This window comes from Anguilla rostrata, chromosome 2, assembly GCF_018555375.3.
Source record: "Anguilla rostrata isolate EN2019 chromosome 2, ASM1855537v3, whole genome shotgun sequence".
Lineage (NCBI taxonomy): Eukaryota > Metazoa > Chordata > Actinopteri > Anguilliformes > Anguillidae > Anguilla > Anguilla rostrata.
Window position 1 is genome coordinate 50287518 of NC_057934.1, and position 144179 is coordinate 50431696.

General features: G+C 42.7%; 5 protein-coding genes across 9 annotated transcripts in view; 2 read left to right on the top strand and 3 right to left on the bottom strand.

Moving 5' to 3' along the window:
• The first annotated feature begins 39295 nt into the window (after positions 1-39295).
• aanat2 (arylalkylamine N-acetyltransferase 2) lies at positions 39296-42695 on the top strand. Its single transcript, XM_064322830.1, has 3 exons — positions 39296-39602; positions 40128-40282; positions 40792-42695. Exons 1-3 carry the CDS (start codon positions 39437-39439, stop codon positions 41095-41097), a joined length of 627 nt encoding a protein of 208 aa, XP_064178900.1. The 5' UTR covers positions 39296-39436; the 3' UTR covers positions 41098-42695.
• On the bottom strand, positions 42583-89661 carry rhbdf1b (rhomboid 5 homolog 1b (Drosophila)). 5 transcript variants are annotated; one of them, XM_064322824.1, is made up of 19 exons: positions 89261-89661; positions 63277-63421; positions 61323-61462; positions 59800-59907; positions 54817-55030; positions 54471-54677; positions 52193-52315; positions 51743-51906; positions 50214-50465; positions 49957-50068; positions 49612-49686; positions 49209-49370; positions 48849-48949; positions 48497-48560; positions 48285-48379; positions 47933-48008; positions 46681-46781; positions 44760-44913; positions 42583-43785 (listed from the first exon to the last, which is right to left on the bottom strand). In XM_064322824.1, exons 2-19 carry the CDS (start codon positions 63391-63393, stop codon positions 43366-43368), a joined length of 2685 nt encoding a protein of 894 aa, XP_064178894.1. In that variant the 5' UTR covers positions 63394-63421; positions 89261-89661; the 3' UTR covers positions 42583-43365. The 5 variants fall into 5 exon arrangements, with proteins under 5 accessions (XP_064178894.1, XP_064178897.1, XP_064178896.1 ...); XM_064322827.1 differs by lacking the exon at positions 89261-89661 and adding an exon at positions 82883-82905; XM_064322826.1 differs by lacking the exon at positions 89261-89661 and adding an exon at positions 69122-69643.
• Positions 89662-125584: 35923 nt separating this feature from the next.
• Positions 125585-130243, top strand: hbae4 (hemoglobin alpha embryonic-4). The gene is made up of 3 exons (XM_064322831.1): positions 125585-126061; positions 127900-128104; positions 128795-130243. Exons 1-3 carry the CDS (start codon positions 125970-125972, stop codon positions 128921-128923), a joined length of 426 nt encoding a protein of 141 aa, XP_064178901.1. The 5' UTR covers positions 125585-125969; the 3' UTR covers positions 128924-130243.
• Positions 130244-133671: 3428 nt separating this feature from the next.
• On the bottom strand, positions 133672-138181 carry LOC135248328 (aquaporin-8-like). Its single transcript, XM_064322832.1, has 5 exons — positions 137857-138181; positions 136068-136194; positions 135651-135865; positions 135157-135291; positions 133672-133936 (listed from the first exon to the last, which is right to left on the bottom strand). Exons 1-5 carry the CDS (start codon positions 138108-138110, stop codon positions 133894-133896), a joined length of 774 nt encoding a protein of 257 aa, XP_064178902.1. The 5' UTR covers positions 138111-138181; the 3' UTR covers positions 133672-133893.
• Positions 138182-140880: 2699 nt separating this feature from the next.
• The window catches only part of aqp8a.1 (aquaporin 8a, tandem duplicate 1), a 3960-nt gene continuing 661 nt past the window's right edge, over positions 140881-144179 (bottom strand). Inside the window, exons 1-5 of the mRNA XM_064322848.1 lie at positions 143451-144179; positions 142974-143100; positions 142049-142263; positions 141499-141633; positions 140881-141045 (exon numbers count right to left, since the gene is read on the bottom strand). The exon at positions 143451-144179 is cut by the window's right edge and continues 661 nt beyond it. Of these exons, the coding sequence (XP_064178918.1) occupies positions 141003-141045; positions 141499-141633; positions 142049-142263; positions 142974-143100; positions 143451-143722 (792 nt within the window). The 5' untranslated portion in view covers positions 143723-144179 and the 3' untranslated portion in view covers positions 140881-141002. The remainder of the gene's footprint in view (positions 141046-141498; positions 141634-142048; positions 142264-142973; positions 143101-143450) is intronic.

Genomic DNA, 144179 nt, shown 5'->3' on the forward strand with positions numbered 1-144179 from the left:
TCATGAAATGGCAACACTCATTGGCCAAACAACTGTACTACAGTCTGGTTTCACTCCAACCTGCTGTTCTTGTAATCTTCACCCTGAAATTGAAGAGGGCAGGGGAAGGTGTTCAACAGAGTGTCAGGTGGAGGTGGTGGGGCAGGCCTGGGCATGCCAGGGGGGCATTGTGCATTTCGCCACCGAGCTCTGTCAGTGGGAAGGAGTCAGACGAACTTTAGGTCAGTCTGCCATGAGAGTCGAAATAAGAGGAGGTGCCCCAATGCCAAGCAGAAACCTGAGCACCTGAAACACGTATATCAGTCAGTGTACAATTACCCAGCATTCTATTCTCAGCAGTACTAAAGCAGCCGAGGCAAGGAATGTACATTTTCAATGCATGAATGCTTTCATTTAAGGTGTATTCACTATGATGTCACTAATGTACAGTTATGATGCAGTTAATATTATTTGCAAATGTATAGAATTCTAATTATATAATTCTGGATTTATTCAGAATTAGAGGAGATAAACTTTATACATACATATTAAACCCAATACTGCTAATACCCAATTCAGGCAGGGCTTTCCCTCCAGGATTGAACAAAAAAAAAACAACATTTTGAAATTCCTACATTTGCAGAAAAAGAAACAACTTTCTCCCTTTTGGTAGGAAAACAGATGGTTTCATAGTTTTAAAAAATCCCTTTTTAATGAAGAAAAGTATCAAAGAAGAAAAAAGAGGATTATCCAATCATATTGGCTCCATTTGCCATTGACAGGAGGTCAGAGGTAAAGATCCTGAGGAATTCTGGGAATAATTCAGATTCTAAGAAACAGCAGGGTGCAAGCAAGCATGTGTTGTGTTTCACGTCCACATTCAGGTGAGCTGGAAAATTTTGTTTGCAGGAGGGTCAGTTTCATTGTGGACTAAACTTGTAGATTAAGATCAAGAGAATTTTCCAGAAAGAATATAACTGCCCAAGTTGCTTTGAGGTGAACAAGTGGAAACAACAGGTTTTGGCCGTCACAGAAGTCCTGATGTGATGTATCAATAGATGGGTGTGTGTCAGTGTGATGATTAGATGGGGGTGGAAGCAAAAGTGTTATTGAGGACTCTTTGGAGAGGGGGCATTAGTGCTTCAGGACTGCAAAGATAATGTTATCTCCCTGGAAGCAGAGCCACACGTTCTATTCACACAAGCCCTGTCGCCACACCGCCCTGACATGCCGACCTGTCAGTAGGAACAAGGCCGGCTGTCTGGGCTGTCTGACCCCATACTGGTTTATGTCCTCCTGGCACTACTGGGGAGGTGCTGATTACAGAGACTGTGTGGGCACACTGGGAGGGATCCAAAGGAGACAGACGAGGGGAGATGCCCAAAATGAAGACTCACGAATGAAAAAAACGCACATGAAAGCTGAAGCACATCATCATAGATTCCTAATCTCTTCTCTTATACACTGTATGTATACTTTTTAACAGTATTTTAATCTTTTATAAACTGTAATAATATCCTACAACATATTTCATTCATATTTAAATAAGATAAAATAAAATATAATAAACCAATATAATATAAACAACAGCAATTTAAATTTTTGCCCTTGAAGAGGTGGAGCCCCTAAATGCAAAGAGCCTGCTCTAAGAATCAACAAATAGTAGATATTAAACACTGTGTGAGCTGACCTCTACTAATGAGGTTTTCAGTCATCAATATTATTTTGCATTCAGAGACTGAAGTGTAATGATTACAGAGGGTATGTGCTGAGAATGGAGATAAAATGTGTACCGACTCTCTGTAAATCTTCTTACAGCCTCTGGTATTTCAACAAGTGGGATTAAAAGACGGAAGAATTTTTTGGTTCCACAAATTCAGAATGTAATGTGTAAAATAATTCACAACATTTTGTAACTAAAAAAATCAGGAGAAATTAAAGTGGATACTATGAACCATGACAAACGCATGAACAGGGATGATATAAGGTTATAACATCTAGATGCAACGTTGCACGTGTCACCCAAGCCCCCAGAAAGAGTATTTTAGTCTGTGAACCGGGCATGGGACGTTTTTTTTCTTCTTTTTTTAAAGCTGCCAATCTTCATCTCCCTTCTCTTGAAACAGGACCTAAATCATTTCTGCAGCCAAAGCTTACATGGAGGGGGCCCAGTAAACCCATCTGAAGTGCCTTTTCAGGAGCAGAAACAGCAGGTCTGACCCCACCACCCTCAGTCTACGAGCACAGCCTTCATTATTACCCAAGAAAGCATTTTCTCCGCTGCTTTCTCCCTCTTTTCTCTTTGTTGTCCTTCTGGCTGCAGTTTAATCCCAAATATAAAAAGAGAAACGCTTCAGTTAAAAGCTCCAGCAAATCTTTCAAATAACTGCTAACTTTAAAGACAAATCAAATACAAAGACAATGATACAAAGACAGTTATTTTTTATTTCCTGTTAATACGTCCATTCAAAAAGAGGAAAATGAACAATAAATAATTTAAATGTCTAAACTAATAGTTTTACTTTTGGTGGGAAAAAAAACTCTCCCTGTGATAGCTGGACCCAAAATGGCAAATGTTCACCATGGTAATGCTGTATGGAGAGGCTGCTGGTCACAAGCAGGGCAGGGTCAAAGGGTCACTTTTTAGGGACTGGCAGACAATTGTGGAGTGAGGAGGTGGTAATTTATCTGTTATTAAAATGACCAGGTGCTTGTAGATGTGTTCCAGTGTAACCACATAGTTTATGATGTTTAATTAAATCTAAGAACAGGAATGTCTCATAATAAAAAATATATTGATGTAGACAGTGGCATGCAGTTGAATTCACTGACATTTAGAACAGTGCTTTATTTCAGTTCACCAGTTCACAAGATAATGTAAAACTCACTGGACCAGGTCTATCGGTGTCGAGAGAAAAAAGAAAAGAAAAACATAATAAGAACATTACCATATAAAATCATTAGAATGCTGATGATAAGAACAAGTCATTCAGCCTGTTGATGCTCATTCTGCTGGGACCATGTGTAGCACAATGTCTAGCCTGTTATTAAACACTCCTGGTAAACTATTCTGTGTATTATCAACTTAACATGAATTGTGTCTGAATCAGTCACGCAAGCAAAAGGACACGAGTGAGTTCCTCGGCTGACCCTCCTCGCACTTATTGACCTGGTCTCATATTTATGAAGGTTCTCAGAGTAGAAGTACTGATCTGGTATCATGATGGGGTTTAAGCTCATAATGGATCCGGTGGGGATGTTTAGAGGGGACACCTGTTCCTGGATCAGCACTCCTACTATGAAACCCTAAAGATCTTTTAACATTTATCTGTGCTGAGCCTGGCTGATCTGGGCTGCTGTATGTAAAGTTACATCATGTTTTCCCCCGAATTCATGACAATACGAACATTCCCGGTAAGACTTTAAAAGAAAGGTCACACACTCTTTCCTCCGATGCAGTCTTTAATTGCCAACATTTCGGCAGCAAGCTGCCCTGGTCAGGGCTTTTTGGCAAAGACAGCATTCTTATGAAACACCGGCGATTAAAAACTGCATAGGAGGAAACAGTGTGTGACCTTTCTTTTTAAGTTTTACTTTCAAGCCTATTGATCTGAATCTTGTCAAACAAGGTGTGCATTTTCTTCTTTTTCACTTTGGAAAATGAACTTTCCCAACAAGATGCATGTGCATTAAGGAAATGGAATGTTATGGGGAAACTATGAGCGGAAAAGACATCGCAACAAATTCTTGATGATCAAAGAAGTAACAGGCTCATGGCTGCCATCTTCATACAAATTAAATAAAATAGGTACATATTTTAACATACGAAAAAGTGAAGATGCCTTGTGGCATAGCCTAAAGATAAAGTTGAAGGCACTTCACATTTTGAGATTATATCCTGCCAAACCCAAAGCCCAATCCTAGCAATGCTGACATCCCTACAGAAGCAGAGGGCTGCCCTCAGCCCTGAAAAACTAGTGCCAGCTCCATGTTTGAAGCAGGGCTGAATTTAACAAGTCATGCCAGAAAGACAGCAGGAAGTCTCTCGCACCAGTGCTGACCCCAATACGGCTCAGCTCAGCACAGCAGTGCAAAAAGGCTATTAATGAATACGGTCCTTGAACTGCTGCCAGGAGAAAGATGTACAGAGAAAGACATGCATCACACATTCTGCTCTCTCTACATCCCATGGGCCTGCAGAGAAACCATTATTTAAGAAGAGTGACAGATAATTCCATTTCCACCCAGTCTGAACAAATCTGAGGAAATCAATATTGTCGAAAGAAACCACAACAATTTGCATAACTGGATTACATTAAATATTTCTCGAAAGGAAAATAGTGTCATTGCCACCCCTTTTCTTTAAATTAATTAATGTGCATGTCCATCTGTCCCATGCTGAGTATCTAACAAGGATGAAATGAGAGTGAGAATTTTGATGAACAATATTATAGAGGCACTTGACAAGCATATGGGAGAGAGAGAGAGAGAGCAAGAGAGAGTGAGTTTTATGAGTTTTGCTCTCTCACAGTAGATTTAAGATTGTGAGCAAAAGGCAATGAAATGAAGGTATGTTTAATCATAGTCCTCTTATGTATTTCATGTTTAAGCATATCCTTTAACAACATGAGTAATTCATGGAAAGAAAAGTTTATGTCAGTATTATTGCATATATATATATATATATATATATATGTGTGTGTGTGTGTGTATGTATATTGTATTCTGAAATGCAGAACAGTTATTTGGGTTCTTAGAGAATGAATTTTCTTTGCCTGTGCTTGCCCTTTTCCAAAACCAGTTAGAAATAAGAGTCTGACATTAATGAATCATAAAGGATACCTGTGTTCCCAAAAGTATGTGTTGTGTAACTTCCTGGAAGCTGGAGATACATTTAAAACCAGTGTTATTTACATTAACGTATTTGAAGAAGCATATTACTCTCCTCTTTCCACTGTGGAAAGTCTAGCATTAAGTGACACCTGCATTATTTCACATAATGTTTCACATAAATAGAATGTGCAAAAGAATCTGAAAATGTAAAAAATGCAGGCCTAATAATACAGAGTTACCAACAAATGTAATCATATTATGATAATGTATTTATGAAGTTGCAGGTTGCAGGTACAAAGGAGAGAGCAGTAAGTCTGTTGATGTGCTTTGAATAAGAATATGGTTTCAAATGTAGCACTGTTAACTTCATAATCTCATGGTGCACTTGTTCTTAGTCACGAGATTCTGCTTTATTAATGTCTAGAGAGCGAAATGGAAAAAGATAAGCAACCCACAGGAACTGGGAAATGGGATGCAGAGGTGTCCCTGAATGACAGGTCTGGGTGCTTCTTTTTTAATTGTGCACGGGAAGCGGGCATTCTGGGAAACGGTGGAAGCTGCAAAGTGCATAGCTATTACTGTCAGAAAACAAGCCCCGCAGTCCCTTCAATCCTGAAAACAATTCATATTGTCGGAGTGAATATCATGTCCCTCCCTCCCTGCTCTAATCTGCGTGTCCATGGAGGAATGGCCATTGACCCCAGACAAAGAAAAGGAAGCCCATTTACATCAGAAAACATCGTAAAGCTTGTTAGAGAAAAGTCCGTCCTATTTTGTGTATTTGTCGAGTGCAAATGGCTTTGTTAAGCAGAAATTTGTTTTCACAGAATACACTTTGTATTTTATTCAAATATTTAAAAGCATCAAATAAATCCTAAATGTAATCCTTTATTTTGTGAAAGCATGGGTCCAAATAAGCCTTTTTAATGTTAGTCTTCTACATGCAGCCTGGACAGTAACAGGACTTGAATACCCAGAATGTGTTTTTGATATCGTTATAAGATGTAATATATGGTCCTGTTTGCCTATCTAATTTTGACTGTACGCAATGAAAGCATTTCAAAGTAATGGTTTGTAAGTTTAACAATTGTTTTTAAAACAATTGTAGTAGTATAGTTGTCAAGAGTTGTGAAAAGTAATTGAAGAGCAATGGTTGTATTAAAATATTAATATTGAAAAGCAAATTGACTTTCAATGTTTCATAATGAATAAGCAAACATCGGAGTAGTGACGTCAAAATTGTTAAGAAAATAGTAATCTGCTCAATGATTTTGTCGTGCTCTTATGTAGTTGAAGTGATATCGATTTACACAAGATGATATGCATATATATATATATATATATATATACATTTTTTTTACTTATCATAGTTTTCCATTCTACGTGCTCAGATACATATCCAGAAAACTAATTGTGCAAAACAATTATCTGTTGATTTAGAATATAATCCCATACATTGTAGTGGTGTGTGTGTGTGTGCGTACATGTGTGTATGCATGTCTGTATGTATGCCTGAGTGTGGATGCATGCCGGTGTATGTGTGTGTGCATACATGAGTTTGTGTGTAAGTTCATGAGATAGAGAAAAAGTGAGAGAGAGGAGAGGAAGAAAGAGGAGTGTGTGTGAGTGTGAGAAAGAGTGAGAGGAGAGAAAGAGAGGAATATGTGTGAGTGAGAGACAGAGAAAGATTGAGAGGAGAGAAAGAGAGAGGAGTGTGTGAGTGAGAGACAGAGAAAGAAAGAGAGGAGAGAAAGAGAGAGGAGTGTGTGCGAGTAAGACAGAGGAAGAGAATGTGTCTGTGTGTGCGTGTCTCTGGGCTGTGAATTTTGGATCCCAATGCTCAAAGAATGTGCTGTGAATAGAGTAAGACTGCGGGATTGTTAGGCCAAATCCTTTTTCCTGTAAATCAACCATTCTGTGTGCACTGCGATGATTAACGACTGCTTGGCCTTATAAGATACCACCCCAACCACTCCATCTCTCAAATTTACACTCTGGATAAAATTTCAGAATGGCTTCCATTCTTTTAGCATTCTGTCATGTTTTTGATGTGCTAATTTCATTTATTCCAATTAAAATACATGCAAACCCATACAAACTAACACACATTGCGCATAGTGTTGTTTATGCCTCATTTGGACCAGATCCTTCCTGAAGTGTGAAAGTAAATGGTGAAGCAATTAGGGAAATCTATAGAGGGTAAAGAGGTTCCATTGGGATGCGTCTGAGGAGATAGAGATGGAGTCTGTTTCTCAGATGGGGGCCACGCAGTTATTAACAAAAAAGCTGACCGCTGCTTTTATTTAATAGAGCGGTGGTGGACTAACTATAGAAATAATGCATTTCTTGTTGATTGTAGTAGTTTACCTCACTTTCTCCATCCCTGCAATTCTAACTAACTCATGCTTTGGAGGTTTATGACAAATCATCATGCAGTAACAAATGAATGTAAGAAAAACTGTTGGAGGTAACATAATCTATGTATCTTGCATGGAGATCAGATAAATGACAACACATTTGTGTTTCATACAACACATTCATTTTCAGACTCATAAACTCCATCCTTGTTCTCTCATATTATATTTTATATTACAGAAACTCATAGTTTCAGTCCAATTGCAATTATAATGTTATGGCAATTACATCTGACTGTTCAGATGAAAAAATCATATCAGTGGGTCTAACCTGATACTGGTTAATTAAAGTAATGATACTGTATACTGGCACAGGAAATCACAGTTTGAGTCCAACTAGGTAAACGTCAATTCCACCTCCCCTTGCTTACATATAAAATATATCATAAGGTGTATTATGATGAGTGTAGTTATACATGTAAATGGTCTGAAATGCAATGTGAATCAATATGGTTGCTTCCTTTTCAAGGTTCTACACAGAACAAACCAGAATGGGCAACATTGTAGCATTCTGTGTCAACATGCAGTCTCACTGGTCACATTATTTACATATCTATGACATACACCCTTGAAGAACCAGTCCTCAATTTCAGCTAATTGAGTTGTTTTACCTTCTTTCTGACTACCATCATTTTCTATTGGATGGCTGTAAATTATTCAGGTCAGCTTCTGCATAAAGACCTTTCTCTTTCCCACCAAGAACTGATTGGCAACATCTCCTAACAGTGCCATTAATTAAATGAATATTATTATAAAATTTATTTTTATAAAATGCCTGCATTATTATACATTTCCAGCCACTGAGACTACTTGTCATTGGCCCCATGATAGTTCAACATATTAAACCTTAAACATAAGCATAAAACATGCATAATTGGGTGAGTTTAATAAAAATAAAGACCGTGAAGTGTAATAATTTTTTTGCTACCTACTCTCTCATGAGTATAGGTTGAGAATTATTTCAGTGTGTTTTAATTCTGTGTTCTAAACCACCAAGACTGTCACATGACAACATCTTAGCTAGTCCGGGGGAAGGGTACTCTTTGGTAAAGCTACCTGCCTATTGAATGGATTAACCAGGAAAGACACACATTTCAGCGTATTCTCCATGAAGTAGCAATTCCCTGTCTTCCAGAAATATCTGGATTTCATTATTTCACCCCATGCTTTAGATGGAAATGCTCTGCATGAGGCTGTCAGTGTGTTTTGCTCATATAACACATTTATAAAAATGTACAGAACAGGCCTGGCCTGTCAGAATTTCATTAGAGAAACCAGCAAGTGACAATAACTTTAAAAAAAAATTTACTCTCAGCTGGCTTGGAGAATTTTGCATTTTGCATGCAACTGTATATCTAGATTCAAGTGATTTTGGTAAGAATCAGACTATTCCATGAAAGCCCAGCAGGACACTATAGAAAGCCATAGTACAAAGAAGTTAATAGGCATTCCCAATAGACTTAGCAGCTGCACAGAATGAAAGACATTAAGTGAATCAATTAGGTTGTCGCTGACCACAGCTTTTACTTTTGATGGGATGGGACTTTTGCCCTAATAGACCGCTCCATTTTTGAGGAAATTCAGCTGAAGAATACCATCGATTTGTCCCACCTTATTAATATAGTGCACTTTGCAATAATAATACAAAGCCTTTCATGACTATATTTCAAAATCACGTCAAATCCACGTAAGAGTGCATGCTCTTCGTCTTTACATTGACAATCCCATTAAGGAGCTCTGCTGCACCTCAGTATGGTAAGACGGGTTCAGAGTGGGTCTTTTTATTGTGTGTTCTGCCTTTTTATATTGCGGCAAATCTCTGTAAGAATCCCAAAACTTTGGCTGTGTGTTCCATATACTCAGTGTAGCAGAAAAGGCTTGGCTTTATAAGGGTCTACGCCCAAGCCAAGGCTGATGCCGTAGCTGATGCCCAGCTTCTCAGAGTTGGAGGAGGGAGAGGGCAGGGTGTCAACAGTGTAAACCCGAGACACAGTCTGGGACCTGCGCCACAAAGGCTTTCCAACACAAAAGAGCAAGGAACCGAAATAAAGAGTCACTCAGCCTACCTCGCACCTCCCACCCCACCCCTCACCCAAACACTCTTTTATGCCGTCCAGATTCTCCCCCACGTTGTCCCTCCAAAGTCTATCACAGAGTGTACAGCTATTAAGGGGTTTTTACAGGGTGGGGGTCTTTTCCATCCAGATCTTTTTGGTGGTCACACATACACATTATTGTGTTTGAAATGTCTGCTTGTGTTTTTAACTTGCCGGAACAGACTGAGCAAAGCAGACCTTGTGAATTCACACAAGGGTCTCATGGAACTTTTCCCATGTAGAAATAGAATGGAAATTGAAGACACATTCTTCCATTATCTGTTTGTATTTCTCAGCGTGAAGAATTTAGCATAATCCCTCTCAGACCTCTGAATGATGAGATTTTGTATTTTATGCTTTTTAAAATCCACTCACCTCAAATTTGAACATCAATGTAGAAATATGCATTTCTGAGATCTCAACATGCAATACAACATATCCAATGTTGCACATTACATGTAACCTACATGGAAGAGCTGCATAATATTTCCTGTATTGAATTAAACAAATGACAATTCTATACATAAAATATACAGTAGATGAGTTGTAGCCAGATATTTAAGCTTCTCATCTGGCCTGAATCAATTGGCTATCAGCCTTTGCCTGCTGATACTTGTAGAGAGAGTGAAAAATGAATATTCAGGAGAGAAGTAAATTAGTAATAATTATTATTAGTAGTAGTTATTATTATAACAGCAGCCTATTGCTTACTACTTTTTAATTGCTGCTGCAATAGTTCATCAGTTAATTCTAAGTTTTCATTTTAGAATGTGTCAGTCTAAGATTACATTCTTGTTTGTTAGTGGGTTTATTTTGGCTATAATTACCAATGGCTTGATGAATGTCCTTCAGTCATCTACTGTCATTACTTAAATAGGAAGCAAAGTCGTGAAAAGCATTTTAATAGTGGCATAATTTTTTCACATACTGCTGGGTTTGCGCTGGGCTGACCCAGCAGTACTCTGAAAAGAGTTTTAGCTAGATTCTCCTTTCTACCCCCATTATTTATCAGCCTGGATAATACTGGTTTATATCTGTTGATGCTGAGACATGTAGACACATGGCTAGATATCCACCTTTCATGACTCTTCTGACTCAGCCACCTTTCCTGGCTGTTACAAAACTAGGTCTGTCCCATGAAGCCATCAATAATATAACAGGAACAGTACCCTGCAGGTAGAGCAGAGGAACAGAGCCCAGGGCCTTAATTATTCAGCAGCATTACGGGAAAGACAAAGTCATGCTTTTCTTTATTTTCAGGGCCAAGTTTCTGGGAATTTTTAATATCATAATACCATAATATCAGAATTACATTCACTTCTATGAAAATGGCTAAACAACAGGCAAGCAACGCGACATGCTTCTTTGGATAGTTGTGCAGATAATTGTGATTTGAGAATGAAATAAAATGAATAAAATACCTTAGGTACTGTAGCTGAATGCTCCATTCAATAAATAGTCAGCTGTGGTTTGGATTTAATAAACATTTTCTCTTTTCCTTTCTCTCTGCTTTTGTCCTCTCTTCACATGCAGGAAGAGCAGTCCATCACAAATAAAATCAAGCAGGAAAGGATTTGCAACCCTGCGGATAGATAAGGTAAATAAGATAATCCATGTTGAGCCATTTCCCTTATCTGATTCATAGAAAAATGTCAATTAGTAAAACCCAATCAAGAGGTTTTTTATGCCTGTAATTACACATTGCATATTGAGCTACTACAGTAGATAACAGATTCCACATAAATTATGTCCATACCAGCAGAAAGTTCAAAATGTTTCCCATTTTCATTAAAAATCAGGGCTTAAATTTTTGAAAATAATCATCTTTAGGAAGATCAAAATATTTGTTTAGTAATGAAAGACACTACGTTGCCGTTGTATTGATGCTTTTTTATGCTTCAGCTGCATAGCCAGAGCAGGAGTAGGAAGTGTTCCAGGCCAGACAAAAAACTCTATGCTCACAGTGCTTAAAAATGATATCACAGGGCTGTTCACTCAACTCGATTTGACCATGACATGAGGTTCATCTTCCCCGGTGGATGGAGTTGAGTTTAATAGAAAAAGGCAATGATTATTTAATTTTTATCCTTATAGGGATTCTGTTCTGTTTGTATTCCTTTAAAAACATTTTTGCATTCATTCATTATGCATTCATTGGCCTTATTTGTGTGTGTGTGTGTTCGTGCCTGCGTGTGTGTGTGTGCGTGTGCTTGGCAGTTTCCGCTGCTAAACCACTGTATCTTCTGTCTCCAAAATGCTTCCAAAATGTAGTCCTATTCAGTTAATAAGCAAAAGGAGAGTTCCTCTCATTAGGGACTCTTGGTACTCCCTTAATATCTGTTAATGGTACAGGATCGTATTAAATTTGCTGAGGCCTGCCCTGCCTTGCATCTGATTCCCCCAACTGACTGGTAATATAATACTTTACTGGGCAAAGCAGGCATATCTATAGGTGAATATGTATTGGGCTGCTTAATATAGTCTGGATTTCTATAGGCAGATTTTCCTCATCTCTCATCTGCTCTGGATTTTGTCATCCTGTGCGGACTCCCATTACCCAGGCTGTTTGATTCAGGACAAGTTTCACAGGTATAGGTATACATCCAAACAGACACACACGTAAGCACACGATTGAGCCATAAACACAATGTACAGCATAGGTTGTTTTCACACATTGACTCATTCGGTGTCTCAAGAAAATTAAATTATTTTATTGTCTTATAGGTCCTGGGATGACCCCATACTTTCCAAGGCACTAGATGGGGCTGGGAAAACTGAGGAGTATATGAATAGCATACTTTAATGTAGCGGGATGAGATTTCACTGCAATGACGGGGTCTATTGTTTCCTGGACATCAGTCATGCTTGTCTCATCTCACTCCTAACGCTTTGCATCCACCAGAGCATCCATGAACAACCCCACCCATTCCTGCTTAAAATAACGCAATGCAGGTTGCATAGGTGTGACCTCACCCAGAGAAATGTGATCTGTGGCCTTTGTGACTTTAATGTGGCTCATCACTCTTCCCATCCATAATGGATGACTGGCTCCTGTAGAGTGTATAGGGGGGCTGTCCCTGGACGTCGGTGTAGATGAACTTGAGACCACCATTCAAGGATTTTCAAAGCGTCCTTATACAGGTACATTTTTGTTACTTAATTTCCATCATTACGTGTGTTCTTAAATAATTGAGAAAATTATCAAAAAAAGAGGTGGCAGATTCATTCTGAATTGCTAAGCATTAGCCCTGTTGACTTATTTAGGCAGATGCTGGCTCCAGCACACAAACAGGAAGCTCGGCAGATTGTAATACTTGAGGAGCAAAGCCAGCTAACAACAAGCTTGCTATTATTAAACTTGCTATTAAGCTAGCTATTGAATCCAGAATCGCATAAGCAACAATGAGTGCTAACAGGTAGAGCAGGCACCTCATTCAAAAAATACTCTTTGCTCAAATTCTTAAATAGTGGCATATGCAGAAATCCATGAGTAGTTATTTATAAAATCACTTTGACATGGATATGATCGTATTTCACTGCTGGTTATGTGGAGGTATTGCACATTCAAGGGCTGCGTTTGCTGTTTAAGAATAGCATTTCATTGGTAATCAATTTTAGACATGAAGTTTTGCAAGAAATGTTGAAATACAACCTTATTTAGAGGAAAATTGTTGGCCACATTCACAAGAAGGAGTAATGGTAAAGCACATTCACTTGGGTTCTATGTTACATGAGACTTAAATATCACAATATTTTATTCCACACATGTCTAATGATTTAACAGGTCTACAACTGGGCAACCAGCCTACATAAACAGTTTTGCCACAGCAAACAATACTTGGCACATCTTACCAAAAGAATTACGTCATTCCCGACGCAAGAGCTCGGGCAATGTGGTATGTGCCAACTTTCACAAGAAGCTTAAATGTAGCTGTATGAGGGAGTGGTGAGTCATTCAAATTTGGTTGGGCCTATGCATATCCATGCAGCGAAATCTCTTCCAGTGAGCTTAAAGGGAATGTTATGCAGCAGTTTAGACTAGAAATGTGGTTAGTGAGAGACAATTTCTTAAATGTTGCATGCTACAGGTTGTCAATACTCCATGCCCAGAGTCGGACTTATATAAAACATGTGCAAATACAGTGGCAGAGTGGATCATTGAGATATCAAATGGCATTTATGATCCGCTGCATGAGAAAGCCAAAGATTTCAGGGTTTATTCTATGGTGTCTGATGAGAGCATTGATATAAATGACAACGCTCAGCTTCCTCTGTTTGTCAGGGGTATCCATGATATGACAGCGCATCAATTGTCATGAGCCATATTATACAGATTGTATAACAATAGACAACTATTGAGGTTGTGACTTATTCAGTAGATCTGTGTGGGGTGCTGTCTGTAAAATGTTGCACATACTGTAATCCTGCTATATTTGTACACATTTAGCATTGTAAAGTTTACAAAATGTACTACATCAAATTGTTGAGAATGTATGTTTTTTAAAGAGAAATACATAGAGATTGTTCTAAAAACATATGCAAATCGGGATTTTTTCTTTAAGAGTAATACTGTTGGGTCTAGCAGCATTTTACAAAAGCAAGATGAAAATTTAAAATGAGCTTATTTTATATATAAATTTGACATATGATGTCCAACAACATGGCAAGGGAAGGTGGTTGACTGGATACTGTTTTTCGAATGCTGAGCAAAATCTTTAAATAAAAAAAAGAAGTTAATGCAGATAATCTGTAAGAAGGCCATACAAGCTTTCTTTCACTTCATCACTAGCAACTGAAAGGAGTGATGCAAATTGATGGGGAAGCTGCCTTAAGAAAGAGTCTTAAGAAAAAATGGACTGGTGGCATTAGTTCAGAGAAAGCTGGATGAAGGAAAGTAGATCCCACCATTGCTTTGCAGTGAATTATTCATCAGAAGGCAGTCCGCAGATTTCATAGTTATGTAAGTTGAAATGCATGAATTACATCAGATCGTGGGGCTTACAGCATCCTCAGTTCCGTGCCTTTCTGGAGGAAATTGAGGCAGAATATGGTGATGTTCTGTACTCTACAGCTGGCTGAAGAGGTTGAGTGGAGAGAGGAAGTCAAGGCATTCATGAGGGAGAGCAAACTGCATGTACTTGAGCTTGACGACTAGGCAGATGGACTTAGACTTTTTAGCCGATATCACACAGAAGCTGAACACTCTTAATTTGAAGCTGCAGGGCCCAAACTGTCTTGTTACTGAGATGTTTAGCAATGCGAATGCATTCTCCATTATAGTCAGATTATGGAAAACCCATCTTACTGAGTAACATCTCAGCATGCAAGTTTTATGGAAGAGGGAAATGCAATTTAGTGGTGATTAGTATGTTGCTTTCATTGAGAAACTACAGCAGGAAATTAATCATCGATTCACAGACTTCAAGAGTCACAGTGCCACTTTCCAGATGCTTGTAGACCCCTTCTCCTTTGATGTGGACAGTGCTCCAAGCGTGCTACAAATGGAGTTTATAGACATGCAAACCTCACAGAAAAATATGTAGACGCACAAGAAAAAACTGAGATGATTGAAAATGCTAAGAGATCTACCTCTCTAACCATAACACCTATCTCTCCTTCTCAGAACTGTCCAAAATGTTGGTCATGTGTCAGGATACGCATATCTTTGTGAGAAACTATTCTGCACAATGAACTTTGATAAGTAAAAATACAGATCCAGACTGACCGATGCCCATCTTCAGGCCATTCTCAGCATGGCCACTGCCAGCTCCTTCAAAGCAAATGTGGCTCATCTGTCTCAGCATAAGAACAGTCTGACAGCAAGCACTAAGCAAACATGGAGCAAAATGTGCTAAGATATAGTTAAAATTCACTGGTACAGACAAAATATAATCTATTAATTAATTTATTATATGTTTGCTTATTTGTTTATTTGTCTATATTTTGGTCAGTGCTCACCCAAGCATTGACCCTATATCACTGAGCCAACATGCTTTACGCAGTGATAGCTGTCTTTCTACCATATCTCAAATTAAAGTGAAACATTAGGCTTGATATATTTTACAGTACATTTGACAATGTGTGCAGGTGGTAATTCAGTATATCCACTGTAATATACTGTAAGTATCTTCCTGACTTGTATGACCCTAGCTCTGTATCATTTCTATATATTATTAATGATATGCCTGGGAGTTCCTGCTGTTTGTATTAAACAGCAGATTTTTAAATACGTATTCTCAATATCTGCTCCTCAAATTAATTAATCTTCCTCTTGAAAATTATTGGCAAGGTAAAATCAACTATAAATGGAATGGTTGTTACCTGAGACTGGGTGTGAATAAGACAAGACAAGGCTCGTGATCAGAAATGTTTCATAGCACGTATGAGCAAATGAGTGCAAACAGCGGCTTTTTCTAGTGCAGTCGACACATCCACAAGGGGTTCATTAAAAGCGATTGGATCTGCAGGGACTACACCTGCTCCTGGTAGAGTGCTTACCCAGCACACATCTGCTGGCCTTCGTGGGGGGTAGGGGTGAGGCTGTGCTAGGGGCAGAGACGTTTTTGCCGCAGAGCTCTCCTGTTTCCCAGCATCCTCCACTGCAGGTGCATGCTGCTCACCCTGCTCTTCAGCACCTGCTCTTTATGTATTCCTTCCTCTTCAATGCTGCTGCCCACTCTCTATAACTAATTCTGACTTGCTGGTTTTGTCTCAGGTGAAAGAAGCGGGGTTGGAGCGGAAATCCTGGTTGCGCAGAGCCACACTTTCACATGCAGACATACGCAAGCGTGTGCAAACATTCATCTCCTCCATTTTCCACGTGATCCCTATCTTTCAGTGCGCACGGCATAATGACACGTGCGTGACAATACTCGCAATGCTGAGTCCACATGAGAGGAGTGCACCCTGAGAGAGGCCTTCCTCCTCCTGCAGCGGTGTGTTCCCAGTGCCTAATGATCAATGGATCCTCCCAGAAGCCCAGAGGAGCCCAGTGCAGCAGGCTAAGGCTCTTCCATGCTCATCAACAGCAGGCAGTAGTGCACATCCAGCTAACACAAAATGTTCCCACAGCGTTACTGCAATGTTTTGTCAATGATAACTCTAACCTTAACCCTAACCATAACCCTAACTACATAGCAACAACATTGTGAGAACGTTTTTGTGTTAGCTGGGCAGGCGCTGACTTCAGTGTCCGCTTCCCAAAGCCACAGAAAAGGTACTGTCAGCTGCGTAGATGGCTTTAAAATGAACACGACTGTGAGGATGTGGTCAGCCGTCCTTATTACACTGCAGCGGGGCGCGAGGTTAAGAGGCCGTGACTGAGAATGAGTGGTGACAGCGTATGAAGACAGCAGAGGAAAGTGCACCTTTTGCTGGCGTGCCAGTTTGCAATAGCTCTAATTGGACACAGGAGTACAGGAGGATGCTAAAGTTCTCCATTGGGGTTTGTGGCAGAACATTATGGGGAGGGCAAAGAGAGGAAGAATGAGAGAGATGAGGAGGGGCTGGTGTGTGTGTGTGTGTGTGTATGCATGTGTGTGTAGGTGTGTGTGTGTGTGTGTGTGTGTGCATGCATGTGTGTGGGTGTGTGGAGTGTGCGTGCGCGCATGCGTGTGTGTGTGTGTATGCATGTGTGTGTGTACAACACTGATACTTACTTGTCATAGTGTTTGCCAACATCCACATGTAGTGTAGCAGAGCCAAACTTTGTGGTTCTTTGCTTTTGGTTACAAGTAGTTAAATCAGGAATTGTATTTTTTTTCTCATATCATTAAATGTAAGCAAAGATATGAAATCTCTTTCCAAGTGAAATGATCTAATGATTGTTTATATTTGTTGATATAAGCCCAGCTTCAATTACCTATTAACTGAAACAATACTTTGTATTTAACACATGTTGTGAAATTGATCAATTTCAGCTCTTGGTGAAAGAAGAATGTTGTTAAAGGTATGTTTATTTTAAAGATAAAAAATATGTGAAAATAATTATTTAATTAATGAAAATGGTAATTGTAATAGCCAGCAAAATATACTGTCGTTGATCCCTATGATTTGGTCTGAGAAAATATTATTTAAGGGAATCTTACCTAAAAGAAAATATCACATTCAGTATAACATATATAAATGTATAGTATAAGTATATACACACAGTAAAATGTCCAGTGTTTATTCAACTCTAACAGTGGTTGGAGACCACTAATACTCTTGGGACCAAGTGCTATCTGTTAGAGTTTAATTTGCACTGCACATTTTACTGTGTGTGTGTGTGTGTGTGTGTGTGTTGCCAAACAAGACAGCAAAATAAACACCAATAAAAATGTGAGACACTTCCAGGATGGCCGCCCTCATATTTAGTCTTGATGTGTTTGTTTCTGGGGGGTTTGCATAAATGGGATGCTTATCTAAGACACTACACCTTGTCAGTCCATGTAAAGCTGAACACATGAACGATAGGCAACCTAGTTGCAGTGATGACTTATTAATTGATTGAATAATCCAAGCCCTGTGCTGGGGAGATAGTTCTGTTGTACTGTTGTTCTGTAAACAGATTCATGATAATGACTCGCCATCTGGATCATATTCTTGTCTGTGAGAGGTCTTGACCTCAACGATGTTTTCCTGATTGGCCAGTAATTATATATGGCTAATTGTATTTCCGTAAAATTTCCCCAGCTCAAGGATGGATGCCAATAAATGGTGAATGTGTAAGAAACAGACATTAAGTGTAGTGTACAAAGGTTGAAAAAATAGAACCAGGCATTGTGTAAAATTTTATGATGTAAATGTGTCGACAAAAATGTTCTGCTCCATAGCAGTTTAGGAAACTGAAACCAGAAGTCAAAGCATTTTCATTTTGTCTTCAGTTGACATGAAAGGCCACACAATAGTAACGGGGTCTTTTGTTTACTGAAGTTGAACACGTCAGTGCTGTGTTCATAATGTCAAGGGGATGTTGTTAATTTCACTGACGGTAAATGCCTTTGATCCCAAGCCTTCCAGGTCCCACCTTATTGCAGCAGAGGTCAAAAAGGAATTTGTGATGGCATAATCCTCGAGGAACTCAATCTATCTTTTCATTTTGGCTGCCATTTTCTCTGAAGCCTTTTAATTACTCATGTGATGAAGGAGCGAGAGCACGGCGTAGGTTTAATTCCATGTTTTTCCTTAGGGACTTCTGCATGATGATGCTAATATCCGGTCTGTGGTTGGACAGGTGTCCCTGGGGGAAATGGGGTGATGCACTCCAGGACCGGGGGGAGAGGCCTTTCAGTACAATGATGTGCACAGGTGGGTGGGCACTGCAGAAGTTGTTTGTTGAGAGATGGAGGATGTGCTGGCTACATCTATATAAGATAGAATCCACTCAATTTCCTCCCCTTTATTTTTTTAATAAAGTGAAACTGCCTTTTCAAAACAAAATGCTGTCACAATGTTCAATGCCCAAAGTCAATCAAATAGAAATTTGTGTATTTAATCGTTGTGTATGATGAGCTGGAAATATTTTCTCAAATAACCAACAGTTTCTACTTAGCCTTTGAAGTATCAGCAAGCACGTGTTACATTTTCTCCAGCATTTCCTTATGTCTAATTTTGATAGTACAAATGACTGTGTGCATATTAAAACACAATTCAATGACCTTTGCGGTGCTTTTCTCTTCCGTTGTAGAATTACAGGCACAGAGTGAAGGGGTACATATTCACCGTCTCTGCTGCGAGGAGAAGCATTCGCATTGCCGTTTGCCCCTCAGGCTGTGGTTATGAGATCCCAGGAGGTCTCTGGGGTGCAGTGGTGATTAATTGAAGAGATGGGGGAGGGGTGGAGGAGAGGAGATGAGATGTTGTGGGCCTCTCTTTAATGATGCTGTGGATGTTGACTAATGGGAAACCACCCATAATCCCCTGCATTGCTTCCCACAGCCCTGCTGGGCCCACCTGAGCCGAACAAATCAGACCAGCCGCATCACTATTTTACTGGCACCTGACCACTTATATTTGGTATTCAAGATGTTGGATTACCAGTGTGAGAACATGCTCACTTAAACAACTGCCCTGAGGTGAAAGGCTGTGGAACAGTCCTTGGAAAAGAATGAGGTCCTCTGCCTGAAGCAGACCTGCGTCCAGCAACAACATGTGTCCTAGATCTGCACTCATAGCACACCTTTTAGCCTGCTCTCATTTGCTTTGTCCTTTCGTTTACGGTTAGATACTCTTCTCACCTCACTGAAGTCTGTTCCTCCCCTAAACTAATAAGTTTTGCCAGTTTTTCTTTGCTTTTTGAAATTATTGAATTTTAATCTTTTAATTGAATTTTTACACCCCCATAATTTAGTTCAGGCATATAAAATAAGGATAAACTTCCACATCACAATGACAAAAAATGCATAATTCTTTATATTTTGGTGCATGTTGATAACAAAATAAAACTTACTGCTGCTGTTCTGACTTCCATTTCTCTTGAAAGCTGATCCCTCTCCCAGAAATCAGCTTCAATCATAGTCTACATCCATGTTGAAAGAATTGTTTGACAACATACAGTAAAATCTTTTCCGATACACGGAAGGATTATTAAAATAATGAGTTCCTAGAGGTAATAACAACTGACATTTTCACCATGCCTTTTCACTTAAGGGAAGTCACGCTGCAGTGCATATACATACTAATGAGGACAACCTTTTAGAGAGAATGCATCTGATGTCTTCTTTTTTGAATGCTCCAATGAAATTTCTCTTGTTACAGTATGGATGCCTTGCAGGGATTATTTTCCTCTGTTATGATGCAAGTATCTGTCCTCATGTTCTTTCTTTCCTCAGCAGACAGAAGGAATTTTTGTGTGTCTAGCTGGTCACATTAAAAGTAGATTTTTGTTGCACCTCTATGCTTTAATTTGCCAACACCCCTACTCACACATCAGGGACAAGGACAGCTCTTTGCCACTTTAATGAGCCTGGCATTTGCACAGCCAGGTCAGGACCTGTCCACTCTCAGGCCGAGACAGCTCTCTCCTTCCCGGGCCGCTAATTATGCACGGTCACACAGACACGTAGCGGGCAGCTGCCAAGCCTGCGACGGCCATGCAGCAGGAGGACCCAGACACTGCCTCTGCACCGTGTGCAGATTGACAAGGTGAGATCTCTGGCCCTGCGGCTGGCTTCTGAGAGAAGGATCACAGTGTGTTTCACGGTTTTGTCCAAGAAGAAGAACTATCTTGCCAGCTCTTAATGAAGGTGAGACAGTTCTCAGAGACACGAGGATGACATAATAAGAAAAACTTAAGCACAAGTTAGTTAATGCCAACTTTACCACCATTAAATTAATTGGAGATTTCTAGTAGGAGACCTTATTTTTTATGACTTGTTCATATTCTATAGTGTGACATTTTTACATCATGGGATGCTTGCATTCACTATCTTGTGTGAAGTTATCAGGCTGCTGATTTTGTTGAAAATCTATACCAACTTTCCAGTAACTTAATTACAGTCAGCTCACTATTTTTAATTTACCAATGTAAACTTTTCTTGTCACATGATATGATTATGATCACATGGTCACATATACCCTATAGTGTCAAATGTTGTGTCCACATGCTTATATAATTTTGTATATTATTCATAATAAGCAGAGGCATTTTATTGAATCTGCATTGTGCATAATGGACATGGCAGTTAGTGAGTCCCTTTGCAGTTTTTACTGGTCAATGGAAAGCTTACATTTAAACAAATTCTCTCTGAAGATGGATGAGCAATTATAAATACCTGTCAAACTTAACCAATACATATGATAACATAAGTTTTCTTTTACCAAGAGTACATAATTTGTCCCCTGTCTAATAGGAATAGTAATCTATTCTGTAAGACTATGAGTCTATGAAGCAAACACACATACAGCCTTATAGTTGAATTCATAGTGTCTTATGATGTACTTATAATGTGCTATAAACACTGCTATAACATTACAGCACTAAGCACTCATAATACCTCATATGTAATTATAACAGCCTTTAAAATGTTATATAAATCATTGCTATGACAGATTATAAGACCAATGGGTATAACATATGTATACCCATTCTCTCTAGAAAACTGCATGTTACAGGTGATATAATGTATTATAACTTACATGTGCTTATAAGGCTCGATGTTACATAGGCTACAGCACATCATAAAAGCATTGTGAAAATGCTGGTACAGTATAGTCGATTATAGAAAGTGTTTGCTTAATGGAAAGTGCTACCAAAAATTCTACTTGTTCTGCTTAGCTATGTTGCCATTAAACAGCTGACATGGACTTTACCTATCATTGTGCACATAGTAGGACACAATTAGAGCAGAAAAAAATAACATGCATAAATAATAAACCAGCCCCTTCTCATGTTTCCTGGTTCTTTTCACCCTCATTCTTCTCTCACTTAACCCCACTCTGCATGTAGTCTCTCAGAAACTATTTTATACCTCAACAGTCTTCTCACATTCCTCTCTTAAGAACTGAATCATGCTTTATATTCTTTATATCTTGCATTGGTGTCTCATTGCATTATTATTATTTGCACCATTTCAACTGAAATGAAAATGCAAATGAAAAATGAAAGGGTCCGTGTGTTCGTTCAATTGAAAACAATGACGAGGTTCTCGCTGTGACATTCATTGCTGTGGTTGTAGTTGTGGTTGTGGAATTGGCACCCATGTCCTTTGGAAATGAAAGTGAAAAGCATTTAATCTAAGTTGACATAAGGTCTCCCACGTCTCCCGTCCATTTATTTATTTGTGTTCTCCTCTTTGATACACGCAGACTGGGCATTGTGGGTGCCCCACTGGCTGTGGGCACAGAAAGGAACGTGCGAGGAATTCTAACCCCAGCCGCTTGTTTAAAAAGTACCACCCCAGCAGAGATGGTGACAGGTTCTAACAGGGAGTGCCCAGTCTGGCTCTATGGATCAATGCGAGGCCACAGTACTGCTGGGCACCAGAGACCTCATTAAAATCAGTCAGATTGTTCTGCGTTACAGTGCTGTTCGTAAACAAGCGGCAAATATAGTAACTAGGAAATCACTGTGATTCAAGACATGAGACAGTCTGTACAACAGGAACACTGCATGTGCATTCAGGAAACTCATTTTGGAAGAGGTTCTTTTTTATGAAATATACCTTCCATACTACGTATTTGTGATTGTTAACCTTCACCAATCAAAAAAGTTTGGGAATGTATGCCCTACATTTCTAATTTATAAAGCAACAAAAATTTTTATTCCACCTTTATAATTTCCTGTATGTTCCCTTGACTCCACTCCTACTCTCTGTACATTAAAAGGGCTACTGAACATAGTGATGAGTGGGGAGGGGGGGGAGAGAATTAATTAAGAGAGTTAATTAAGGAATTTCCTTCTGAAGCAATAAAACGGTATTAAATACTCCTGATCTTCCTCCAGACCAATTACCAATTAGTTTCTCCAACGTTTCCTACAATGCAGCCCAGACGTGTTTCATGACAATCTATCCAAGAAGTCCATTCCCCCCAAAACTGGTATCTCATCATCTTTTATAGCAATATCCGGACAAATTTAATGAGCAAGACACATTGCTATGTTCAAAATGAACAATCGCTAAAAGCAATCATACAAATAGCTTATGTTCGCCATCCATTGTGAACCAGGAGAACAATAGCATTTTCTCTGTCGCATACAGTATGCTGAATATGGCACATAATATAAACTATCAAGAGTTAAGAGCTATTTCAGTGAATGCTGTTTGTGAAACATAAAACTTTGCTGATGGGGTGCAGGATGCAGATGTTTATAAAGCAGTATGATCACGTTATACTTAGGCTTAATCATTAAATGCCTTAAATGCAGAACATTCTTTGAAGGGAGGTAGACTGTAAGTTAAACAGGCCGTATTAATCTCAACTTGTGTTAAGACTTAATGATAAAATACTTCACTCCATCAGTGCGCACACATTCTGTACATGTTATACATTAAGAAGTGAAATCCTCCAAGCATGGTCTGATTGCTTCTCAATTTGTGGCAAATTTTTGTGGCCAACAAATTTTTTTAGATGATCAAACTGTTCTATAGTTATATAATGTCACCATTATTTCTGACAAAATGTATTTTTCACTTCAGCTGTTTTCAGCAGAGCACCTGGAGTTGAAATTTGTGTTCATTTCTACTCTAAAGGGTTACCTGTTACCCTCATTTTTAAATGATTAGTACTGTATGTCTCTTACTTCTGCTTTATATTGTCTCATTGTTTTGGTACTTTGCAATGTTTCCCCTTGTTTTTATACCATGTGTGAATAAGATAAAAGCACATTGTAACTATCTCTTTAAAATGAGGCCTCGGTCAGGATGACTACTTCAAGCTTTACTCTTGTTTGTTTTACAAGTGCTCAGTAATTCTTGCCAACTGTTTGCAATGGATTTAGGCACGTCTGAATGATGTTGAAGTTTATCACAGGAACCTAGCATGTTCTTTCTTTTCTGTTTCATGATAAACCGCTCTCTCTCTCTCTCTTTCTCTCTCTCTCTCATCCTCTATGTGTACGTGTGTGTGTGTGTGTGTGTGAGAAAGAGAGAGAGAGAGAGAGAGAGAGAGAAATGTGGAGGAATAAAAAGAAACCTTAAGTTAAAGTCTCTAATTATCGGAGAGGGCAATTTTGACATAGAGCAAGGGGAGGGGATTATGAAACGCTAGTTCAGTTTGTTTTTTTCCCCTATATTTTTCCTTTCTTTTTTGTGACACTGAAATGTGGTAATCAAGGAGACAGGTGTCTGAGGAGGGAAAAGGGTATACCAGAACTGAATCGCATTCAAAACTTTAAAGAAAATAGGTCTGTTTCAACTGGGATTTCAATATGATTCATATGTAAGTTCCTTTTAAAAGAAAGGAAGAAATATGTTAAAACACTCAACAAAATAGTCTTGTGCCAACTCCTCTTGTATTACAGTTTCATTTTGGACCTGTGTGGGTAAGCATGGTTGAGTGCAATAACAAGGCAGTATCACATGTTGGTTGACAGTTGGGCTCAAGGAAGTGTACAAAGGACGCAGTGAGCCAAAAGGCCTCACAGTGCCCCCTGCTGTCCACGATTGATTTGCTTTTACCAGGAGTAAACACTTCTTGTGTACTGTGCAATGCGAGAAATCACAACAGGAGAAATCACACATGGTGGCCCTATACAAGACCCCTCCATCCCATAATAACACCAAAACAGCAGAGAAAACAAAGGGGATGCAGCAAAGGGGAAATGGAGTGAGAGATAATGAGAGAGAGAGAGAGAGCAGGAGCCCAGTGAAAATGTGTGTAATTGCGTACCATTGTAAGTGGGTGAAGCGGGGGAGGGGGGTGAAGCTTCACCGTGCCTCTTTTTTTCCTCTTCTTTCCCTCCACCTTCTCCAGGGCGGCGCGCCACACTTTAATCTGTCACTGATTACTCGACAAGTAATCATTCTCAAGGATGGAGAGCTGCTGGAGATCTTTTATGTGCCACTTGCTGGCTGGGCTCTGACTTTAACCCTGTGAGTCCTGTTGCCCTTCACAGTCTTGTTTCTCCTTTTCACTTCATCAGTTTTGAGAAACCAATGTCCTGATCCTTCAGTAATTTAGAGGACTACGCACTAGAGATGAACTGTAAAACACACAAATATGTGCATGCAGGCGTCTATGTATTTGAGCACGGGCAATCTCACACAAGTACAGCAGTACCTAACAATAGAGAACTTTAGGAGCTCTTGCTAATAGTAATCTGTGCTCAAGATTCAGTGTTACCTTCTAGCACTCATCAGAGCTTCTGGAAGAGGTAAATGTCATGTAACTGAGGTAATTTCATTCAGCTATATAGAGAGTTGATCATTTAATTTTCTGTACAAATCTTTAATGTATCCACAAGTGTTGAAACTTCATTTAAAAAAATTGAACGATGTGTGATTCAAATTCGTTTTTATGAAAATTAATGTTTTTTGAAGAGCTCAGTCTGGTGTGCTGCATTAAAATCAGCTTCATGCTCCCCCTGTTCTATCACAGATATCACACCCATTTCCATATCAGGAAACAAGCATCCTGTTATACAACAGATAGACCCCAGCATGTCCTGATAGCTGATCTATACCATAATGAGGCAGTGTTACAGGGCCAGTAAGCTCACAGGCTGTATAACAAAGGCACATCTGAAACTGGAGATTCCTTGATTCTCTGTGGCAGGGGAAGACTGTCTGACTACATTCCCCAAAGGATAATCCTCTGAGTTAAAGGACAGGTCTGATTGATGTAGCCGCATTATAATTATTTGGTACATGATGCAGGTCATTATATAACAGCAGTTTCTATGGATTTTTTATTTATTTATTTTTTATTTTTATTTTTTCGATTTCTTTTAATTGTATTTTTTCCTGTGAGGAAATCCATATGGTAGAAGAAGTTGCCATATTGCCCTTCAGATATGTAATGAGTCCTCAAGCAGATTCTCCTGGTTGGGGAAACAGACCTCTTAGTCGTCAGAAAAGCAGTAGCAGGATTCCTATTATGGCCTGTTGCTGCCACAAGACCTTGTAGCCAGAGAATTAATCACATTTGGAATTTAAACCAAATGCAATATCACAGAGCCTCCCTACCAATCCTTTTAACAGAGTCACATGCCTTCAGAACTCCAAGAAGTGGAATTCTCTCCTACAGAGCATGCAGACAGGAGTATAAGGCCTTTGCAAACCCGGCCAAATGTGCAGGTATTCTTATCCACAAACTTACCAATACAGATCAGCAGCTTTTTCAACCATTTCCTTTATACTTCATATGTTCATCATCTTGATTTGTGTCTAACTAATCACATTCATACAAAGTACCTGACAACTTTGTAGTCAAACCTACATAGGTCTCATTTAATATAATACCAATGAGAGATGCAAAACTGATGTCCCTTTTTGCCCAATATGCTAAAACATGAGGATTCATTCAAGTGCTCTGGCATTTACAAGGCTCCCGAATTATGTTGTTACAATGAATCAACTGTTTTATTGAGAATGATGTATATGCAGTGTGTACATGCATCCTCACTCATTAGTAAATCATTTCTACCTGATACAATCTGGTCCTCTAGGATTGGATCCTATAGAGATATTTTCCTGTTCCCATGTTCCCAAGGGACGCATTTACCAAATGAGATGTCTAGTTAAGCTTCTCAGATACATAACCATCTATGGTGCAAGAAGTTATCCTTAGAAAGTAACACCTAGGACATTTCTCCTACTAGCATTTACTGGCAGGACTGAAAGAAATATCCTTCCACGTTGCATTTAAAGTATGACATTTCCTTTCACGTTTTTGCTGTGGCTTCTGTATTCCCTTCTCTGTTTAAGGACTGAAAGGACCTCCCCATCCTGCCATTTCTGCGAGCGGTGTTTTCTTTGTCGAGAAGGGCAGGTCTTGCTTTGTCCCTTGTTGTCAGAACCTGGGTCCGGCGAAAGTGCAGATACCACAGAGATCTAATTGAAGGCTACATGTTCTGTCCTTCCCAACGGGAGCGGGGTAATTAGCAAACAGCAATGGGCCGACGCATACAATGTCCTGAATGCCTTTAAAGAAAGGCTGGAGAAGTGTCTGCCACAGCTGACCTCTATGCTGGCACTGGGGGAACAAGGAGAAAGAGTGGGGACACAAAGGCCCAGAGGAGGTCAGCTGGACTGATCCATTTCAGACTGCCCAGCAGGGAGCCCGGGTTCAGATGTGTAAAGATTAGCGGCCAATGCTTCTCTCTGAGGTGGTCTGTGTTGTCCCTCGTCCCCTCCTCCTAACCCTTATCTGTTTCTCTGTTTATGTGGATCCTGGCCATCCGATTTCCTTTAGCATCACTTAGCATGACAATGGGGACCTGCCAGGGCACTCTCCAGTACATGGCAAGGGCTGTTGTTGTATACCCACAGGTCTATTCACTCGGTAACACCATGTGGCGCTGTAAAGTTCTGTTAGATGGATGAATGGAGCGGATGAACCCAGTAAATGTGCAGGCCAGACTCGTTCTGTCTGGGTGATTTACAGAGCCGGGGTTCAGCAGGATCCTCCATTGAACATCGTCTATGGGCTTACTTTACGAGCATGCTCAGATAGTGCTGTTTAATGGACAGGAAAGACGCCTCAGTATATTCCTCGAACACTAAAGTACAAACAGTGCAGCAAACTGTTTTTCCCATGATTACTTGCTATATGCTGTGCCAGACTACAAAACAATGCCTTCTGAAACAACAAGATCACAACAGGCCTGCTGCTCGTACTTCAGTAGAAGAGAATCTCAACATTATTTACCCACAGGGTACTTGAAATAACTGCACTGTAAATACGAATCTGTCAACAGGCCTTCATGTATTGAGTTTATGAGTGTAAAACAATTGTATGTACCGCCCCTCTTAGTCCAGTCTGTGGCCAGACTGCCCTCTGTATTGAGGAGGACAAGACTTGAACCATTGGAATATGCAGAGATGTTTTTCTTTGTTACCCTTTCCCCCTCAATGCAACATAGAGGGTATGTACCTGTTCAGTCTTCTATTATCCATTATCTATACCAGCTTATCCTGGTCAGGGTCGCAGGGGTGCTGGAGTCTATCACAGAGTGTATTGGGCGAGAGGCAGGAATACACCCTGAACAGGTCGCCAATCTATCACAGTTTGACATTAGGTCAGATCCATTGTATACAGATTAACTACCTACAAGTTACACAAATACTCAACATATTGAGAACAACTGAAAAATTATTAATCACAATTATGGTTCTATTTTTTAATAATCTTTTAAAAAAATGTTTTACTACTCAGTCAGGTCCCATAGTGGGAAGCACAATACAGTTTTCATAATGTACTGTTCTACAGGTTTCACACTACCTATAGCCCTATAGGCCTGCAGACAATGCATGCTTCTTTCAGTAAGGTCAGCCATCTATTGCCTGCAGTATTTGGCTGGATATATTGTAATTCAGATGCAATCAATGGATGCGCTTCTTTTCTGCCTTTTTCACTCGCAGTGTAATACATATTCAAAGTCACAACTGCGTCCCCAGCTGAAACCTGAGAAACTGATGAAATGGACAAGGGAGAGAGAGAGAGAGACAGAGAGAGAGGAAGAGAGAATGAGAGAGAGAGAGCTAGCTAGCAGAAATGGCTCACAAGTGATTTTTTTTTTTTTTTTGGAGGTCATCTGTTTTTGAGTTCATGCCACTTTACTGTCTGATAAGACGTTTCTGAACGGGGCTGGCAATTGCCTTGTTTAAAGACCCATTTTCCAAAAATCAGCAAAGCTGTAATTTAGGGGGAGGGGGGGTGTTGACAGGGCTGGCTTGTGATTGTGAAAGTTCTTTCGTGAGGAAATTCATTGCATGCTCAGACCTTGGGAGGGCCAGCCGAGCAAGCCTGAACTTGTCCCAGTGACATCACCCCCACAATCAGTGACGCTGGCTGACTTAAAACAGGACCGGTAGGGATGGGCACTGGACCACTAAATCGGGTAAATACCACTGGATATCATGCTCTAATATTGTCTGTGTAACAATGGGGCTATTTTTATTTGTCTTTGAAAGTTTGCTTAGTCTAAACCATGTGAGGCTATAATTCTTTATATTGCTTTTAAGAAAAGAAAACACTCAGTCATAAGTCCAAGGAGTATGTCATCATGATGTGGCTTGCATACATTTATAACCCTATTTGATGGGAACTGATAAAAACTGAAATGATTTGAGAGTAAGTCTCATGATGTAGATTGCCTTAATGGTCATAGGGTATCAGTGTTCTCACTTTTGCAATGTAAAATGCTTGTGAGAATTTAGTGGGTCTACAAAATACATATTGACATATGAAGGATACTGGAATAATTCCTAATAATATAAATTCCATTACTTTCCCCTTCATGTTTTCCACCAGAAAACACACACTTTAGACTCTTGAATTTGGCTGGATTTAACACAGAAAATGAATGGTCCTGATACCGAAAATGGATCTCTTGTAATGTTACTCTTTCTAATTTCCACATACAAACATGATGTAAACAGTATAAGCAACATAATTTATTCCAGGTTGTCTTTACATGACATTTGAATGAAATGAAATAGAGCATGAAACTTCTTGAAATGAAATAGAGCATGAAAAAACTGAAATTCTTTTAAATACTTTTATGGGCAATAGTAACATACAGTTTTGACTGCTATATCACCATTATAGCTGTGCTTTCTCGCTCACAAATAAGAGCACACCTTAAAGAGGCCCTAACATAACACATACACTTTTGTTCCTGAAAGGCAAGACCAAAACCGAAGGTTTGCATACAATATCCTCTTTTGCCATAGTAAAAACCAACAGCAAGCAAACAGTCTGCTCCCTGCTGGTGAGATGGAGTACTGCAGCTGTAACAGGTGCTGCCATTGACCCCTTGTCACCTGAGGTTGAAGGAGACAGTTTTACAATTAGTCTCAAGGCTCTCTTAGCTAACTCTACTCTGAGGCCTCACAGTGAAACATTACATTATGTCTATTTGCTGTGTTACCAACAGCATTCTCAGCAATGCGCCGGATTTGAGAAGTGAATTTTTCAAGGGTCCATGTCCCTCATCTTGCCCCTCTGAAAAGCTGTAATTATCCTGTAACTGCCATAGATTTTTGCCGAAGAGAGCAAATCATGGTTTATTTACTGCAATGATGGGTAGTGGGACAATCAACGGTGTTCCTCTTGAAAAATCATAACTGCCTGCCCGCCCTTCACACTCACTGACTGTGGAGCTATGGAACCTCACTGTGTGAGTCTGTGGAGTTCTGATGATCTGACCAGGATGCATGTGTCAGGATGCTGTCTACTGAGGCCCTGATGGCATAATCATGGTGATGAGCTCAATTTCAGTAATCTTTTCTTGTCTTTGTGTCTGCTGGGGAGAATATTGGCAGGGGTCATGCAAAAACATAATTGCAGAGTATCAAAAATGCAAATAAATGTTTCATTCTGTTTTTTCTAGTGCTAAGCTGTAGTCATTTCTGCTGTCAGTCTTAGAAATAGAATGCAAACTGTTATTTGGGTACACTTTCGTTGACAGCAAATTAAAGTCTTTTCACAGACATCGAGAGAACATGCTTCAATGAAGGTCACAAACTTCTGGTTCCACAGAAATATGAAAAGGCGCTAGAACACAACACAGAACGGCCTTTGAAAGTCTTGGCAATACATGCAAGCCATCACCATCATTATCACAACTTATCATTTTCTAAATGGTCATGCACACCAGCCTCCTGGTACAAGGAAGATGTGTATTGTGATTGCGTTCTGACAGTTTTATGTGGAACACTCTAATCCCCATTGAGTGCTTTGCATGGCCAGGAGTTTGTTTTCCTCTTCCTCAATGCCAAGGTGGTATAAACCTTTGTGGCCGTCCAGAGATATGGCCGCTCCTTCGGACACGGCAAGTCCGCACTTGTGCCGATTACTGATTAGACACGTAAATTCCGAGCAGGGACAATCAGGCGTTCCCTCAGTACAATGTGCTGCTTTTGAGCTGTCACAGTGCCCATCAGACTGGGGGGCCATTAGCTGTTCTGTGAATAGCAGGTATGCGGATTGTGACGATAAACCCGTTGAGCACGCCTGCAGACGGAAAGACGTGCTATTTCCCCCTCGGGTGTGTCCAAAGTTGCTTTCAATGGGCCGAGGGCGATAGAGTTCCACAGGGCAACTCCTTTGAGAGCAGCCCGCTCTGTTGTGGCCAGGGTGACCATATATTGGATTTCAAAAAAGAGGAAATCGGTGGGCAGGCATTATAAACATAATACCAGGCTATTTGTTTGTTCATATACAGGCCATGGAACAAGCAACACCGGACTTGTTTAAGAAATCCCGCCAAAAAGAAGAATGTCCGGGAAAAAGAGGACACCTGGTTAGCCTAGCTGTGCCGCTCTAAGGGGTTTTGAGACAATGGAATTTTTCAAAGCAGCAATAACAAATAATCATTTGTCATTATGCTTAATGCGATTGTTCCATTTGCAGTACAGTATGTACCTGTTCATTTCCTTCCATTGAGTTAACCATTAAATATAATGTAGCTTCCTTAACAAACTAGTTTGAAAAGTGTGGCCTGTGAGCAAGTGAGCTCTGATTGCAGTGTTCGTAAAATCTCAGTTAGGATTATAAAATCTGTGGTTTTCTCAGTGCTTCCTTCTGTGGTCAGAAACCCACAAACATCAAAAATAAATAAAAGGCAATCTCTCTGTGTTTTAAAACATTATCGTAAATCGGATTTTAAACTGCAGTTTTGGTGTTATAGCCTAGATTGAAGTTGCCAGGATGCGTGGCACTAAAATATGATCTTTTCTCAGTCAGTAACATGGAATAACTTTGTGTCATATTTACCTGGATAAAATTTAAATATAACAGTGCATTAAAATGTGAAAAACTGTTCAATTCAACCATTCAGTTCAGCATTTCTACTCAGTTTGGGGTATCAGCTATTTGCAAATTACCCAAAAAAAACAGTTTTCAGAATTGTTTCTGTTTCTTTATTAGTAAAGTACCATTTCAATGGTTTCTCAAAACCCCAATGAGATTTTCAGCTCCATTAATAGCTTAGCGTCACCAATGGTTTCAAAAAGCTTTCTTTGAACATTGCACCTCCACATTCGCTAATATCTATAAACTCTATAATAACCCTTCCATGTTGGAATAAATACAATCCATGTGTCCACATTTTTCTATTTGCACAAGAAACAAGGAAGATGGTATTCCAGCTGAAATAATTGTGGTGTGGCTCCACTGCTGGGGCCCTTCACAGTAACAGTGACAAGCTGTTTTTGCATTAAAATAAAGCTAAGAGAATGAATGAATTCTCTGTTGCAGCTCGTGCTTTGCAATAGCCACAGCACATCAGAAATCCTTCTGGAACTGCATTAAGAGAAGCAAGAATGGCGTGCCTTGTTAAAGTGATCTCTAATGAGCAGGCTGTGTGTATGGAGGGGTGAGCTCAGAGCGGGGAGTCATTAGTCGGAGTAGGCAACCCCAGCTCTCAGTTCAGTACTAATGGGCTCAGAAGAAACAGGGGGGCCTAGGAAACAGGAGGCTGATGGGAAAGCAGGAAGAGCGAGGGGCAGACTTTCATTTGAACGTATTCTCTCCTAAAGCCATATTGCTTGTAATAGTTCCGTGTCTGCAAAAAAAGGTGAGAAAAAAAAATGTATAGAACTGATGCTCAACACCAGCGAGGATCTGAGACAATTGTGCAGGTGACTTATTTGGGTCTTATTGGGTTTTGGGACTTTTTGGCTTATTGGCCTTTTTTTTTTTTTTTACTTCACCACAGAGCAGTCCCCAGGTGGCCCGGGATTACAGACGTTTGGAGCGGCGGTGCACGTCACTGACTGTCCTGACAGATGCATTGTGCGGATCACCCCCTCCTCCCGCGATACCTAACGTAGGCTTGAGCCATTCTGAAGGGACTGTGATCCATGGCACGGACTGGGAGACAATGAGGAGAGACAGCCAGTCCACTGACCACCTGCTGCGCAGCTGTCAGGGTCCAGTTTCAGGGTCGGCTTTCCGGTGGCAGCCACACACCTGTCCACCACCAGCCCTTCTTCACCCTGCGAATCCTACCTCCCTCAATGGAAAGGCCTAGCCTCAGGAAAATATTACAATTGATGAAAAAGGCAAGTAATCAGATATCCAGTTTAAAATGGCTGCTCCAGAGAAAATATTCACCATTCTGTGGATATAATAGACCCTGTGAATACACATGATCCACAAAAATGTGAGAACACTCTCTTTTTCCTATTTGCGCAGTGCATTTTACACAAAATTATTATTACAAAAATTATGTTAAATATGTTATGAACATGCTGTTGTGCTGCTAACATGGAGTCATGTATCCAGCGTGCTGTTGACTGACACTGACAAGACCGAGTTCTGTCCTATTTAGCTCAGTTCTGTCACTGCGCAATGCCTGCCTTCTACGTGCGTCTGTGAGGAAGCGCCACTTAAGGACTTTACGTGGCACCTGTTTGATAGCCTGAGGCAGAGAGGGGTGCATTGTTCGCTCGGCTGAGCCTTCTGATGAAAGCATGCGGCAGAGCCCCCGCTGTATGGGTTCCCTGCCCTGACTTTGTTCCCTCCCTCCTGCTCCTCATTCAGGTCAGGCCGGTCCTTGTGTCCTGGGGACACGGCGTGTGCCTCAGACAATGGGTGCCCTGCGCAGAGGAGGCAGAGACAGCACACCCCCCCCACCCCCCCCACCCCCCGTCACAGGTCAGCAGGTGGACGTGGTGCTCAAGGGTGACCTGGTTAATCTGTCTGCGCCTGAGTGCCAGGAATGTCCACCTGCGCGCGGAGGGTCATCCATCAAACCAGCCTCCGGGGCCGCGGCTTCCAAACAAGAGTCGGATCGTTCGGCCTGACCGCGGGGCTCGTTTAGGCATTCACCTGCATTTCCCCTCAGGACAGAAAGCAGGCGTCCGCCACTGCTGTCGAAAGCCTTTAAGACATCGGACGGAGGGGGGAAATTAGGGAGAGGGTTCTGGTTAGGTGGGGTAAAGAGCAGCGCACCCGGGCGTCCTGTGAGGCGGGGCGGCCTCCTTAGCCGCTGCGCTGAAATGGCTCACTGACCTGGCAAATAAAGGTTTAATGGAGCCGCTGGCTCCCTGGCTGCAGGAGAGAGGCAGGAAAGGCCTGCTCTGTTCCAATCACACAGATCCCGGAGAGAGAGAGAGAGAGAGAGAGGCCTCCTAATCAGCCACCTCCATTTGCAATGGTGAAGTGGAGGGGGATCAGCCGCTGATTTGATGCTTATCAATGAGCTGCGATGTGGCTCTCTTCACATCAAATTACCATCTCTAAAGGGTCCAGCTAGCAGAGGGAGAGGAGAAGGGAACAGAGGTGGCGGGGGCTGGTTTTCTGTGCAAGGCTCCGGGAGTGGTGATGTATAGAGCTGCCTTAAGTGGATAAGGGCGCTGGATGCCTCCCTCCGCGCTGCCTTTGTCTTCACCCGAGACAACCCCGAAACGGGACAGTAGGGAATCAATGGCACCCTGTGAGAAAGTAAACAGGAAGGAAGGTCATTCCAAAATATTTGCAGAAACTGAGATAATATGGGGGATGGTTAAAAAACCACAGAGGGAGGCCTCACAGGCAGGGAGCAAGAGTCTAGAGCACACACATTAATTATCTCTCAATTACTCTCTTATAAATTTTCATGGGGGGGAGGGGGCTTGTTGTGCTTGCCATAAAAGGAACAAGAAAAGGAAAATGTAATCAAGCATTCAACATGAAAGACTGAACTCTGCCTCTCTGGTTCCGGGTGATTAAAGTGAATTTGTGGGCTGCGCAGTTGCAGGAGACATGCTGCATTATCGCATTTCTTGTGGAGCTAATGTACTCTCCAGTCTCAAGGACCTCCTTCACCCAGTCGCCTCACAGAGCGGCCCCCGCCCGCTGAGAGCTGTTTTGGCATCGATTCGCTCCAATATTTAAATCTCCCCCATGTCTCTGAAGCGGAAAGCAGATGAATATGTTAAAATGAGCAGCTGCAGGCCCATTAGGAGGCGGGAAGAACATGATTTTTTTAAAATATCGGACTATCGGAGCTTTCAGCGGCTCCTGTGTGGGACTGGAGTGGAGAGGGAGGGAGGGAGGGAGGGAGCGTGGACAATCAGGGGGAGAGATGGAAAGAAAAAAAACAGGATACAATTTCATCAGGCAGAGAACACACAGCAGCAGGTTACCTTCCCCCACCCCTGAGAGCAGTAGGCACATGGTCAAAGGGAAACCCATGGGCTGCAGATTCTTTCCATAACAGGGAAAGGAATCGAACTGACATGCACGCACCCACATGGGAGAGTCTGTTTGCTTTCCCCTCCTCTAAAGATCATCTGCACTCTGACGTGATACCGAACCACACAGATCACCGTGTTCTTATGGTCACAGTGACCATTTCTTTTGACTAAATGGTTAAGATTCAGCACTGCCCTCACATGGACAAATCATTAGTTATATAAAATATTGTACAATGTTTAGTAATATTCTACATTTGAAACCTTTTCTTCATCCACTTCCCCTTATATCCCCTTATATTGTTATGTTGTCTAAAAGGTTCCTTATGAACACTAGAGGGCAGCAGTGCACCAAAAATCATTTGAATGACAGCAACACTAGCAGTAATTTAAGGAATGCAAATCCTGACTTGTACACTGGGGATGGTTCTGCCTTGGTTAAAAATAATTGTACAGCTTTATCTGGGTACGAATTCCTCTCACTCTATTTATATTTTGTATTAATGATTGACTCTTTATTGAATGTGAAACTATATTGGATTGGACCTTTAACAAATTTTTCTTTATTGAAAAATAAAATTATGCAGTTCAAAATAAATTACAAATCAAAAGAAATGGGGATAACTAGAAGTCTGCTAGAGGGAATGTCAGTAACATGCAGTTACCATAGGAGACTGGTTTTCATACTAGCAGATTTTTTATGCCTCCATGAAAGTAGTCAAAGATTCTAGAAGACATCCAAATCTCAAAACATGGACACCATACCTAAATTGACGTTTATGAGGGAATGAAATAAGAATATTAAGAACATCATTATTAATCCCGGTAATCCAATTCAAGCTCTAAATTAAATATGGATACCGGTTCATAAAAATATAAATAATAATCACCATTTTCTTGATGTTGAGTACATTTTGATCATTTATTTGTGTTTGGCAATCCTTTGGTGATCCTTTGTTGTTTACTTTGCACTTTTAAAACGCTCTTTTCTATTTATTGTAATCCTGAATTACAGCGAGCAGTAATAGTGACATCACAATGTATATAAAGCAATTAGCCATTTTTCAACCAGCTCAGTGTCCATTCTTGTAGAAAAATAGAATTCAAATAAAGGTTGATTTTTTTTTTCTTTACACAGAGGTTAGGAGAATCTAGTTGATATTTCTTCCTTCTATGAAAAGCTTAAATTATCTAGTCTTTACAAGAAAGAGCACCTGGGATAATGAACTGAAGGTAACACAATTAAGCTTTCTCCGTTTTCTCCTGGGAATTTAAAGCTAACTAAAGGATTAAAAAGCAGGTGTTTTGGATGACGAGGAAAGGTCAATTAATGTCTAAGCAGGCAGTCTTTGTGTCTTATTGTAAAGCAGAGATCGCTGAGCCACTGAGTGGGGAAATCAGGCTTTTTTCATCTCATTTGAAACCAACTGCACCTCTCATTTATTGGTACAGCAAAATGTTCACTATACAAATTTAACATTTGAAAGGAAATACTGAACAAAGGTGTTGAAACCACTTCTTGTAGGCAGCACTAAAGAGATGATATCATGCACTGGAAAATACATGATCATGTCTATAGAACTACAGTATTTATTTTCATATACAAGACAAACATTAACTTTCATCATTTTCATTGAATATAGTGTGAATAGTATGAATGCTTTTAATATAATTTCAGGTGGTGTTAAACTCACCAACTCACCACTATTGTTTGAAGCATGTCTGCAAATAAATAAATAAACGATGACAGTGATTGGGATTATGATAATGATGATGATGATTATTGACATTTACAATAGAATGAAAATTGCATTTATCATTTAAGTATGTTGCAATATGTTTCCTGTAATATGGAAGAGGAGGTTTCTGGTTGGATATCGTATTTTAGAACTACAATTGTTTTGCTTTCTTTTCTCCATGGGTTTAAACCTCTAATTCTATACAATGAGTCCATAACCAACCCATTACTATGGCAATATACAGTAACCTATTGATACTTCATAGAGCACCAGCCTGCTGGTGGAATCAAACAAGCTAATCATGCTTTGTTTGAAAGGTACCTTTCCAGCCACTCTTCCCTCTATGATCTACAGTGTGTCACCGTGAAAATGCAGTTTACAAATGCTGGACTCTGCTACTGAGGGATGAGGCTTCCCCAGATAATGTAAAAAGCAATCAATGGCTTAAAATTTCCAGAGTTAACAAATTTTAACAATAAGTCTGTTGATCAGAAGAAACGAATAAGGACTATCATCCTTAGGAACATTTTCAGTTCAGAACCTAATAAACAGGCAAAGCAGTTCCCTTTCCTAAGGCTTTAACTGTGGGGGTGGGAGATGGACCAGAGACAGTATTGCCTATCTAGAGATGGCTTGTGAAGGCAGCCACATTTCAGCATTAGGAGGGGAACCTTCCATTAATAACAATTTGACAGCACTCACCTACAGAAATAAATATTGTCCTTAATTTACTTAATTTAACTTAATTAATTGGAACATGGGGAGACATTAGACAAAGAAAAAACACCTATTGCCACTATATGTTCTTGCAGGAAAAGATGATTGACCCTTGTATTTTGACCATATTGGCTACATTGACGTACATTGAAACGGGTGGCAGACAGACCTATACTGGAGCCAACCACACTGGTCTTGCTGCTTGGTCTAAGGCAGCCATCCAGGGGAGTAATGGAAAATGGCTATCATGTAGGCCTACAGGGGACCATGGCTACCATACAAAGGAGACCGCCAAGGCAGGTTTGACTTAATAGTCAAAGGCAGGTTCAGTTGATTTCAGAAACACAAAGAGGATAAAAAAATGCCCACATGAGCCTCATGAAGACCAAAGCAAGGTTTGGGCATTTTGGCCACTGTTAATAAATATCAATTCGGGAGCATCTAATTCAGTGTGCAGACATTTACCCTTCTACTACATGTTTACGCCAAGCACCTGGTGAACTTGTGTGTACAATACTTTTTTACAAACACATAGATGGCATTATCTTGAACATGTGTTGTACAGCCTACAGTGATTCCTTGAATGTCTCATTATTAACTCTGTTATTCTGACACATCACTATGGGCATTTCATAGGGAACATTTAGCTAATTTAGACTTTACTGTACATAAAAGAGGATCTGATAAAGCCATTACCTTATTAGTCCCAAATAATAAGTGTATGGTTACAACATACAGTAACAGTTGCTAGTGACAGTTCAACTACTAACTAATACAATTACAGAAGAAAATCAGCCGTTTTATAGTGTATTCTTTGTTTCAGAATTATTTAACCTAATAGACGTTGAAAAAGTAATCAATTAACTTCATGAAATTCAGCGTGTTTGCACCACTATAGTACATCAGATCACAGTTAGTTTTGTTGTCTGGTGCCCATGTTTCTATAAGGGATCCACCATGCATGTGCCTCATAGAAGACATTAAGACTCGTACTGACCTCTATGGAGACAATATGCTCTTTTCTGAGCAGGTCAGTTCTCATTTAATTAGCTAGTGAACTAAACCTCTTTATGGGATGGAAGTGGCTAGACAGCAATCCACACAAATCTCTCCTCACTCTCAGTGTTACGGCTCATGTCCACGTGTCCTTGGGGTTCATGCACCTGTGTCAAGCGCAGAGTGAGTGTGTGTGGCCACATCCTCCTGAAACTGATGATGCAAGCAAAAGCGTGCAATCATAGTGCACGCCGATATCTTGGTTCCCTCAGGATGAGTCTATGTTCCCAAACCATCATGAAACATATGATTAACATGGATGATCGCTCATATCACAAATATCCGACCAACAGTCTCTCAACCACACAAATGTACAATTATTTCTGTCAATTGCTATTGGCCTCTCAAACAGACTCAGCATATAGTTACTGTAAAACCTGAGAGATTCTATAAACTAAATGAACATTGAAAACGAGACTGGTATTGTTCTCAGATGCATAAATTCAAAAAATGTGCCTTCTTCACACATATGGTCAAAGTGTGGAAATAAAAGTTGATCAAGCGATGCTGCCGACAAAACACATTTAACATAATGCTCACATTCTAGCTAACCCCTAGTCAGAGGGTCTTTGGGATAATTTCACAATTCATGTGCGTAGACAGATAACCCTCTTAAAAGAGAGAGGGGCGGGAGGGCGAGGGAGTGCAGGAGGAGAAGAGGTGGAGACAGGGGTTACAGGGAGAGAGCCGTAGAGGTCACAGCAGCCAGCTGACTGGGGTTCAGATTAACCTTCGCTGAGGGAGCGCACAGTGACTGAGGGGCACGGAGCTGTCGGGCGCGGTCTCACTTCCTCCTCGGGACGTCCAGGTTACAGGCAGCAGGAGGCTCCCCCGTCGCCATGGCGCAGCAGGCTATCAGCTCCCCCTTCCTCCGGCCCTTCTTTCTCAAGACCCCGGTGAGCGTGGCCAGCCCCGGGCGCCAGCGCCGCCACACGCTCCCCGCCAGCGAGTTCCGCAACCTCACGCCGCAGGACGCCATCAGCGTGTTCGAGATCGAGAGGGAAGGTACGTGGCCGTGTTAAGTGTTTGAATCATGGCAGTATTAGTGGGATGTTTGGATACATTTTGTTTGGTGAAATGACTTAACTGGGGAGGCTAGTTTTAGATGCCTGTGATGACACTATGAGCAGTACAGTAATGCTGTGGTAGCCTTAAGTTAGCTTTGGTGCACAGAATAAACAGAATCAATCCTGTAATTTCAGTCATCATGATCTATAATTTGGATATTGCACTTTCCAATTTCAGTAAAAATTACTAATATAGTAAATTATGCAATTTGTAAATTGTATAACTATACATTGTGCACAAACATCTGATTCAAAAAGTGAATTCATTTGCCAAATGTCCGTGTAGAATTTTAGAAGAACAATTTTTTTTACGGGGGCGCATATTAAAAGAAGGATAAAATTAAATGCTTAAATTAGATGAATACTCTAACGTTGCTTTGACATCTGGCAAATTTGTGTTCTGCCAAAAACTGAGATTCCGGCTTTAGGGACACTGCCTTCATCCGTTACCTCTTCTCCCCAGCTTTTATCTCAGTGTCCGGGGAGTGCCCACTCACCCTGGAGGAGGTTCTGGGCTTCCTGGGCCAGTGTCCGGAGCTGTCCCTGGGCTGGTTTGAGGAGGGACAGCTGGTGGCCTTCATCATCGGCTCCGGCTGGGACAAGGAGCGCTTGGCACAGGTGACAGAGCGACCCTCCACTCAGCTTCTTAAGCTTTATGCACAGCTTATACAGTACACAGTGTATCTGGGGTTCAGCTCCCAGCAGTCAGGCCAAAAAACAAGTTGAAATCTAATGGTTATGCGTGAATTAGATTGTAAAATTAATTTAAGATGCATAGAACTTCAGATTCCACATAGTGCTCGTCTGCTCAGAAAAATAATTAGATCTTTTTCACTTGATATGATCTTTGTTAGGACAAATCTGATATATTTGGACTTGTACTCATCACACAACAGATGTCACAAATGTCACACAGCATAGTAATGCACAATGAGGGTTTAATGTGTTCGCCATGCTAAGCTCATGCTTCACAGCTAATAGAGAGGCGTAAAAAATAGCACCGACAGTCAAGGGAAGAGTGGAACACCTACAGGGCAGTGGGGATGGTTGTGTTGTCTGTGGGAAGTGATGATCTGCTCCTCACTGTGTGCTGCTGTTGTCTTGAATGGTGTTTACACGTGCGCCAGGAGGCCATGACCAGGCACGTTGCGGACACGACAGCGGTGCACATCCACGTGCTCTCGGTGCACCGGCACTGCCGGCAGCAGGGCAAGGGCTCCATCCTGCTGTGGCGCTACCTGCAGTACCTGCGCTGCCTGCCGCGCCTGCGCCGCGCCCTGCTGGTCTGCGAGGAGTTCCTGGTGCCCTTCTACCTCAAGGCCGGCTTCAAGGAGAAGGGGCCCTCCGCCATCAGCGTGGGCTCCTTCGCCTTCATGGAGATGGAGTACCTGCTCGGGGGCCTGGCCTACGCCCGGCGGAACAGCGGCTGCTAGCGCCGCCCGCCGTCCCCGGCTCTGTCACCGCCTCCGGAGAGGGCTCCCCTCACCCACAACACCAGTGCCACACAGACTCTGCCGCAGACTCACCCGAGTCTGACCAATGATCTACCTGTTCACCCAGCTCGTCCTCAGACCAGTCAAATCACCTCATAAAGAAGTACAGGACGGCTGCACCACAAGCGGCGTTCGTGTTGTCTTATCTCACGTAGGGGTGCCTTATCCCAGGCAATGAACTGTAACGACAGGCAGACATTATCTGTCTGAAGACCCCCCAAGGTCCACCTCAGCCTTCCTTAACCTTTTACAATCGTCGACCTCAACAAGCCGCAAAGGGCCAGCGTGATCTGGCAGAGAGAGAGAGTGAGTGAGTTCAGACTGGACTGATGCGATCAGGCCTTCATCATCAAGAGACTGTCCACAGAAACCCAGAATCCTCACACCACACTCGGACTGAACGCTCTAGAAACCCAGCACTGGTCACAAAGCCACGATCTGTCTCTTACTCACAGCAGTCCAATCAAATGCACTGACCAAGATGGGGCAATTTCAGTCATACAAGCTTTGTTAACTTTTTAACTGTAATTCAGAAAATATGTTCCATTGTGCTTTAGAAAAAGGGGCACTTCAGTACTGTACTGTAAATACCATTTTCTTTTATAAAACCTATGGAATTTGTGCATTTCAATACTCACTGTCTGTAAGAGAACTGCTGGCATATTTTTGCTTTTAATGTGCTCTGCAATGTATGATGTAACTGCAAACCAAAGATTCAAGCAGAACCCGTCTTAAAAAATCTGTTAGAAATGGTACTTGCAATTTGCTATGACATTACAAATGTCATTTTTATCATATCACATCATTTTTCAAAATCTGAGATGTGAAATAAAAGTTTAAAGACACCCTTTATGACATTCTGATATGACAAACTACAACTTTTAAGCAAGATATGGGCATGTTTGGAATACAGAATCTTTTCCAACTGTCATAATAAGCAGAGTAAGTGTTTCTATTCATACACTGAAAAATAATCCCAGAAGTCTCCATGTGCACATAAAACAGTGTTTTCATTTTATACATATTCTATTCTCCAACTGTACTGTGGAAGTGTCATAAGACGTTCTGCCTTGTGCGGCCATGCTCACGATGCCATTGTTGTTGAAGGAAAATGCCAGTGAAGCTGCTCCTCATTTTTAAAGCGAAGCTGTGCGCCATATTTCTGGGTCTAAAATGGTCATTTATTTCCTGAAAAGTATGCTCCAGAACATACTCAGCAAAACCCTGTAAGTATATCATCCTGGGATTTTAAGTACACCAGATTTAGAGAAATGTTTGCCAACTTAACATCTTTCTCACACAGTGTACTCAACAAGCATACTCAAAAGTAGAGAAGTGTGCTGGATCGGACACACCACCCAACCTATATCGCACTCATCAGACCAAACACACAGATGCCAAAGAAAGAACCACACGAACACATCATCAGGCAGCACGAGGCACTCTCTTGCTGTATTCTCAGTTACAAGTAAGTAGGTGGTAGCTAAAACACTACCTCTTGTCATTCATCACCACTTTAGTAGCAGTAAACAAATAAATGGTTAACATTTGAGTGCTCAATCTAGTGTAACAAAAATATGGCAGTAGTTGGTACATGGTACATTTTTCAGCAAGGCACCAAAGGTGTTCTTTAGTTGGTTTTGATTACCCTGGTGGAGGTTGTTTCTGAGGTTTCTCGGGAAAATATTGCAACCTAAGCCTGGTTTGTGAAGTGCTTCAAAAATAATAATAAAAAAATCTAAAACCATAAAAACTGTCAAACTTTTCTCTAATGGACAAAGAGGAGCAGCGCCTGGGTTGGTATCAGTCTATCCAGGGCTGGTTCCTCTGACTCCTCTTCAGCAGATATGAGAGGGTTTTTAAGGGAGGGTGGCTCTCCCTGTTGAATCTGATGATATGCAGATATTTCTATTGTTTCCAGAGTGATTGAGAGGGTTCAGGCTGACGGTAATAAGAAACGTTTCAGGGTTAAAACATCCATGATTCTATGAAGCTCTAACGACGGGATTTGGAAAAGTAAAAAAATAGAATAATGAAATGGATGAATGTCAGTTTCAGAGGGGGCTAGTGTCAGAGAACACGACGCCGCTCCACCAGCCATTCTCATGGAGGAGGGGGACAGGGATTTGGGAATAGAGCCAGCCCAGCTGCTCCCTCTCCGCCCCAAACTCCCTCGCCCCGGGACCGCAGCCGGGGGGTGGGGTGGCCTCAGTGGAGGTGCGCGTTGAGGTCGTACTTCTCGCAGAACTTGTCCGTGAAGGGGATGCAGGTGAGCAGCTCGCACCACTCGCACTTGATGGGGTAGATGTAGAAGAGCACCGCCAGCCCGGCGAACAGGCCCACGAACACCACCAGGAAGACGATGATCTGGCAGCGCTTGCGGTACATGTCCATGCGCCCGAAGCTGATGTAGGGGAGGAAGGCGAAGGAGAGGAAGAAGCCCGAGATGAAGCCCGAGATGTGGGCGAAGTTGTCGATCCAGGGCAGCAGGCCGAAGGCGAAGAGGAAGAGGACCACGCAGAGCAGCTTGGCGAAGGCGCGCCACGGCCTGGCCAGGATCTGCCAGCTCTGGATCAGCTCCACGAACAGGCAGGCCAGGATGCCGAACTGAGAGCCCGCGGGCCCCACCTGCCCCCACACAAACCACAGGAGGGGCAGTCAGATAGGACCACACAAGCTCACATACTGTACAGCTAACGTGCACACACACACACACACACAAAAGCAAATACACACACACATACTTACGCAAGCACACACACACACAAACACACACACACACAAAAGCAAATACACACACACATACTTACGCAAGCACACACACACACAGACACACAAAAGCAAATACACACACGCATGCACGCAAGCATACACACACAGACACACAAAAGCAAATACACACACATGCACGCACGCAAGCACACACACACATGAAAGCAAATGCACACATACGCACGCACGCAAGCACACACACCCACAGATACACAAAAGCAAATACACACACGCACGCACGCAAGCACACACACAAACATGCACACACACACGCATGCACACACAAACCACAGGAGGCCAAAGCAGCGCACACACACACCACCCACACACGTGAGTAAAATCACTGATCTCCCAGGACACACCATCCTAAATCCATGACCTAGCTCTAATCCATAAAGCTAAGCTGCATTAAATATAACATTCTCAGTCAGCAGTTTTAAGAACTCTCATTTAAAGGCCTCGCCATTTTTCAAGCAATAGATTTTCCGGAATTTACAATACCAGTCCTTCTAATGTATACTGCTGAGTGACCTCCTGTCCAAATTGGAATTGGGCGGCAGCGCAGTATAATGGGTAAGGAGTTGGTCTTGTAACCTAAAGGTTCGTAGGTTCGATTCCCCGGTAGGACACTGCCGTTGTACCCTTGAGCAAGGTACTTCACCTGCATTGCTTCAGTATATATCAAGGTGTATAACTGGATGCAATGTAAATCCTATTTAAAAAGTTGTCTAAGTCACTCTGGATAAGAGTGTCTGCTAAATGGCTGTAATGCAATGTAATGTGTTGTAATGTGAAAGAGCCCAGCGGTGGTATGGAAGGCGTGGTCGCACCTCGGCCTTGTAAGGCAGGAAGATGGCGCTGGCCAGGTTGCCGGTGATGCCGCTCAGGATGTAGATGATGGAGATCCGCAGCCAGCCCGCCAGCTTCTCCAGGTCCCTCAGGATGGTCATCTGGAAGCACACTGACACCAGGCAGTGCAGAATCCTAGTCAGGGAGAGAGAAGAGTCAAACTCCATACATGCAGGAGAACAGAGACAACTCCACACACACAATGGGGAGAACAGAAAACTTTGAACATAATGTAAATGTCAAAAATTGATTTTGAAAGACAGCGGCAATTGTTAATTAGCATTCTTTCAAACTTTTTTTTCCCATCCCTTGTCCTTCTAGTGTAATCTCATTGCTGCAGTAAATTTCTTCCTCTGTAGTAGTTATTTGTTTACAAATGAGCCGATCAACAGTAAATCTGCAGCATTATGGTAAAAAAAACTCAGAACTAACCATCAGTGAGGAGATTATCTAAGTAATGTCTGCAAAGTGTCTGGATTCTGTCCAAAGAAGATTCAACAGAAGGACACAGTAGTTTGCAAATCTGGAGCTTAGAGTCAGAGGCACCTTCATCCAAACAGTGTACACACTGAGGGAAATACTGACAACTACACACACACTGTGGGAAATACAGATAACTACATACACACTGAGGGAAATACTGACAACTACACACACACTGTGGGGAATACTGATAACTACACACACACTGAGGGAAATACTGACAACTACACACACACTGTGGGAAATACAGATAACTACACACACTGTGGGAAATACAGATAACTACACACACACTGAGGGAAATACTGACAACTACACACACATTGTGGGAAATACTGACAACTACACACACACTGTGGGAAATACAGATAACTACACACACATTGTGGGAAATACTGACAACTCCACACACACTGTGGGAAATACTGATAACTACACACGCACTGTGGGAAATACAGACAACTACACACACACTGTGGGAAATACTGACAACTACACACACACTGAGGGAAATACTGACAACTACACACACATTGTGGGAAATACAGATAACTACACACGCACTGTGGGAAATACAGATAACTACACACACACTGTGGGAAATACCAACAACTCCAACTCCCCCTTGGCCTATGGCTTCACTGTGCTTTTTTTGAACACAAGGAACAGTTCTCTGCCCAGGCTTCGTTAACCAGAAATCGCTCTTGAGGAAAATGTTTGGGGGGAAAAACAGCGCAGTGTTTATGTGAATGTTTTTCACATTAGTAAGAGGACACACCATAAAAGGAGTCACACTGGCTAAATCCACAGGGATGAAACAAACAGAGTGCATGTGTATAAATAGTGGCAGAGGATTTGGGCCCAACTGATCTGTCGGCCAGACACTTTCACGCTAGCATAAAACACGGTAAACAAGCTCGGGGCGGAGTGGATACCACTCTATTTAAAAGGCCTCCGAAGCTCATCGAGAATTAAATGCTTAAAGACAAAGGAGCATTAGCGGAGAATCTATGTAATGAGAAGAGCAGGTAGTTCTTGGTGAGTGTGGCCTGAGCACGTGGAGGAAGGCTCTGGGGATGTTCTGCCTGGACAGGCAGGCTGTGAACACTCTGTTACACAGTATTTTACACACTACGTTCACCCTAAGGGATCTGCATGGGAATACTGAAACTCATCGCATTATCATCTTTACCTGAGCACTTATTACATTTGAGACTAAACTACTATGCAGGCTGGCCTGCTATTGTCTGTGGATACATATACCCTGATGGAGAGCTGTTTTCAGATAAATACAAGCATAGTGTGATAGCTTAACTGTGAAAGTAGTATATTTGACTGTCAGATGGCACTGGTGGTGTTAAACGGTGTGAGGACAGCGCCTCCTTGTGGCCGCACGCAGTCAGGTCCCTGCCCACTCACCCGGCGTGCAGGAAGAGGGAGAGCCACAGCCTGTAGAACTGATCTGGGATCTCTGGGTTGAGGAACGGCAGCAGCCCACACACGTCGTCCATACAGTGCACCTGGAGGAAGTCAACAGTTTCATTTTTTACCCCCCGGAGCTCAAAGACAGCACATAAAAGCGGTCTTCATGATGAAACGAGACCAGGCAGTATCAAAATACAAGTCCATTTATTATGTTCGAACAGCACCCTTTGGTGTGAACATGACTACGATCCATTTTGATAATCATTATACAATTCTGGAATTCATTATACAGTTTAGAGATTCATTATGCAATTTGGAGATTCATTATACAATTTGGAGATTCATTATACAATTTTGAGATTCATTATACAATTTTGAGATTCATTATACTGTTTCCACCAACTACCAGAGAGAAACATCTCTCATGCAGCCATCAGCATTTTCCCTCAGAGAACCACCATCTCTCTTCTCAGTCTAGAGAATGTGCTGGTGCTGGCGGGGATGCCTGTGCAGGTCCCCAGTGCTTCAGACTGAGCACGGCTACATGTGGGGATCAGCAGCAGTGCTCTCTTGGCAGTTCAGATGAAAGGGATTAGACTCTATGCTACTCTGAAAATTAACGCGACCTTCTTAAAGGTGGATTGCACCCCCTTTGATCTCAGACGCACCTGGCGTGCGGTCGTCCTCTGCTGTCAGCCTCACATGCCCGGACCAGTAGCGCTAGCGTTGAGCTGGTTCTGGACTGAGTCAGCTGTTCAGTTGTGCTGGTACAGACCCGGTGAAATGGGCTAAACTTACAACATTTCACTGAAAGATGCCACACCACAGATGGCTGCCCCCCGACTGTGCTAAATCAGTGACTCTGATTAATATGTCAAAGTGTCTATGGGCTCAACGTAACACCCTACCAGCGACTAACACTGACAATGCGCTCACTATTCACAAGACAATTACAGTATGTCTATAGCTACTACCAACTACCCAAACGCTCTTCTAATAACTGTTAGCTCTCCATTTTCTCTGAACAAATGCCTACCATTGTAATATTTTATACATTTGTTGTCAGAAATTAGTATATTTTCCCTTGTGAACTTGTGATGCAGATATTGTTCCTTAAAACCAATATTTTCTCTCAACCTGCTGTTATTGGTTTGCTTTGTTGATGAATAAAACAGTGAGTTTAGTGAATGACTAATCATATCTTCAGGTAGAGTCCTTGTTTACGGCACCATCACCACTATCTCACCTGTGAGCAAAGCGTGGCTTCTTCATGGAAGTAACCCATCATGAAGTCACAGTACTCCCGGGATGTGATCTCACACCTGCGCAGGTCAAACGCACAGAGTCAGGATGTCAGGGCAGGGCACCTCACAGGCCAACACTCACAGATCTCCACAGCAAGGATTACACTGTGATATCCCTGCAGCTTTTCATACTGTTACAACAAGTGGGTGAACACTGACATTCAATTGACTGATGAATCAGAAAAGTAAAGATCTCTGGAGACGTGGAGGCCTTGCGTGCGTCAGCGTTCCAGACCAGCGGAAGTGTGCGGGAGCGGTTCCCCTCAGAGGCCTGTCTGAGCCGGCTCTCCTCACCTCCCTTTGGTGCCGATGCAGCAGGGCCGGCCGGTGATGGCGCAGTCTATGTGGGGCAGGTTGGTGTGGTTCCCCGTGCTTAATTTGGTGCAGATCTGTGAACGGGTCAATATTCAAAGCGTCAGCGGTAGGTAAGGGTCACTACTGTGTGAATGCATGGATGGAATCAGAACTGTGTGGGTCAGCTGAATATGTTGCGTGGCTGTACTCACTGGCCACTTTGTGATGTCATCAGGCCATTCGTGAGGTGACCCAGAGGCTGGCTCCAGACAAATCCTGTGCAGAAAAAATAAATAGGGAGGGACAGACAGGTCACACCCAAGTTGGTGAGATACAAAGCAATCACAACAAGGGTTGATGAGGTACAGACCAATTACATGGGGGGTTGGTGAGGTACAGACCAATCACACCGAGGGTAGGATAGAACAATCGAAGAAAGAGAAACTACAGGCCTCTACACTGCACACTGCTAATGGGGGAACAGTTAAGGGTACAGTCAGAGCAGCTGTCTGTAACTGTTACCTGTTTGTGCCGGTATACACAGGTGCTACATGGTGGTCTTACCTGGGGTCCTGCTGACACACAGATCCATACTGCCTCACTTTCCCCTCCAGGTGCGGGGCACTGGTATGCTGAGGCCACTTCACCCACACAGCCAGGGTAGTCTAAGACCATGGGAGAGAAACAGGGTTACAGCAGCTCTCAGTGTTGGCCACCATGTATCCTGTGTGTGTTTCACTGCATGTGTGTGCGAACAAAAATACTGTGTGTGTGTGTGTGTGTGTGTGTGTGTGTGTGTGTGCATGTGTATGCGTATACTGTGTCATTTGTATGCCTACATGTGTGCACCTGCACATGCTCATGCTGATATGCGTGTGCATGGGAGAACGTGGATGTGTGTGCGCATTAGAGTCTGGCGCTCACAGAGCACTCCTCCTCAGACGTCTGCAAGCAGCCCGAGCGGTCGTTGCGCACGCAGCAGGCAGAATGGCGCTCCTTCTCCCTCTTGTCCTGGATCAGATCGTGCACCTGCTGGTCCTGCCGCATGCAGGGGGAGAACTTAGCCCCCAGGTGAATCAGCGCCTCCTGCAGGCCGAGCAATGAAAACGTAAGAGGCACATTAATCACGTGGGTTCTGTGATTCCGGTCCTGCCGTATCCCAGATCCCTGATCCATGGTAAATAAATGGCTCTCCTTAAGAAGTTTAACTGTACATTAAGTGTTTCCTGTATGCTTACAATTTATCATTACCAGTTTCTAGTCTACTCTTTGTCTATTTAATGACAGCTCCAAATGTACACAATGTAAAACTCAAGGCTTTGCTTACCGAACTTGGCCCAACCCAGAAGTTTTCTTGCTGTACAAACTTTACGTTTTCATAAACACCTTTATTTCTTAAAACCTGGAACATAAAAGAAGATGCCTCGTGAAATGCAATGGTAACATCGTTACACTCCTGTTTGGAAGCAGTGGCAAAGCAGCTTTGTTTATTTTGGCTATTTCATCTACATTGAAGTCCATTTTTCTTTCAGTACTTTTATATACGGTTTATTTGCTAATACCACTTTGCCTCCATGTCAGTTTTTCATGTTTCTTATTTTAAAACTGGAAAGAGCTGCATTAAACTTTTAGTAATGTTGTGAGAGTGGATGACACAAGGATTTATACTCACAGAATCTACGGTCTCGTGTTGTGAGAAGCCCACTGGTGCAATGCCATAGATGCACACTGCCAGGATCGTGATCAGCAAGTGGACAAATGTTATCCAGTATGTGAAAAAAGGCCTGAGGAGACACATAACACTGAATCAGTGCACAGTCACTTAACACAGGCTCTGTATCCTCAAGGCAACCAGCACAGAATCCATAAGCGGAATGTGCAGCAGGAATAACATTAGCTAAGGGGGGGCAGGGGGCTGTCAGGCTGTACCTGTGGTCATCCATGTCCTCAATCTGCCTTTTGACGTAGCTGTCGATGCGCTTGCGGTAGGTGCGGTTGGTGAGCTTGCCCACCATGCCCAGGCCGTACGGCCGCTTCTCGCGGGCGAAGAGCTTCTTGACGGGCACGGCGATGCGCTGGCCGCGCCGCTGCCCGCTCACGCTCACCACCTCCTGGCGCAGGCGTACCTTGGGCTGCACCAGCGCGCCCTCCTTGCCCTTGCGCCAGCCTCGCTCCAGCGGCCTGCGGGAAGAGAAGCGCCAATAATGACCCACCAGGCAGAAGGAGCCAAAATGGACCCTATTTCCAAAAAGAGGCTGGAAAACACGGAAACAGGTGGCACAGACAGGTGGCAGGATGGGTAGTTGGTGCCAGCCCTGTGTTTGCTATGGGGCAGGGCACGCAGGCATGGGTTTAGAAGAGTGTGATGGGATACCAGTGCGGTCGGTGCTCTGTTTACATGTGGTCTCTTTGTACAAGCCCAAGCAGCTCTGTTTACCTCAGCCAGCCTCAGCCACACTCACTGACAAAGCCATGGGAACACTTTACAGGAGCTCTGCTACAGCCTATCGCACAGGCCTTGTAGAAGTGCCACAGCGTGGTACTGTGCTACTGCCTGTTCGTTGCACAAGTTCAGCTCATGTTATGGGGCACATATCATAGTAGTTAGGCTATGATTGGTGGTTAAACTTATTACAAGACCTGTGCATAAGCGTAAGGACAAAACATTGGTCCTAGCATACCAGGCAGTCATGGGATCAGCCCCAGCATATCTCCACAAGATCTTAAAACCCTACATGCCAGCCAGACCCCTCCGTTCCGCTACCTCAGGATGCCTGGTACCTCCCTCTCTTCGCACTTGCGCTTCCCGATCACGTTTCTGGCCCCACGATGGTGGAATGACCTCCCCGTGGAGGTCAGAACAGCTGAGACCCTGACCCACTTCAAGCGACAACTGAAGACTTACCTCTTCAGGCTGCACCTCTCCCCATCCCTCCCTACCTCCCTGTAATCTTTAAATCGACTGTAAGCTTAGGGTTGTAACTAGGTAGCTGTTGCGTAGTTGACTTTGTTAATGCACTCGTGTCTTAACTACTGCTTGTATTTTTGCATAGACTGCGTTGTTGCTGTTCTTGTTTGTGTTAGTGTTAATCATTTTACCTTCAGGGTCCAAGTTAAACTATGCGGTTGTTCCCTGCACTTGGAATGGTACTTCTCTCTAGGGTTTTCGACACACTTGTTCCTGGTTATGGTTACATACTTTGTTGTACGTCGCTCTGGATAAGAGCGTCTGCCAAATGCCTGTAATGTAATGTAATGTGTACATTATGCATGTGTGAATGTGGAGGAGGGAAGTTTAAATGGATTGTGAATATGACTGTGTGTATTTAGGTGGGTGTGAGTGTGTGTGTATGTAAGTATGCATGTGTGTGTGTGTGTGTGTGTGTGTGTGTGTAAGTATGCATGTGTGTGTGTGTGTGTGTGCAGATAGCCAGACTGCAAGCGCTATACAGACTCACAGCATGAGGTGGCTCCTCTCCAGCTCACTCTTATCCAGTGCGCTGCCTGTCATATCGCTGTCGTCCAGCACCTTGCTCGACTCCGCCTCTTTGATGGCGGCCTCCGAAGGCGACTCGAACACCTCATCGGCAAACGTGGAGAGCTCCTCGTGCATCAGGGCATCCTGTGGAGGAGGAAGGGGAGGGAGACCGAAGAACACCTCATTGTACACACACTTTCCAACCATTCTAAAAACAAATAAACAATCGTGACAATAGTACAGAATCTGAGTCCTTGTTTAAAAAAATTATCCTCCAGGGGGCGATGTTGTAACATTACAGTGATAGGCCTGAACTACTAAATGAACAGCATTGTCTTGGTGTACAGTAAGGCCAGTGCACAGCCATAGCGCTCAGCAGCAGGCACACGTCGCAGCCAAACCGATTGTGGAGACGTGCCCTTTCCCTCACCCTGGCGAAGAAGGAGGTGTCCAGCTCGTCAGGGAAGTCCACCGTATCCTCTTCCAGGAAACTGGCCGGGGTGAAACTGCGTCTCTGGGCCCGCCGCAAAGTACCCTCCCGCAAAGAGCGGCCCTGAGGAAACAGTCACGCTGGTCACCTTCCTGCTGTCAATGCGCCATTCAAACACACACTCACTCTCTTTCCCCCTCTCTCTCTCTCTCTCTCAGACAACAATCTCAACTATACTTCTCAACCTTCAGCCTAAGCGCTGCACAGTATGATATAACTGGCATGTGGTACACAGAAACACTGGTTTCATTGAGAGGGCCACAGTAAGTTTGATATCCAAATAGTTCTGCTCTTCCAAAGAAACTATTGTATGGGTTCCAGTTACAGTTAATAGTTCTTTGGTCATCTAGCTCAAGGGCCAGATTCCTGCAGTTTGTGGACAGTGTTGGTTAGTACATAGCATGGCTACTTTGAGTATTATATATTTATATACAGATAAATACATCTGTTCTAACTTACAGGCTTTTAAGATCACTAAAATCCTATTTAACCATTTTACAATTTTTACAACCATCAACCTTTACAATTTAATTGGCCCCTTTATCAAGTGGGTGTTCTTGCCAACATGAAAATAAAAGATGCATTTTATAATTGGAATTTTCTGCACCATAATCCTCCGCTTCAGCATTTTATTTTTAGTTCTGGAGGAAATACTTCACTTTCTGAACTATGAAAAATGAATAAAACAACAATACACAGATAAACCTGACTAAACCAATCATGTTGACGTGTTGTTACAGCCCCAGATAGAAGTTACCTGTTTATTTACTTGTAATGCAGTGTTCTGTGGCCCTAAGCCATATCTAGATTCATAGCATGTCAAGTTCTGGTTAAACATTTGCATGACAGTCAAAAAGCGAAAACTTTATATGGGTGCATGGACAATAATCTGTCTCGTAGTGAGATCTACATTATTCATGTCTGTATCAGATCCCATCAGTGTCATGAATTCTAGCTCTGACATGCTGCTGTTGAAGCCAGTGCTGGAACAAAAATTAATTATTTTCTATCCATAAGGTACCAACAATGGTTGAAGAAATACTATGTGTAACTGAAAACAACTTAGCCTTGTGTCTGAATTCATATTCATTTGGCAGCACGAATTATTAGACAAATTTAAATCGTGCTTAACTGCATTTGTTTCTTGTGACTGTTTTGTTCAAAAGGACATTGGTTAATGTCTCGGCTTTAAACACTCTTAACATTTGCAAGACCACTTCTGCTTTTGCTTTTGCTTTGGGATTTATTTACATAGCCACCCACACAAACCAAACCTAGGTTAAACTAGAAAGAATACAGTCAATAGAGTGCAGGCCTCCACCAAGGCACAACAACAACAAATATCCTGGCAATCCAGTCATTACTTTCCAAGATATGTTTGGCCTGACGGTGGCACTAGAGGAAAAGTCATGGGGTCACCAAAATCAATAGGTTTCTTTCCCTTGGGAATATGAATGTGCACAGCAAATCTGATGGCAATCCGGCCATTACTTCTTGAGATATTTCGATCACAACCCGAAAGTTTAGCCTGATGGTGGCTCTAGGGGAAAGGTCATGGGGTCACCAAAATCAATAGGGTTATTTCTCTTCAGAACATGTATGTCCACACCAAATTGGCAATCCAGCCATTGCTTAGTATGCCTGTTATGGACCAATGGACAAACGAACGGACGAAAAAAATGCACGAACAGGCGTCATTACCTATAATGACCTCCTAGGTAATAATTGCTTGAAATGCACCAGAATCGTTATATCATGGATCAGTATCAGGTGCTGATCTATAAATCTACTTAAAAATTTAAATGATCACACTATTACGAAGAATGTATTTATATAAACAAAATAAACAAGAAAATATAAACAAAATACTCTTTAAAGAGACACTACTTTACCCTGAACCCTGAGGTATTCCTTTAAGAACACAGGTTCTGGAACCCCTGTACTACATCACTTGAGAAGGCAGCCCTCATGTATACACATATTATGCAGCGCTAGAGAAATTGATAGTGTTACATTAAACTTTAATATGATACACAGTAACACTGTTGACTGCAAAATGACCATCAAAGGCCACTACTTTGCGTCTTCTCACACTCTGATGCCTCTAGTGGTAAAACACAATTGCTGTCACTTACTATCACAGTCAAAACAAATACTGTCAGAAAGTAGATAAATGATAAATGCGAAGTATGATTAAAGCTAGCTCAGCACAGCTCACCTTGACCAGAGCCGCCGCCGCCCGGAAGCTCATCTTGGCAACGGACTCCCTTTTGCGTCGTCGGGGCAGCCGGTTGAAGCCGGAGCGGGAGCTGGTGAAGGAGCAGAGCGAGGCGGCACCGGGGGTTATGGGAGTCTGGGGCACGCTGTACCCGTCCACCTCCTCCACCATGCGGAACGCTCGCCCCCGCGCCAGGGGGTCCACAATCTGGGGAGCGGGACGCAGAAGAGAGCAGAATATCCATTTCTCACTGGGGTGATCACGTGACAGTGGCAGAGTGCTCAGTTTGGTCCGTGCTGAACGGAAGGTTTAGACGGGTAAGTCCTGTCCCACGGTACTGCCCTACCTTCTGCATGCCATGCTGGGAGGCAGGCACGTAGAGGGGCGGGGGCGTCTCAGTGCTGGTGAGGGAGATGTTGTCCTGGCTGGGGAGGTCCATCTCGCGGATGACCTGGGGCTTCAGCTTGCCGTAGCGCTGGCTGCAGTGGCGCAGGCTCTTCCTCTGCCATTTCTGAGTTGCATCGCTGTCCTTACTGACGCCGAACCAGTCCGCCGTGCCCCTGCGCGCCAGCACAGCACAGCACAGTCAGCACGCACGCGCACACGCACAGTCCTAAACACTCACCCACAGTGCACTTACACTCACACACACATACTCACAGCACAGTCTGCATGCACGCGCACACGCACAGTCCTAAACACTCACCCACAGTGCACTTACACTCACACACACATACTCACAGCAGTCAGCACGCACGCGCACACACACAGTCCAAAACACTCACCCACAGTGCATTCACACTCACACACGTACTCACAGCACAGTCAGCACGCACGCGCACACACACAGTACTAAACACTCACCCACAGTGCATTCACACTCACACACACACAACAACACACACATGCACTTACACTCATACACACATACTCACATACAACAACACACACACGTGCATTTATACTCACACACACATACACACATACAACACACACGTGCATGTATACTCAGAAACACACATACTCACAACAACACACACATGCACTTACACTCACACACACATACAACACACACGTGCAGTTATACTCACACACACATACTAACATATAACACACATATGCACGTATACTCACACATACATACTCATATACAACAACACAAACGCACAAACACTCATGTATGCACACACATACACACAGACAGACATACACACGTCACAACAGAAAGTTTGTTCACAAAATCCTCCCAACCTATGGTGTCTGAAAGCTGGCCTCAGTAGAAAATTTTGTGTTAAAGGACAATGAATTCACCTCCAATCCCAGGAAAAAGTGACCATGGACTTTAGGCCTGCTGTCTACACATGCCCTGAAGTACATTAATGAGCCAATCAGCTCCAAATCTCCAAATCCAAGTTTAATTATTTATAAAGCAGGTGACAGCATACTCAAGCATGATACATTCACAATCTACAACTGCACATTCCAGATATAAAACAGTACCATACAGTTCAGTAGACTGTAATGTTAATATTACATCCCACTAGTAAAAGTACACTCAAAGACAAGAAAATGTACCACAGTATTTACCAACGATAAATTAATACAAGTAATAAAAACAAGTAATTATGTGAACATGATACTGAAATAAATGTAACTCCAGTGTAATTCTCAGGTTCCTCACTGAACACACTGAGTTGTCAGCCTGCGCACTCAACACTGCACAGTCAGAGCAGCTGCGCTGGACTTCGGGAAAGTGCGTCACAGAAGCAGAGACGAAGAACAGCACAGGGAAAGAATCACTACCTGCCTGCTACTCTCCATGAGGGACACAGTCCAGCCGTCCCAGGCGCTGGGAACAAGTCGTCTTTAACCCTCTTTTTTGAAAGCCTTTTGCGCAGGAGTGTGGCTGTCCTCCTTTCTGTGTGTTTGAATGGCGAGGTCCTACATCACGGGCCCGCCTTGGACGGGCGCCGCGTGTTTGTGTGTGCGAGCGAGCGAGTGTGCGTGTGCGTGTATGAGTGTAGGGGTGACACGGCTACGCTGTATAGATTAGGAGGAGGAAGGGAGCCTTGCCAGAGAGAGGACATTCAGATTGTTTAGAGAAGAGAGCTCCAAGTAATAACAGAGTCCACCACTACATCATTACAGAGAGGCAGGCGGAGGGAGACCTTTTATGGCGGTACGGGGGGGGGGGAGAAACTGCTCATTGTTGTCCACTTTTGATGAAGTTTTAAAGTGGATTTTAGAAGAAAAAAAAAAGCCAGGCCCAGTAAGCATTTTTGTCATTGGACGCCTTACCTAACATGGGAGATCAAAAACCGGAATGAATTCCCAGGGGAACTATTTTAAAGAGCAGCAAACACAACTTCCATCTGTTGTGTGGCCACAGAGCACTGTACTGTATCTGCTGGAGATGAAAACCCAGATAAAAAAAGCACTAACTCAGCCCAGGGTGTGCTAAGAGCACGCCAACAAAGCCGCCCATTTGATCTGCTCTTCCTGAGCAAGCCGCATGGCAACTGGACAACAGGATGTGAGGTACGCGTTTTTGGCCGCCCTCTTCCCCGGGGTCCGTGTGCACTCCTGAACCCCGCAGCCAACGCAGCGCGCTCGCCGCGTCACGGTTAATCAGAGGCGGGATTGTCTGAGGGGAGCAGAGAGGAGCGGGGCGGCCCATAATCGGATTACGCTGAATGGCTCAGTATTAATGCAGCGGACGATGAGCTGAGTCTGTCCTGTGACGGAATGGGACTGGCATCGGTAGTAAATACCAGCACCGCCGCTACAACGACCCCCCCCCCAAAAAAAACCCCACAAATCACCCCGTCCTGCCAGCGGTGGCGTCCCACATGGAAAAGCACACCAGTTACCTTTCATCTCCTCCAGGTGGAGTTGCTCAACACAACAGTATTTATAGCGATCACTTTTTCCCCAAAGTGATTCAAGGACTTACGCAAGGTTTTAAAAAAGGCAGAGAATACGGTCTACTACAAACACCCCCACACACACACACACGAGCGCTAGCTAGCGCTCTGTTCAAAGAGTCAGATGTACAATGCGATCCATCACTATTTCCCCACAAAGAGCAGCGTTTCAACAATGAGACGCTCCAGCCAGAGACTTCAAAGGACTTGTCTGAGCTCTGCGGGGAAGGAGAGAATTCCGCGAGTCGCAACGCAGCTGGCGTACGCGCCCGTGAGCTGTCCGCACGCGGCTCCTCCGGACGCTCGTTCCCCCCCCCCCCCCTCCTGCCCCCCCCGCACGCTGCTCCTTACCTATCCCGCTCCTCCCAGGGAGCCGAAACGGTCATGCTGCCCTCTCGCAGGAAGAGGGAACCCCCATCAGGAGAGGCACAGTCCCAGTCCGAGGCAGTCACAGTGCCAGTGCAGTCCCAGCCCCTTCGCACGCTATTCCAGCTGTGCAGCCCTCCAGGGCTTCCACACAGGCACAGTCCCCTCTTCAGAGCCTTCCCTTCACACGAGCACCTCGGCAGAGTGTTTCTCTCTCTCTCTGTGTCGCTCTCTCTCTTCTCTCCCCCTCTCTCTCTCTCTCTGCTCTCCTCACACGCTCTCCTCTGTTCCGCGCAGCCTTTTTTGGGAGAGTGCGCAAACAGTGACAGCGCTGCCTGACAGGAAGGGAAAACAGCGGGAGCTGCAGAGTGCAGCGCGGCGAGGGAGGACGTGCCCGAACATGCCCCAGCACACACAGGAGCACCGAGCGCCTCCGCTCGCTGCCAGCCGACTGGCACAGGTCAGCGGGCACCCCGGCACACAGATGCCAGACCGCCCGCTCCAGATTATCTACCCTGGCACATTAGAGACGGGCCATAATGCCGACGGTCACTGTCCCGGTGAGGCAGACGGTCACTCTGCCGGAACATTCTGAAGGCTGAGCCAAGCCAGTCAACCCCACGAGTCAATGATACACACAAGTCTGACCTTCACAAGTCATCGCTTTACGTAACTTACTCACGCCACCCCGAGACTGAACCAAACTGAAAGTAACACTCCGCGACAATCACTGACACAATAAAGAATAACTCAGCGATGCCTACCGGCTTGCAGTCTACAGAAGAGGCTTCAGAGTGGAGTTCTCCCTCTGTGGCAGACCTGGAGACACCCGGCTGAGACGCCAGCACGCTCAGAGCAGAGCGCTTCCCCTCGGGGCAGGAAGCCAAAGCAGAGCTGCGTTCAGGGAGGGCGACCTGCACGCTCCTGACGAGGGGCGTGTTCGCGAAACCTGCCTTAGCCCGGGGCGCCGCGCCCTAGCGCGTGGAGGGGAACATCTGCCGCCTGCCGCTCCCACGGGAGCCTCCCGCGGCCCCACGGGGGCCCCTTACCTGTGCGCCGCGGGTCGGGCGGCTCTCAGCCGCGCTGCGGTCCGGTCCCGGGTCGGCCCTGTTCGCGACGGCGCTGCGTGCGCATGGCTGGCATTCCCGTCGACCGCGCAGGCTCCGGCACGCCGCCGGCGGGCCACCCACCCGACCTCCGCAGCTATAAGTAGGGCCGCGCCCGCTGGAACCCCTGGAGCGCCGCCGTGCCACGCGGAACCCGATCCACGCGCTCCGTCAGGGACGCCGCCGCGGGGAACAGGACACCGGCGCCGGCTCCGGTCGATCCGCGATCGAAGCGCCGGGTCGCGGGAGCGCTCGCCGGAAAACACCGGCAGGCTTTCTGCTCGAGCCGAACGGCCAGCTCAGCGGCGCCTTTGATGTGCTCCTCATCAAACAGTGGCGTGGGAATACAGCGCCTCCCCACATAGGTGGCCTCAAAAGGGCCTTTGAAGTGACGCAGATGTCTTTGCAAACTGGGAGTGGGAAAATAGCGTAGCCCCTGTGTGCGCTGGGTCACGTGACCTCTCCCTCTGCTCGTACTGAAAAGCCAAAAAGGTGTGGTCCACAATTAAGGTTACTCCTTCGGCATGGCGCTGCTGAACGGCTTTCCATCAAAACAAAATTGTTTTCAACAAGTCCAAGCAATTCTTCAAAAGGCTTGGAAAGCCACAACATCTTCTATTTTTAAGAACAGGCAGAAATTACTGAGGCAATTTGCAATAAATGCTCGCCCAAACTAAGTCTCCTCCTGACTTTCCTTCTAGAACAATCTACTAGACTTTGTTGTTGACAACACTGGACCTAAGTGACTTTGGATGTGTACAGTGGAGGTCTACAGTGGCGGTGTACAGAGGAGTGAATGCTTGGAGAACATTATCTACGATACGACAGCTTCTCTGTTGATGTCAGGCAGCAAATCAGGCTCTGGGTGCAATCTCTCACGTCCTGTCCCGCGGCCTAGCCCCCCTCCCCGTCAGTAAGTACCCTCCGCGGTACCTGAGGAAGATTTTGGACAGGGACTGACGCCTCCGGGGCACGCGGCGGCCGGCACGCTGCCCTTTAATGGGCACAGTGTTAATCCGCTCAAAGCGCACCCTCTTGCTGCTGGAAACGGGCAGTGCGGGGCAGGAGACGGGCAGGAGTGAAGGAAGGAGAGCAGGAAACAGGGAGAGAGTGAAGAAGAAAAAAAAGAGAGAGGTCAGCTGGAACGGAGGAGAGAGCGCGTCGGCGCGGCAGCGTGGGGCATGCAGGCGGACGCGCCCGCTGCGCCGGGCACGCGCGCGGGCACAGGTCAGCCTGGTGAGCGCATGCAGGGTCACGACAACACGCCCACAGGACGATCCAGGCATTCGGACCGAGGCGGCTCCTGAGATCATTAACAGCCAAAGGGGAGAGGCCGCCGCAGGAAAGCCAGTCCGCACCAGCGGCCGTCAATCAGCCCCGCCGCGGCCTGGCTTTAACTGCCGGGTAAACTGGCGGTAAAAGCGTCAAATAAAAGCAGAGCTCAGTTACAGGCATGCGGCTCTGGCCGGGCACTCAGGATGAAGACACGAGGCCCCTTCCCACAGAGACACAGAAGAGCGCCATGCACACACCACCACCACAACCACCCAGCACACACACCTACAGGCCTTGCTTATCGCTGGAGAAGATCACACCGACAACACAAGAAGGACAACGACGCTAGACATTTCAACTCAACGCTTCCAGGATAGTGGGGAAGGGGATACGTTTAATGAATTACAATGGCAATTTCACAAGTGGTCCATGCAAAATACATTCACACACTGGACACTTCTGCCCCCTGCAGACAGCATTGTGTCACCACCGCTCGTCTGCACAAGGCTGAAGCACGTACCTGCATTCCTTACATATCAACACAACATGCGTCTTTCATGCTGAAAAAAGACACTCATCTGATTACAGTGTGTATGCGTGTGCGTGCTTTGCAGTTTATGAGGCATGCATATTCATGGTGGCACTGCCCTGACTGGCACTGATTGCCAGATCCCAAGCTCTAGTGGTGTTTGCTTACCATGTTAAATGCACTTTTTGTAAGTCCCTTGGCTAAGTGTCTGTGAAATGAATGAATTTGGCAGCCAATCTAAAAATGACACTTGGGAGCACCTGCGTGATGCATGTGTGTAATAAAAGAATCTGTGTGCGCGTGTGTGTGTGTGTGTGTGTGTGTGTGTGAGCTTGTGTGTGTGTGTGTGTGTGTGTGTGTGTGTGTGTGTGTGTGAGCTTGTGTGTGTGTGTGTGTGTGTGTGTGTGTGAGCTTGTGTGTGTGTGTGTGTATGTGTGTGCGTGGCTTGTGTGTGTGTGTGTGTGTGTGTGCGTGAGCTTGTGTGTGTGTGTGTGAGAGCTTGTGTGTGAGTGTGTGAGAGCTTGTGCGTGTGTGTGTGTGTGTGTGTGTGAGCTTGTGTGTGTGTGTGTGTGTGTGTGTGTGTGTGTGCGTGAGCTTGTGTGTGTGTGTGTGTGTGTGTATGTGTGTGCGTGAGACAGCTGCGCGCTCTTACCTCTTGATGGTCTGTGTGATGGAGGGCTGGCGCTGCAAGGCAGTTCGGCGGAGGTCACGGGGGTCACAGGGCGGAGAGCTCAGATGTGTGTTCTCCACTGGCATGCTGATACTACGCAGGAACCCCTGCCGCTTCACCGGCTGTGGGACAGAGAGAGAGAGATAAGGAGAGAAAGAGAAAGAGAAAGAGTGACGGAGAGAGAGCGTGAGAGAGAGAATGTGACATCAGGGACACCATCTCCACAGGCTCTGTCTACACAGAGAATACAGGCACAGTGACAAAGGGCAAACAGCTCACCACTGCAAACAAGGCTGGGCCTATGAACAATGGCACATATGTAATCTAATATTCAGCCATTCTCTTTTCAGCTATTCTCAACAGGATTATGATGCAATACACAGACATAGGTACCATTGTTGAATTGCTTGCTTTTAGAATTAGCAATACAGGAAAATAAAGTCCCTTTCAATGCAATTTATCCCGTGAGTATAAACTAAAACCCTAGACCCAAAACAATTGGAGAAGATGCAGACATCATTGTTTTCTCTGCTTTTTAGAGCTCTGTGTAAACAGACAACCTGTGCTGTTACGCACAGTGTATAAATATGCATCAGAGACGGAGTCCTGATCTCATGGCCTTGGTTGCGAGACCACATACAGTAAACGTATTGTTGGTCTGGATCTTCATCTGGGTCTTGGTCTTGGCATATGGACAAGGCCTAGTTCTCCCTCCAGCATGCTCAGGCTAATGATCACTCATCTCCACCGCTAGACAGTGCCACAATGTTGACCTGGAGAATGAGAATTGGCAAACTGTACATTTCATTTGCTGTGTGTATTGGAAACATCAACCCTGTGGTTGCCTAGTGACATGGCCATAAAAGAAGAAATGACGGGCGCTTGTTCACCCAGTGCCCCCCCTAATCTGCAAGTGATTCAATTAACGTAATCATGAATTTTACCATAGCCAACACTAAAGTAAGCTAAATGGAGGAGAAACATTAAAATGGTCGTGGTCTGGGTCTTGGTCATCCAGGGGTGGGGGTGATCTTGGTCTGGCCATTGGACTTAAGGGGTGTGGTCTGAGTTTGGGTCTTGAGGGGTGTGGTCTTCACTCCAACTGGTGTGCGTATACGGGCGGTTTGTCTATTGAGGAAATACAATATTTTTTTCTCTCTGCTGTAAGCCAGAGAACCTTGAACTAACCCACATCATCATCATCAGTCCTTTGCGTTTTGGATGAGATTCAGTTTTGGAAGTTGCTGTTCTTATGAACAATCTGTCAGATGAGTATCTCATGCATAATATAATAAATCCCCAAAAGGAAACTGGAGTACTGCCACTCAGATTCATGAGGACTGCTCTTTCCAGCACAAATCATAGGAAACTGAATGAGAGGACACTTCAAAGTTAAAGGCCTAACCACACTGTACAAGCAGATAAAGGGGGGCCAGCATTCAGTCAACTGCGCTAAATATGGAGCAGAATCTGGGGCCCATCACGCAGCATATCAGTCTGGCACCTGATTGATTAATGGTGAGGCCTACCCCTAATTTCTTTAAAGAAACCACTCTAGAACCAAGCCATAAACTTCAGTCTACCCACCCTTCTGTTCCCCATTCTGTTCAGGCCAGCAGTGCATATCTCCAGTCCGGTAGGGCTGGGGTATAATGTGTATGCTGGCTTTAGGTGCGTTTCAGTGCTTAATACTGACTGTGCTTAATACTTAGTCACTGATTGGCTAAAGGGTCCACAGACCTAGTTTTCAGAGCTTAGACTGGCTATTTGATAGGACAACTTGAAAACCTGCACAGTGTTGCCATGCAGGCCTGGAGCACCCCTGGTTTAGGCAGATTAATTCATATGAATGTAAAGCTGTTTTAATGCCTGCTGGGTACAGTGTACAGAGGTCTGTAGAGAGAGGAAGAGGGTGGAGAGGCCAGTTGGGAGATACCTGTACGAAGGTGGGGGGCTCATCCAGGGACACCTGGGTTGGGGGGATGTCCAGCTTCAGCCAGGGAGGCTTCTTCCTCTGCAGGCTGCTGCTGCTCTGGTGCGGCGGCTCAGCCATGCTCACTGCCCCGCCCCACGCCGGCCAGCTACGGCACACAGAGAGAGGGGCGGAGTTGTGCGGTTACTGCGGTTACGGCCGTCACGCTGGCGTGCGCACGCGCATGCATGTGCCAACACACATACACATGCAAGCGCAAACACATGTGCGTGTAAGCACATGGCCAAACTCATACACGTATAACGTTGACATACTTTGCACACCACACACGCAGTCAAACACACACACAGACCCAAACATCACCAACCTATCACAAACAGCAAACCCTGAGTGACAGCAGCTGTCAGCTACAGCCCATGTGACCATGCTGGCTGTAACACTGGCACATTTCTGTTGGCACAAGATTATCTCAAGGACTCAACACCTGAATACAAAACAGTGCATGTTCTCTACCAAGCAAAAGGCTCAGATCTTTCTCATTCTCCAGCCCAACATATTCACCAGAGTAACAGGAGTGGACAAATAAAACCTTACTCCATGCAAGAACAGCGTACACAGACATGATGCCCGCCATCCATTTTCCAAGCAAAGGACATATACCTGAATCAGTACAGGTGAGGTAAAGTTCACTTTGTTAAATGCAAAGCCCTTTTAAGATTTGAGTTGCCATTCTATCACCTGATTATATCTGTATGCCATTGAAACATACAGTAGCAGGACTCTGTAAAGTACAACTTACTGCACATGAATGGATGTGTAAGTTAATTAGCCTAATAAATGCAGGAATGTACAGTAGCACTCTGCAGCTACCCTAGCACACATTTCACAAAGTTCTCATCATTCTAACAGGTTCTATTAATGCTTACAATTAAATCAGTCAGAGAACTGAATTTTGAAAGTTGCACCTGAGGAGTACTTTCAATTATGTCAAGAAAAAAAAAAGGCTGCTGGGAGTCAGAACTTGATTCTGGGACACTATCATTAACAGCCTGCATAGATCAAGGAAAGCCTCTTTATCTCCCTTTCACTTCAGGTAAATCGTTTTGGCTAAATTCTTGCATCACCTCAACACGTCTAGGCTGCGTCTCTCAACCCCGGACGCTAAAGGCCTGTGCCTGCCTCTCACGGTGTGGCTGAACTGCGATTGGACGACATGCACGGCGAAATGCTCCATTCTGAGCAGCACGGGACACATGCGTGGCGGACCACGGGACACTCCGCCCGGACGAGCGGGCGCCAGCCCCATTACCAGAGCGTCGCGCCGCCACTCCGCGCCACTAGGTGGAGCTAATACCTCTGCAATGCTGAGCCACATAAGCCGTGAAGCAGGCCAGGCATTCCACAGCTCTCCCCTGTTATGAAACCACTGCCCAGAGCGGGGACACTGCACCACAGAAGAAAAAAAGAAAAGAAAAACAGAACAGGCCACATCTGTTTAATTGCGTTCGGAGACCATGCGGAAGCATTTATTGCCGCGCCGTAAATATTTGCGCCACGCTAGAAGGGAGCTTTATCGCCGGGCGATTGTTCCTCCAGTTGGCGGACAGGTTTGGACCTATTCCCACTTCGTCATAATTGTCTCTGTTTGATGTTCTCTGTGTGGCACCGATACTGTCATTCCTCCACCCTGTGGACGTTTCCACAGGAGCCCCACACCAAACTTCACAATGAGGCCTCAGACTCATCATTCATCACCGCCTCGGAACGTCCGGGAAACCCGGCGTGAACTAAGGAACTTCAGGATCAAAGGCACATGTGACTAATTTCCCACGTAATCATTGGGCCACACAAATAAATGCTCTCAGACCCACATGCGGAGGTCTCAGCAGAGAATCCCACGTCACAGGAGTAAGGGTGGGGTGGGGGAGGGCAGGGGGTTGGACAGCTGGGGACAAATGAGGACAATTCAATGGAACAAAGGGAAAAAAATAACTTTAGGATCTTTTTTAAGACACTTCCAGCATGTTTCAGAGAGCGCTTCCTGACAGGAAGAGAAATGAAAGCGTGTCCGTGTAGGGAGAAGAGGAGGAACCTATCTGGCCTGTATGTGGCACACTTCCTCAGGAGTGGCTCGCGCCGATCGTGCTGTGTCATGCCTCTGCATTTCTGATCGTGCCTTTGATTCCCCGACACCTCACATATCAATAGGTGTTGTAATTTTCCTTGAGTACGCTGTAGGGCTCTCTTTTTCCGGAATACTTGGATCCAGCACAAATGAGAGCGCCAGTGGAGCTTCACCGCCTTTACTGAACCCAGAGACGGAGGCAGTGATGCCTAACCTCACAGACCCCCGGCCGAGAGCAGGGCCCTGCTGTACGGGGCGCAGCAAGCAACCCCGGCTAAGCAACTCAGCAACGTGCAGCACCAAGCGTCCAGATCTGGCGCACACCCGACACTGGCAGCAGGCAGCCACGATGCGAACGCGGCAGCCATCACGGCGCGGCCTGGCAGGGCAGCGGGATCTCTGACACGCAGGGGCAGGGTGCAGGATCTCTGACACGGAGGGGCAGGGCAGCAGGATCTCTGACACGCAGGGGCAGGGCAGCGGGATCTCTGACACGGAGGGGCAGGGCAGCGGATCTCTACAGACAGGAGCGGTGCCAGGGCAGCAGCGGGATCTCTGACAGCCGCCGACAGGGGCAGGGCAGCGGGATCTCTGACACGCAGGGGCAGGGCAGCGGGATCTCTGACACGCAGGGGCAGGGCAGCGGGATCTCTGACACAGCCTGGCAGGGCAGCGGGATCTCTGACACAGCCTGGCAGGGCAGCGGGATCTCTGACACAGCCTGGCAGGGCAGCGGGATCTCTGACACGCAGGGGCAGGGCAGCGGGATCTCTGACACGCAGGGGCAGGGCAGCGGGATCTCTGACACGCAGGGGCAGGGCAGCGGGATCTCTGACACGCAGGGGCAGGGCAGCGGGATCTCTGACACGCAGGGCAGGCACGATCTGCAGGGCAGGGCAGCGGATCTCTGACACAGTGGCAGGGCAGCGGGTCTCTGACACGTGGCAGGCAGCGGGATCTCTGACACGCAGGGGCAGGGCAGCGGGATCTCTGACACGCAGGGGCAGGGCAGCGGGATCTCTGACACGCAGGGGCAGGGCAGCGGGATCTCTGACACGCAGGGGCAGGGCAGCGGGATCTCTGACACGCAGGGAGGCAGCGGATCTCTGACCGCAGGCAGGCAGCGGGATCTCTGACACGCAGGGGCAGGGCAGCGGGATCTCTGACACGCAGGGGCAGGGCAGCGGGATCTCTGACACGCAGGGGCAGGGCAGCGGGATCTCTGACACGCAGGGGCAGGTGCAGCGGATCTCTGACACGCAGGCAGCGCAGGGGATCGACAGGGCAGGCGCGGATCTCTGACACGCAGGGGCAGGGCAGCGGGATCTCTGACCAGCAGGGCAGGGTGCAGGATCTGACCAGGCAGGCGCGGGTCTCTACGCAGGGCAGGCTGGATCTCTGACGCAGGCAGTGCAGGACTTTCAGCCTGTCCGCAAGGCCATCCACACCGAGCCTCCGGGCGCGGTGCCTTCGGCGCGGGTCTTCCTCCTCCCGAGCAGGGCTCCAGCGCACGGCTACACCCAGAGAGGGAGAGGGAGGGAGCTGACACACGCGGTCACATGGCACAACCTCTTGCCCGGGGAATCAATCATTTGAAACGCCTGCGTGCTGTGCTCCCCTCCTACTGCACCTTCTACGGTCCCACAGATGAAGGACTGAGGAGCAAGAAGAGGCCACTCCTGGGTCACACCTCTCCCTTTTCCTACCCAGAATTCCTAGCACCCTGGCCTCGGAACAGAAGGAAACCCGAGTCCTCCATCCAAGCTCAGACAGACCACCCACCGCCAGATTAATGACCATAGCAGATTGACATTTCCGAGGCCAAATATTCATTAATTTGAGTTAGCATTTCTGCAACCTTAGCTAATGAAGCCACAAAGTTTAACATCTGGCAACCCGGACCGAGCGCGCGGCTGATCTGCCATTGTGGTCTGCTTTCTCACAGACTCATTAAGTACATAAAGCAAGCTGATCTTCACTCCAGGTAGACCTTGAGCGTGTCTGGTCCGTGCTGAGAGAGGCTAAAGTTTCAACAGCACCCCTGCTCCTTCCTGCTATGTGCCAGCCCACACTTCCTGCCCACGCTCACTTCTCCCTCTCAGCCAAACAGCAGCCACAGTCCAAGTGCCAAAGCAGCAAGGTCTCAGACTGCTGCCATAGTCATCAATGTGCATGCCTCTCTTTAACCCTCTTTCTCTCACACTCTCTTTCCCAGTGCCTGTCCCCCTACCCATCTCCATCCCTGCACCCACAGGTGCTGCCACCCCAGGCAGGTATGGCTAACGTCTCCATGCTGGATCACCACTGTGGCTGTGAGTGATGTGGATGGAGGCTCGTACGCCACAGGCAATTACCACAGCACAAAAAACAGAGCAATGTGCCACAGCCCACAGCCTTGGAAGGACAGCTGTGTGTTTTGGAAGAACAACTCCAATCCCCTTCCAGTAACAGTGAGTCACATGACTTCCTTGAAAATGTCTGACATGTGCGTGTGTAGATTGTTGTGACCCTCAATTACACTGATCTGGGCCCTTGCTCTCCCCTCCCCCCTGACCATGCACTGGACAGCACACAAGAGAAAGCCCATAGCCTACAGAGGACAGGCTGTGGAAAGCACAGGCTATCTCACCCGAGACACAGACCCCCAGGAAGACAGACTTTGGATCAATCTGGTCTTCAGAGACACGGGCTGTGTATGTATATCTCATAAGGAAACACGGGAGTGTTCAGGGTGCAGCCTCTCTCAGTCAAGGTTTTTCCCATTCGCTGTGATGTCCAAACCGCACTGCGTCAGGCCTCAGCAGAGCTGACCCTGTCTGTGTACGCTGTGAGCATGGAGGGAGTAATGGATTCCCACTGCTCCACTCCGCACTGACAGGAAGGTGCAGGCTACAGCTGAAGCCAGGAGGAAGTCTGCGCTCAAGCCAGAGGGAATTTCAATGAGATTTCCCAGAAGTGGACATCTGAGTCGAGCGCGAACTCAATTTTACACATGGCCGCCATCCAAGGCCTCCGAACGGCCGATTTTACAAAAGTTTTCATTAAAAATAAAACGTTTTGTGGAACAGCCAGCGTTGCCTCCTACTGCCCGCTGTCTCCTGAATACACGAGTTAGCTAGACAATGGTCTCCAAGTCCAACTTGTAAGAATTGATCCTTAAGCCTTAGGTTTCAGCTCCACGGCCAAGTCCAACAAACCAAGTGCTATTCAACACTCATATACCACCCAGTCAGCCCAATCTGAGGGTATTTCCAAACCCTAAGATAATACGACATCTGCTCAGAGCTCCTGGCTCAAGGAAAAAAGGTTCAGTATTAAACAGTTCAGTTGTTCTTTAGTTTACTTTGATGTAAAGACATTCCCTATTGTGGATATACAACGCTGCGCCATCATTCATTTTGAAATGACACTGCACCTGCAGAGCCCCACCAACTGAAACAAACACATTCACATCCAAGAGCCACAGCACAAAAGCTAGTCAACGTGGGAGTAAATTACAGCAAATTAGAGATCTCACTGCACTGCCAGGAAACCAACTCAAACTAATTTGGCTAATAAAAATCATGCCTGTTTTTCCACCAGCGTTTTACTAAGATTTTACATAATCCTTCCCTGCTTGTTAAACGCATGTAATTTACATCCAGGTTCAGACTTTCAAAATGCAAGCGTGAAATACTTTGCCATGATGTGCGAGCTTAGCTGCCCCTACACAGGGCTACTTACCCTTGAAAGTCGGGAGAGATTTAAAACAGCGGAGCATGCTTTTGAACAGAAGGCCTAATTGATGTTTTTCCACAGCTAATTTTAGCTCGCAGCACATTGTTGAGTGTGCCACTGCAGTAGCTGGGAGTGAGCACAGGGCCAGACAAAACAAACAGGCGAGGCCAAGGTTTCGGCAGGAAGGCGGGGGGGAGGGGGAGCATTTCACAAAAGTGCTTTTGAGTAGAACTGCATCTCTCCCTCTCGCATTGGGATGTTCCGACACACGGGAGTTCCCCTTCGTACCCACGACGATAAATTCAGAAGCTGTGCGCTCGTCGACGGTACGTAAGGCAGCCATCCCAGAAGCCCCGCGGGACCGGTGATGTCACGGCCGCGGGGAGGGCCCAGCGCTGCGCGGGTCAGTCGGAGGGATGTGCGACCTGTGCTGAACCGCCCGTGAGAAAGGGGCAGGGGGCTCGTTGGGCTTCTCCGCGAGCTTTTATTATCCCTCGCTTCCTGCCTCTCCCCAGGCTGCCAGCAGAAAGCGGAGCCGCGCTCTTTCTGATGCTAATTGCCACTTCACTCCGGCCCGCGTTTCCTCACTTTCAAAAACCATTTTTAATCTCAGCCAAAAAAAAAAAAAACAATCGTGCAATTGAAAACTAAATATAATATCTGCTCAGACTACTATGTCCCTACTACGTCTTTTTTTTAACCTTCTTCCCATGAGGTTGATGGAACATTATCGAAAGATTGTGTTATTTTTACACTACAAAGGACAAAAGAGAAAAACACTCTTTAGTTTGAATTAGCCTAGGTTAAACTTAGTTTAACCTAATTCAAACTAATATCAGTCATCAAATTTAGAAAGGCAACTTATTATACCGAGGATTACTCATAATTTTCTTTTTTTTATTTTACAAATTTGATATTTCTCAAATTCATTTCTCTCTGACAGCGTGATAATTTTCCATAAGCAACTGATCTTTAATCAGTAAACTGCCCTTGTACGGCAATGAGCGTTTTTATTTATCTGCACAAACACTACTCTGCCAGTTTCCTGTTATGTGCTTTAAGAGATAGCGGTAGTCACTGCAGTGCTTAACTGAAGACTAGCCCGCGCTATCTCTTTGATCCAGCTGTTCCGCCCAGTCAGCCTGAGAGGGAGACAGATGTCCACGTGTTGTCAGGGGCAGTGGGTCTGCGATGGATGACCTCATTCATCTGTGCGGAGGGAAGGCTGGACACTTCCTTCCTGAGAGCAACGTGTCCACCCCAAGCTTCAGTCTCTCTCTCTCTACAGGCCCAAACTACTGCAAATATGTACACCCACTGCGTCTCATACACACAGTACACGCACGTATACAAACATACAAAAACACAAAAACGAACACAAGCAGGACACACACACAAACAGAGTTCACGCACACACACACACACACACAGTGCACCCACGCACACGCATACAAAAACACAAAAACAAACACACACAGTACACGCATGCACACACGCAAACAAAAACACAAAAACAAACAGACTACTACAAATATGTACACCCACTGCATCTCACACACACAGTACACGCACATATACAAACATACAAAAACACAAAAACGAACACAAACACACACACACACACACACACAGTACACGCACACACACACACACACACAGTGCACGCACACACACACATGCATACAAAAACACAAAAACAAACACACACATACAGAAACACACAGTCACACACACAAACAAAAATAAACACACACACTCGCACACACATACACAAAAACACAAACAAGCACATACACACTCACGCAGAAACACAAGCACACATACACACACACACCACACGCATGTGCATACCCACATGCACACACAGACACACGGGTACATGCACACGCACACACGCACGTGCACACACACATACACACGCACACCATATCTTTTCTTAGGTCCATGTCACCCACAGCCAGCTTAACAGGAAAACAAGAGATATTTGAGTTTGGAATTAAACACTAAAAGCCTCGACCCAGAGCACAAGACAAGTCAATATCGTATGCTTATCACTCCATCTGATTTTCTTAGTCCCTCACAACTCTACAAATAGTTTTTTTAGGCGAGAGTGTCCATACTAAGGGTAGTGTTGCGAAAGCAAAACCGAGGTATTTAAACTCAGGAAACGGATCAGTCACAGTCTAAGGGGATTTCCCCCACTTTTACATCAGAGGGAGAGGGTTTAAATTCTGGAATTAACCTCTAAATGAAGGAGTTACAAGAAAGATTACTGATTATAGTCTAAATTACTTTTAAAAAAGCACAAATCCTTAAAAGTAGTGACAAATGCAGATTAGCCAAACCAGCCCAAGCAACAATGTACTTATTCTAGATTTAAACTCACCACATGCTTTTACATTACTCCACAGGAATGCTGGTTCCTGCTGAAATATACAAATGATTTTAAATCATTTCAATAAATTTTAAGCTATATACCTGTACGTATGTGCCATTTCTGCACACTGATTTTCTGAGAATAAGATCGGATCACTCTCGTATGCATTCGCTAAAAAAAGCTCTTAAAATGCCTGCTGTATGAACCATCATGTGAAAGTGGTGGCAAATGACACGTCTCAAGCACTTAACACATATTTTGACACGCATTAAACATTCTATTCAATGTACGAATACTTTGGAAACCCTAAATAGTTTCGGGTTTAATCTAGCAAACCACAGCTAAAATCACAGATAAATGCGCTCATGTGAAATTAGATCAGCTCAATTTGGCAGACTACTCACATATCTGCTTTCACTTTCTCGGAGGGGGGGGTGGGGGGGTAAGAGCATAGTAATAAAGGTTCAGCCCCATGATAGCCGCATGGTCGGCTGTTTGGCGGCCCGTGAGCGGGGATTTTGGGAGCGAACAGTGCGGTTCTGTTGGAGGCGAGCGCTGAACAGGGTCAGCCCGGGGAGCAGGGGAGAAGGCCGCATTGTTCCGAGGGCGTCTGATCTGGCACCTCGCCATCCAGGAGACAACCTGTTTCACAGCCGCTACCTGCTCCCCTGTCGTTACAGCGATGTGTACAGCTGTGTACCTCTTGTCCATGTAAATGCCCTGGACAGCCTGCTGTGGCTTGCACTATGGGTTTTTTCCTGTAGAGCTTATGGCAAAGATAGCTTAAAGTGCACTGCACGTCAGTGTCTGTGGAGAATACGATATGAGAGATATGCAGCATGTTGTGGAAGGCGCATTAAATTCAGGCCGTTTGCTTCTAACAGGCTCACGCCTGGCTCCCCTGGTTTTCAGGCGGGCAGCAGGGAGAGGAAGCGGAGTCCGGCCGATGGGCTCCTCCGCTAGTCTGGGCGCGCAGCCTGGCAGCCGCTCCTCGCATGCGAGGAAATGCTTCACATACCGGCGGGCAGCCGGGGCCGGGCAGCCGGGGCCGGGCAGCGCTTCACACCATCCAGCCTCCGCACGCCCGCGCGGAGAGGGGGGGGAAGATGGAGACGTGCGGCTCGACAGCCCCCCGTCTCACAGTCACTGCGCTCTGGCACGAGCAAACAAACACTGGCGCTGGGGCCACAGCGTCGAGCAAGAGCTGCGTCCAGCCTCCGGGGAGCAGCACTGGGCGGCTGGGTGCCTCTGTGTGAGCGGTTTGGGTTCATTTCACTGAGTCTGGTCAGGCATAGATCGTCTTACTTGGTCCCAGTGAAAACAGAATGAGGCGATCTTAAAAGAACAGAGCACTGGGAATGAAATGGAAGCTCACAGCTATGGTGTGTGAAGCGCACAGTGCGCTTTCAGGGAGTGGCATGGCCACGTGCCAGTGCAGGGAAGAGTCTGCTCAGGTAAGCTATATAATATCACTCAGGTGCAGTGGGCACCGATGACATTTGACAATTAATTTTCGTTATTTGAGTCCAAGTTCCTAACATCTGGCAACGGACCAGTGATTAGAGGCTTTTTTTAAACAACAATTGCACAAATCCTCCATAAAATTGAACACATGCACATACACGCACATGTACACACACACACACACACACACACACACAAATATCACCAACGCAGGCAGCTTTCTAGGTCGCCACTCTGTGTTGGCAAGGCACGATAAAGGGTCATTCCTGCATTGAAATGTCTTAGGTGGGCCGCCCAAGTGTTTTTGTGCTTGTGGTTTAAGCAAGTATGCAATCTCTTTACAATGGAATGAAAGGGAAATGGTTTGGGATTCTGGAATTTTATGCAAATACCTGAATTACGCAATAACCCATTACGCAATTAAGTGGATTCTACTGTACTAACCCACACTGTTTTTGCCTATCCGTCCATATTGAACTGAGAAATGCAATTCTGAAAAACCTTTGATGTTGTGCAGAGTACAAGTAGCATCTGTAACCCAAAAAGATGGTGCAAGCACTTTTTGAGTGAATGTATAAAATAATATAATACAGTAAGCTGGCATTTGTGTGGATTCATTCATTCATGGAGTTAAAAGGTTAATTCATATTGTACTCTAAGCTTTGAGTGACAAAAATGAAATGCATTTGAAGACATATTACAATTCCCAATACCACTATTCCTGTAGAATGACCCCCTTACAATGTGTCCTTCAGGATAAGTTAACCCACCGCCCCCCCCCAATTCCAGCACTTACAATATGTAACTCTTCAATAAATATTTAATGATATGTTCCCTTTTTTCATTTTTGTCACATGCTTTATTTTTTATAGCCTGCATCTCAAAGCATTGTGGTGGCCAACCGAAGACCAAATTTAATATTCCAAATGTAGATAGGCTAAATAAAGGGAGACGACATGTTGAGTTGACGGTGGCGATGAAGCCGTACTGACCGCAGTCACCGTCACGAAAAGTCGCCAACGAAGCGCTGTTTTGAGTCAGGAAAAACCCTGGGGTATGAGATACAGGCTAACACCCATTTGTGCTTTATTAGTTAGACAGGTCCATTCAGTTCAGTGTTGTAACCTGGGAATTCACCTGGAACCCCTAAATGCCAGGATGTCCAAAGGCGTCCTCCAGATTGCCTGTACAGGACAGACAGGAAGCAGAGCAGCTGTGCAGCTCATTGGCTCATTATGCAGGGAGAGGGAAAGAGCAAGCAGCTTTATTAGCAGTCACGCTCGTCCTTTCCTCAGCGCTCAACGGCCAGAAATTCAAATCAGGCATTCAATGGATTGTTGTACTTTCTAGTCCATTTAAAACGTATGTATGTGCAAGCACATAACTATGCAACACTGTGAAATACTGCCCCTATGAACTTATGGCTGCCATAAATGTGTTATACAGTACTCTTGTCTGCTAAGAAGCGTTTAAGCACTCAGAAGCCACTTTGACCCTCCCGTCCTTTTTACGGTCTCTCCTGGGGCCCTAAAACGTAAGTACAGAGGCAACCTTCACTGTGGAAAAAGCTAGCATCATGGCTCCCTCTCACTCTGTTACCGAAATGAAAGGGTATTCTGACAGAGAACCGAAGCCATGCCAAAGTTCAAACGGCAATGAAACCAAAAACAACAAAACAGAGGCATCCCATGGGAGAGGTGTTTGGGCAAGGAGGCTGAACTGGATACGACCACGGCCAGAGCCACAAAGAGCACAGAGAGCACATTACAGCTAGCAGCTGAAACACACTGTACATAAGAACCCTTTTCATCATGTGGCGAAACATGAAAATGCTCTTCTCATTGCCAAAGCCCTGGGCTCTGCCAGTCACACGAAGAGGGGGACACCAAAACAGGGCATCTGGGGCCCTGTGTGATTCTGTACGAATGGCTCCAGCAGTGGCCTCCCACTCTTTTCAGAAGGTCTACAATGGTGCGGCCCAGTGAAGCAGACCCATGCAGGTACACACACATCATACAAACCACATGGGTCCGCACAAAGCACCCGGTTTCCATATTCCAGCAGTGAGTAAAACTGAAAAAGTGAGCCCAGTCATGCAAAGCTTCCCCTGCTCACTCCGCCCACAGTGGGGCGAAGAGCTGGTCAGGCCAATGACGCTAATTCAATTTTTTTCAAATGTTTTAAATAATTTAGCTCCATTTTTTATTTTATTTTATTGAACTCCTGAGACCGGCAAAGCTGTTTTCGGATGAGAGAATATTCCAGGCCATTGCACTTACAGTATGAAGCATGCAAAGGCCTGAACTGTTGCTATGGCTGTGTGTATGTGTGTGCGTGTGTGTGCACGCATATGTGTGTGTGTGTGTGTGTGCGTGCGTGCATGTGTGCACACGTGTGTGTGTGTGTGCGTGCGTGCGTGCGTGCGCATATGTGTGCATGTGTGTGTGTGCGCGTACGTATATGTGTATGTGTGTGCGCGCGTATGTGTGTGTGTGTGTACGCACGTGTTTGTCTATGTGCATATACGTGCGTGCGCATGTGTGTGTGTGAGCATGTGTGTGTGAGATGGCATCAGCCCTTTCCCTCTCCCCAAGTGACCCATAATCCTCCTGCTGACGTATATCACCAAGAGAACATTCCCGAAAAACCAACCCCACTTATTCTGACTCCACTGCTGTACAATTTCCGATCAGTGGAACAGTGGCAGGCATCTGCAGACTTTGTAGGCTGGAGGCTTTGGTCTTATAATTACCTTGGTGTAAGCATCTAATTAACATCTAGGGTTATGTTTACCATCAGCGCTGGACTGAAAACAAAATGTTTTACCATGGCTTGGTCCACTCTGGCCCCAGAAATGCTCAAGAGATCAATGGAGAGGGAAAAAGTACCCATTTTGAACCCATGTACCCTCAAACACTGCTTTTTTAAGATTCAAAGACCAAAAGTCAAACCTTTTTTTAATTCACTTACCTCACTTTTAATTAATCTTAATTCACCTATTTGTTATTGTATGACTACAGCAAATACATACACACCAGCTCAAGCTACAGTGCACCATTTTTCTGTGACTACAAATAATGATGCCCCTCTATGGCATAGTGCACACAACAGCTCTTCCACAACTGATGCGTTTTTACATTAAATCATACACCCTACTATTTGGATGACCTAAAATGACACTGAACTTGTTTCATACAGTGTTCTAGGAATGCTCAGTCATTCTTAAGTGTCTGAGTAACTAGCATCTCCTTCCGCTTTTTCTTTCCACTTCAACGTGACTCAAACTATCAAACCGCTTATTTGCACTCTGCTGAAAATATGAAGTTTACTGCATTAAATCACTGCAGTATTGCGCAGTAGCCTGGTGTCCCACCAGCTTGAATGACAGATTAAAACATAGAGGAAAATCAGAGTTAGGTACATTACATTTGACTTTTATGACTGTTATTTGATGCAGGTCTTACTGCATGATTCACTTCCACTTAGTGATAAAAAATAATAAAATCAGCGGCTAAGCTCTTGCTGAAAGGGCATCTGTCTTCTCCTTATGTTAATGCGAGTCGGGGAAACTGGCCTGGTGTGACCTGGCGAAACAGAGCCGGCGAACTGCCATGAGAACTCTTCTCCTCTGGGGAGGTCACGTGAGCCACAGCCGCTCGGTGCCGGCCTGGTGGCCCTGAGCCTGGCGGGCCTGAGCTCATCCTCATGGAAACTGCTCTAATCTCCCAGCGGCCATGAGCCCACGCAGCGCTCCCGTCCCTCCCCAGCCCTCCCCGCCCCTCCCCCCGGCGCGCTGGAAGCCAGACAGAGTGGGAGTTCAGGGGATTTAATGAGCATTGCTGAGGGCGCACCCACCGTCAGACACCGTCGCTCTACGGAGCGAACCAATCCGACCGCAGAGGGGTGGGTAATTCTGCATCCGTCCCTAACGCTCCACTAACCTGCGCTCGGCTAGCTACAGGCACAGGTACTTAACCTGTAGCCCAGCGCACAGGTGGCTAAGCCCACAGACGGTCGGGACAACCTTAAAGGGCGATGTCAACCTGGGATCCGTTCCCTTTTAACAGCAATGGAAGAAATTAAACCCGCACGCAGGCAGCACGTTCACAGCACCGGTGGGGAAATGGGAAGTACTGTCACTGCAAATCTGCAGCTGCTCTGTCCGTGGAAATTCCATATCCAGCCCTTCAATGCTATTCGCATTAGACTTTTCGGCAGGGCTCTGCCAGGGTTTCCCACCTCTTCCCTCTTTTCCACCTGGCCCAACCTGTGAGAGCCGGTCATCAGCCACAGGAGCCCCGTCCCATAGCTGTGAGGGAGAGAGAAGGGAAAGAGGCCATATTCCAAGAGAAGGCCGCCCTGAGCGAAGCCGCGGAGAGCCGCCCTGATGCATCCCAGCTCCTCCAACAAGCGCCTTATTGTCTGCAGGAAGTCAGAAGCTTTCCTGTTAAGAGAGCTAAGAGGGGATTCATAGCCGCATGCCTAAACAACATGTGATCTCCATTTAAATACTTTCCAGCATGATATCAGCCCCAACTGTCCCACAAAAGGCCTTATTGTGCATTTGCGCTGATTTGAGCCGTTATTCGGGGCTGGCGGCCAGCACAGAGACCACTCCCGCCCCGGATGGACCATCTGATTAAGCCAGAGAAGATACTTTAGTTCAGTTCTGCTGGTCTTTGGTACACTCAAATACTCAGTCTCTTATCCTGCTAATTAGGAGCAGTTGACACCAACCAAACAACAAAGAATAGCTTTGCACTTCTGTTGATGCCAACCCTGGCAGGGTAAGAGCGAATTCTGGACCTGTGGTATTTATTAAGTAAGTAGCCTGGTTCCCTCCTCTTTCCTCACTAAAAAGACAGAAATGAGCCAAAGGACTCACTAGGAAAAAGTTATTTGTTTTGCAAACTCCCATGGGTAAGCTAAAAGATTCTGGCCCACAGCATCAACAAACACTAAGAAGGTAAAATAAATAGCCCGCTAAAGCATGCCTCGGTGCTCAGCACGCAGCAAAGCCGGCCTTCCGTCCGTCAGCCACTTTTCAGCAGGAGCTACGGCAGGAAGTGAGAAGAAAGAGAGGCTTAATGGAGAGACAGGACGTGGAAAAGTCCCCACACAGGCAGGAAGGACACTCTCTTGCCTGCCTGGGTATCGTCCCCATTCCCAATGGCCAAAGCCAAGGAAAAGGAAGACCGGAGCCAAAATCCCCCCACCCACCCACACCCCACCAGAGCTCTGCTTAGAGGGACATCCATCTGCATCCCTCTTGTATCTTCTGGACACAAAGCTTAAAACACATTATGTAATCAAAGGTCGCTCGTGTAGAACTGGGGGAAGATTAGGTGGGCAGTTGTGAAAGTCAGGTTGGAAATTTTGCCAGGACACCAGGGAACCCCCAACTCTTTACAATAAGAGCCACATGATCTTTAATGTTCACTGTGAGTCAGGACCTCATCCAAAAGACTGTCTCCTACAGCACAGTGTCTTCATCACTGCACCAGGGTGTGGTTATTTGACCAGAGGGAAGATTGCCCCCCACTGGCCCTCCATCACCACTTCCAACAACAACTTAAAGGGGAATTGCACTTTATAACACTTCTGCTTCTCATGACTGATACTGTCCTTCTAATGAATGTGTCGCCCTTCATTTTTCGATTATAGTTATTTCATTATGTTAATATTTTCGCTGTTTTGTTGTTTTCCTTTACAAACGCAGGGCGATTTCAAAGCTGAAATTATGGAATGTTTTGCTTCGCTTCTTCTCGATTTTGCCGCAAAATGAAATCGAAGAAGAAGAAAAAACCGGACACCATACTACTATGTGGACTTGCCCTAAAAAAAAAATAGGTCTTTGTTTCTAACGTTAGACATTTAAAATGAAATATCTAATATAAAAATGAAGGGCGCCACATTCATTAGAAGGACAAAATCAGTCAGGAGAAGCAGAAGTGTTATAAAGAGTAATTCCCCTTTAAATTTTCCCAGGAGGCCTCCCATCAATGTAATAACCAAGCCCATACTTACCAAGCTTCAGCCATTCAGCATGAGAATGACACATAGTGGCATTCCAAACCACTGTGATCAGTCCAAACTATTGTGATCTAAGCTGAGAAATAAACCCCACAGAGGTGAATATCAAATTATTCATTATTCAAATTGTACAGTTTTCCATCGGCGAATCAAAACCCACGTGCTGCTTAGACCAGAACTAGGGATGCGAATTTTGTGCAATTCTTTTTATTGATTGTCGGCGACTATTAATTGATTAATAATTATTAACTGATAAGCTTAAAATCTACTATACAGCCTATAAAAATAATGACTCAAAATAGGCCGACCAATTAATGAGTAATACTGTCAATATCAGAGAGGTTTTATTAAGACATGCTCAAAAAATCATTAAAACAGCACTTGCATTGTATATTAAGGCCATAACAACAAGAAACAAAATGATAAAAACACAGATTCACAGACTGAGAAATCTGCGCAGCAGAGGAGGGGCAGCTAGCGTGGTCTTATAATAAAAAAGAACACATTGACCTCTTCAATAGTGCAATTCGTACTCTATAGTGCAAGTCGTAGGTTATTCGTTTAGCAAAATAGTAGCAAGTTCCCAACTTTGTAAAGTAAGCCCCTTGATCTGCAGCAAACAAAAAAGGTAAGTAAAGGTCTGAAACAGAATAAAATGCTGTGAGACCCCCAACAAAAGACCGCTAGGGATATACTGTATCCCTGAAGGCTGTACCATATAACCATACCATGAACAACATAGCCTACATGCCGTTATCCATTTTTGTTAAGGAATATGAGCATGTCTACGTGCTTTGGGGTCAGTCTGGTGTGCAGTCTGCTGAAGGTGAGACCAGCAGCTGAGAAGACGTGCTCAGATGGCACTGAAGTTCCAGGAATGGACAAAAAAACGTTTCGCTAATGCAGCCAGTCAAGGGAACCCTGACTCGCCAACTTTCCACCGCTCGAGGGGATTTTTGTCTAATGAGGAAGGAATGTCTCTCCAATGTAAAATCTAATCGCTGACGTTGGGTTATTCATTAAAACTGTTTACCGAAATGTAACTTTTTAATCCATAAAATTAAACAATCAACATTCTTAGTAACGAGTAACAGTTATTTGATAAAATGTTAACATCCCAAATCAGAACTCTATGGGACACTGCAACTTACAGCTGGCCTCACGTGACTTCCTGTATCTCCCAATGCTTCAGCTGACAGAGATATTATGCTTATGAATCATTTGCACAGCAGTGCTTTAGGGCATCCCTATTCTGGCATATGCATTGGGGTACCATAAAAACATGTGGTCAATAGTCAAGTCAACAGTGGTGCCATGTGCTGCCAGAGTCGCAAGAGTCTGGCTGTGGGACACGCGGTCACAAATGTACACTGCTCTCATTCGACACCAGTACACGCTTCCAAAGAGTGAGCATGGGGACAACCATCGGTCTACACATGTACAATCTAGCATCTCCTTCACTTCAGACACCAGTACACGCTTTCCAAAAGAGTGAGCAATGGGGACCAAACACCTTCGGCTACCTCCAGTGGTACAATCTACTGCGGTATCTCACTATCTCTGACTGCTGGTGGAAGGATCCGGTATTCCCCGCTGTTCCAAAACACACTGCAAATGCATTCTGCTGATAACAGCTTTGAGCTTCAGGCCATGTAGTGTAAAGCAATCAGCACACAGCCACGATCACCGTGTTATTACACAGTATTAGTGGCGTTCATTGTCCCTTCTTGGAGTCCAAAGGGGAGGGTGTGGCTAAAGTGCAGGTCTTAAGACGATATCAAACAGAAATGCATGATCCCCACTCACAGGGCAAGGGGCCAGAATCGAAGGCTTTGCTGCGCTATACAGTGGCAGGCGCTTTTGTTTGCAGTGAGTGGTTGATCGCCATTGTCTGAGAATGCGCAGAGAGCATAATGGAGTCTATTATGTCACATCTTCAAGCAGCAGATTTAACATAAGGGCTTCTTCTGTTGGCTCACAGTCTATCAAAATGTTAATTGCATAAAGCTGCATTGCACACAGAGAGGAAAAAAACACTGAATAGAATATTTCTGGAAAATTATGCTAATTGAGTGCCACTTGGCCTGCACATCTAAATCTCCTGTCTTATAAAAGAACACCATTCAAAGCATAATTCTGGCACTTATTAAAGAACTGACGACAATCAAACTTGTGCTAAACATGTGCTAAAGCATAAATGACCAAAAATGTTCCGTAAATCAATCCACTACCAATACTGATTTGTAAAAAAACTGATTTGATTAATTAGCGTTAAGTCCGCACCAAAACATCATCTCCTCCCCACTTCTCTCATATGTCCTTGGATGCTCTAAGTAGCCAAGAATGGAAAAGTCATGGTGGCCCCCACTGCAATCCTTTCAACTAACCGAATTCTGGGGCTAGTTCACAGAAATATTATAAATCAATTTTCCCTCCATATGAGGGATGTACAGGAAGATTACATAAAGGCAATCTTGTATAAGGTCTGTAAGAACAGGTACATTGGACTAGTAAAGCAAACAAGCTGCTACCTACACAAGATGAAACATGACTTGTCCGGACTTTTAAATAAGCATCAGAAAGTTCAGTAAAGATCTGGCTACTAAGTCAAGACATTCTTAATAGTATCTATAAGCGGTTTCCTTGCGGTATTCCAACCTTGCTGAGAAAGGAAGGGGGGCTATCACATAGTTCACATTTCCCTTCTAACAATCATAGCTCAGAAGCATGCAGAGAATTGGCTGGGACTTTCCGCACGGAGAGCCTAGTGTGAGCAGATGGGGTTCAGGTCCAGGGGACAGTAGGTTGGAAGGCTGCTGCTAACGGTGCACTAACAGCAGGCCTGGAGCAGACCCATGGCTCATTAGCAGCAGAATGGGGGAGGTCTCCTCACAGCACGATTCAAGGACTCCTCTGGGGATACGCACTTCAGCAATTCCTCAGGGTGGAAAAGAAAGCATCCAGCACCCCTCCCCCCAAGTTTACGTGGCTAGATAGCTATTCATCCTCCATCTTCTCCACTGTTGCATGAGTTGGTGTACTCTGGCTGTCCTGCATCAACCAGGCAGTTGTCATATAACGTGCAACAGGCATTGAATGGAATGTTTCCAATTCTCTGTACAAAGTGCTTTGAAGACGTCAATTAAAAAAGGGTAACACACATCACGTTCTGAGAGCTAACAATGCCTAGCTCTCAGAGCCAGGAGGATCTGCGGCACTGATTGGCTGCAGCCTCAGACTGCTAACAAGCCAGATTCACTGATCAATTTCTTCCAATGAGTAGCCTCTCAGCAGGCACTTTAAAGCACAAGCAGCAATGGCCTCAAGGGAGCAGGGTTCCCTAATGCATTCCACTCTTCTCCTCCACAGAGACAAAAGTCACTGCTTCTCTGTGTGACCCGCAAGGTGCCACCAGTACAGAACTCTTACATCACCTCAACAGCCCACAGGCCAGGCCAAGAGATGACTAATGGATAATTATAGAGACAATTGGCATAGCTCTTCAGTGTGACAGCAGAGAACACCTGCTGGAGAGAGAATCAGCCAATTGCGCAGCACCAGCACTAAGGTGGACTGGAGCCCATTATGGACTCAAGCCAAGCTGGCACTATTATCTCATTATCAGGAGAGAGCATGAAACTAGCGTGAGTTATGTGAGCCTAAATGCTCCAGTACAAAAATCTCCCTTTTTCAAAACACAGTTCTCTCCATCAACAGTGGATTAGCTGACTTTCCAAAGATCTCCTCAGCAAATAACACGGTAGCATGTGATAGGAGCATAGTGTGCTTTTCAGACTCAAAACAGTCAGGAGACAGGGCATCAACACCCTTTTCTTGTCCATATGCACAACAGACTGAGAGCTCCCATCCCTGAAGTAACGTGCAGTACTCACTGTGACTACAGCAGAAACTCCTCAGATATTATTACTTGCAGTCCAGTGCTCCACCTACTCCCATCGGAACAGTACTCCACTTCGACTGCAGTTACAGAGCTGTACAAAACGCCCTCCACTCCCACTCTATATTGGGAAAGACACCAAGAGGGAGTGCTGCAGGTCATGTGACTTCTGAGACGATCCTTATATTCCTCAGAATGCACAGCCCAGTTCACAGAAGACCGCAGAGGCAGGTATGGAAATGCAACAGATCTAACAGACCAACGAATACCTTCAGGCAAACACAAGTTTACCAACCTGATCTGCAAATATAAACTCCAAGGCCCCTCGGGGTCCGACTGCCTTCTGTGCCAAAGATAGTATCTGAGAGGCTGACTGTCTATATATAATCACTCCCTCGTTCCCACTGCCCCTGCCATCCCATATTATATCACCATGACAGGGCCCCTCACTCCTGGCCATTCAGGCTTTTAAAGACACAGGGCCAAGAAAAGCTAGAAGTTTCCAGAGTTCATGCGCAAACAGACAAATCGGAGCTTTCAGACAATATCTTGAGTCATTAAAGGGTTGATAACATGTCAACATGTTTTACAATGCGACATTTTGATCAATATTATTCACAATGAACTACATGACATGTATCTCCAGTGCTTCGGTTGTGCAGTGCATTATGGCCCTTGTATGGTGTTATGAATTCTATCTTGAAGCAATTGCCAGCAGCGAAATGTGTTCACTATGGAGGGTGATGAGGTGAGACAATTCAATTCAGGAAAGGGAATGCACAGAATCTAAGGTGCAACAGTACTTCTGGCAAATTCAACAGTTCAACAGTACTGCTGGCAAATTATTTTGTGTGTGTCAGAATTGTGAATATTTGCATGTGCTTGATCTAAGAGCTACAGGACATTTGGCAGGACATTCAAACTTACAGACACCCTAATACACATGCCACAGCCATTAGCCTACATGTCTTGTTGATATTCTGCCGAACAACACAGAGGCCAATGGGATTAATAAAATCCCAGATCATCAAGGATCAACTCAAATTTTTATCATTCTTTCCCCTCTGTGACAATGTAAAAACAACTGACTTTTACAAAACACAATAAATAATGACACTTGTGCTTCACGTGAAGAAAAGACTGAACTTCCCTTTCCGCTTCAGGGACCCTGCAGTCAAAATAAGACAGCGGGTCTTTTTAAGACTTCCTGACCTGTTTCCTTCCTGATGTTCCTTGGGATCTCAAGCAAGCCCCCTGACGCTCAGTGAGGCGGTGGGGTCGGGGGGGGGGGGGGTTGATGGTAGTGGGGGGGGTTAAAGGCGGATGCGGGGTCTGAGGTCTGAGGTCTGAGGAAAGGGAGACCGCGCTGCTGCTTCTCAGGGGCTCTGAAATAAACCTGCCGCATTACGTCACAGCTAATTTACAGTCCTGCTGAAAACAAGTCGAAGCCTGCTCCCGGTTGCCTCCAAGATGTAAAGGGAGAGGCAGAGCTGGCAGCATTGGCACTGGGGCTCATACAAACCAGCTACAAACAGGAAGCTCACACAGCGGGGCCGAGCATGGCTTCCTTTGAATATCCGCAGCCAAAGACCCAGGGGAGGACAGCTCTCAGTATACACAAAACACGAGAGTGACAAAAGCCAACTGAAGCTAATGCTGGAACACACAATGGTTCACAACTCGCCCACTGCGAAACCAAAGTTCAGCCTTCCAGCTTCCAAATGTCCATGCGAGGTCTCAGGCCACTTGTTTTCCTCGATCTACGATGCTGATGAATGCTGCTTATTCTGTGTTTCAAAGCTCTGTGATATCATTTACCATGCATCACTGAGCACCATGCTATAGGACACGGAACACAAGCATGGTTTCCTCAATTCTGAGTGAATGACAATGAGGAGATGAACAGGGTCTGTCCCATAAGAAGAGCCAAAGGCAGAGTTACAACCTAAAATTTCTATCATGCACAGAAGTGGCCTAGAAGCATAAAACATTGGGCCAAACCTTCGGCTGACAACAGGAAAGAATGAAGGAAATATAGCCCACATGCAAGCTTCTGATACAGTAAGTGCCATAATGTTTCGGACAAAGACATATCTTTTTCCTCATTTGGCACTGTACTCCACAATTTTAAAATTCATATGTGGTTAAAAGTGCATTTTCCCAGCTTTAATTAAAGGACATTTTATACACTAGCCTAAGCCTAAACCTTGGCATATTTTTCAGACTGTTTTCTTATTTCACAGCCTCATAATGGCTTGCTTGACTTCCTTGGGTACAACTCAGGTCCTCATGTTGACAAACGCCAATAACAAACTCCAAAGAAAACAAAAAGCCTAGAAGCAAGAATAGATACAGAACGCTCTGTTATACCTGCACTACGGAAGCAAGTTAACACACCTGACTAATCAAAAACACCTGTGAAGTAATTTGTCCCAAACATTATGGTGCCCTGAAATGGGAGGGACTGTGTATAAAAAGTGCTGCAATTTCTACAAGGTGAAACCAAAATATATGAAAATATCCTTTAATAAAAGCTGAGAATCTACACTTTAATAAATTTAGCCAAATCAAGAAAAAATATGTATTTGCCCCAAACATTATGGAGTTCGCTGCATGTTCATGATAATTACCCATTCCTAACATAAGGTCTAGAAGCATAAAGGTCACCAAACCTTTTGCTGACAATGGGAAAGAATTAGGAAAATATTGCAGGCATGCAAGCTTCTGATATGTTTTTGATAATCGGCCATTCCTAACATCTTTGACACGTTCTGAAATCCAAATCACACCCACAGTAAGGTGCGTGATTCAGCCACCATTGCACCTCGCACGGGGGTCGGAGGCTGTTCTACCGCTCTGAGCTGGAATTCCTCCTCGGCTGCCTCTCTTTACACACACACACTCACTCACTCATTTGCCTGCCTTCGTGGGACTGGTCTGGACTGAGCTGCTTTGTATGAGCGCAACCCGGCATTGTTTCCAAAGTTGCAGGTCTAGTTGGTTAACCGGAGCAGCCTGGGAAAGAGACACCGTTGCCCGTGCTTACTTTCCTGCTCGAATACCAACGTGCTTGCTCATGTTTGAAGATCCGGAAGGGCGAACGCATTGCACTGAGGGGAAGAAGACGCAAGCAGGCCCTGAGGCTGACACAGGCTCCACCACGAAAACAGACAGGAGCATAGGGCAAGTGAAAAGAAAGACATAGCCTCTATAGTTTTTCGCCTTTATGGCTTACATCTCCATGACAGCATGATAATGTAGCAGCTCAAGGTCTATACAATGGCAGCTGAGTGATTCAAACGACCATGTGCTAAACAGACAAGGACAGTACCCCCCCCCACGCACACACACACTCCAGTGCTGCTCCAGATACACGTGGGATGATCAGAAAGTATCCAGAGCCACACAGAACAATGGAATTTCATAATATTTATTCCTGGAGTAATTCCCTTATTTTCTGAGGCAGATAAACTGAATTATAAAAATAGATATTAATCCTTAAAGTCAAAAATGAAGTACACCTAGATTTACAATAAGTCACCTTCCCACCAAAAGCTTTTTACCTCAGCAAGGACTGCCAGAACTTTGAGGTCTGAATTTTAGTGAACCTATACTAAAATCCCTGAAGGGTGCAGGTGCCACAATAAATACTTTAAAAAGCATTACAAACAGTGGTACAGACAAACCACAGATTTGGGTTGGGGAGGTGTGAAGTTCAGTATCGTAATGAGAGCAGCAAACTTAGAACTTGGAAAACAAAAATAGGCTGTAGTAATGTGCACGATTCACAGGTGGGCTTCAGTGGCAGTGCAGTAGATTGGGTAGTACTGTAAATTCCATGGGGGAAAATGATAGCAGCACAGCCACCACCACCCCCCCCACACCCCCACCCCCCATGAACACTGTGACAAAACTGTTGGGGATAATACTTGGGACCCCATGCTTGCGGCTTGCCCCAAAACAAAACAACACAGCATGCAATTACAGTTCTGCTCTCCCAGCCAGGCACACTGACAGATACTGCACCATGACTCACACACTCATGGTTCCAAGGCTCCCTGGGTCCAGCTCAGAGAGACATCCGCAACCCAGCGGTGGCCTGGAGATTCCACCTGCTCCCTTCACTATAAGCCCTGGCTCTGGGATTCTGGGCTCTTACCCAGCGTGCTCTCTGCAGACTGGCATCATTGTAAACTGTCCAGCCCAATGCTTACGTGAGGGCGCAGCAATGGATGTAACCCGAAAAAAAGCGGCCATCTTAACATTTGCAATCACACAGCAGGGAGAGTTTTACCAGTGCTATTACATCACCCAGCGATGATCCCACTACAGGCGATAATGTTGCCTGGGAGCAGAAAGCCACAGTGTCACCATCATGCTCTATCTCTGTTCATCTAGATACCTTGGCAAACATACCGGTGTTTCACATTCCAGCCACAACTTACAGCGCCAATATTTGGAAGATCATCTGGAAAAAATGCAGGCATGGCATCATCTGCAGCTCTTTATACCTGGAATATAACCAACAGTAGAAACTACCAGGAAAAACTTAAGGAACCAGGAAAAACTTAAGGAATCTAATGATTTCGGATCTGTGAGATCTACTATATTGTCAGGAATACAATGAATGGCAGACTTAATCCCAGTACATTCAATTGGCCTATGGTTTCAATGCACATTGAGAGAATACACAATTTTTCAAGTACATTATTTTCATTCCATAAGAATGAATCATAGACAATTTTGCAGACCACCCCCTCCCCGTCAATAATGTTGTGTCATCTTTAAGTCTGGGAGAGAGCAAACTTTGCTCTGAACTTTTGGTGCCCTTTCTCGCCATCTATGAGTAATAGTTTCACACGTTCCCTCTAATGACCATCCTCAGCAACACTTACTTTGGACATGGACCACCCTGAAACTGCAGGCAGAGACAAGAGAACAACAACCTATCGTCTGGTTGAGGACATGACTAGGCTATGCAGTACTGTACTTTGTTGGTGTGAAAGTACAGAATACAACTAGATGTACATTGTTATAGGAGTACTTAATTAAGCACCATGTAGTTCATATATTTAAGATGCAGTATTACTAGTTTCTAATCTTATATTCTTTCTGGCCACATCTGTAGCTGCATCACATGTAGATTCATGTAGATAGATGAACGAACCCGACCAAAGAATTAAGTAAAGCTCAGGCGGTTGACCAGCTTTCAATCACACAGAAAACTCAATGATGAGTAATAGTGTTCAGTGATAAGAAAGTGGGGGGTAGTGGGAGGCAAAGTTCACTCAGGAATAACAAAAATATTTCAATGAACAAAAAAGGTCACTTTAAAAGGCGGGAGTGAGTCACCAGGGGCTGGACCTGCTCAAAAAGGTCCTTCTGCAAGGCAGGAAACAAAAACAAGCAACTTAGACTACCGGTCATGTTGCCGCCCCGTGGGCGAACTCTGCAAAACGAATCATGGGCGACACTAGAAATAAATCACTACAATTTGTAACTTGTAGGAACGTAAATGACAAAATCTAAAAATAAAAATAATTGCATGTGACTCCTTAAACTGCATTACGCTGAAAATATTTAGGTGTGATAATTTCCGCAATCAGTGTTACAAGTATACTCTGAAACATCTTAAAACACGTTATGTCTAAATAATTTCGCCTTTACTTTCATTCTTGTGTTTAGATAGCTAGTTGGATATTTTAATATTCTTTTGTAATCTTGATTGTGAAATCGCTTTAACAGTTTTTCTTAGTTCTGAGTGACTTTCACATTAAATATAAAGTATTGTGAACAGCTGTCTATAAGGTGGCTTTCCACTAAGTTACATACAGTAGCTAATGTATTAGAGGTAATTAACGTTAGTGGTACTAGCTTAAGCTCCGTGAATGAGTATGCAGTTCAGCCATACAGTATAGCACTCAGATAGTAACATATTTATTATGACTAAAGCTGCATGCATCTGTTAAGGCAAAATCCTGGTTATAAAGTAACTAGCCTAAGTTATAAACCGATCTGATTTTGATATATTCCATCAATCACTTTAAGTTACCTAAACTATTCTAACGTGCTCTCGGTTACTTAGAAAACGGATAGCAACAATCCAACAGGATCGGATCAACCCTTTCCTTTAATCAAAGTAACAAACACGCTAGCATAAAATGCCGATCCTGGGAACCGCTGACAGTTGGACAGCATAGTCGACTAGTTAAAGTTACAGAGCCGATGCTTAGGCTAGTTGGCGAGTTGGCTACCGCAAACGACGCACTGACATAAATAGCGACGGAAGCGAACCGACGTTAGAGAAACAACTTCAAGGCTAGCTATCGAACGTTAGAAATCAATACGCGTATAACAAGTAAAAGTAACTTACCCTCAAGCAAGTATTCAGGTCTTCAGGAGGTGGATATAAAAACACGACCCGGCTTTTACGTGTGGAGGTCCTGTTTGCTTAAATGTGATATGGTGCTTCTTATTTCACTTCATAATCACACTGTATAAAAGCCAATGGATATGTGAAAAAAAAACTGTATGTTCCCGATAACTTAAAAATCGTTTCAGAAAAAAGACATTGTAAATGCTCTCACAGCGCATTTGAGCTGAAATGTGGAAATTACGAGAAATCGCTCATAGGGTCTTCTTTTCCATGCGGTGCCCGGCACATTCCCACACACCAGCCTGGGCTCCCCCGGGATCAGTTACGCAGTGTGTACTTCAGTTTCACGGACCGAAAGTCCCGCCCACTACACAGAAAGACGAACTATCGGTGGCAATGGATGAGCGGCTGTCAGACGCCGCAGCCAATCGTTGTGATACTTCATCAGGTCTGGGCTGACCGTTCTGTGGTGCAGAACCTCTATGGGCGGAAATAAGTAGACTGATGACCACTGTTGAAAGTTTGGGAGAACTGTAGTTTTTAAAAACATTTTTGAAACTGAGTCACTGGGCTTGCATGTCTAGTTTTTTTTTTCAGGACAATGCTGATAACATAAAAGGAACTAAGTGTAATTTGAAAAGACATGTTAATATAAGTAGGCTTCCAGTATCCAAGTTAAATGATATGCAATGTAGTAAGATCAATGTGTTCAGGGTTCGAATTAAGGACACCAACCCTAGACACCAGTGATGCCACTGATCGGAAATATATTGTAATATTTACGATTACAGATGAGAAGGATATATAAATATTTCGACCCCCGACCTGTTGTTTTTACCTCTTTTGGGGGGTCCAAGTCTTAATTAGGGGGGTCAGACCCACCCCAATCCCCCCCATAATTCGGATCCTGAATGTGTTATTTTATACACACAGTGGCATAAGCATCCAGTGTTGGCTACAATAACTGTTCTACCATCTGTTGAACCCATTACCTTGAATCTCAGGTCCAGCCACTGTTCCACATGCAGTCCTATTACAGCCATAACCTTCTGTGCTTGTTTGGGACATACGTAGCAGTAAGTCTGGCTCAGATGGTACATGGGTCTGAAGTGAGGCAAACACAGCAGAAGGCCATACCTGTGAGAGACAGCACACAGCCTCTCTGTGAGAATGAAAGGGAAAAGGGACAGCATGAGTAATGACCTTCAATACTCCAGGTGGCTTCAATGAAGTATGTGCACTGCCTCACCAAGATGACCTCTGTACAGTGCACAGCATCTTGCTGGGTTTTCTCTTCAGACAAAATGTGTCATGTGTGATGTTCAGTCCTAGGTTTCCTGCTGCTGCCTAGAGCATGAAAGAATGGCTTTGATCTGTCCATCTACCATTTTAATGATTTTTTTCAATCATAAGGGATGGAATTTTCTTACCCAGGTATGACTCTCATGTTTTGTTTTATTTATTATTATTTTTAAAATGCTATATCCTGGGACTGGAAATGCATGTTTTACAACCTAGTTGTTATTCCCCCCTGTGTGGGATGGATAACTAGTCTGTTCATGCCTATATGAATAGGTACTTGCAGCGATTAAGGCAATAATTGCAGTGGTTCTATGGATAACAAGTCAACAATTGCCTTTCTTGTCCTGATTACAGTGTTGAACAAGACACACTGAGTAAGGAGTGATTGAAGTATCAAATGGCGCACAAATGGCATATTTAATTGCATATATGTAGTTTGTATGGAATTTCAACTCCCTTTGGGACAGTGCAACATGATTGTAAATTCTACAGCATCATGGTTTTTCTTTGGTCCTATGCAATTTATTTTTTGATTCATTGTTAAACCTATTTTAGAGTTACTCTTAGGGATGCAGACAGCCTCAAAGTGCCTCAACAAGGAACCACAGTCAACTAAAATTTAAATGTCATGAATTAAGAGGTGAAGCCAAGCCCTAAAGCATGTCTGCTGCAGGATACTGAGCGAGTAGGTAGCTGGGTCCTACAAGACTCTATACGGTAACCTTAGCAACAGTAGCAGCATTTGTACCCCTGCACAATGAGTTGAATGAGGGAGGATGGTATAAATCTAGTGTTACAGGAATAAAGGGGCATTTATCAGGACATGAAGGCCATACATTGTAGCCTTATAGGGGTGCCTTAACTGCACCATCATTAATGTTGCAAAAAAGAAGGAGAAAAAGTAATAATGAATGAATGAAATTTCAAAAGTGAGGGTTTGTCATGAAAGATAAGATCTTAAAATAACACCTGGCTTGAGATAAAAATAACAGTCTTTCACAGGCGGTGGTGCATGCCCTGTTCCTAAAGAATGGTGTTAGAACACTTTCTGACTGAGGAACTGGAGAAAAGTAAAGAAAAAAATCTCGCATCAAGTCAGCAGGTCTGTTCAGTGGTACGGTGTTTCTGAACACAATCTGAACTTAAGACAAAGAGATCATATCGGCCCATAGGCCTAAAGATGTCCCTCCCCATTGCTAAAATTGTTGAAATTCTTCCTGCAACATGACCGGTCTTCAGTTTGGGGAATTTCCCATACTGATTTCAGACTCATTCTGGCATTTGGCAGGAATGAGTCTCCATCATTGGAATCTAGTTTGATTAAGTTGTGCTTTTCAGTGATACAGTGCTTTCCCATTAAGTCAGCCAGTGTGGGATGATTTGTCGGTTGCTGATATCATTCCTTACAGTGTTGCTCACGTGCATGTTTTATTGATGCATGTTTTTCTCTTTTTTTTCTCTTCTCTATCAGAGGTTGTTTGAGAAGTTAAGAAAAGCAGGTGTAATCCATGTATGTTGAGGAGTGTGTGTCTGTGAATTGAGATTTATGACGACTACTCAATTGCTAATTTGTACGAGATACTGAGGCTATAAAATTTTATTCACCATTCCAAACATGGTTCAGTTTAACTGTAAATAGTCAATACAGAACAGTCACATTCATGTATTTTTGCAGTTTTGCATTTGATTATTTGTTCAAAATAAGTACCATTGTACTTTTGTACACAAAGTTACATTTATATAAAAATAAAAATGACAACAAATTTAAAATACTAACAGATTGTGTATATTTATATAACATATTATGTTTAAATATATACACACAATTTGAAAATATATAATAAAATCCCTCATGGAGGTAAGAAATTTATGTAGCTTGAGTTTCGTGGTTTTCTTAATAGTAGTGTATAATAAATTTATATTTTGAAGTATATACTGTAAAGGTGTCAAGAATCTACTCACATTTCAACAATACCATGATTAAAGCAACATTCATGGGTATGTACAGTATTAGCTCTTGACATCCTACCTGTTATAAATAGATTTGCAGTCACAACACCACAAGTACTCCTTGTATAGACTTCAAATTTGTACTTGCCAATGAAAAATACTTATTTTCACCTTGTAAAGTTTGAGTAATTATAACTGTAATGAGAGTTCACCCTGTTCCTCTCAGTTCCAGTACCAGCATCACCAGTGCCCATGGGTCAAGAAATTCATTGCCCTTCTGCTGAGTCAATCTGACACTCTTTACAGACCATTAACTTCCAATTAGCACCAGTCCCTAGGGCTGCAGAGGCGAGCTGAGATAGACATGCTGTGGTTATCTCACAATATATGTACAAACATAAAGCACATGGCAAAAAAGCACAGACAGGCACACACACACACACCAACACATACACTCTCACACACACATGTGCACGCACACGCACACACACAAACGCACACACACACCCACACACACACACACATTCATGCATTCACACACACTAAAGGCAAATTGTAGTTTTTTGGTCAAATCTCAACTCCTTTCTAGTTCCTTGTTCTTGTTTTTGTTCATGTGGAATTATTTTAACAAAAACAGATTTGCAAACATGCACACACAAGCACAAAGCTATCCAAAAATTAATAATTTTACTACTATTACTGGTCAAGGGTTTGGCTTTCACACAATTAGACCCAAAACACAGATTCGTCTAAATACACCAGGATAATTCACTGATTACCTGACCTTCTCAAAGAAACTCCAGCACCACTCTACATACATTGTTGTCTCACACATAGTTAGCTTTATTGGTGTGGTACAGTGTAACAGCCAAGGTGTGAAAAAGTAAATTCACCAACCAGCCAAAGCAGAAAAACAGGAATGTCCATGCACAGAGAGGTTTCAGGAGTTTAAATTCCGGCAGAAATGTTTTTCATAGGAAATTGATAGAGAAGCTTTTGTTACAGAAGTGTTTCTCAAGCTCAACATGTCCTCAAGCTCAATGTGTCTATGAGTGGGAAAGGATTATATAGCACACTGCAATGACACACAGGAATGCAGATGGAAGACTGCGGGAGTCTTCCGAAGAGCTCCATCTGCACATGTTCAACCCCTCTAACCCCAATTTTATTGAAGACAGGTCTGCAACAAGCCAGTGTCCAGGGGTGGCTGATATTACAATGCCACCCCTGGACACTGGCTTGTTGCAGTCAGGCCCAAACAGAGTGTAACACTGGAGGTCTCAAGAGTTTTGCTAATGGAAGAGTATTTCTGGCTCAGGTCACACTAGTCATCTTCAGAATCACCCAACTGGGTCAATTAGCCTACCTGGCCCTGAGACACAGCTCTGCCCTCCTCCTCCTCTCTTTGCTCCCATAGACTGTCGTGACTGTCACAGGCAGACACAAAGCATGACTGACATCACCATGCTCCAGCCAAGCTGAGAGTGGGAAGCTGAGCTGCTTCTAAAATAATACATGAAAAAGCAAGAATATTGCAAGGCTGCAAAAAAAAAAAAAAAACCTATAAGTATTCTTCTTCGTCATCATCATCTTCTTCTTTTCTTCTTCTTCTTCTTCTTCTACTTCTTCTTCTTATTACTATTCTAATACTATATTATTATTGCCCAATGGTAATTAGAGGCTGTAACTTGCAACTTTCTTCCTGAAAAACCAGCTCCTTACCTCCTATGTCACAAACCTCCCTTTATTCTAGATCAAACTTCTAGATCATGCAAGAAACAAACTACAGATGTTGTGGTTGCAAACCATACTACTTCGGATCTCTTTTTAAAAGAAAATGACTGTACGTAGCTCCTGAGGTGTGTGCTGACTTGTACACTCTTTTAGAAGTCCACAATTGAGAAGTTTGCAGTGTTAACTCCTGAAATTAGCACAACTCACCCACATAGAACACTCCACACAGCTGAGTATTGGGATCCAGTTGGAAAGCCTCTGTCCTGGCTATAAGCTCTAAGCTCATTAGTGACAAACACCAGCAAGCCAGGTCATTTCCAAGTCTTGGCTGCTGGTCCTCTTACCAACGTACTGAGATGATAAAGTTTTTCCAAGATTGTGCAGAGTAAATAGAAGGTTCCGAGTAGACTGAGCTCAGGTCTGTGTCTGCATAATGTCAGTCGACGGACAGAGGCCAGCTCTGATGTCAGTTGTCCTCTCTAGTCGATGCTTCATTAACTGCAGGGCTTTGATCCGCGGCACTGCCTCCACTGTGGCCACAGTCTATTAGTCTGGCGGATTGAGTGAAATCATGTCTGACTGCTGCGATCACACCGTCACACTAAGCCCCTCCACAGTGCTCCCTTATTGAATGTGAAAACCTGAAACTCAAACTGTCACAAAGACAGGGCACATAGTGGAAAGACTGCTTGACTTTCGGCCAACTGGCAGGTGGTCCAAATCAAAGACCTACAGTATGTCACAGCATGGGTAAAATACTGCAGTTGTCAGCAGAGTCAGTGCTGGGTGACCAGACCAGTTGTCAGATTACAGGAGGAGAGAATTTCTTAGCATGTGAGGAAAGATTTGATCATGTTTTGACCATGTTGGTCATTTGTTTAAGCCTGAGGTGGTTTTCTGATAAAGTGAAGGACTCCTGTTCCTGTTACATACATCAGTTTGTCTGGAATCCCCCTGCTCTGTCCTACATAGCTGGATCCAGTGCTTCTGAACATCAGCTTCAGGACTCAGCTGGCTGGCTTCAGGAATGAGGTTGGGCTGTTGTAGGAGTGTTGCAGGGATACAAACACTGCTGCTTTTTCTTTTAGTGATACATGGTCGTTTTAGGTGATGCATGAGATGCACGGAGTAACTGAGGTTCCTGTTTATTGGTATTCTGTTGGGGTGGTTTTGCCTGTCTCCAGTGGTCACTTTGGGATTAGAGCTTCATTTTCATGGGATAGTGTTTATTCTTTTACCGTGTTTGCCTATTAAAGCAAATTAATGGCAGCAATGCCCTAGTATAAGAACTTCTGCTCGCAGCGAGAATTAATTTTGTGTTTTCTCTCGGTCTGCACATTCTTTTTTCTGGAGAGATGAAATCCCAACTTTTTTGTGTATAGAAGGGAAATCTAAGACAATACATGGAACCGGGGAGGACAACGCACAGACAATGATGAGCATTTTCAGCAGGATTTATGAGATACAGACAAAAGCCTTATGCCACACAAAACTGCTGTGCACTGAAACCATAGAGACTGCACCTATGTGGAAGAGCACTGAATTTAACCTGAAACAGGTTTCTTAATAATGGATGCTTGAAAAGAGTTCCAAGGAATTTTGTCTTTCACACTTTGGTCATATCTGACCGCATCTGCATTTAAGTGGCATCACTCTTAGTAAGGTGTTCGCAAGTTTTAAAGTGGGGGACTTGGGAATTGTAATTCACTTTTGTAGTTAAAATCTGACAGTCTATTTGGCTTGTGCTGTTTAGCTTAGTGATTGAAAAGGGCTTCAAGATGTAAGTTAGCTATTCAGCAGGGCCAGGTATTTCTTCCAAGTGCTGGGTATGTGAATTTAAAAAAATGTTTCAAAGCTGCAAAATGTAGAATGTCCATGGTACAACTGTGGAAAATAGAAAAATACAAATTCATTTTTGCTCCTTGTCCAAGTCAGGAACATGAAAACTCACATTCTTTGTATTAAGTCCCTGGCACACACAGTACACTCTCTCCTCTTTCCCACTTTTGTTCCTTTGCTCACTCCCGAAGGAGAATAAGCTTTAAAGTGGCCATCTCACCACATGCTGCTCAAAAGCAGAAAATGAGCTTGTTCTTTCAAAAGGGACCCTGCAAAGCAAGCACTAAAAATGGAAATGTCCCAGGGCTTCATTATTGACTGATAATTTAGATAATTATCTTAGATATTGCCTAATTGATTAGCACTGACATTTAATCAGCTAATTAAAAGCTGTATGATAGCTCCAGTTTCCTGTGGCCTCATTTAAAAACTGTAATTTTTGTAAGAAGAGTCATCTTCCATTCACCTCTGTTGCTGTGAGATTTTATAGCCTATAATATATATATATATATATATATATATATATATATATAGTGTATGTACTTTTTGTATAAAGCCAATTAGTGCTAAATTAATTGTTCTCCTAGTTGTTTATTCCCTCAGTAGGCTTGGATCAACTTTTTATTTGGTGAGATTTATTACAGCTATTTATTCATGGTGCTGAATCTACTTGTGTGGGATAAACAAAGTTTTTCTTTATTTCTAGACTTGACACTTGGAAGACATGGCCTAATTCTACACATAAGCAATGTGTATTCAGTTGACTCGTAATGTGCTGGGTCATACATGAGATTATTTTTCCAAATTAAATGTTTTGCCATTTCATTGATCTGACAAAAAGATACATCACTTCATTGGATTTGTAAAATACCATATGCACTGTGTGCCTTTATAAATACAGAAAAAGACTCAGAACGACTAGTACAGCCAATGCTGTAGATAAAGAAAGTACTGGGAAACAAATAGTCTAGAGGGAGATTCAGACGGATGGTGCCTGACCCAGCAGTATTTAAACGAGCCCAATATAATCAGGCTCGACAGCTCCCTGGGGCCAGCGCTAACTGTGGGAGGAGAGAGTCTTGAGGACAGCCAATGATTAGATGGCAAACCTGTAAGTGCAGTCAACCTCTTCTGAAACACTGTTAATCAGTGACAGATAAAAGGGCTGGGGGCACGAAAAATGTTTAACCATAATGAGCCAGGAAGGAACAGCGTCTGAAGCCCATAAACACGTTCCTCTTGGGTCAATCAGCCAGAGAACCGGAGGAGCAGGTATCAATCCTGGTTAGATGAGGTCACCACCAGACCTTGAGCACAGAATCCACGGCTCTCGTTCAGCAACGGTTCAATCTGCATGGGCAAATAAATTCAAATATCTTTGAGTTGAGTTGAAAGGAACTACACTGCATATGCCAGTACAGAAATGACAAATCAACAGCTGACAGCCTGCAGTCTCACATCATCTGACTAGTGTCAGCTTGTTCTCCATATGTCACTGTTATGATTAGAGTGTGAGCATCGACACTTCACATTGTTGAACATGTCGGTTTTGCTTCCAAACTAAAGTGTTAAGTATGTTAAGGGCTGAGAAAGGGGAGGACCCATGGTGGACACCAGGTCATGAGGGGTCAGGGAGAGGGAGGTGGCACAGCTACAGAGCAAACAGCCTGTCAGGATGGGAATCCCTGGACCTCTCAGATCTGCCACAGCGGCAGAGCTGCTCGGAAAAAGACAACAGACCCTAATCCCCATCATCCCCTGCTGGGAGAATGACCTGACACACCCCCCCCCCCCTTTCCCCATACACTCCTAGACCCTCAAGCTCAAACGCTCCGCTGTAGGTGAAGCCCCACAGGATATTTACAGCAAGACAGTGAGAAGTGCCTACAGGGGTAACAGGAGACTTTCTTCTCACTGTTGCTCCTGGGAATGTTTGTCGAAGGCGCTCACTCTGCTGGTTAAAGTTAATTGCAGTATGCACCATCGTAAGGAAGCATTTAGCCCGGGAGCTCTGCCAAACCTAGTGGAATATCACATTCATTTAGAGCAGAAACCTAAAGGATGTTTATGTAGTATTTACACTAAAGGGAAAGAAATGGGGTATTACTGTGCAGGTTCAAATAATTAAAATATCCACATACACTATTAAAAAACTCAGTTTGGGAAGGCCTTTAAAGCTACTAAAGAATCTTGTAATACCACCCCTGTTAACAGACAAATGAGTTGTTTTTGTTGGAAAAATCTGGGCGAACACCAGCAGTGTGAGTGGGAGAAGCCAAAGCGGGCTGCTGCAGATAAAGACAGCAGCTGTGGTGCTGAGCAGACCCCGCGCCCCAGTGCTCAGATAAAGCCAAGAGCTCGCTGCAGACCGGGAGAATTTTCCCAGCAAAGGGCACAAGGCCGTTCCGCTCTTCTGGTGTGAAATTACTGAAGGAAGCGTTTATTAGGCCAGGCCAAGGAACCCCTCACCCCCGGGGTCAGTGTCTCTGCAGAGCTCCTGCTCCACGTTGTCAGGATACAATGCATTTGTGAATGCTGACCTGAGCCTGCCAGAGAGTGCCGGGAGTATGGGCTTCAAACACCGGGCTTACAGTAATTCACCAAATCATTCAGATCAACTTCTGTCCAAGTCATGCTGACCAACAGCTAAACAACTGCCATAGTTCAAACCTGCCTCTTGGCTAATCATTTTGGCCTTTTGTTGCACAAATTAATCTGACCTACAGATATCAAGCTTCCATAATTCAGATCTGCCTCTGTGCGGTCATTCTGACCAACACAATTCATTCACACATATTGCAACATCGCTCTTTATAATCTAACCCTACATACCTCATTCTAACCTACTGAGACACAATTCAGCCAGGCAAACAGTCAAACAATTTTCTCAGATCCACTATATTGTTGCCCAACTTGCAGGATTTTGACCTTCCTCAACTAGGCTAAAAACTTCTGAGCTATTTCAACACATATTATGCTGACTTTGGCTGAGTTGTTATTTTTTGAAGGGGCCACCCTCTATAAATAAATGAGATCTCATGAATTTTACACACTCACTAAGCAGGAAGTATTTTAATCTGGCAGCACTAAAGGAAGAGACTGAAGAACAAAGCAGACTCGCAGATCAGCCAGCTGTTTCTCCTCAAGCATGCACTTGATAAAGCTTCAGAGACACATGTCTCTGTGCTCTTCCCAGAGGATGGGGAGTAACCCGCACTCTTCCTCCCACAGAGATCCCTATCACACCTGACACCTGCCTCTGCTGTACACCTGACACCGCACACACACACACATACACACACACACACACACACGTACACACACAAACACATACACACACACACACGTACACACACAAACACACACACACACACACAAATCACACACAACAACACACACACACAAACACCACACACAAACAACACACACACGTACACACACAAACACACACACACACACACACACACACATACACACACACACACACACACACACACGTACACACACAAACACACACACACACACAAACACACACACACACACACACACGTACACACACAAACATACACACACAAACACACACACACACACACACACAAACACACACACACACACACACACACACACACATTGTTAAACATTCATGATTCAAAATGAAAAATTCATAGCATCAAACAAGTGGAGGATGATGCTTGGGGGAATACTGTAGAAAATCTTTCTTCTGCTCTGCTGTTGAGCCAGAGACTGAAAAACTGACAGTGATTTGAATTTGAAAAGAGTTCAGCTTGTATTGAAATGCATATTACCATAATTGGCTCTGCATGGCCATTCCATTGCATCCCATATGTACACCACTATGTAGATTAACCTCAAAACAGTCATACTACAGTATGACTACACTATGAGCACAAAGCATACAAGAAACAGATAATCAATCTAATCAAACAATAATCATAGCAGTCTGAGGTTTTGTTTCCTCTGCAATTAGTATATGTAGATTGCAGTAAGGTTGCAAATTGCAGATTCATAATCTCTGAATATCCAATCCAATCTGACCACAAAACTTACAATGCCGAATCAAATTATTTATAATGATTTTAAGGGAAAACTATCCCTGTTCCTTTGTCTGAGGTGGATCCTGTGATGTGGTATTTTTATTCCAAACCTGAGCATCTGGTTTAGAATAAAATGAATGAGTGTACAATGAATGTCAGAACTCAAATAAAAAGCATTCATTGTGGTTTACTGGCATTCATAATTTCAGCAAAAAATTATTTCAGTTATCTGAAAGAGTAACTGCCCCTACAGATTGAAACCACATGAAAAATATATGAATGAAGCTAAAATGAACAGATGAGGTAGAAATTAAAAAGTGGTTTTCAGTCGAAAGCAGTTTAGAGTTCATTCCACAGTGAGCTTCCTCGCTATTACAGTAATTGAAAATTCGGGAGCACAGTATCGAGTTCAAATGCTTAGTCAGGGACAAATAAATAGAGTCAAACCTTCTCAATTTCACTTCTTTGCATAGGATCAATTCAGGCTAAAACACAACACAAAATCATTATTTTACAGTAATCCTCTTTTAACAGCTGCAACATTTTAGCAGCAAGATGCTGGATGACCAGCAGGGGACCTCTAGGCTAAGCAAATGCACATGAGAGCTGATGACCTTTCACAGAGGAAAAGGCCCGTCTGATTCAGGACCGCGCCACTCACATTACAACATTCTGTGAACGGACTACCCCACAAAACCCCTGCCCTTTTTAACGCTCTGTGAGGTAATGTATTGTCTTTCTGGAAAGCTCTGATTAAACACAACTAACATTCCATGTATTGTCCATAATTTGTGCAAAAACCCCTTCACACCCAGCTGATGCAGCCGGAGGACGACAGACCCGGTTCTCTCCAAATTCCCTTCCTCTGATGTGCCACAGTGGGGGTGAAATTGAAGCAGTGTGTCTGGGATTTCAAGCATAAATGGGCTCAGTTTTTGCGGGGTGGGGGGTTTGGGTGGGGGCGGGGGGGGGGGGTGGGATGGGGCGAGGGCTAAAGCCCTGACGCTGACCATAGTAGACTTATGGCTGAAAACACTGTCAACTTTATGTCCCTTTAAAAGTGGAAGTCAATACAAGCAACAAAAAAAAAAAAAGTGAAGGCGCCGCTCTGTGCCCATCTGCACAGATAAAGACTTCCTTTATCTGCCTTTGGCTCTTCAGGCCCCCCAGTCACTGGCTCACACTGAGCAGCCCTCACTAATTGTGTTCTGTGTCTCTTCTCCTCCCCAAGTTTCAATAGCCAGAATTATTCAAGAAGGGTCTGTAAGAGATGTGTGTGTGCCTGCATGCGCGCGTGCGTGTGTGTGAGTGTGTGTGCATGTGTGTGTGTGGGCGTGTGTGCATGTGTGTGTGTGTGTGAGTGTGTGTCTGTGTGTACACATGCACATATGTGTATGAGTGTGTTTGTGTGTGTGTGTGTGTGCATGTTGTTGGGGTGCTCTCAACAAGCTAATCCAGTGGAATCCAGAGCAGGCTCTGGCTGTGGAGCCAGCGATTTGTAACGCTAGGAACTGCTAGTCAGCTGACAAAGATATCAGGTTAATTTTAGCAAGGGTCCAGCAAAGGTAACTGGGCAGTAAGGGATACAGATACAAAGGCAAGTGAGCAATAAGGGCCACAGATACAAAGGTAATTGAGCGGAAAGTGCCACAGATACAAAGGTAAGTTGGATGTGAGAGACACAGCTATACAGCCCAGAGTAGGATGCAGAGCACGGAGTTCACTTTATTTCCACTATCCTAACCCTGCTGAGAATTTCTACATTTTTACAGGAGCAGGCGGCTGTTCATAGTAACTACTTGTATTGTTTCCCTTATCCTCCAACCCCACAATAATAGCTTTATACTTGTCAAGCAAACCCACTTCAGGTGTCCCAACAGATGTACTGTACCACAATAGTACCCAGTTACAGTGAGGGGCAGTACTCCTCCAAAAATCTGGGCATTCATATCATAATCAAGAGAATCCTGGAGAGAGAATGCAGTTTAAGTAAATCCAAAGATGGGCACTGTCCATCATCGGGCATCCCCCCCCTCCAAAAAAAAAGAGAAGAAGTAGATGTTTTCAGCGCACTGTGTACAGTATTTCAGCAGGGCAGACGGCAGTGGCCTCTGGAGCGCCACTGGAACCGCCTTTCATCTTCTCAGCCAGACTAAGACGGACCTGTAAGTCAGATCCCAGCTATTTCAACCTCCCCAGACTCCAGATCACACTTCAAAGGAACCTCGGGGTGTGACCACTCTACAGTGGACAGGGGGGGTCTTGATCCTTTTCCAGCAGAAGGGGGGGGGGGGTGTATTTGATGCCCCAGACAGAATAAGATCTGATCTGTTTTCTGTGAACTGGCTGAAGAGACATGGGTATTCAGTGTTAGCAGAACACCCACACCTCATACTTGCACTGTGCACATAGATCTATTAAAATAGGGCTCCTGCTTTATTTTACATCAGAAGATATTTCACTATACAATAGCCTCAATGTGTATTAGTATGCATATGGTACAATATGTAATTACAATATGCATACTAGCCGTGTGTTTTCCAAACCAGTAGTAACCTGGAAACCTGCAAGTGGGAAACCTTGCCTTGATCTTCTCCTGCCTCAGGTTCAAGCAAACAGTAAGTAAGTTCAACCTCTGTGGGTAGCCAGAGTAAAACACAGAAAACAGGTGACCGAACATGTGGAAAGAAGGGCTCATGTTCAAGGAGAAAACAACTCTCCTGTGATTACCATCCCTTCGCTCTGTTAACTGAGCAGGTGGTCTCAACAAACAGCCCGAAATAAGAGAGGGCTGCCATCTGCCTGTTTAAACGTTTTATCAGGAAACCAATGCAAACATACAGCATGTATCATTCTGCACACAGCATTTAATTTATTATAGAACCCCTTAAAACCTCCATATCCTTTATGGAAGTGTAAATTAAAACTCCCAGCAGGAATAATTTACATATTCACACCTTAAATCACCTTTTTAGTCTGGCAGGATATTCAAATGGTGTTTTCAAGAGATTAAAATAACTTTGACTGTAACTGGCTATGAAATGCAGCTCACAGTTCACATGTAAACACAAAACAGATACTGTAGCACTCCACTTTGCTGAATATATTCAGTGATATACTCAGAGAGGGAGTGCACCTGCCTGTGGACCACAGGTAGTCCTTAGTGTCAGTGGAGGTGGTTAGTGCCAAATGGGTGACAGTGCTGATAGAAATAGCCACCAGGCTGGTTAGCACAGCAAGCCCTGCTGTCACACACATGAAACAGAGCCAGGGCATCACAACAGCAAGCCAGCCAGACCACCAGACACACAAAAGCGTCATCCAATGGTCTGTCGCTCTGAAACACTGTGTGTGCTGCCTTGTGCTGGCTGCATTCTGATGCATTGCCCTACTGTCCTGCCAGAGAGGCAGCCAAGGCCATTTGGGCGCAGTGGGTGACCTGGAATGGTGCTGCATGAGTCGTGCCAGATGCCAGCTGTCCAGACAGTGACAGTGTTGGGCGTGGGCATGTGACTGGCTCATCAGTCACCGCACAAGGGCTCTGGTGAAGTGGCACTACAGCAGTTACCTTCACCCTGCAGGGCAAATCTGCCCTTTCACCAATCATTTTAAAGACCTTATTTGGGCATAAAAATGACCTGTTTAAGAATTGGTTACACTGAGCCCACACCCTCTATCATGAAGCCGATGTAATTCTGTAATTAATACATAGATACATGACAAGTATGTGTATATGATGCAGTACACACACACACACACACACACACACATACACACATATATATATATATATATATATATATATATATATATACTGTATATACATACATACATACACTGTATACAGTTTGTGCAGTTTAATTTAAAGATGATACATATGCACTGGCACCTTGTCTGGTATTAAATTGAAAGTACTCTGCTTTGAGGATACTTTCCAAGACCATATTAAAGTATCATGTGATATTATATACTTGGTCAAATTCCAAATGAACCACATGACTGAGCGACCTGGTTAGAAGCCACTTGGAACTTGTTTGTCAGTACCATTATAAAACATGAGAACATATTGATAAACAGCCATGTGATTTATTCTACATAAGATTATATTCTAACTGTATGGCCTGTAATCCGTAGAACTCAGTAGATACATGTATGATTGATTCCGTAAATCTGTACACATGAGCTGAGAGACTGCAGTGACATCACAAACACAGGGCCAGCAAAAACATTACTATATCTTAGATTTCTCTTGGCATACTATCTGCCATCTTCATGTTAAAAACATGACAATCTCCCTTCTTGCTGAGTACAATGTGCCTGTTTCCTATTTGCACCAGGATTACAGGGCAGCTCTCCCCAAACAAACTATTGTCACTGGCATTGGTACAGGGCTAACGTTACAGCACAGAGACAGCATGAACACATCGCCCTGACAGCCCAGCTAAGATAAGTTTACTCACACTCAAACTCCTCACTTTCTGTAGGACTCATGTTAATCCTTAACCTCCACTACATGACTTAACAAAGCTACTATCTATTGAATAAACACAGAGCAGGATGGCATGACGAGCGCTTAGATTTGTTTGAGAAAACATAAATGCCTGTCCCTGAAAATAGGTTCTGGAAAAGACAAAACAGCTCAAGGTTTTGTGAACCAAAAAAAGCATTACTAAAGAATGGAATACTGACGTAAAAAAATTAAATAAAAATAACCACATGATTAGTTTCAGGCTTGGCCCCGACCACACATGACTTAATCACAATCAAACAAGGAAATGAACTTCAGCGTTGCATGAGATGAGCCAAATCTCCAGTTTGGTCAGCTCAGACAATATAACACATCAAAGGAAGAAGTGCAAGTCTTTCAATCAATAAAATGAAATTCAACTATTGAAGTAACTTGTCTAAGAGACGAAGAAGGACATATGGGAAACTGCAGGTGATTATTCATCACAGCCAGTCTTGTCCACATGTTTCATGAGCTAGATGGTAGCCCAGCAACCGGGTTAAAGGGTTCTGCCCCAGGGGCTGTTACCTAGGCGGAAACTGATGCCTCGTATGTGTGTTCCCCTTTCTCCCCCTGTCCAGGCTACCTTGCCTGTTGCCCAGTAACACATAGTAACCACTTCAAAAGGGCTTCCTCCCTGTGGGGCACCTCTGCAGGAAGTTGACTTGGCAGGCCTTCAGAACAGTGGGTCAGTGAGCCAGGGGACTGTTGTGGTGTGTGTGTGGGGGGGGGGGGGGGGTTGACCATGTCCCTCTCTGTTCTCTTATTTATCTGTGTTTCCTGCCAGTTGGACTGTTTTGGGGGGGAGGGGGTGTAGGCAGGACGACAGGGAGCACGTGTCGGGCTGGTCCTGATGACACAACCATACTGTGACATGCATTCAGTGGACCGGCCCCCACACCCTCGCCTGACTGTCCCACCAGCAGGTCTGTGAACTACACTGTCTCAGACAAGACTAGGCCAAATGCCTCTTTCCTGGCCAAGTGTGTCATCAGACAGAGGGGAGAGCCTCTTTTATAGCTCTGTCTGTCAAGCCCTGTCAGGTAAATTCCAGCACCATTGTAAAAACATACAGGTTTGGGAATAATTCTACAATACTACTATGTGAGTACATCACATTTGGAAAAAAAACATTTATAATTCCAGGCTTCCTCAAAAGACCTGCTTTTCCAAATTGCTAAAAAAGAGCTGAAGTGAAAGAATCCAGAAGAGAGTAAGAGTATAATAAAGTCCTCCTTGCTGCTGGCCTATCATCTGGGTGCTTTGGAGAAGTCAATATGTCAAGGAGAACCAATTAGATACGGTGTGTCACCACGGAAGGCCCTGTTTTCACACACTTCGAGGAAAACAGCAGAAGCCTGGCAGGTGAAACCCAGTCTCATATTCTCCACCATCTAAAACAAAGGCAGCGACAGGGCCAGGACCCACTGATCTATAGCTTCATGGGGGTTTTATCCAATCTCACAGAGACGAGGACATTTATTTATACTGCAGACATCCAGATCTGTGACTGAATGAATTATAAAGAAATGCATGATACAAGTTAGCTCAAAATAAGTTAAGCAGCAAAAATGATCCTTCACACTGAATACAGGATCCAAAAAAAAATTCACCATTGAAAATACATAAAAACTCAACCGTTCACTAGATTTGCATAGGTAGCAGTGGAACTAATCAGCTGTTAAAAAAAGTGACATGCTTAGTGGATGGTGGACAGTTGATATGATCTAGCAAGCATACCTATATGATAACTGTATCTGGTAAACAATGGGAATTGCTCTGAAAGCCTACGTATATGGCTAGCTGTAGGACACTAAAGCAGGAACATAATACCATTTTTTGCCCTGGTCTCTGTTCTACCCTTTCTCTCAGATTTCACTGCAGTTTTATACTGACTTCATTCCCAGGGAAATTTTGGGACACTGAACATGAATCTGCCCACTGACATGGTGGCTGGACACATCACCAGGGAGCAATAAATCATAAGAAATAAGAGCCCTTCCCATTCCTTTGAGACAAGGGAGAGATCAAGAGATGCATTGTGGCTGTATTATTACATGAAGAACTGACAGTAAATCTGAAACACATTTCATATTATGCAGTGATATATAGTACAGTCTGTAAGTATTTGGATGGGTGACACAGTTTTTTGTTGTTTGGGCTCATTACTCTAGCACAATGAATATAAGGTTAAAACACAGACTGTCAGGGTTAATTTAATTTAATTTGCAGGGTATTTACATTCATATCAGGCATTTCAGCTCTTTTTATATATACAGTAGTCCTTCGATTTTATGGGACCAACAGTAACAATTAGCTGCTCCACTCTTTCTTAGCCAGTTGCATTTTGTTGCATCATTAGTTTATGCACAAGAAAGCAAACATGGGGTCTAAAGTTGATTCCTGGGAAGATCAGGAAAGATACCCAGTGTCCAGTTATGTCTATGGGTTGCACACTTCCAGCAGCCATTGAATGCAAATGATTTTCAAGTACTAAATATGACAACTTTATCTTTATGATTACTGTATGTTATTTGTCCAATTACTTTTGACCCCCTAAAATGGGGACCTGTTGAAAAAAGGGCTGCAATTCCTACAAGGATTGCCCAATATGGATTTATATATATCCTCAAATTAAAGCTGGCAGTCTGTGCTTTAACATCAAATCCAAGCTGGAGTACCGAGCTGAAACAATAAAAATTGTGTACTTACGGACTGCACTCTACTGTAGATTACAGCCAGTCCAGAGTAGCAGCCAATTATTTACAACCCAAGATATATACAGAGGTAATTTGAACGAGAGAAGGCCTCTCACCACTTAGATGGTTAGAAACTACTGCAGAGTTACAGAAAACTGTTTTGAGTTCCATGGAAAAAACAAACACATTGGTTGATACATTGAAGTTTTTCTAAAGATGTGTTTTCAACTTGTATACTGCATATACCCTGGATACAACATACTGTACCTTTTCACTGTGCCAGAGTATTTAGGAAGGTGATAAGAGTGTGATAGTTTCTGATGATCGATTTCCTCTAAATTTCCATCCACTCACATCCAATTCAAACACCCCTTATTATCATCAAGTCCATTCCTGCGTCATGTAAATAAAAAACTTCGTTCAGAAACGGAGGCTGCCCCTTCAACATTGTTGTTCCAATGACCTTGATATGCACTTTTGTACGTCGCTTTGGATAAAAGCGTCTGCTAAATAAATGTAATGTAATGTAACATGAGCACTTTAACATTTCATCCATGCACATATTCTTTTGTTGTTCTTTTTCTTATTCAGTAAGAGCCCTTCAGGGTTTGTATGTTGTCTCAGGGTATGTTGCTCAGGGTCACAGGCCATTTGGAATCAGGGACTGAGACCTCCCCATCCCCTGCAAGCCTACCAGGTCCCTGCAGGCTCTCCTTTTCCCACTGCCTGTGCACTGGGGGCCAGCTGCTGGAGCCTCCCTCTTCAAATAAACATGAGGAGGAGTCAGCGCCACTCACGGATATCCTGTTTACAGTGACACAAGTGGCTGTGAGCCCTCTTGGAAGAAGAGACGGTCGACATCCAGTGGCAAAAAAGGTTCAATGATAAGCAATTTCAACCACCATTGAGCAATTATGACCACCATTTCAGATTCCTGATGGCCTTGGTGATAGGTGCCTGAGTTAGCATACTACCTGACTGGAAATATCAAAGGCTGGGGAGCATGATGTGCCTGTGGAGAGTCCACCAGCCCAGCTTCAGAAGGCTGGATCCTTCTTCTCTCTTTGGCATCTCTCCATTTCCCACCGATCTTATCATTCTTCAAACTGCTTGTAATACACGGCCAGCACAGTGACTTGAGTTATTTCAGTCTGCAATTTATAGATTTTATTGACTTAAATAATGACATCATACTTGGATTTGGGATTTTCAAACTTTTTTGATGAATAAGTGTGTGCTCTGGAATGCATTACAATGTTCAATGCGAATAAAGTGTCCAGCCAAACTCACATGAAATCCTCGGAATGAAAGCTCTCTCTAAATTATACAACCAGATCTAACTGCAAAAATAAGCCAACAAGAGGCACATAAATGACAGAAATTAATTGTCCAACGAGACTGGCACCGCTGGAGAATTTGTTGTACAATGCATGTACAGTTCAGCATTGACCTGTTATCAGCAGAAAGTAATCTAAAGGAATCCCTTGTGCCCTCTCCCCATTTCAACTAACTTGCAGTTTCCAGTCATAATAAATCTTTCAGGTTGTTTCTTTGTAAGCCAGCAAAAAGATCTGGGAAAAAGATCAGATCCAGCTAAACAACGTCAAACTACAATAATGAATATCAAGGGCACCCTGAAGTGCTTGCCAAAGAGGTCCAATTCTAAGTACCCACTCTTCAGTTTACCATCAGTATTCATCTGAGGTTACTGAGTATCTATGGCTTACTTCAGACTCCCAAATGTTTGCATAAAATGTCTAACAAATCATCCCAAACTCAGATGTCAATGTCAATTAAATTGGGGGGGGGGGGGGGGGTACATAAGGGAAATGTCTATGTCTACCTTTCATTTAAATCAGTTAAAAGAGGGAGAAGAAAGCTTTTGAAATCATAACAATAGTGAGCTATATTTTCCAGTAATGGGATAATGGAGAAGTGGCTTGTTGATAACAATTACAGAGAAACTGGTTTGCATGGCTACAAGCTAAAGCTTCTTTAATTCACAAAAGAAGGGATTTCTGTGTCATTGTTTAAGGTGTTAGCTACAGTGCGTGTGGGAAATTCAGATCATCTTTTCATTTTACAATTATAATTAAAATGTTCAACCAAAGTTTTTTTTTTTTCCTGCTGCAGAATACCTTACCTCGCTTCATGGAATACTGAGTCAACTAGAGCACTGCAATCACCATTATATTACCTCTACAAATAAATGTAAAGATTAAATAAATAAATAAATAAATATACTAACAATACTAACAAGTCTTGGCTTTGGAAATCAAAAATGCTAGAGGACAAATAACTAACACCTGTTTGCAGATTGATCCAGGCACATTTTTCTCTTTTTTTTCGCAGCATCAGGCCTAAGAACTGGGTGCCATTGTCTGGATCAATGTAGGGCTCTTTCTGAATCGGTGGCTTCTGGCAGCATAATGAATGTGTAGGTCTCTCTAAAGCCAGGACAACACTACGAGGCTGACATATGGCTCAGCAGCAGAATGAGCTGGCTCTGCCTGTTTCCTGGTCTCTGGGCAGCTGGCATTAAGTGCTTGGCACTGTTTATAAATACTTATTAGCACACACTGCTAAAATTATAACTCTAGGATAAACACCAAGGCTGAACAGAGAAAAACAATACACCCAAGAAGCAGAGCACTGAAGCTGGAGTCCTAAATGCACTATTATTTGACCATTGAATTAACAATAACCATTATTAATGCTTAATTCATATTTTTAAAAATGTTTTTACATTCATAGGGATGTCTGTAGCATTGTAATACACTTAATTAGGCTGGTACTTCCTGAGACGGACTGAAACATCTTGCCTCTTGTGGCTTGATTATTCTAATGGATACATTTTAATTTTTAAATAAAAATGAAATTAGAAAGAGACAGAACAAACAAGAATACAGCATCCTTACATAAAACTGAGATCTACAAAAACAAAGATCACAGCGCTCACTTGCAGCACTAGGACTTCCATTGGAACGGGGTGATAGCTTAATTAACCCAGCCAATGGAAAGTAATTTCAACAAAAACAGCATATATAGGAAGTTTCTGGAGGGAAATTGAGGAAACACTCCACTCTTACATAAGAAGATAATAATTCCAGAATTCAAATATATATATGAAATAAACCTGAACATTACCCGAAGTTTTACAAAAATTGTCACATAAGAATAACCCCCTAGTCAGCATCCAATGGAAAATAAAACATTCTAGATTGTCTCAAATTATCCACGCACTGTTTTTCATTCTGTCTTGCAATGTCTGGCTTCTGCCCTCATATAACATAGAGGCTTGTTCTGCATTATTATTTCAATGGTATTTTCATGATCCATCCATGTAGTGCTAGGAGATATGCATCAATGTCAAGCTGCTAAAGGCTTTTAAATTTCTCTGTTGGCTTGGAACACTGCTAATTGTTGCCAAATGACAGTCTGCTTGGAACAGCCTTCATAAAACTGCAGCTGTGAGAGAGAACAAATGTTTTTATATCCAGTCATGTAAATTATCATACAGAGTGCGGTTAATAAGTGCTAAATGCAAAATTAGGTTGATGTTTCATGCCTATATCACTTCATATTGCTCCCATTACGATTATGAATCAGATCCTACCATGGGAGGAAAGCTTTGGGTCAAGTCAGGAAAAAGTTAATGCCCAATTTAATAAAAGTACTTTTGCAAGGCTATGTATTTGCATTGGTACTCAAGAGAGAAACCGTAGGTGGAGGCACAGACATTTCAGAATGGATAGCCCATTATCTTGTCAAATCTGTGAGAACACAGGCAGCAATATTTTTAGAGAGAATTTTTTTAGTATTTTTTTACTTTTTTTTTTCTAAATAAAAGTATTTAGTCATATCTTGGATTTGCCAGTGTAAGTGCACTTACAACAATCACTTTCAACTACTTTACACAGCCAAAATGGTCAAAAGGTAAAGATCTTTCATTCTTAACACAACTTATACTTTCATAGAGTGTTGTATGCCATTTGAAGTACAAATATCACTGAAAATAAAATTAATGAATTAATCAAATGCTGTTATTTACGACTTGAATACAAGTGAACTCATGCAAATTTCACATGGATAAAATAGATCTTAAAAATGTATTTATAATATTTAAGGGAAGATAAGCTGGGTAAGGTTGAAAATCAGACAACATAAATATTTCATTTATGGTACTCAGACAATACAACATCTCTGTGGCCAAAGGGTGAGCATTATTAAATGTTTTTGGAGAAAAGTTTGGGAAAAGTGCATATACAAGTATTATTAACCAGAAACTTAGATTCCAGATCTCCTGTACCTTTATTCTTCCCAATTATAAATATGAAAAATTGCAAATGTTCCCATAAAGATTATGTAACATAATTTAATGCAAGCAAACACAATCATGCAGTGAGAAGTTCCGATGCCATCTACACCACCTCAGTGTAGAAAGGGGAGAAGTTACACACAGCAAGGATACAATGCACAGTGCCAATGCTGTGCATTCTTCCCCCCCTCCCCCAGAAAAAAACAGGTCTTGCCATGTCACTGTTAATAACAATGATGGCAGTGACTCTGCAGCCCTTGTGGAGACAGATTGGCAGGAACACTGCATATGAACTCCAAGGTCATGTTTCTAAGGTGATATAATGCATGCCAAATGCTTCCTACCTTTATTCTTCATTTGCATGTTGGGATCAGTTACAGAGCTAATGACAGATAGTGCCACTGTCACAATCATGTCATATTATAGGTTAAATAAACAATGTTTAACACTGTTGAAGTGAACGGAATGCTGACTCATTTCCTGGTTGTACTTTCCAGTTATGTGTGTTTGTAGGCGGGTGGGCGTGTGCTCATTTGCACACCAGGAGAATGTCATAATGACCCAGTTTTTCAAACTGACAGCCACATCTGGCAACTTGTCTCTGCGCTGCGCTATTTAGAGGTGGGGCAGTATTAAGTCTGGCCACTTCTTTCCGCTTTCTTCCCCTGTTTTATTCCTTCTGGTAGTGCTGCCACCTCCCCTTTCAATGCATATGCTTCTGCCTTCACAGTCTGCAGCCTACTCACTGGCAGTGATAAACGGCCCATGCAGATTGTCACTACCTGTGGCCCACAGCTGCAGGGTAACTAATGACGACAGGGAATTAATGGGGGCGAAACAGTTGCTAGGGCCGATCATCTCTAATAGAGAGGGGATCTGTTGAGTGCTCTCATAAATGTCAAAGATAAAATCGCATAATGATAAGTCACACAGCACAGGAAAATCCCTCCCTAATTATCTTGAAGTCTAACATTATCATATTCTAACACTGATTATTCAATATTTCCAAACTGAGGGTTTGGCTAACCTGAAAATTAATTCACATTTAAAGGAGGTACTAAACAAACCACATTAATGGTTTCTCCCTGTAGGAGACATTCAGGTGACATGCCATCATCAGACAATGGGGAACTTCCTAAGCAGTACAAATGCTACAAAACAATTTGTCATTTTTGAAAGGGCCATGGCAAAACAATGTAGTAACAGCAAAAAAAAAAAAAAAAACTAACCAAAAATGAAACAGGAAGCTGAAACAAATTCCATTTCCACCCAGAGCACTCTACATCACATCAAAGGCAGTCCAACAGTCAATGGTGAAAAACTCAGAGATAAAGATGGAATACTTTAAAGAAAAGACTTTTCATCAGCTGAGTGGTTCATTACAGGGTCAGAATGAGAGAAACTCATGAGTCTACACAGGCCTTCATGGGATCTGCACAGTCCTTGTGGGTCACAAACAGCCCTTGGCCCTGACCCAAAAAGTGAATGTAATTGTATCACATTATTGAGTTCTAGTGCCAATATCCAGACTTGGCTCCTTCACACTTTCCCCTGTTCACACTTGTTCTTGTGAGTCATGGGAAAATGGAAAGGCCTTTGCTCTGAGAGAGAGTTGAATGTTCTAAGCCACGTTGGATCACTGAGGTCGGCCTTCTATATCAGGGATCCGTTCTCAAGAAGCATGCTTAAAAGCCAGTATCCTTCCTGCATCTGTCTGCCAGCCACATGTTTCTGATTATAAACATCTTCACAGATGTCAAGCCCTTTCCACTCATTCCCAGGCTGTTTGCATGTACGTTTTAGAAGCTCTCAGAATGAACCTTAATGAGAGGAAGATGTAAAGCAATGGTACCTTCTGCAGGAGGGCTCTCTAATTATCCCCCTGAAATTAATACATTTAAATAGCTTTCTGTGTCCAGACAAGCTTGAAAACATGAAGGGAGGGCAACCTAATCATTAGGCGACCAAAGCAACAGTGTAAATTCTGCTCATGTAGTTTTTGAGAATGGACAAGAAACATGTTTATCTGAGGGACAAAAAAATCGATGTACAGGCTTATGAGTCTACTCAGCACAGGGCACGCAAAGTAAGGGCTTATGAAGAGATAATAATTGTATTCACAACACAGAGGCAGTATTCACAAGTTGGCATTCTGTTCAGTTCACATCGATCTTGGACAGACAGTTTGTCAGACTGAAGATCAAATAGCCAGCACCTTCTACACAACAAATACGCTACATACGTAACAAAAGTATGAGAAGAATAATAAAACTGATGTAAATCTTCAGTAGTCCATACTATTCATTCTGATCAACTTCAGAGTGGAGGATGCATGTGAAAACTACTTGAACTGATGTGATCATCCCCTCTCCATCCTGCCTTTGCTTTTTAATGCTTTCAAGTAGGCATCCATCACAGAACAGGATATTCTGTTTTAGGTTATGTATTAAATGCATTCAGTCATTGCGCTGCCAACTCTCAGGCTGTAAGTCATTCTGGCTGACCTGCTCTTCTCTATGTGAAGTATTCCTCCACTCACATGAGACCTTTGAGCTATAGCATGAAACTAAATTAGATCATTATTTAAAATGCGCATTTAGGGTGACCTAGCCTATATTTTCCCCTGTAATATCTAACCATTATGTTGTTCAGCTCTGGATTCATTTTGCTGGTCAAAAATACATGTTTCATCTGACTGCCTTTGTCCAAAGTAGCCTAATTCCATTAGCCCAAGGTTAAATTTGATCAAGCATCCAGTTTGTTATATTTAAAGGCCCTTGTTTCTTCTGATAGGTAAACTAACTTAATCAGCATGGCCTTATAAGGTGTAATATCTTAAATTGAATTAGAGAATTAGGAACACAGGCCCACAGGCACAAAACATATGATGCAGTTGGGCTGATTCATGGGAATAGAAAGGAAACTGTGCCTCCTCCCTGCTAATCTTTGAAGGTGCTTCATATGTTCATATGGGTGAATTTGGTGGCCACGATGGTTGGTATCTTCATTTCAGTAGTTAGTAGTTTTATATAAACCATATTTAGTCATCTTCCAGAAAATGAGTTCTCTACATTTGGCCATCTAATCAAATGAAAAGCAGGATTCATTCTTTATTAGAACATTTCATGTACTGTAGCTGTGTCTATGGTTCCGACCAAGGAAAGCATGGGTTCTTATCTCAGTCATGTAAAAATATTAATATTAATTTTAGAAATGTTTAAAATTGTGCCATAATATTATCTATGAGACTGGTTCAACTAACACAACCGTCAGCTGTGAAAATTAATACAAGTAGAATTATTCTTTACTTATAATAATTATCAGCATATTTGGCTCATTTAAATATCTACATGCAAATATAAGGTGAAGATTACTGCTGGTCATGACAGGAAGCACAATTAGAAGGGATCCAATGTATTACCCCTTCGGGAATACACATAGAGGCTGATGACTTCCATATGGCCACTTTCAGACGAGCAGACCTTGGCCACAGAAAATCAAAGAAAGTCTGTGGGTGAAATTAAACTGTTTATATTCTTTTCTAAATTTCTTCAGCCTTCCTCAGTTGTTGATTTTTTTTGCTATAAATAAACAAGAGTTGGGATGTTGTGCCAGAAATATGATTTACAGATTTGCAGTACTAGATCTTACACAATAGTTTAACTTGGGACTTTGCCTTGCGTACACTACTATAAAATACACAGGAAACACTTACACACATCTATGAACCTATGAAATGTTTTGAATGCGTACATGTGAGAATTTAATATATTCATGTAATGGGTGTGACAGAATGAGATGACTTCCAGAGACACTGATGTGAAATTTTGGAGGTAAATCTGGGTTAAAATGTATTTAGTGGAAGCTTAAACCACTAGATTGTTTATGTTTCAACCACTAGACCACAAAACTGCTTTACCACAATTGCTAGCTGACCATGCTATCTAGTTAGCTGAGAAACAATTGCTTAACTGAGAGAGATCTGAGTAAAAGATAGCCTTGAGGTTATTTAGATCAGCATTTGGATGAACCCTGGCACCATCTATGAGCAAATAAAATTTTCCAGCATTGTTCGTGAAACCCAATAGCAATACTGTGGCTTAGTCAGTAAAACTGCTTACCGGGGTAGTATCCCAGATGGTCTGCTGGCATGACGTAAACTACACAGTGCCAACATTTTGACCGTGACTGTGCATCCTTTCCCCCGATCCTAAAAGATTACATGACTCTATATCTGAACACATGCCACAACCGGAATTGCGTGGATTCTCATGATTTTAAATTAGAATGCAAGCAAAAAACTCTTCAACCCGGAATGGACAAGGACTGTGCTGTCTTGCATCTAAACAAGCTGTTAAACAGGAAACACTGTGACCGGAAGCACTTACTTATGCAGGGAAACACACTGCATTAGTAGTCTGTGCCATGATCCTGGGTAACAGCATTTCCGCAGGCCCTAATGTCACGGAGACACGAATCGTATAAATTCCAGGTTCAGATCACAATATGAATGCAACTGGCATTATTAGATGCAAGTGGCATGCTTCCTGTCTGTTTCTTAATTTGGCTGTATTGTATGCTGCTGGTGTATGGCCGTGGGATCCATAGCTTGGGGTGAACTGTCATCAACAGGTACTGAAATTTGGTGTGCTAGGCCTGCTGAGCTCCATTCAGTTCGATCTGGTTGCCTGAAAGAGACCTTGTAAACCGCAGCTCACAATCACAAGTCATGGTATGCACGACTTCTTGAATTAATCACTATAGAAAAAAGGCACTAATTTAACCAAATTTAAACTTGTTTGAGCATTCGCTAATAGTGTATGAAGTGAGAAAACACTAAATGGAAATTGTTTTGAAGCTCACATAGTTTATTATGCTGCAACAGTTAGAATAATACACTTTTTATGTGCAGAAAGTGCTCAGCCACATGTGTTTGAAGTGCTAAGAATGTCTTGGCACACATGTGCCATCTGCTGGGCAGAATCTGCACTGCTTCTGTCAACTTATATATGAAATGAGAATAAAGTGGACGAGACATAACTGGAAGGCTGGTGATAGATTTACATGTGAGAAGGACTGGAGAGCCCATCAGGTGCAGAGACAGGAAATCACAGAGGGATCAAAGAATCATTTTTCTTTGAACATTGCAAAAGTACATCCACAACGTCTCTATTAGACTTTACAGTTTTAAGGTTTCCTTTGAAGACATCAATCTGAGCAGTCCTGGAGTGGACAGAAAAACAGTGAGCGCATGATGTTGAATCCATAGCACATGATAAAAAAAGAATTTCTCATTTAAAAAAATGTAAATTTGATCCAGATTATAGGTGCCGGAATTATGGGTTCCTGTAGTGACTTAAAAAACTCTCAAGACCTTAGATCAAAAACATATACTAGGTCACATGAAAGAAAGTGGCTGTTCTACACCATGACTTCAATTTTGACTATAACAAAATGATTGGGAGCATCTTCATGTAAAACATTTATCTTTAAGTGAGGCATATCTCCTTACCTACAGTGGTTAAAGTATGATAAACTGTACATTTCTGCTTTACCAGCCTTATACCACTGGCAACTTTCCTATATTAACAAGGTCCAATATCAGTTATGAATTTTTCATTTTTCGTATTCTGTATAAGAGTATTGCTTATGAAAAAATAACATGCGGAGAGTGCTGTTTCCCAGTGTATGACTGAGGTTTTTTTTTTTTTTTAACCTCTGATCTAAGTTTCTACACAGAAAGCTTTTGGAGAATCAGGAGAATGTCCCTGCTTGAGTTGAATATGGCTTTGGCACTGACATTGAAAAATATGCAAGTGCACTCCAATTCAAAACTTTATTAAAAATAATGAGGCGATGCAGTTGTTCTGCTTCGGTCTGGCTGGTTTTCAGTCCAAAATGCTGCCTGTATCCCACCCCTCTCCCCCACTGCCAGGTGGGATAGCCTCTGAGACAGACTCATTTCCCTGACCCTAAGGACACACTGCGCTGATTATACTGCCTTTGACCATTTCTTGTCCTGCCAATGCTGACTGAAACACATCCAGGCTTCAAATAAAAATGGAAAAGCAGTGAAATATCAAGCAAAGCATAATTCCAGCAACAAGAGAACAAACACTGAATGGATGACAGGAAATGCAGACAGCGTGTTTTGTTATCTGACTAACAAAATGGCTATGAGCTGGCCCTGGAGAGCATGGTATGACGACGATGAGAGGAGACTGATTAACATCTTTGGAGCGATGACTGTGAGCGCACAACCTCAGTGTGGTTTCTCCAGCAGGAAACTGCGCAGGAACTCTCCGTGTGGTCTCTCCTGCACTGAAGCATTGTGCAGGAAAGCTTACTCATTGCTCTACTTCTGGCTGTCACACTGGAGAGAAGATCCCTACAGACCATCCAATCAGAGGCCGTGTGAATATTCATTGCAGGCTAGCTGTTGGACCCACATTTTTTCTTTTGTTTGCATTTGAGCAACCTTTGATACTACGTTCTCTGTGTAGTGTTGGGGGCGGGTGCACAGGGAGCACTGTCTCATATTGGAGGAATTCAGGCTAAAATTCAGCATACACACCCTGATCTACGGTAACTCAGACTGAACAAGCACTTTACTGGAAGCAAGTAACCACAAATACCAGGCCAGACAAAGCCAGTAAATTCAGAACAATCCCAAGAGGGAGTGGCTGTGCTGCTGCACTCTCTGCAGTTCATGAATGGCCAATGAGCTTCAACATGGAGCAGTGGGTGACCAGGTAGAAAGTAGGTTGAGGTTCCAGATGGTTGAGTTGTATGGAATCCCCCTCTTCCTGCATTCAGCATGTAATGAGTCAGTGCACACTTCTTTATTTTACAAATGAATTCCAAGATTAACAAAGCAGGTGAAAATTTCCAAGCTCATGTCCTTACATGTGAATTACCCTAATCGTCATGAAGCAATTTGACTGCAGTGAAATTGCCTTTAAGTGAAATGTTGGAGTAACAGTTATTAAACAAAATGTGCCAATGCACTGAAGGTGATGGCCTCCTTGGGGAACAGCCAGATGTGCTGTTAGAGAAGATTATATTCCTTCTTCATAATGTAGTGGAAGCCTATTTAGGAGTCCCTTACACATCATCCTGAGATTAACCTAATTTAAGGAAAGTATAAGACAAAACATGCAGTTCTAGAAAACTGTTATTTCAGAGTCTATGTTCCCAAGAGCATGCTTTTCATTCCTTACACTGTTCTTTCCCATGGCTGAAAAGTTCAGATTGTCCTACAGTATAGTACACCTGCAGCATCTGCGCAAAACCTAATTTTTAGTTTTTCTTTCTGTGAGCATTATCTGCTTGGCTTACTATCTATCTCCCACCTGTGTTTGTTAATAAACGTCCTTGGATGAGAGGTTTTATGTTGGCTCCATTGGTTCTCCAGATGTTTGGAACATTCAGCTCCTCTCAACGTCAAGCAGTGAGTTACTTCTGATGTTGGCGTCCTTTTATTTTCTCTCTCTCTCTTTCTGAAGTCCTGGAGGTGACCAGGGTGGCATGGGAATGGTTGTGTAGTCTGGAATAATCATTTAAACATGTTATTCTTTAGCTAAGATCTTTATGCAACAAGAGTGATTGATCACAAAAGGGAATATCATAGGCTCCCTAACTGGAAATGCCCTTGTGCATTTTTTTTTTAAACTGGCAAGTTTATCACTTGCTAGTGATTTTTTAAAGTGATTTATATCTGAGAATTATACCAAGAGTAAAAAAAATCATCATGCTTGTGGTAAAAGAAAATATTTTCTAGAAGGTCACACAAAGGTGATGGGCGAACCAAATCTTGCTCTCTCTGCCTCAGTATGTATTTATTTTTAATGTGCTTTTCTAATATTTCAGAGAAATATTTATCTTTAAAATGCGTGAAACGACACGTGTGCTCTCTCTTTCACTAGCTTGGTGATTCTAATATTTTGGAGACAAATAGATCAACAAATGTTTTAGAGGCAATTGTTTTTATTTTTACAAATTTCTTAAGGCTCTTGCTGATATTTTGTGATTTGAACAAATCTTCTTTCGTTTATGTTTGGAGGGGATGAAGGAAATAAGTTTGGGAGCACTGAGAGCCTACAGGCCACATTAAAACTGCACCTGCTCTGGGATCATGGCTGTTTTCTCATGTAATTTGCACATGCATTCTAGTTCATAATCCAATGTGATGCACAGATCTTATTTTCCACTTAAAAAGCAGCAAAACAGTTAGTGTTAATTATATATAATTATATATAATATACATAACATCATAATAGTTGCTGATTTTCAGGATACAACTTCAACATCCCTGAAGATTTGTACATTGTACTTACAATCTTAGTCCTATAATAAACACCACTCTGAAGTCCTCTCATGTTTGGCCACATAAATTTGACTGTTTGCCGAAGGCCTTTAATTTTATAGGTTTCCAATCAACTAGTTTTCTTTAAATGTGTCAGTGGAACAGTTAGTGAGAGCCCCCACCTCCTCTTAAATAGGCGGATGCCCTGGGCTACTTTATAAAGAGTCCTGTGTCATGCAGTACATCCATGCAATACACCATTTCAGTTTGAATTCAGTAGTAATCTAAATATGAAGAGGTTAAGAGCAAACATAAATCTGCGCTCAAGAGCTCACTGCATTGAATGATTTACTAAATGCCCAAGAATGACCTACAGTATATCTGAGTGTATCAATCAATCCCTTCCCCTTCAGCAACAACCACAAGTATGTTCATTCCCCCAGGAGACTATGACAGATTTATTTGTACGCTCTCATAGAAGAGACAAAGGGGATTCTATGACAGGCAGATGCATCACAGGGCAAACAAAGTGTCAGCTTGGTGGGCTAGAGTATGGGACATGTTCTCCACGCTGTAGGCTTTATTGTCTTTACGAAACATTGATGAAGGTGGCGATGATTACTCTGACATGTGGCCTGTGCATCTGGCATGCACACACTAGACCTCCAGGCTCTGTGTTACTGGAATACTCATCTCCAGTGTAACCTTAAACACACTACGGTAGAGCTGGACTCCCAACCACCATCATCAAATATGAACGCCGCGTGCCGACCGGCCTGCAAGCGTAGAGATTTTGATTCCAGATTTGGGGCCGCTTTAAACCATCCAAGCCTCATTCACAAGCCGTGCCTGTTTGAAGCCAAGTCATTGAGTTATGAAAAAAACACTTTTCATGCATTCGAGGCTGAGTCAAATTCATTTTTCACATCATATACTGTCTGAAAAACACAGATAATGTGAAACTCAGCTGCAATAAAACAGATTCTCAGAAAACACCTAGGATCACATGGCAGCAGATGTGACCCCATGGCCAGGGAATTTATATACAGCGTCTAATGGTTGCCATTATTGTAAATGACAGTACATCCCATGTTGCAGTGTGGTTAAAATAGATGTTTTCTTCTCTGAATGAATCAATGTAAAGTGCATTCTGGGCCCTGGTCCAAAGCTCTGACCGAGACTACTCAGTGTAGGAAAGTCTTTGGTGATTGGTTCCTCAGTGCACACCTGTGTGTTTCTCTATGGCTCAATGCAGGTGCATTAGAGGCATGATCATGCTAATGTAAGCTGTGGGATGAGCACTCCACACTCAACATGTGGAGGATGCATCTAGTAAATGTACTGAATGGAAATGGCATAAATGTGCAGCAATCAGAAAATACGTAGTCCAGTTGTACATTCTTCAGTTAGATATTTTGTCCCTAACACAGTGGGTCTTGTTCATGAGGGGAGTAATACATTGTGAATTAAATATTTTCAAAAAGCAGAACTTCCATGGTTCTCCCTCAATAGCTTCAGAGACTCCCAGGTTTAATAATTCTAACCGAAAATGTCCTCATTTCAGTGTACCATTTACTCACCAAATGTCCCCATCGACAGTCATAAGGGCCCTATTAGCTGTATGGTTGCAAACATGTGTATGTAATTAGGGAACCTCCAATGGCAGACATACGTCAGGACAGACTGTTGTCTGACTTCCTATGCCGTGTCCCTCTGGTAACCCCACAGCTCTGAAGTCTAAAGAATCCAGAAATTCAGAGCAGCCTTTATGTTTTATTGTGGTCTGTACTCAGAAACATTGCACAGACAAAAGAGACAAAAGCACAATTCTCATTTGACAGAACCCAGGAGCATTATCCCCCCCCCCCCCCCCCCCCCCACCCCCCACCAGAAATCCCCCAGCTGTGGCTGTGATGCAGGGAAAGTTTTCTTTTCACTGATTTAGCATTCAGTACATTCCAGATGGGTTTGAAGACTAAATATTTAATTTCCTCTCCGCACATTTATTTTAATAATAAGCATAAGAGAACTGATTCTAGATAATGTGGTTAAAAAGATCAGATTACTGAATAATGGAGCTCAGAGCTGCTTTTGTCTCAAGAAGAGAAGAATATTATAGAGACTTTAACGTACTTATCCATGGGCCTTCCATATTATGAATGCAGTAATATGGCTGGTTTTGGACGCAGCAGAAAATAAATGGTATTTCAATAGTGTTTTCACTTGAAAACTATACTATATATATTTTCAAGCATTCAGGAGTTCATCAGTGGCAGACAAAGCAATACATCATATGATCTATTCAACTAATGAAGTGGTTAAATACTATGATGTAATTCCACAAGGTGGCAGAGTTATCTCAGCCACACCAGCTACCAGGGTGGGGTCAATTCTGTTAAAATTCAGCCAGTCCTGGAAATTAATTGCAATTCGAATTGAAAACATAATGATTTTTTAATTGATATACTGAATTACAAATCATTTTCTTTTTTTTTGGGCATAATTTTGAATGATAAGGTTGAACTTGCCTCATTACATTTGAAGTGTTTCTCAGCACTGGTCCTGGGGACCCATTGTGTAGGCTGATTTTTGTTCCAACTATAGTAACAAGCTCTGTATTATAATGAGCTGATAATTGTTCTTAACTAGACACTAATTCATTATCATTTTAATTATATCAGATATAGCAATGTACTTGACGTGACTTGACTTGATGTATGCCCTTAAAAATAAATGTCCCATATTCACATGCCAGGATTTTCAATCAGTCAGACCACCTTATGCTTTCATTTTCTGTGCTGCGTGTACTATATGACAAATGATTCCATTTCAAAGAGGTTCCATTTTAACTGGTTTGATTACAAATTAACAGGTGAAATCTGTTGGGTCCTATTTGCTGAGAGTGTGGAAACCTGAAACCATCTGCATAAAATGAATGGAGTTTACTGACAGTGAATGGCAACAAGCCAAACCGCCATTGTGATGAAACAAAGTACCACAATTTTTCATAATTTTGCTAAACAAGTGATGCCCATGAAATTCTGCTTACGTGTACTACAGATAAAAATGTACCAGTCCAAACATATCTTCTTTAGCAAATCTAAAACTATATCCCCTTCAATTCAAACTATTACTGTAAGCCTTCAGAATTACTGCATAAAAGTATGTCAAAAATGTAGTTGACTAAAAAAGTAGAATGACAAAAACGTTTGAGATCAATGGTCCACAAACTTGATGAAAATGCTAAGACAGGAAACTCACAAACAAAAGAAGCAGAACTGGATTTTAAAAATAGTTTTATTATCCATGTGTTTTAGAAGTGGTCACAATATGTACTGCACACATGGGAATTATATCCCTCAGATGTCCTGCTAATAATTAAGATTTGATTTATGAAATATAATCAGACATAGAGATATCGATTAATTATAATTTTAATTAAGTGCAGTAGACTAACAACAAACTATATTTTGCATGTAAGGGTCTGTCTGCCTGTAGAAAATAGAATCCTCTTGAGAAGAGCTAATAGTATAGTACCTGCAGGAATTCCCAACTGACACCATGGCAAGCAGCTGCAGGTTATAAGAAGGAGCTTCAAAAAGAAGCATAGGGGTCATGTCCATGTTCCACACCATGTTCACACATTCCACTTCCAATCATCATCTTTTGAATTTTCAGTGTTCAAGAGCTAGTCTCTTAATGAATGGGAGGAATAATGAGCCCAGAGAAGGAGAGTGTGATGAGTGAGATTGTGCAGCACACTCCAGAAATGGAGATAAGAGATGAGAATGAGGGGCAGGGGGAAGGGCCCAGACGGACAGGCAGTTGCAGAAGAGCATAAAAAGCAGACAGGGGTAGAGCAATCGATAAGGACGCAAAGCTGTGGGATAGTGTGTGCTGTGAGCTGTGACAGCATACAACAAAAAGCAATGCATTGTGTGATTTCAGATAAATTTAAGAAACACTTGCACGTAAATTAATGGCCGTATGGGGCCTTGTGGAATGCTAATTGAAACGGCTTGGTAGCAGATCTTTCCAGGTGCCCTGGTGGAAGTGGTGTATCATATAGGCCCAAATTCAGATATGGATGGTCAAGTTAACAATATCCATAGGCGCATGATCACTGAGGAGACCAAAACTACTCTGGTCAAGTGTGAGAGGGAGGGGGGTATTCACTATTGTCTCTAATGGTTTCTGTTTCTCCAAAAATTAAGGCTTTGCTCCAGGACTTCAAGAAGAGGAGCCCTGAAAATAAAAGCAAGATTCTGTGGAGTCCAAAGGTATGAAAAATATATTTTCATCCAGTTAACGGCTGCAGACCAAACTAAAATTAAAAGAATAGTAAATGAATGAACAGCATCAATACTAAACCCTTGATAGTATGGTCCAAGCATGAGTTTGTAGAATAATGACTCTGACAAAAAGTGAAGGGGCAAAAAGGGTAACATTAAATATGGGGCGAGCTGGAGTCTGACCTCTTGTGTTCAGTTACGTCTGGGACCTTGCCACAGCAGTCTAAATGCTGACGTAAGAGGGGAGGGCAGGGCCGCACTGCAGAGCATGATTACTGTGCTGTACGGCCTCCACCCGACCTCTGCCTCCAGATTGCCTAATGGATAGCTGCAGCACTGGTGTTTTATCATGATTACATTTCGGCACACTCCTTTTCTGAGAACGCATGATAGCCAAGAGTCACTTAGAGGGGGGGGGGGGGGGGGGGGGGGGGGGTGAGGGAGAGAGAGAGACATTTTAATGCAGTTTGTCATATAAATACCTATTTTCTATTTGACATGATAAGTCATCTCCAGATAGATATCAAAACAATAATGCACATAGGGCAATAATGTTCTAAGAGCCTTGTCCAGTTGGAATGCATGTACACATTCATGTGTGAATACAGTTACATTTTCAAAGATTTGGAAAGCAGTGCACTGTAAAAAAAAATATCCTGAATGATATTGCACGCTTCTGTACTCACTGAATCTTATTTGGATGACCACGGGCCAAACACGTACTAATATTTTACTATACTTAAAAGCTGCATCATGTTTCTGTTCAGGAACCAAAATTGCAAATACTTCATTTAATAATTCACTCGAGAGACACAATACCTTCATGTCTACCAACGTGTGTGTTCCTCCACTAGAGGGGGCAAGAGGTTTATATTGAGCAGGCCTCTCCTCTGATTCAGTATTCCTAAAAAATAAGAAGCCTATTTTTTTATAAGTATATATATGCATCCGTGAACTGATATACATATATAAATACATTACATTACATTACATTTCCTAGTAAACAATCATTTATGCCCCGCTTCTTGTTCATGTCTTGATCCCTGACTTTCAATTTGCCAGCTGCCAAACAGTATACTTAACTGCTCGAAAATAAATCAATAAATCTTACAATTTAAAATAGCCCATTTCAAAGACAACTTAATATATTCTGCATTAATTCAATATTCTTCTTCAATTTATGTACCTTACATGATGACAGTAATAAACGTTGTGGTGTCGATTTTAGCGTTTAACTCCTGTGATGACCATGAACATGCATGAGAGCACTGCGAGGGGGAAACTAAATAAGTGTGAAGGGGGAGGAGGTGGTGGGGAGACGGGGGACTCCGCACGCCTCTTGTTCAGGTCAGGATACAGTGCTGAGATACGGGTGTAGCTGGAACGCGCATGTCCTTTACTAATATCAGCGATTGTATTTATGGAGAGCCATTAACACCTAATAAACCATCATTGCAAAAACAAGCGTAGGCTACTTGTACGGGTTGCTTGTTGACAATACCAGTAAAACGAATGGTTTAGTTGTTTCGTTTAACTTTAATAGATACATTTCTTAAAGTCAGCAAATTTCTTGTTGCCAAAATGTCGGGATAAGACATGAGGGAATCATGTGCGCCGTTTTGCAAATTTCCTTCGGTGGTTTCTAGCGCGGAGGGAGTACGCTACTTGGGCAAATACCTGCATTCACCAAGGGCAGTTCATCGTAATGCTCTCTAAATACGAAAAAGAGCTTCTTGTTACCATTTGGGAAAAAATGTCCCTTAAGGCTGAAGACATAGGTTCTGATGCGCTTTTCAGGTATGTAATAATTCCTTCACTGTTATGTTGGTTTTTATTCCAACCGGTCTCAATCCCAGAATATGAAGTAGATTCTCATTTGAAACGTAACGGGTTGTGAAAAAGGAAAATATATTTTAGAAAAATTACACTTTTAGGTAGTTACTGCTGGAGTAGTGGTCTACTTAAAAGAACCACATAAAAATAATTTAAAGTGTGGCGAATCTATTAACTATATTTATATGTCCTTTGAGATCGATGTCTTTATAAGGGGAGATCGATGTCTTTATAAGGGGATTCTTACATAAAACCCAACAGCAACAAGGGGTTATATAGTTGTTTAACACGAAAATTAACTGTAAGGATTATAAGCACTTACTTTTTTTTGGTAAACTATGCATTTTCACATTTTAAGCCTTCAATACTGTGTTGATTTTATCCATCTAAAATAGGCTACGTTTTTTCTAACTCGGAATTTATCGAATAATATGAGTGAAAATGACTACGAATGTACGTTTGACTTAAAAAAAAAAAACACTAGGTGGCACCCTATTCTACACGATAATTTGATATGAATTTTTCTTTACGAAGACTAACTGAAAAAGCGATTTTATTTATGTATTTATTTATTTATTAAAGGATCCCAGTGGGTGAGAACTGGCTCAAGTTAGGTTGGGACGGTTCTGCTTGTTTAGAACTTAAAGCCGAGGAAGATTAGTCTCAACGTCTTAAGTCAATGTTACTCAGGAGTTTTGTCATCAAAAGTGTAATATTATTTTTGAAACGGTCATTTGAAAGAGTTTATTCGGATCTTATGGCTTAACTTGCAGATACAACTGAATGATTATTGTTGGTGTAACAGTAAAATGAAATACCGTGTATGTTTGTAAATCTGAGGTATTTCAAAGGTAGAGGTAGTGGGGATATACTCACCACTGAGGCTGTCGGAGAAAGAAGATGGGAACCTGTTTTACTGTATCTGCTTGCTGAGGAGTTCTCAAATTGTACTGGCCTGGTGGCCCCTGTGCATGCTGTTTTTGTTTTGTTTTTTGTTTTTTTTTCATCTTTCATCCACAGGTGCATCCCATGAATAGTAATGTACTGTACATTGTTCCAAATTAGACACTTTTAATGTCTGGCAAGAGATTGTATTTACCTTCTTAAGGCCACATTATATCATAAATAGTTGTGCATTGCAGGAATACATGTCCCATATACAATCCTACACATACCATTAACTAATGCATTCATTTAATGTGCAGCATGGCGAATGGTTACACTGGCAGCTCAAAACAGTGGAGCCCTAAATACTGACAATGCGAACCCCTGGTCAACAAAACAAAAAACACATTTTTGGAAAATGAAGAGCTCAAAGCAACAGCAAACGAATGGCTATGAGCTGTTAGATATGAGCCAAACTTGCGCTGAAGAAGTTTAAGAAAAAATAAGGAAGAAAATAAGCGCATGATTTCAAAAAATGTAATGGCTGAAGGGATTGGCTGGAACAGAAATCTGAAAAAAAAAATATTTTTACATGTTTATGTTTCTGCATTTAAACTAATTTAAATCCTTCTGCAACCAACTGACTACCATTATATGAACAGAAAAATCACAATCTGAACTGCTGACTAGCTATATTTTCTCATTAGGTGATTAATAACAATATTTCACACAACTTACACAAGTTACCATATAATGTGGCCTTAATTAAGCTTTAATGTAACTTTAGTGTAGCAAATAGTTAAAAGCACCCTAGCCAGTTATCTCAGGACAAATTAAGGAGCTAACAGTTGTCCTGTGAAGTCTTACAAAGTCTTCATTGTATCTTGTAACACATTTATTCTTCTTTTGATCTATAGGATGTTTACAGTATTTCCTAAAACCAAGACCTACTTTGCCCACATAGACATCAGTCCACGATCCCCCCATCTTCTTTCCCATGGTAAAAAGATTGTTCTGGCGATAGCACGAGGGGCGAGGAACATCGATTCGCTGACCACCACATTGGCGCCTCTCAGTGCGTTGCATGCCTACCATCTGAGGATACATCCTACTAATTTCAAGGTGCTGCCTCAATAGGATACACCCATAAAACACCTTTTAAGGCTTGATAGTACATGCAAATGCGTCTTAGCCCCACATTTTTTAAATTAATTGATGTCTGCAAGACTACAGTTCAGTGGCACGTTCATTAAGATTAACAGAGTAAATATGGAATACTGTAAAGCAACCTGTTGTAATCAGCCCCCCAAAATATATGATCTAATCACCCTGGCTGTGGTTTGAAAATGGATAGTCTTAATAATAAAGCAAAACCAGGGTTAAATCAGTGTATGTAATAATAAAAAAAGGAAAACAGTAAAGCAAAAGGACAATGCTGTACATTCACGGGTGGCACGGTGGGTAGCACTGGTCCTGGGTTCAAATCTTTCTGTGTAGAGTTTGCATGTTCTCCCTGTGTCCGCATGGGTTTTGTCTGGGTACTCCAGTTTCCTCCCACAGTCCAAAGACATGCTGGGATGCTAATTGTGACTCTAATTTACTCTTTACGGAGCCAAAAACTTGCACATGGATTGCAAAATTGAGCTTACAGATTAATCCACTTAGGGTGCCTTGGGGGGGGGGGTGCTGTAATAGTATAAATAGTTTTTGGGATGTATGGTTTTTTTTTCTAATTTTATCAACGAAATTCTGCTCTCAGATACATTTTGATGTTGTTTCAAACCATAAGTGACTATATAAGCTTTTTTGCAGCTCCTGTCTCACTGTCTCCTGGTGACATTGGCAACCGAGATGTCCGATGAGTTCACACCAGCTGCACATGCTGCCACGGATAAGTTCCTCTCAGCATTCTCAGCTGTGCTAGCTGAGAAATACAGATAAGATGCTTTGTCAAGACAAACATGCTAAATTGTGTGTTAGGCTCTGAAAATAGCCCAAAACAGTGGTTCCCAAACTCCTATGCATGCTGGTTTTCATTCTAACCAAAATTGCAATTCCATAATTTTCCATAGTTTATTTTTCATGAATACCCTTTTCATCTTTTGATGGATTGCTTACCCTCTTAAGACACATTATGTCAGAAATACACTGCCTGGCCAAAAAGAAAAGTCGCCATTTGGATTTTTTTGGACAGTGCCCACTGTACAAGTCTCCGGAGGCAGTGCTATGATCTGGGGTTGCTTCAATTGGTCAGGTCTAGGCTCAGCAACATTATGCGGCAATAAAATGAAGTCAGCTGAGTACCTGAATGTACTGAATGGCCAGGTTATCCCATCAATGGATTTTTTCTTCCCTGACGGCACGGGCATATTCCGGGACGACGATGCCAAGATTCATCGGGCTCAAATTGTGAAAGAGTGGTTCTCGGAGCATGAGGAATAATTTTCACACATGAATTGGCCACCAGAGTCCTGACCTTAACCCCATTGAAAGTCTTTGGGATGTGCTGGAGAAGACTTTAAGGAGTGGTTTGACTCTCCCGTCGTCAATACAAGATAATGCAATTCTGAATGGAAATAAATGTTGTGACGTTGCATAAGGTTGTCGAATCAATGCCACGACGAATGCGCGCCGTAATCAAAGCTAAAGGTGGTCCGACAAAATATTAGTGCGTGACTTTTTTTTTGGCCAGGCAGTGTAGCTAAGCATGCCACGAAGAGTACAAGTCCCACGTTCACATTGTGCTTACCTGTACTGTATAGCGAACAATTACATGAAAAGAGTATGAAAAAAACTTCAACAGATTAAATTAGACTTGCGTGTGTCAACAGGCTTCTAATTAGTGAACGTGTGGACACATGGCCACTAAAACTAATTATTGGTAGATAATGAGGAATTCAAAGACAATGCAAAGATAACAAAACCAAACTTGCATTGTGTTAATACAATTAAGGAAAAGATATAAAAGAATTAGACACGTGTTGAACTATTTTAACTGAGCAAGATACTGGGTGCAACAAAAAGCAGCGTATTGTACACAGGAGTCCCCAGGACAGAATTTCAGAACCACTAGCCTAAAGAATGCTTTATATGTTATATTTTTGTAATGAAACTTAAAATAAAACTAAATTATACTGCTGCTGTTTCTCTTTAAATATCTTTCAATGTATAAATGTAGGAAATGTCTTTATTTTTGGCTCTGTATTTTTAAATTAAAACCACTGAAACAATAAAAATACTTGATTTTCTTTTGCCACTTGATTAGCAGTGCCAGCCACTGTACTGTAAGACCTCATACGAGGTCACACACATACACACACACACACACACACACACACAGTTGCTATTTTTGTGCTCAACTTTTCTGGAGGGGTATCCTGAAAAGCATGAGGCAGGCAAAAGTACAGACACTCCCACTGCAGGGTTAAACTGAATGGGGCTGTTAGCCTGTTGGCATTTGACAATTAATTAACCAATTGATTGGATTGGTTCAACTCAGACCGGATATTATTTGTTTAACTTATCTTTAACTTTGCATGGTGACATGTTACATCAACAGTTACAGCTGTTTGGATCAAACATACATTAAACAGGAACGGAGAAGTCCTGTGAGGCCACGAAAACATATGAATGTAATCAAAAAATAAATTAAAGACTGTTTCATATAACATGGAATTTTTTTAACTGCCTTACTTTGTGTTCATTTTTAAATCTATTAGTACTGTTAAGTGTACCCTGCGCGGAGTTCGTTTTTACCCCAACCATGGGGTTAAATGTAACATTTTACTTTCTGTACTTTCGGTCAGATTGTATAGTGAATGGTATGTCCCAGAAATGTAATTGTGATGTGCAAGCCAAGGGATTAAAAATGATTAATCTATCTAGTAATATTTTCAGAATTGAGCCAAATACGAAAACCGATATGTCGGAAACATACCCTACGCAAGTACGCAAACACAAGTACAACAACGCCTGGCTGTCTGGAATCTCTCGTTGCACCGCTTGAGCTACTTATATCAGCACTAACTTACAGAAGAAGCATGGCTGTGTTTGAAATAGCATACTACGTACAACATACTACATACTGATTTTGTTTTTTATTTAGTATGAGCAGTATGGTAGTATGCTATTTCAGCCAGTGAATATTTTCTACGCTACATGCCACACAGTAGGCTACTACAGGAGGGTCAGAGCCAATCAGAGGAGAGGCATATTAGCATAAAATGAAGGTTAGCCTGTGGGTATCTGGTAAATTTGGGAGAGATCTATTCAGCAGTAATTCAAGGAACTCATTGGTTGAGGGTTCTGTTAATACTGTTAAGGCATTGCTGCGAGCACACACACTCACACACACACACACAAACAGGCACACGTAGCTAATGGTCTTGTTTTCTTAATAAAACCTATAATTCCTGCCACACCAAACAATGACGGTGCAGAAAACAAGAAAATTCCGCGGAAGTTTCAGTTTTCAAGCACTCTCATGTGGAAATAGTTTTAGAGAGTACGCCAAACAGTTGGATACTACTGTATAGGTCCTATTGGACCTATACAGTAAATGTTTGTCTTAGCCTAAACTACGGAATATTTTCTTTCTCTGAAGGCATTTTAACCATCAGCTGTAAACAGGCCAATGCAACTCTATTTTAACGTTTTTTTTAATTACCCAGTCATTTGAAACTTTTAAAACGTTTTATTCATAAAAAGATGTGGTGTGAGATATGGGCCTAAGCATTGTAAATTGAATTGAATTTGAATATGGTTGTTAACTAGCCTAAGGGTATATCTCAAGCAGCACAGATTGGTTCTATCTCAATTTCTGACGGGCTCCACCTTCGACTTCAGTATGTTTAGTGTTGATAAGCAATCGAAAACACCATGAACTTTCTGGCAAGCATAGTAATCATATTTTTCAATTTCAGAGAGTAATCTGCTTATTTCCTGATAAAAGTAAATCATGTATTTTCAATATTTTTTCTTTGAAGTCTAGATTACCGTACTCGATTTCAGCCTAAACAACTTTGTATACTTAGGCAAAAAATTTCTTTATTAATAGTTTTACTTTTGTTACCCATCTTGTCAGGTCTTGGCACTGCATGTAATTGTATTCATATGCAAAATAACTATTTAGAGAAAAAGTATTAAAAGATGACATAAACTGTCATGTAGCAGTTAATTGCTAATTTAAGTAGCCTATGAATAAATTACATAATCCAATAAATGAATAATGAAACGTTGGTAATGACACTCACTAGTAGCCTATAGCCTATTGGGCCTATTACTGTGCATTTAAGGACAACAATTTCAAAACTGTATTTTTCCACTTAACAGTCTAAGTGGAGGTACCACTGGTGAATAGGAAAATAAAAATTCCTTTCATTTAATTTAATTTCATCTTTGGGGAGACACACTGCTGGCCGACCTATTTTTGTGTCGTCAAATGTCAAGTCTCAGAAGCATAATAGCTAGTCTAGCAATTCATTTATATTAAAATATTAGGGGTCACGTGTCTCCCGATCTTCCCAAAATCTACAGTGTGTAGGTTAAACATACGAGTCAAACGCTTGCTGTAGCTATGCTATTCTCTGTTGGAGTTGGCCCCACTCTTCTTGTGCAAACTCTGCCAGTTCTCCCAGATTTGAAGGACTCCTCCCAACTGCTGTTTTCAGATCTCCACAGGTTTTCAATGGGATTTAGATCTGGACTCATTGCTGGCCACCTCAGAGCAGTCAAGTGTTTTGTCTTAAATTAGTCCTTGGTGCTTATTGAAGTGTGTTTGGGGTCATTGTCCTGCTGGAAGATCCATCAATGGAGATGCAGCTTTCTGGCGCTATTCAACATTGCACTCTAAAATGGCTTGATAATCATGATTCAACGATGCCTTGCACATCCTCAAGGCGCTGTGCCAGAGGCAGCCCAGCAACCCCAAAACATCACTGAACCTCCTCCTGGTTTGACTGTAGAGACTACGCCCTCTAGTGGTAAAACATATTCAGTGAAGCGGTTGTGTGCGATGAGGAGTGTCTGCAAACCTGCTGCTGTGCAGCTTTGCAGTAGTCTAGGCATCTGCTTTATATTTTAGCTTGCTGCATGGTGCAGAGAAGATAACGACACAAGCTCTTGTTACATAGCGACTTTGGCCACAAACACTGCCAATAACAGAATGCAAGAGTGGCCTATTGATAAATGTCTAAGGCAGATGGGGGTTAGAGAGTGCAAAGGAATTGTAAAAATCCAAAATTTTTGCCTGTAGCTGCTCATGCCTCATCTTCTTTAACAAATATTTGAAATATTTAAAATAAATTAATTCTCAGTTCCTGGTATGACATGATTGTGTCTACCTTTCAGCAGCTTGTGTCAAGATATCTGTGGTTAGATGTCCTTGTAGAACAGAGAACGTCTGCCAGTCTGCTCCAACCTTTATGATTCATTTTTATTTTGGGACACCACACTTGCAATACAATAAATGCATTGAATACCTGCAATGAAAAACTACTGTTTTATTTCTATCAGTGCTTCCTGTCATGATAGCCTACAGAGAGAAAGGCTGAACAGACTTATGGGAAAGTTGTGCTTTCAAGTGATAGAGAACAGGCTCAATGGATTGACCTTGCAATGGAAGCACAGACATATTGAGGTGGCAGCTGAGGAGACACTGGGTATTTTCTGTTCAGATAAGATGGCTGGGCTTGATTTTGAGATAGTTTTCTTTATTATTCTTCTTCTGCAGTACATTTTAATCATGTCAGTCAAACACAATATTACAAAATAGACAGAATGGACAGAAGGCAAGATGGCAAGATATTTTCTTTTTACACTGGGGTAATTGTGCTCAGACACTACCTACTACTGAAAGGAAAATTAAAGATAATGCTGAGGCACGTTAATATACAATATGAACTGCATAAAAATTATTTCATGATAATTCGGATCTTCTCGTCTCCAAGCAGCAGTCTGGAAAAGAAAAATTATTATTATTAAAATGTTTTAAATACAGCAAAACTAATGCAACACAGTACAGACAAGATTTATTTAATACGAAAACTTTCAGTTTAGGGAGCACATCACAGCTGTTAAAGGCAAATCCAAACGCTTGAACCTTGAGCCACAATTTAAGGATGTAATTCCCTGAGTATCAGATGAGTGGAGGTGGGGTGAGAGCAATAAAATCTGAGGCCATTAGTGTTCATATTTGTTCTGCACAAACACTAGTTGGCGTGTTAATTTAGAATTTGAAATTTATGAAAAGTTAAAGACAAATTTTGATGGAATCCATACCATTAATTTGTGTTGGTGTGGACGTGGGCTTCTGAGTTTTAAATGTCACCTCTTTTCTACAACTTGATTAGAGCAGTTTTAAAGTTTTTATTCAAGTTGTAGAAAAGGGGCAACTAGACCTTCCATCAAAAGCTAATTTTTTTTAGTTTTCATAAACGATAATAAGCAACCCCACAGGTTGCTTCAATATATGTGATAATATTTGAACCAAAGATCTATAATGACTCCAACATTCCTCATTGTTGGCAGTAGGTGAGGTTTTTATAAAACTTTTATTTAACAAGGAAGTCCCTTCCGATTGAATAACTCTTTTCCAAAAGTTACATTAGGGGTTAATTTGTGGAATAGTTGTGACAAGGAATTAAGAATGTGTAGTTCAATTTGCAAATTTAAAAAAATGTTTAAAAATAATGTGGTAAACAAATATAAAACGGAGTTATGATCATTATTGTGTATGAAACGTGTATTGTGTATGTTCTGTATTGTTTTTGTATCGCCTAAACCTAGTAGTGAAAGGGTTGCCTATTAGAATATGTTATGTAAAAAGGGTAGGTATAATAAGCTAAAGCTTCAGCCTACACCTTTTCGGTCAATATTTTTTGTTTTCCTTTTAATTTAATTTAATGCCTTATTGTTATTTATTTATTTCTATGTGCATTCTTTTTGGAAAATTGTTAATAAGGACCAAAATAAATTACTACTACTACTACTACCACATCCATTAAAGGAAACAGGATTTGGCTGACACTTATTTTCAAGTTCTTGCATATATAATGAATCTCATTTGGAAGGATGGAATGTATAAAGGTTTGAGTGTATCCCATGGCCCTGTTTTTGGTGTCAGCATTTTTGTGTGCAGCTGTACTGGTGTGGTCTCTGTCTGTCAGCTGCCTCACCTGAGTAAAGCAGCTGCCACCAGGCAGCCTCCGATAGGGCCAACCCAGTACACCCAGTGGTACGTCCAATAATTAGCCATCACTGCGGGTCCAAAAGCCCTGGCTGGATTCAAACAGGTGCCGGACACATCACCTCTGCAGCAAAGAATGAATGAATGAATGAATAAATAAATAAATAAATAAATAAATAAATAAATAAATAAATAAATAAATGTTTTAGTTTCAGCATGTGACGACACCAGGCCAACACACCAAAGGTCCATGCTTTTAAGACAACATTTACCACTCAGAATTGACCTTTTCTCTGGAACATATCAAGTGGTAGTATCACAGATTAATTACCAATACAGATCCATATTTCCCATAAGGCCCCATGTATGCATGTTGACGATTGAGTGATCTATGTGATGACGAGTACAGTTAGCTGTTTAGTGTGATTCTTCTTTATCTCTGTGCACTGAAACGTTTCAACACAACTCCTCTCTGTAACTTACCCAGCCAGTATGTTGATGATAACCGTGCAGCCCACCAAGAAGGGCACCATGGGGCTTTTGCTTTTGTTATTAACAGCGCCCAGCAGAACCACCATGGTGACCAGGCATGTCATTGCCATCTCCCCAAAGATGGCACCTGGAAGCTGCTCATCAGATTTGAGGATTGAGAAGGCTGCTCCAGTAGCATTAATGTAGCGTTCAGTTGGTACCATTACCTGAGGAAAGATTTGTTCAAGTTTGGTCATTAAACTAAATTAATTTCAGGCCTATTGAGGCTGAAACAGTTGGATGCTTTGTTTCCAATCTTTTCATTCTCATTTCTGTTAGGAGAGGAAAAATAATTACCGGAAAGGGGAAAAGTAAAAGAATTTCACTTCTGTTTGTGTGCTTGTGGTTTGAAAGGAAATTTTATTTCACCTTTGACATTGCAGCTCCAAGCAAACCTCCAATCAGCTGACTGATAATGTATGGGCCAACCATAGCTAGCTGCATGCCTCCACAGAGGTAGATTGCAATGGTGAATGGTGGGTTGAAATGGGAGCCACTGTATACGGGAAAAACACAACACATTTAAGACTTACAAGATCACTGTTTATAATATATAGTTAGATGGATGTTAATCACCATATAACTCTATACAGTCTATACAGTAATGAATTATAACTGGCTAGGAAAATAAGAATAATGAAATAAAGTAAATAATAATCAAATCATTTTATATCTGACATTGAAGATTCAACATGAAGACATGTGAAGAGGACTGTTTCTAGTGCTCTCTGATTTATTGCTAAAAGAGATGCTTGGGGTTTCAGGGTGGTTTGTCCTGTTAAGGCACTGTTGTAGTGCACAAATGGGCCCTAAAGTCTGGTATGGAATCCTGACCGAACCAATGTTACCCTGGGACAGCAGTGACGGCCACAGGGTGATGCATGTGTTGTGTTCATTGTACAAATGGGCAAATATGTTAAACAAGTAGCGTAGAATGCAACAATGCAAGGACATAAAACTGGATTTACTTCAATAGAGTTCAGTGTGCTCTTGTAGGAGCGAGAAATTAATTAAAATGTCTTTATTAAATTGGCATATCAGTAAGAAATATTTTTTAAATTGCCAAAGCTTTTGTTTGCAGGTATTTTAGATGACATGAAATAAAATACAGTAACTGCAATCATCACGGTAATGTTAAGCCAGGGAAGTGATGGAGATAGCACTCATTTTCCAGTGGTTAATGATGAAATTGATTTTAGGTCTTTTTGTGGATTTTCATATTTGACCTTAGAGTTATAATACTGTTAAAAGCCTGCCTGTATTGCAGTTGTAAAATATGTTTGAGATTGTTTACCAATTCATGTCACAAGTTGGAAATGGGTTGTGCATTATTTTCATCAAGCTCTGACTATCTAACAGTGCCTTGAAGAACTAAAAGATGGTAAATGAATAACAAGGCAATAGCCAACCTTCTGCCCGCACACACAAGGCACATTAAGTTCCTTTTGACTGAGATGCCTCATTTGACTCCTTTCTGCCAGTAATAAACAAGTGTTGCTTGAGCATGAAGAGAAAAGTCCCTGTCACTTACATTTACATGCATGGTCTGTGTTCATGTTATCAGTATCTAAAAGATAAAGCACATCGGATGTTTTGCTAAAAGACCTACAGTACTTGTCAGGTCACAACAATTAATAGGAAATAGCCTCTAACAGCAAAGAACCACAGGCTCTGATTTAAAGCAGCCATATTGTATACAGAAAATGCATTATGCCACATAGTATGAACCACCCACACAAGTATTAGTAAAGCATGCTACGATAGTGTGAAATTAATTATTAGTATGCAACATGTGCCTATTGGATCAAAGCCAATGAAGGATAAACCTAACAGGCAAATAAACCAAAACAAGTCAAACAATGGGACATTTCTGAAATTTAGATTCTGACAGTAACAAACTACTGTTAAGTTATCATGGACAGTGTTATCTACGGTTCATATGCAGCATATTTGTTCTGAATTTGTAATAACATATTTTTGTAAAAATTTAGATTAGAAATGAAGTTCTTTATTCCAGAGGAAAGGAAGGAGCAGAGGGAGAATGACGAGGAGAGAACATACACAACATATCTGCATGCTGTGCATATGAGCAAGGTGAGGTTTCAGAGTTAAAGGGAAAGTTCTGGAAAAAGACAAATGAACATACGATTCTGCCTACCTGATCTCTGCCATGCAAGCCACCATGACGGCCACTGCCAGGCCGTGCACCAGCGCTGGCTGCACTCTGCCTGCTGCTTCCACATTCTCAATGACTGAGACGCATCCAATGAAGACGAAAAAGGTAGTCCCTACCACCTCAGCAATGCAGGGCTGGATCAGGCGCTCAAACAGACTTGGAGGGGGTGGGGATTTGTTTGGCTTTGATATCAAAGTGGTCTCTACATTGCTCATTTCCAGCTTCTCTTCTGCCATCTGGTCTCAGCTGTGGTACTTTAGTGTACGAGCAGGGAAGTGAGGGTGAAGGACTGCTACAGAAGCATTAACAGTTCCAAATTTATAACCACTTCCTTGCTAATTGTTTGAACTTTGGTAGGCATAAAACAATTTTTTTGTTTGTTTTTTATGACAGCATCCTGTCATAAAATTACCATATGGATTTTCCAGCTTTTCAAGCCTTTTTAGCACATTGAACCAATTAGATTACAAGGACAGCCTCAAAGTCAAAATATATTCATTCCAAAGTCCTTCATAAGTGCAGCTGGAGTCCTACCAAATATTGTATAAATGGAAAGATCATATGGAGAGAGTCAAACAATAGCGATCAAAGTTTTATTGCCACCAAGGTCAGTGTGTTATAGTTCAACAGAGATTATGATTTTACAATATTATAAAATAAAAGTAGGTCGGTAAAGGTGTAAGAAGTGTTAATGACCATACCACCCTATCAGCTTTTTTAATGTCTTTTCCACACAAGGTTTTTCTGCTGCCTGATTTTGCCTGAAATTCAGTTGATGTCCCCAATGTGTGCCTGTAGCTACTGTCGTTGAATACCTAATATGTTCTATGGCTGAGGTAATGCTTTGATTATGTGAATTAAAAGATATCCATCAACAAGGATGTGGTGTAATCCAAAAAATATCTTTTAACTGAATGCATGTTAACCGAATAGTAGAAAAGTAGCTGAAGAGAACACATTTTGTAACTGGTATACATTATTGGATTATTGACACATTAACTTGAAAACAGAACAAACTGCAAATAATTGCCATGAGAACTGTCATGTCATGTGCAGTTTTGCATTATTAGCATTAGTTGCTATTCATTAATTGCCTATTGGGAAACGGAATCATTTTGTTGCTGAAGGTCTAAATTATAAATGAGAAAATCTGAAAATGTATGGCCTAACTGATACACTGTATACTAAAATGTATTAATTCTGCAAGATAATATACAGTATGGAGTATGCTCAGAAGTAGGCCGCCTATTAGGAAATTGATTACAAAAATATTTCATAATGGTTTATGGTTTTTATTCAGGTTCATTGTAACACACCATATAAGGAGTGAGTGAATGAACAGTGAGTAATGAACACATGCCTATAAAACAACATATTATACCTGGACTATGTACATGAAAGTATCAAATCAATGTATTGCATAACCACTGCCTTTTTTGTCAATTGTCAATTATTCATATTTATGAATCACAGTTGATTTTTTCTTAATGCTTATGCAGTGTGAACATTTCAACAGTTTCTATTAGGAGGTGCATGAGGAATGCATTACCAGAATGGGAATGTATTACCTGCAAGAGATTAAATGTGCAGATACCAAGAGGTTGTAAAGAATACTGAAGTATGTTAATATTTCTTGATAGTTTGGCTGAACTATGCCACACTGTAAAATTTCGAAATTACAAGATTATTAGCCAGATATATTAGCTCTGCAGCCATGTTTAATAATTCTAATGTTTTATCAGTAAAAAAAATGAAACTTTTTTCTAGTTTTCATGGATGATAAATATGAAATAATTGTCAAATTATATTTTCATCACATTAAGTCATAAACAATGCAACTCCAACAGAGCACATTTTTCCACTGCCAAATGATTTGGATGATCAGCATGATGAAGGCTGAGAGAGCTAGATTAAGAATTAGCCAGAATGTATCCCTGCACATGGGCCTTTACGACCAGGATTGTGACCTTGATCAAATATCCTCTCCACCTCCTGCAATATAATACCTCCACATGGACATTAGATCTAATTTGCTTTCTGCTATCAGGCATTACCTATGTTTTTTTTTTTTTTACAACACATTTGTTTATGGTGGTGGAGTTTATTTATTTTATAGAAGTAGGTTAATTATTGGAAAATCAGAACTTAGAACGATCTCCCTTTGTTGTCAAGCACACCTTTCTTTGTCGAGATAATTTAGCCACACAACATCAGCTGAGCAAAGCAGTGGCAGCATTTCAGAATTGAGAGGTGTATAAACTAGCCTCTCTAGTTTAGAAAATATATCCCCAAAGTGCATGCATGCCATTAATTAATGGCAAAGGTAAAAATATGTTTATTCCGAAGTAACCCTTAATGGTTCCTGCAATCATATTGACATTCTTAGTGGCTCCCCATGATTGCAGCTGGTATTTATCCCCAGGCTAATTGACTTCTCTTCAGGATGTAATGAGTATTTTGAAACATATTCTGTTTTAACAGATATCATGATCATTTGGAATAAAGATATGATGAAATAATGCATGACAATCTTTGATGAATACAATTTATTTTCATCAGCAAGAGTGATGTACATCAATATTTTTTTTTAAAGTTAGAAACATACTAGACAATATGAACAAAAAGTATAAAAATGTTATAAAAATGCATATTATCTAGGAGATAACACTTCAAATTTAGTTAATGTACAGTAATTTTGGAAATTATTGCTATTGATGAAATAAACATCTTCAAACCTAATGATCAACAAAAGTAATTAAATGGAAGAAAATAGGTTTTAGGGACAAATGTGTACAGGTATAAATATAGTAAACACAGCACAGGTTTTAAATATATTGGGAGGACAGGGGTATTCAGTAGAAACTGGCACAAGCTGCAGATGACATTATTTCTATTTTCAAATCCTATCTCATGATATTACACTTGCATTTTTTTAAAAACAAGTAGTGGATGTATAATGGTTTGAAATTTTTGGAAGGTAGTTAAATACTTATGCTACCACCCTAAACACTAGTTTTGAAAAGGATTGGACCCATTTGAATTTGAAAACAATAACTGCAGGTAGCACGTCCATCAGGAGATCCACGCCCTTCAGTGTAATAAAGCCATAATGTTCTTCATAGCAGCGATCACTTTAGAAGAACCCGGATTCTCTTGTCACCAAGGAGCAGTCTGTAAATTTAAAAAGTAGCTGTCTTAAAAGAATATGTTCATAGGGAAACAACAACCAGAAAATATTTCATAATATTGCATAAATTAATATCCTAATCAGCCTTATGAAAACGTCAAGCCAACTAAATTGTCCAACTAAATAGTTCTAACTTATGCTCAACTCAATTGAACTTTTCAAAGCTGTGCAACTAAGGTGCTTTTCAAATGTCACTACATTGCTGCAGTTCACCATTTAAACACTAGGTGGATGTATTGTGCTATTATGTGTTTGTGTGTATGCGTACACTGTGTGCATGTGTGAGTGTGTGCGTGAGCGTGTGTATATGATTAAAGTCAAGTAGCCCAAGCATTAGTTTTACGTTCAATTAAAAATTGACCCTGCACAATACCTATACATTTGCAGTTGTAAAAGCGCACAGGTCTAGCAAACAATAAATTTCAGGTTTAACACACCTCACAAAGCTGGCTGTGAGTAGAGCCCCCAGCAAAGGCCCGACCCAGTAGATCCAGTGGTAGCTCCAGTACCCAGAAACCACAGCTGGCCCTAAGGCCCGCGCCGGGTTCATACATGCTCCGGACACTGCTCCTCTGAATCACAGAAATACACAAACTGGTCATTATCACAGTTACATTTATCGGAAACATTAAGCATTACGATTATGGGAAAACCTTATTGCCTCTTTTATTATGTGCATTCAAAAATGGGAATAGTGGAAATGTGAATGATATTGATGATTTTCATGTGAATTACATTTCAGAGCGGAGCATTATGTCAAACACAATGAATAAGTTGTGTAATTTTATGTTGAAGCTGTGAATGTTACAGCAGTTTACACATTGACCTTTCAGCTTGTGCAACAGAACAAGCCGGTAAATTAGAAAGCCCTACTGAATGACCGATGGAGCACCTGAAAACTCGGACCTGTTATTTTAAATTATCTTGGATAATTCATAATTCATGGGCCAATAGCATACATGTCAGTAATGTCGCTTGCCGACTTACCCAACCAGAATGTCTGCAGCCACAGTCAGACCGATGCAGAAAGGGGCCATGCCACTGCTGGTCCTCTTATTGACAGCCCCCATACACACCGTCATTGTCAGGAAGAGCGTCATCACCATCTCAGCCACAGTGGCCGCTCCCACCTCAGCATCGTTTTTCACCGCGTCAAATGCCGCTCCTGTAGCGTTGCTGTATTTCTCAGGTGAAGAGATTGCCTGAGTAAAAAATGAACCAAAACTCATGAATTATGAACATTCATAGATTCATTCATCTGGTGTAGAGGAGAATCTTTTCAAATATTCATAATGAATCAAAATGCAGTTTTTTTTCCCTGTGATTTTGTGTGAAAGAGAATGTTACCATAGGACAGTCTAAAAGTGGCTAAAGCATATCATATCAGACATTGGTAGTATGCAGCCAATAAACCACAAGGCTTGTTTTGACTCATTGAGTCATGTTGAGGGTTGTAAACCCATAACTAAAGAGATTGCTTGAAACATTCAGTTATTTCTCTCATGTGAGATGTGTTAATATTTATATCACTATATTATATCACTGTAACAGAGAAATGTGTCTGTATTTTCACAATGGTCTGTATTACCAAAATGCAAACAAGACAAGAAACAAGAAAAAGCTTGCAAACTACAGAGACATGCCTCATCGTATATAAATATATATTTCATTTTAGGGTCATCATTTGCCCTGAATTCAGATTTCAAAGGCATGCGCATCCATGATAGTAAAACGAAAAGAGTACAGGTGTGGAGAGGAATAGGCTAGACTCCTCAGTAAATATATACAAGTATGCAAGAACATTAACAGCTACAAATGAGATAAATATTCCATAACATTATATTTAAATAGGGCAGTCTTTGTAAAGTTCTGTATAATAAGGTTACATATAAAAAGCATAGACTGTACCCACCTTAGCAAGGCCTGCACCAATCATCCCCCCAAGCATTTGGGCAAGAATATAGGGCACAAGCAGAATGACCTTGAGCCCCCCAACGAGGAAGACTGACACAGACACTGCTGGGTTGAAGTGGCCCCCACTGTACACACATTTAAAGAACAGGAAATGAAGTCATTATATGCATTGCAATATTCTTCATTATCCCCACTTCAAGTTTTATGTTAAGTTTCAATCCTACAAAAATTATTTTAGAAGGTGGGTTTAATGACTTCTACTGCAGTAATAACCAAGCAGTAAAGTTAATGTACCGTCTGACTGTGAAGGTTAAACAAAAAAAAAAAAAGATGCTTTTGCATGTTCTGCATTTCTTGAAGTAGCCGTAATAACTGTACTGTCTGCAAACAGCTGTCTGCAATACACTTTCTGAGTGTGTCTGTGGATTAGGAAAGTGGGCAGCTTTGCAAAAAGAAATTTCAAGGTGGTCCCTACCTGATTTCCCCGAACAAAGCAATGACGATGGCCAGCGCGAGTCCATGTGCCAGGGCTGGCTGCAGCCTGCCAGTTCCTTCCACGTTCTCAATCACAGAGGAGCACCCAACGAAGATGAAGAGGGCAGACCCCAGCAGCTCGGCCACGCATGGCTGGATGTAGCGCTCAAACACTTCAGCCCCGCGGTGGGAACCAGCCTTCTCTATAGCTGGCTCTGCCGTGTCCATGTTGTCCATGTTATAGAGCTCTGTCTTAGATTCTGTCACAGACATCCTACCAGCGCTGTCGTGGACTAAAGAGCTCCAATGTTCTCCTCTGACCTGTGCTCACAGTCGTGCGCTGATAAGGCTGCACGGGGATGAGTGAGGGGTGTGTGTCTTTTTGGGGGGGGGAGTGGACATTACAATCCCTTCTTTTGGCAGCATCCCAGTTGCTGAACACAGAAATTCTTCACGATTGCCATGGAAGAAATGAACATTGATTCTGAAAATGTAGATATGGGCCTTCTTATCTCCACATATAAACTAGAATTCTGGATAGAGATAGAAGGTGAAAGTGGCAAGGTGCTTGAAGGTGAGCTAGCATAAAAAAGGGGGGTGGTCACATATTTAAGGACTTGATTCATATCTTTGTATCTTCTTCAGCTGAGGGTCATCTTCAGCTCAGTATTTTCAGCTTCGTACTTCATATTCTGTTTAAACCAAAACCTTTCGATATCACATCAATAAA

What these genes read in the sequence shown, in the direction of transcription:
- LOC135248328 (XM_064322832.1), bottom strand. Translation starts at nt 138,110, where the DNA reads ATGGCAGAAGAGAAGCTGGAAATGAGCAATGTAGAGACCACTTTGATA. An exon ending in GCTTGCATGGCAGAGATCAG is followed by an intron (nt 136,195 to 137,856) that starts GTAGGCAGAATC and finishes TCCCGTATACAG; the next exon opens with TGGCTCCCATTTCAACCCAC. An exon ending in ATCATCAACATACTGGCTGG is followed by an intron (nt 135,292 to 135,650) that starts GTAAGTTACAGA and finishes TCTTTGCTGCAG; the next exon opens with AGGTGATGTGTCCGGCACCT.
- rhbdf1b (XM_064322824.1), bottom strand. Translation starts at nt 63,393, where the DNA reads ATGGCTGAGCCGCCGCACCAGAGCAGCAGCAGCCTGCAGAGGAAGAAG. An exon ending in CGGCGGCGGCTCTGGTCAAG is followed by an intron (nt 52,316 to 54,470) that starts GTGAGCTGTGCT and finishes CTGTTTCCTCAG; the next exon opens with GGCCGCTCTTTGCGGGAGGG. An exon ending in TCCCTCTTCCTGCACGCCGG is followed by an intron (nt 44,914 to 46,680) that starts GTGAGTGGGCAG and finishes CTCCCTGACTAG; the next exon opens with GATTCTGCACTGCCTGGTGT.
- hbae4 (XM_064322831.1), top strand. Translation starts at nt 125,970, where the DNA reads ATGCTCTCTAAATACGAAAAAGAGCTTCTTGTTACCATTTGGGAAAAA. An exon ending in GGTTCTGATGCGCTTTTCAG is followed by an intron (nt 126,062 to 127,899) that starts GTATGTAATAAT and finishes TTTGATCTATAG; the next exon opens with GATGTTTACAGTATTTCCTA. An exon ending in TACATCCTACTAATTTCAAG is followed by an intron (nt 128,105 to 128,794) that starts GTGCTGCCTCAA and finishes GCTTTTTTGCAG; the next exon opens with CTCCTGTCTCACTGTCTCCT.
- aanat2 (XM_064322830.1), top strand. Translation starts at nt 39,437, where the DNA reads ATGGCGCAGCAGGCTATCAGCTCCCCCTTCCTCCGGCCCTTCTTTCTC. An exon ending in GTTCGAGATCGAGAGGGAAG is followed by an intron (nt 39,603 to 40,127) that starts GTACGTGGCCGT and finishes TCTTCTCCCCAG; the next exon opens with CTTTTATCTCAGTGTCCGGG. An exon ending in ACAAGGAGCGCTTGGCACAG is followed by an intron (nt 40,283 to 40,791) that starts GTGACAGAGCGA and finishes CACGTGCGCCAG; the next exon opens with GAGGCCATGACCAGGCACGT.